General features: G+C 48.7%; 9 protein-coding genes, 1 long non-coding RNA gene and 1 pseudogene across 16 annotated transcripts; 4 read left to right on the forward strand and 7 right to left on the reverse strand.

Moving 5' to 3' along the window:
• Positions 1–35,954: 35,954 nt before the first annotated feature.
• Positions 35,955–36,748, forward strand: LOC125506093 (zinc finger A20 and AN1 domain-containing stress-associated protein 7 pseudogene; annotated as a pseudogene).
• Positions 36,749–41,318: 4,570 nt separating this feature from the next.
• LOC125506094 (zinc finger A20 and AN1 domain-containing stress-associated protein 7-like) lies at positions 41,319–42,203 on the forward strand. Its single transcript, XM_048670969.2, has one exon. The coding sequence runs from the start codon at positions 41,405–41,407 to the stop codon at positions 41,939–41,941; it is 537 nt and encodes a 178-aa protein (XP_048526926.2). The 5' UTR covers positions 41,319–41,404; the 3' UTR covers positions 41,942–42,203.
• A 3,165-nt stretch (positions 42,204–45,368) lies between these two features.
• On the reverse strand, positions 45,369–46,352 carry LOC125507433 (mavicyanin-like). 6 transcript variants are annotated; one of them, XM_087524560.1, is made up of 3 exons: positions 46,184–46,352; positions 45,854–46,078; positions 45,369–45,547 (listed from the first exon to the last, which is right to left on the reverse strand). In XM_087524560.1, the coding sequence occupies exons 1-3, from the start codon at positions 46,350–46,352 to the stop codon at positions 45,462–45,464; spliced, it is 480 nt and encodes a 159-aa protein (XP_087380686.1). In that variant the 3' UTR covers positions 45,369–45,461. The 6 variants fall into 6 exon arrangements, with proteins under 6 accessions (XP_087380686.1, XP_087380685.1, XP_087380689.1 ...); XM_087524559.1 differs by having other exon boundaries at positions 45,369–45,594; positions 45,787–46,078; XM_087524563.1 differs by having other exon boundaries at positions 45,462–45,499; positions 45,830–46,078.
• A 2,659-nt stretch (positions 46,353–49,011) lies between these two features.
• LOC125506095 (blue copper protein 1a-like) lies at positions 49,012–49,860 on the reverse strand. The gene is made up of 2 exons (XM_048670970.2): positions 49,602–49,860; positions 49,012–49,481 (listed from the first exon to the last, which is right to left on the reverse strand). Exons 1-2 carry the CDS (start codon positions 49,777–49,779, stop codon positions 49,156–49,158), a joined length of 504 nt encoding a protein of 167 aa, XP_048526927.1. The 5' UTR covers positions 49,780–49,860; the 3' UTR covers positions 49,012–49,155.
• A 5,256-nt stretch (positions 49,861–55,116) lies between these two features.
• On the reverse strand, positions 55,117–55,928 carry LOC147973158 (blue copper protein 1a-like). The gene is made up of 2 exons (XM_087524565.1): positions 55,675–55,928; positions 55,117–55,574 (listed from the first exon to the last, which is right to left on the reverse strand). The coding sequence occupies exons 1-2, from the start codon at positions 55,850–55,852 to the stop codon at positions 55,255–55,257; spliced, it is 498 nt and encodes a 165-aa protein (XP_087380691.1). The 5' UTR covers positions 55,853–55,928; the 3' UTR covers positions 55,117–55,254.
• A 4,759-nt stretch (positions 55,929–60,687) lies between these two features.
• On the forward strand, positions 60,688–61,761 carry LOC147973159 (uncharacterized). Its single transcript, XM_087524566.1, has 2 exons — positions 60,688–61,317; positions 61,425–61,761. The coding sequence occupies exon 1, from the start codon at positions 60,985–60,987 to the stop codon at positions 61,315–61,317; it is 333 nt and encodes a 110-aa protein (XP_087380692.1). The 5' UTR covers positions 60,688–60,984; the 3' UTR covers positions 61,425–61,761.
• Positions 61,762–62,099: 338 nt separating this feature from the next.
• Positions 62,100–66,243, reverse strand: LOC147973160 (25.3 kDa vesicle transport protein SEC22-1). Its single transcript, XM_087521943.1, has 6 exons — positions 66,054–66,243; positions 64,585–64,830; positions 64,029–64,189; positions 63,760–63,906; positions 63,364–63,440; positions 62,100–62,513 (listed from the first exon to the last, which is right to left on the reverse strand). The coding sequence occupies exons 2-6, from the start codon at positions 64,770–64,772 to the stop codon at positions 62,430–62,432; spliced, it is 657 nt and encodes a 218-aa protein (XP_087378069.1). The 5' UTR covers positions 64,773–64,830; positions 66,054–66,243; the 3' UTR covers positions 62,100–62,429.
• Positions 66,244–115,105: 48,862 nt separating this feature from the next.
• On the reverse strand, positions 115,106–116,982 carry LOC147973161 (uncharacterized). The gene is made up of 3 exons (XR_015603572.1): positions 116,014–116,982; positions 115,714–115,931; positions 115,106–115,610 (listed from the first exon to the last, which is right to left on the reverse strand). It is a non-coding gene; the product is annotated as an uncharacterized LOC147973161 (long non-coding RNA).
• A 6,962-nt stretch (positions 116,983–123,944) lies between these two features.
• Positions 123,945–125,834, reverse strand: LOC147973162 (uncharacterized). The gene has a single exon (XM_087524568.1). It carries the CDS (start codon positions 125,314–125,316, stop codon positions 124,048–124,050), a length of 1,269 nt encoding a protein of 422 aa, XP_087380694.1. The 5' UTR covers positions 125,317–125,834; the 3' UTR covers positions 123,945–124,047.
• A 603-nt stretch (positions 125,835–126,437) lies between these two features.
• Positions 126,438–130,780, forward strand: LOC125528782 (putative inactive leucine-rich repeat receptor-like protein kinase At3g03770). Of its 2 annotated transcripts, none has more exons than XM_087521944.1 (8): positions 126,438–126,906; positions 127,063–128,843; positions 128,985–129,118; positions 129,244–129,484; positions 129,579–129,787; positions 129,899–129,930; positions 130,034–130,145; positions 130,224–130,780. In XM_087521944.1, the coding sequence occupies exons 2-8, from the start codon at positions 127,478–127,480 to the stop codon at positions 130,503–130,505; spliced, it is 2,376 nt and encodes a 791-aa protein (XP_087378070.1). In that variant the 5' UTR covers positions 126,438–126,906; positions 127,063–127,477; the 3' UTR covers positions 130,506–130,780. The 2 variants fall into 2 exon arrangements, with proteins under 2 accessions (XP_087378070.1, XP_087378071.1); XM_087521945.1 differs by having other exon boundaries at positions 127,066–128,843.
• A 45-nt stretch (positions 130,781–130,825) lies between these two features.
• LOC125528783 (ubiquitin-conjugating enzyme E2 2) lies at positions 130,826–134,920 on the reverse strand. Its single transcript, XM_048693221.2, has 5 exons — positions 134,623–134,920; positions 134,431–134,456; positions 131,916–132,005; positions 131,701–131,789; positions 130,826–131,186 (listed from the first exon to the last, which is right to left on the reverse strand). The coding sequence occupies exons 1-5, from the start codon at positions 134,745–134,747 to the stop codon at positions 131,058–131,060; spliced, it is 459 nt and encodes a 152-aa protein (XP_048549178.1). The 5' UTR covers positions 134,748–134,920; the 3' UTR covers positions 130,826–131,057.
• Positions 134,921–141,282: the final 6,362 nt, after the last annotated feature.

Raw genomic sequence — 141,282 nt, forward strand, 5'->3', positions numbered from 1 at the left:
CCAAGCATCTTTTAGATTTTCTCCCTCCCTTTGTTTAAAATTAAGAACTTCATTCTCGGGAGACAAAGGAGTAGATAAAGGACTAGCCATAGTGACAAGGCAAGCAATCCAACACAAAAGCAAACAATGAACGGGCAAACGAGGCAAATAGAAAAGAGAAGGGGGACGGTGAGAGAGGGAGAGAGGAAGAGAGGGCGAATAAAACGGTAAGGGTGAAGTGGGGTGAAGAAAATATGCCCTAGAGGCAATGATAAAGTAATTATTTATTTCCTTATATCATGATAAATGTTTATTATTCATGCTAGAATTGTATTAACCGGAAACATAATACATGTGTGAATACATAGACAAACAGAGTGTCACTAGTATGCCTCTACTTGACTAGCTCGTTGATCAAAGATGGTTATGTTTCCTAACCATAGACATGAGTTGTCATTTGATTAACGGGATCACATCATTAGGAGAATGATGTGATTGACTTGACCCATTCTGTTAGCATAGCACTTGATCGTTTAGTTTGTTGCTATTGCTTTCTTCATGACTTATACATGTTCCTATGACTATGAGATTATGCAACTCCCGTTTACCGGAGGAACACTTTGTGTGCTACCAAACGTCACAACGTAACTGGGTGATTATAAAGGTGCTCTACAGGTGTCTCCGAATGTACTTGTTGGGTTGGCGTATTTCGAGATTAGGATTTGTCACTCCGATTGTCGGAGAGGTATCTCTGGGCCCTCTCGGTAATGCACATCACCTAAGCCTTGCAAGCATTGCAACTAATGAGTTAGTTGCGGGATGATGTATTACGAAACGAGTAAAGAGACTTGCCGGTAACGAGATTGAACTAGGTATTGAGATGCCGGCGATCGAATCTCAGGCAAGTAACATACCGATGACAAAGGGAACAACGTATGTTGTTATGCGGTCTGACCGATAAAGATCTTCGTAGAATATGTAGGAGCCAATATGAGCATCCAGGTTCTGCTATTGGTTATTGACCGGAGACGTGTCTCGCTCATGTCTACATAGTTCTCGAACCCGTAGGGTCCGCACGCTTAACGCTATGATGATAGTTATATTATGAGTTTATATGTTTTGATGTACCGAAGGAGTTCGGAGTCCCGGATGAGATCGGGGACATGACGAGGAGTCTCGAAATGGTCGAGACATAAAGATCGATATATTGGACGACTATATTCGGACTTCGGAAAGGTTCCGAGTGATTCGGGTATTTTTTGGAGTACCGGAGAGTTACGGGAATTTGCCGGGGAGTATATGGGCCTTATTGGGCCATGCGGGAATAGAGGAGAGAGGCCAAAAGGAAGGAGGCGCGTGCCCCCCTCTGGTCCGAATTGGACAAGGGGTGCACCCCACTTTTCCTTGTTCCTCTCCCCCTCTTTCCTTCTCTCCTACTCCAACAAGGGAAGGAGGAGTCCTACTCCCGGTGGGAGTAGTGAAGGAAATATGCCCTAGAGGCAATAATAAAGTTATTATTTATTTCCTTATATCATGATAAATGTTTATTATTCATGCTAGAATTGTATTAACCGGAAACATAATACATGTGTGAATACATAGACAAACAGAGTGTCACTAGTATGCCTCTACTAGACTAGCTCGTTAATCAAAGATGGTTATGTTTCCTAACCATGAACAAAGAGCTGTTATTTGATTAACGAGGTCACATCATTAGTTGAATGATCTGATTGACATGACCCATTATATTAGCTTAGCACCCGATCGTTTAGTATGTTGCTATTGCTTTATCCATGACTTATACATGTTCCTATGACTATGAGATTATGCAACTCCCGTTTACCGGAGGAACACTTTGGGTACTACCAAACGTCACAACGTAACTGGGTGATTATAAAGGAGTACTACAGGTGGCTCCAAAGGTAGATGTTGGGTTGGCGTATTTCGAGATTAGGATTTGTCACTCCGATTGTCGGAGAGGTATCTCTGGGCCCTCTCGGTAATGCACATCACTTAAAGCCTTGCAAGCATTGCAACTAATGAGTTAGTTGCAGGATGATGTATTACGGAACGAGTAAAGAGACTTGCTGGTAACGAGATTGAACTAGGTATTGGATACCGACGATCGAATCTTGGGCAAGTAACATACCGATGACAAAGGGAACAACGTATGTTGTTATGCGGTCTGACCGATAAAGATCTTCGTAGAATATGTGGGAGCCAATATGGGCATCCAGGTCCCGCTATTGGTTATTGACCGGAGATGTGTCTCGTTCATGTCTACATTGTTCTCGAACCGTAGGGTCCGCACGCTTAACGTTACGATGACAGTTATTATGAGTTTATGCATTTTGATGTACCGAAGGTTGTTCGGAGTCCCGGATGTGATCACGGTCATGACGAGGAGTCTCGAAATGGTCGAGACGTAAAGATTGATATATTGGAAGCCTATGTTTGGACATCGGAAGTGTTCCGGGTGAAATCGGGATTTTACCGGAATACCGGGAGGGTTACCGGAACCCCCCGGGAGCCAAATGGGCTAACATGGGCCTTAGTGGAAAGGTGAGAAGGCAGCCCACATAGGGCTGCGCCTCCCCCCCTCTCCCTAGTCCTATTAGGACTAGGAGAGGGGCCGGCCACCTCTCTCTCCCTCTCCCCTTTAAGGAATCCTATTAGGAATAGGATTGAGGGGGGGAGTCCTACTCCCGGTAGGAGTAGGACTCCTCCTGCGCCTCCCTCCTTGGCCGGCCAGCCTCCCCCCCTTCATCCTTTATATACGGGGGCAGGGGGCACCTCTAGACACACAAGTTGATCCTTGAGATCGTTCCTTAGCCGTGTGCGGTGCCCCCTGCCACCAAATTCCACCTCGATCATACCGTTACAGTGCTTAGGCGAAGCCCTGCGTCGGTAGTACATCAAGATCGTCACCACGCCGTCGTGCTGACGGAACTCTTCCTCGAAGCTTTGCTGGATCGGAGCCCGAGGATCGTCATCGAGCTGAACGTGTGCTAAGAACTCGGAGGTGCCGGAGTAACGGTGCTTGGATCGGTCGGATCGGGAAGAAGACGTACGACTACTTCCTCTACGTTGTGTCAACGCTTCCGTTGCGATCTACAAGGGTACGTAGATCATACTCTCCCCTCGTTGCTATGCATCACCATGATCTTGCGTGTGCGTAGGAAAATTTTTGAAATTACTACGTTCCCTAACAAGTAGGACTCCCCCCTTGGCGCGCCCTCCTCCTAGGCCGGCCACCTCTCCCCTTGCTCCTTTATATATAGGGGCAGGGGGCACCTCTAGATACACAAGTTGATCAATCAAGTTGACCGTCTCTTAGCCATGTGCGGTGCCCCCCTCCACCATAGTCCAACTCAATAATACTGTAGCGGTGCTTAGGCGAAGCCCTGCGTCGGTAGAACATCAACATCGTCACCACGCCTTCGTGCTGACGAAACTCTCCCTCAACACTCGGCTGGATCGGGGTTCGAGGGACGTCATCGGGCTGAACGTGTGCTGAACTCGGAGGTGCCGTACGTTCGGTACTTGATCGGTCGGATCGTGAAGACATACGACTACATCAACCGCGTTGTGCTAACGCTTCCGCTTACGGTCTACGAGGGTATGTGGACAACACTCTCCCCTCTCGTTGCTATGCATCACCATGATCTTGCGTGTGTGTAGGAATTTTTTTGAAATTACTATGTTCCCCAACAGTGGCATCCGAGCCTAGGTTTTATGCGTTGATGTAATATGCACGAGTAGAACACAAGTGACTTGTGGGCGATATAAGTCATACTGCTTACCAGCATGTCACACTTTGGTTCGGCAGTATTGTTGGATGAAGCGGCCCAGACCGACATTACGCGTACGCTTACGCGAGACTGGTTCTACCGACGTGCTTTGCACACAGGTGGCTGGCGGGTGTCAGTTTCTCCAACTTTAGTTGAACCGAGTGTGGCTACGCCCAGTCCTTGCGAAGGTTAAAACAGCACCAACTTGACAAACTATCGTTGTGGTTTTGATGCGTAGGTAAGAACGGTTCTTGCTTAAGCCCGTAGCAGCCACGTGAAACTTGCAACAACAAAGTAGAGGATGTCTAACTTATTTTTGCAGGGCATGTTGTGATGTGATATGGTCAAGACATGATGCTAAATTTTATTGTATGAGATGATCATGTTTTGTAACGGAGTTATCGGCAACTGGCAGGAGCCATATGGTTGTTGCTTTATTGTATGCAATGCAATTGCGCTGTAATGCTTTACTTTATCACTAAGCGGTAGCGATAGTCGTGGAAGCATAAGATTGGCGAGACGACAACGATGCTACGATGGTGATCAAGGTGTCGCGCCGGTGACGATGGTGATCATGACGATGCTTCGGAGATGGAGATCACAAGCACAAGATGATGATGGCCATATAATATCACTTATATTGATTGCATGTGATGTTTATCTTTTATGCATCTTATCTTGCTTTGATTGACGGTAGCATTATAAGATGATCTCTCACTAAATTTCAAGATAAAAGTGTTCTCCCTGAGTATGCACCGTTGCCAAAGTTCATCGTGCCCAAACACCACGTGATGATCGGGTGTGATAAGCTCTACGTCCATCTACAATGGGTGCAAGCCAGTTTTGCACACGCAGAATACTCAGGTTAAACTTGACGAGCCTAGCATATGCAGATATGGCCTCGGAACACTGAGACCGAAAGGTCGAGCGTGAATCATATAGTAGATATGATCAACATATTGATGTTCACCATTGAAAGCTACTCCATTTCACGTGATGATCGGTTATGGTTTAGTTGATTTGGATCACGTGATCACTTAGAAGATTAGAGGGATGTCTTTCTAAGTGGGAGTTCTTAAGTAATATGATTAATTGAACTTTAATTTATCATGAACTTAGTCCTGGTAGTATTAGCATATCTATGTTGTAGATCAATAGCTCGCGATATTGCTCCCCGTTTAATTTTTTATATATTTCTAGAGAAAACTATGTTGAAAAATGTTAGTAGCAATGATGCGGATTGGATCCGTGATCTAAGGATTATCCTCATTGCTGCACAGAAGAATTATGTCCTTGATGCACCGCTAGGTGACAGACCTATTGCAGGAGCAGATGCAGACGTTATGAACGTTTGGCTAGCTCAATATGATGACTACTTGATAGTTTAGTGCACCATGCTTAACGGCTTAGAATCGGGACTTCAAAGACGTTTTGAACACCATGGACCATATGAGATGTTCCAGGAGTTGAAGTTAATATTTCAAGCAAATACCCGAGTTGAGAGATATGAAATCTCCAACAAGTTCTATAGCTAAAAGATGGAGGAGAATAGCTCAAGCAGTGAGCATGTGCTCAGATTGTTTGGGTACTACAATCGCTTGAATCAAGTGGGAGTTAATCTTCCAGATAAAATAGTGATTGACAGAATTCTCTAGTCACCATCACCAAGTTAGTAGAACTTTGTGATGAACTATAATATGCAAGGGATAATGGAAACGATTCCCAAGCTCTTCGTGATGCTGAAATCGACGGAGGTAGAAATCAAGAAAGAGCATTGTCGGTGTCAAAACCGGTGGATCTCGGGTAGGTGGTCCCGAGCTGTGCGTCTGGGCTGGATGGTAACAGGAGGCAAGGAACACGAAGTTTTACCCAGGTTCGGGCCCTCTCGATGGAGGTAAAACCCTACGTCCTGCTTGATTAATATTGATGATATGGTTAGTACAAGAGTAGATCTACCACGAGATCAGAGAGGCTAAACCCTAGAAGCTAGCCTATGGTATGATTGTTGTTGTCTATGTTGTCCTACGGACTAAAACCCTCCGGTTTATATAGACACCAGAGAGGGTTAGGGTTACACAAAGTCGGTTACAATGGTAGGAGATCTACATATCCGTATCGCCAAGCTTGCCTTCCACGCCAAGGAAAGTCCCTTCCGGACACGAGACGAAGTCTTCAATCTCGTATCTTCATAGTCCAGGAGTCCGACTGAAGGTATAGTCCGGCTATCCGAACACCCCCTAATCCAGGACTCCCTCAGTAGCCCCTGAACCAGGCTTCAATGATGACGAGTCCGGCACGCAGATTGTCTTCGGCATTGCAAGGCGGGTTCCTCCTCCAAGTACTTCATAGAAGATTTTGAGCACAAAGATAGTGTCCGGCTCTGCAAAATAAGTTTCAACATATTGCCATAGAGAGAATAACATTTACACAAATCTAATCTGCTGACGTATTCTGTAGTGTGACACACCACGGCCATGCCTTTATCCGAGTCGTTTTATTATCCCACCTCAGCGCGTAATGCGAGGCGGTTTCCTTGGCACGTCTTGTTAAAGCAGAGATCGTGTCCCCTTATTCTGGGATTCTCATCAATACGGACGTGGGTAACCCAACCGCGCCATTGATTACGGCGCTTGGAGATAAGCGAGTTTTACCAGGCTGGTGGGGACACGTAGTTGCGTCCACCCATATAAGGGTATAAGGATCCACCTTTTCACCTACGCCTTCTTCCTCCCTTGCTTATCCATTCTCGCACACTCGAGCTCCAGCGCCCAAGTCCGCACTCCCCACCTCAACCTTCTCTAGCCATGTCTGGTGCGGGAGGCAAGTGGATGATCTCCTCCGTCACGGAGGGACACATCAAAAAACTAAGGAAGGCCGGATACTTGTCTAACGACATCGCGTACCGGCTTCCCGAAAAGGGGCAGCTCATCCCCACCCCTAGGCCCCACGAGAGGGTGGTGTTCCTCCCCCATTTCCTCCACGGACTGGGCTTCCCTCTCCACCCATTTGTCCGGGGGCTCATGCTCTACTATGCCCTGGATTTCCACGATCTGGCCCCAAACTTTGTCCTCAACATCTCGGCGTTTATCGTCGTGTGCGAGGATTTCCTCCGCATCCGCCCCCATTTCGGCCTATGGCTCAAGACTTTCAATGTCAAGCCAAAGGTGGTGTGCGGCAACCAGGCGGAGTGCGGAGGCACCATGGTGGGAAAGATGCCCAACGTCTTATGGCTCGAGGGCCCCTTTGTGGAGACCCTGAAGGGGTGGCAATCGGGCTGGTTTTACATCACCGAGCCGCGCGATCCCGACTGGGTCGCATCCCCCGAGTTTCGATCCAGACCCCCCTACGCGGCTCACCTCCTGGAAGGAGACGGGCCTGTCGTGGGGTAAAAAAGGAGAGTTGACCGGACTCCAAACATGCGTCCAAACCCTGGTGGACAAGAAGCTCAAACTTGTCAATGTAGTCCAGGTTATGCTCATCCGCCTGATCCTCCCGTGTCAACAACGGGCTTTCAACCTATGGGAGTTTGACCCGGCGCGGCACCGAACTCTGAGCGGGCTCTTCGACACGACGTACGAAGATGCCTGGAAGGTGCTTTTCAAGGGCGCCGAGGCCCCCGCATCCGCTACCGAGGTTCGCGGATTCAGTACGCAGCGTCACACTCATGCGGTAAGCTGTTTTTTCCTTTTACAGGGTATTAGTTTTTCATAGTTTGACTCCATGCGGGATCTAAGCCCCCTTACCTTTAACAGGACTGGCAGGAGACGTCCGGACAGATCAACTGTCCGGCTCCTTTGCCCGAAGGCCCAGCGGACGCTCGTTAGGCGAAGCTGCTGGTTCCGGCACCCTATGTGGTGCCGGAGAAGAAGGCCACGAAGAAGGCCACGGGGACTCAAAAGAGTGCCCGGCGCCAGGAGGTGTCGGATCCATCATCCGACGGTTCCGAGGCGCATTCCTCCCGTGAAGACGAGGAGGAAGAAGAAGAGACCTCTCCCCCTCCAGCGGGAGGAGAGAAGAAAAGGAAGGCCGCCCCAACTGGGGAGGTCGAAGGGTCCAAGAAGGGGAAAACCCTTCCTCCGGACTATTCCACCGACGCCGACGACGGCGGAGAGGAGTGGCCGCCCAGGGCCAAGCCCCTGGCAAAATCGTAAGTATCCGGATACCAGAGTAATTCATAGTATTTGTTTATTGCACAGCTTTCCCTTATGTCGAATATGTTTATGCAGCCCACCCAAAGACCGGCTCAACGCGTCGTCGAGCAGCTCACTGGACTCGTCGGATGTGAACTCGCTTCCGATGGCTTCCTCCCCCCGCCCTACGGACGACACCGAAGTGTTGTCCCAACAGGTTCCAAGCCGGGAGGAGGTGGTCCTGGAGGCGCCGCAAGGCGACCTCCCGGACTCCAGGAGTAAAGGGGATGAAACCCCCAGGGCTCCAAGTCCGGCTCTAGGCCGGACACCGCTCCGGAACCTTCAAAGGTTCCAGAGTCCGGCGGGGACCTCCTTCCAAGAGGAGCAAGCCCACCGTGCCGGTGACCCCCGTCCAACCGGAGGCGCCGGAGAATATGTTGGAGGCGCCCCAAGGCGCCTCCATCGACGAGGAGCACCGTACCATTATGAGTGCGGTGGTCCAGAAGGTTCAGTCCGCCAAGAGCGGACTGACTAAAGCTTGTACTAGCCTTTTAACAGGCTTTGAGGTAAGTAAAGAATGTGTAAATAATATTACCGCATAGACAGTAGCCCCTGATGCTCTGTTTGGCGTTCGGGAAGAAAAGCCGAATAGAGGATCAAATAAAATTCATAGGAGTCTAACAAAAAGGAGTCAATATGCGTATGCAGGCTTCTCTGCTTGCGTCCGCCGCACTGACTGCGGAAGTGGACACGCTAAAGCAGAACCTCGAGCGGTCCGAGCAAGAGCTCGGGCGTGCCAAGAAGCAGCTCGAGGACAATGAAGGTAAGAAATACCTTGTTTAAACATATATAAAAAGGTGCAATTGCAAAAAATGACAGGATTATCGTGGCTATTGTAGGGGCCACGTCTGAGGTGGTGACCCTTAAGCAAGCGATGGTCGAGGCCGAGAAGAGGGCGGCCACGGAGCGCACCGAGCGGGAGAGGTACGAGGCCCAGGTTGGCCAGGTGCAGCAAGAGCTCCGGGTTCTCATGAAAAAACATGAGAGTTTGGAGCTTGACTCAAAGATGCGAGCGTCCGAGCTCGCGGCGGCTATTGAAAATGCCAAGTCTGCCAAGGCCGAATCCCAGAAGACCCTCCAGGAGTTGGATGAGGTGAAGAAGATAGCGGCGGGTAAGGCATTCTTTATGCAAAGCAAACACATAAACGTGAGTTACTTGTTACTTACCCGAATCCGGAGCTCTCCAGGAGCGTTCGCAGATCTTCCCCGGAGTGTGTCCGATGCCGCCGCAATCTATCGAGCCGAGGAGGGCAGCTCGACAGAGAAGGTGTTTTGGTCTCAGTATGCTGAGGCCGGACACCCCGTGCCCCTGAGCGACCAGCTGAAGCAACTGGTCGAGCTCCACAAGGCGGCCGAACAGGCCATGAAGGGCCTCATAGTTTGGATGTGGCCTAGAGAGGCTCTGCCTGGGAGCTATTTCGGGCCCGTGCGGCGGCTGGTGGAGGCTTGTCCAAGGCTCGAAGTCATCAAGCGCTCCGTCTACATTGAAGGTGCCCGTAGGGCCCTTGCCCGTGCTAAAGTGCACTGGGGCAAGCTGGATGCTGAGAAGCTTGTGAAGGACGGGCCACCGCCAGGGAAAGAGCATCGCAAGCCCGAGAATTATTATAAGGATGTTCTGAAGGGTGTCTGCCTTGTGGCGGATTAATGTTCTAGGGATGTAATTTTTGAGTGAAACTTGCTCGTTTTGTCCTGTGCGCTGAAAACTTGTTCATATGCGCTAAGCAATGTTGTTGGAATTTAAAATATTACCTTCTGTGCGGCTGTTTATCAATTCTGAGAGATGGCGAGTCGTCGACTTCTGCCCTCGTGCCGCTAGTGCTGGGGTGTTCGGGGATAAACCCGAGCGCTCTTTTTCCCATGTTTGGGTCCTTCGAGGGAGGCGCTCAGCCCAACGAACAAGGCAATCGGACTATAATGCGTGAACACTCTCACTTAGCCATAGAATTCTATAATTTTAAATTTCGGTGAAGCCCCTGGTATTCGAAAGACCGAGTTCGGGGCGCTATCCACGCCTTGGCCGGACAGAGCCGACTCCTCGCTCTAAGCGGCATAAGCCTTTAGGGACTCGAAAAACCTCTCGAACAGCGACCAGCTCTCGCTTCATCATGACAGTCAGTTTTAGCTTTCTCCACTGAGGTGCTCGGCCCAGCTCAACTGGGGCACAATCGCAGTGGTTCTCCTAGTGCTACCTTAGCCGATATAGCGGAACGTAAGGCACCAAAACACAAGAGCCGGGTAAACCCAACTATTGACCCAAGACATGATTCGGAGCCGATGCATATAATGCTATAAGTTCGGGGTGCCGCACTTGTTAAAGTGTTCGGACTTCTCACACCATATTGAGGGGTACTAAAGCCCCTGGCTTATTTTGGCCATACCAAAGTGTATGGGTGCAACATGTCATTAAGGAACATATATTTGTAAAAAAAGTAATGCAAAAATAGACAAAAGCTATGCATTGTTTATTAAAAAAAGGGCTGCGATCAAAGCAGAACGATACAAATAATGCGATAAGCAAAAGGTTGGACTATTTTAACATGTCCGTTCCAGGGGCAGGCTGCAGAATGGTATGCGAAACAGGTATACTGCTCATGATAGAGACCACCTGGGAGTTCCGTAATGCGGCATGGCTTGTCTGCTTCCCTGGTTCTTGCATCGTTTGTGCGGCAATTGAACTGCCGAACAGGCCTTCCGAAGAGTGGAGTCCTGAAATTAAGAGAAAATTAAAAAATCGGCAGCCCCTGGTGCGGTTTAAGCCGTGTTTCGGGCATGCCATGATGGTGCCCCTCCCCCTGTACCCATGGTATCTCTAGAGCGTAGTTATGTACCCGAAATACTGGCGTCGCCTTTTTGCGAGGGTTGGGGTTGGGGCCGCAATTCTACGCCTGCTCGGATCGTGCCAGGCGGTCTTGTTGTAGGTTACTCCGGGCACGCTTGACGGTGTCCGGTCGTTTAGTGGCCGGACTGGAGAACTGCCTGGAGAGGCTGCTTTGTACTTCCGCTGCAAGGGACGCCGTGTGCTCCTCCATTCGGAGGGAGCGTTCGGTGTTTCCATTGACCGTAATTACTCCTCGAGGGCCTAGCGTCTTGAGCTTAAGGTATGCGTAGTGCGGTACCGCATTGAACTTGGCGAATGCGGTTCGCCCGAGCAGTGCGTGATAACCACTGCGGAACGGGACTATGTGGAAGATTAACTCCTCGCTTCAGAAATTATCCAGAGATCCGAAGACCACTTCAAGTGTGACTGAGCCTGTACAGTTGGCCTCTACACCTGGTATTACGCCTTTAAAGGTCGTTTTGGTGGACTTAATCCTCGAGGGATCTATGCCCATTTTCTGCACTGTATCCTGGTAAAGCAGGTTCAGGTTGCTGCCGCCGTCCATAAGGACTCTAGTGAGATGAAATCCGTCAATAATTGGGTCTAGAACCAATGCGGCGAATCCGCCATGACGGATGCTAGTGGGATGGTCCCTTTGATCAAAGGTGATCGGGCAGGAGGACCATGGGTTGAACTTTGGGGCGACTGGCTCTACCGCGTATACGCCCCTTAACGCGCGCTTCCGCTCCCTTTTGGGGACGTGGGTTGCGTATATCATGTTCAACGTCCGCACTTGTGGGGGAAAACCCTTCTGTCCACTATTATTCGGCGGCCGGGGCTCCTCGTCGTCATCGCTATGCAGCCCCTTGTCTTCATTTTCGGCATTTAACTTACCTGCCTGCTTGAACACCCAACAATCCCAGTTGGTGTGATTGGCCGGCTTTTCGGGGGTGCCATGTATCTGGCACAAGCGGTCGAGTATTCGGTCCAAACTGGACGGGCCCCTAGGATTCCTTTTAAATGGCTTTTTCCGCTGACCGGATTGAGAGCCTCTGAATCCGGCATTAACTGTCGTATCCTCAGCATTGTCGCCGTTAATGCGGCGCTTCTGCTTGTTGCCATGCGACCTGCCACTACTATCCCTGGTATCCGAATTACCAGGGTTCTTGGTCATATTGTTGCTACGAGCAAGCCAGCTGTCTTCTCCCACGCAAAAGCGGGTCATGAGTGTCATGAGTGCTGCATAGACTTCGGCTTTTCCTGTCCAAGGTGCCGGGCAAGCCACTCGTCACGGATATTGTGTTTGAAGGCTGCTAGGGCCTCAGCGTCCGGACAGTCGACTATTTGATTTTTCTTTGTTAGGAACCGTGTCCAGCATTGCATGGCCGATTCCTCTGGCTGCTGAATTACGTGACTTAGGTCATCGGCGTCTGGGGGTCGCACATAAGTGCCCTGGAAATTGTCGAGGAATGCAGCTTCCAGGTCCTCCCAACAACTGACTGATCCTGTTGGCAAGTTGTTAAGCCAATGCCGAGCTGGTCCTTTAAGCTTGAGTGGGAGGTATTTGATGGCGTGGAAATCATCGCCGCGGGCCATGTGGATATGAAGGAGATAATCCTCGATCCATACCGCAGGACCTGTTGTGCCATCATATGATTCGATGTTTACGGGTTTGAAACCCTCGGGGATTTGATGATCCATTATTTCGTCTGTGAAGCATAGTGGGTGTGCGGCGCCTCTGTACTGGGCTATATCACGACGTAGCTCCAATGAGATTTGTGGGCGGCGTGACGGTTACCGTCTCGAGTCGTGAGGCGCCCACGCGATTCGTAGATCGATCTTGTTTGCCTTGCCTTGTCCTCCAACATATCTCGCAGGTCCGGCGCATTTTCCCGTGCCTTGGTACGGGGTGCGGCTTGAGTGGAGGGCCGAGAGGCCTCTCTGTCGCGGCCACGGGGTGGCCGATCGGCTGTATCGAGTGTAGTTGATGTAGGTTTAAGTGCTTCCTCCTCTAATCGGGGTAGCAACCTGCGCTTTGGGTAGCTCTTGGAGGGGCGTTCGAGTTTATGCTCTTCGGCCGCAAGGACTTCAGTCCATCTGTCGACTAGCAAATCTTGATCAGCTCTAAGCTGTTGCTATTTTTTCTTAAGGCTTCTTGCCGTGGCCATAAGCCTGCGTTGAAAACGCTCTTGCTCGACGGGATCCTCTCGCACGACGAATTCGCCGTCGTCGAGGCTTGCCTCGTCTTCGGAGGGAGGCATATAGTTATCGTCCTCGACCTCTCTGTCTGCCGCTCTCTCATGAGGGCTGGTTTATCCATCCTCCTGTGCTAAATCTTGTTGGAGGGGGTTTTCTTTAGCACTTTCTGGAGTATTATTATCTCCCGTGCTGGAATCACCGTATTTGTTCTGGCGGGATTTTGAGCGGCGCCGCTGACGCCGGCGCTTAGGCTGTTTCTTGGAGGGGTCAACCTCCGTTGTTCCATCGCCATCTCCTTCTTTTAGGGTGTCCACCATGTATATGTCATATGACGAGGTGGCTTTCCAGGGCCTAATAGGCGCTGGTTCTTCATCGTCTCCTTCATCGGCGTCATACCGTCGATGTCATCGGAGTCGAAATCGAGCATGTCGGTTAAATCATCGACAGTGGCTACAAAGTGGGTGGTGGGTGGGCTTTGAATTTCTTCATCATCCGTACCCCAACCTTGCTGACCGTAGTCCAGCCAGGGCTCTCCTGATAAAGAGGGAGACTTCAGTGTCTTCAGAATATCGCCGAAAGGCGAGTGCTGAAAGATGTCCGCGGCAGTAAACTCCATGATCGGTGCCCAATCGGATTCGATTGGCAGGGGCGCGGAGGGTTCGGAGTCCGGAGAGGAGTCCGGCTCCTTGGAGTCACGAGTCTCGCAGAGTGCGGGGCTGGTGTTCGGCTCGATCGCCATTGGGATCGCAGCCCCCGAGGCGGCGTCCAACCACCTATCCTCGATCGGCGCAGTTAGCTCCGAATTAAGGGTCGAAGCCGATGCGGGTGCGGCCTCTAGGGCACTGTTCGGCGGCAGAGCTAGATCATGCTTGTCGGGACAGTGCGGCGCGCTCGGCAGTGGCTCGAATCTGTCGAAGATCAAGTCCCCGTGGATGTCAGCCATGTAGTTTAAACTTCCAAATCTGACCTGACGGCCAGGGGCGTAGCTTTCGATCTGCTCCAGATGGCCAAGTGAATTGGCCCGCAGTGCAAAGCCACCGAAGACGAGGATCTGTCCGGGAAGGAAGGTCTCACCCTGGACTGCATCATTATTGGTGATCGTAGGAGCCATCGAGCCTGACGGCGACGACACAGAGGAACTCTCAATGAAAGCACCAATGTCGGTGTCAAAACCGGTGGATCTCGGGTAGGGGGTCCCGAACTGTGCGTCTGGGCCGGATGGTAATAGGAGGCAAGGAACACGAAGTTTTACCCAGGTCCGGACCCTCTCGATGGAGGTAAAACCCTACGTCCTGCTTGATTAATATTGATGATATGGGTAGTACAAGAGTAGATCTACCACGAGATCAGAGAGGCTAAACCCTAGAAGCTAGCCTATGGTATGATTGTTGTTGTCTATGTTGTCCTACGGACTAAAACCCTCCAGTTTATATAGACACCGGAGAGGGTTAGGGTTACACAAAGTCGGTTACAATGGTAGGAGATCTACATATCCGTATCGCCAAGCTTGCCTTCCACGCCAAGGAAAGTCCCTTCCGAACACGGGACGAAGTCTTCAATCTCGTATCTTCATAGTCCAGGAGTCCGGCTGAAGGTATAGTCCGGCTATCCGAACACCCCCTAATCCAGGACTCCCTCAAGCATCAAGTGTTGATGGTTAACAAGATCACTAGTTTCAAGAAAAGGGCAAAGGGATAGAAGGGGAACTTCAAGAAGAACAGCAAGCAAGTTGCTGCTCAAGTGAAGAAGCCCAAGTCTGGACCTAAGCCTGAGACTAAGTGCTTCTACTGCAAAGGGACTGATCACTAGAAGCGGAAACACCCCAAGTATTTGGCGGATAAGAAGGATGGCAAAGTGAACAAGCTATATTTGATATACATGTTATTGATGTGTACCTTACTAGTGTTTATAGTAGCCCCTGGGTATTTGATACTTGTTCGGTTGCTAAAAATAGTAACTCAAAACAGGAGTTACAGAATGAACAGAGACTAGTTACGGGTGAAGTGACGATGTGTGTTGGAATTGGTTCCAAGATTGATATGATCATCATCGCACACTCCCTATACTTTCGGGATTAGTGTTGAACCTAAATAAGTGTTATTTAGTGTTTGCGTTGAGCATGAATATGATTGGATCATGTTTATTGCAATACGGTTATTCATGTAAGTTAGAGAATAATTGTTGTTCTGTTTACATGAATAAAACCTTCTATGGTCATACACCCAATGAAAATGGTTTGTTGGATCTCGATCGTGGCGATACACATTTTTATAATATTGAAGCCAAAAGATTCAAAGTTAATAATGATAGTGCAACTTATTTGTGACACTGCCGTTTAGGTCATATTGGTGTAAAGCGCATGAAGAAAATCCATGTTGATGGGCTTTTGGTAACACTTGATTATGAATCAGTTGATGCTTGCGAACCATGCCTCATGGGCAAGATGACTAAGACTCCGTTCTCCGGAACAATGGAGCGAGCAACAGATTTGTTGGAAATCATACATACTGATGTATGTGGTCCGATGAATATTTAGGCTTGCGGCAGGTATCATTATTTTCTGATCTTCACAGATGATTTGAGCAGATATGAGTATATCTACTTGATGAAACAAAAGTCTGAAATATTTGAAAAGTTCATATAATTTCAGAGTGAAGTGGAAAATCATCGTAACAAGAAAATAAAGTTTCTACGATCTGATCGTGGAGGAGAATATTTGAGTTACGAGTTTGGCCTTCAGTTAAAACAATGTGAAATAGTTTCACTACTCACGCCACCTGGAACACCACGGTGTAATGGTGTATTGGAACGTCGTAACCGTACTTTATTAGATATGGTGCGATCTATGATGTCTCTTACCGATTTACCACTATCGTTTTGGGGTTATGCATTAGAGACAGCTGCATTCACGTTAAATAGGGCACCATCTAAATCTGTTGAGATGACACATTGTGAACTATGGTTTGGCAAGAAACCAAAGTTGTCATTTCTTAAAGTTTGGAGTTGCGATGCTTATGTGAAAAAGTTTCATCTTGATAAGCTCAAACCCAAGTCGGAGAAGTGCGTCTTCGTAGGATACCCAAAAGTAACTGTTGGGTACACCTCCTAACACAGATTCGAAGGCAAGACATTTGTTGCTGAGAATGGATCCTTTCTGGAGAAGGAGTTTCTCTCGAAAGAAGTGAGTGGGAGGAAAGTAGAACTTGATGAGGTAACTGTACCTGCTCCCTTATTGGAAAGTAGTTCATCACAGAAATCTATTCATGTGACTACTACACCAATTAGTGAGGAAGCTAATGATGATGATCATGTAACTTCAGATCAAGTTACTACCGAACCTCGTAGGTAAACCAGAGTGAGATCCGCACTAGAGTGGTACGATAATCCTGTTCTGGAGGTCATGTTACTTGACCATGACGAGCCTAAGAACTATGAGGAAGCAATGATGAGCCCAGATTTCGCGAAATGGCTTGAGGCCATGAAATCTGAGATGAGATCCATGTATGAGAACAAAGTATGGACTTTGATTGACTTGCCCATTGATCGGCGAGCCATTGAGATTAAATGGATCTTCGAGAGGAAGACGGACGCTGATAGTAGTGTTACTATCTACAAAGCTAGAATTGTCGCAAAAGGTTTTTGACAAGTTCAAGGTGTTGACTACGATGAGAGTTTCTCACTCATATCTATGCTTAAGTCTGTCCGAATCATGTTAGCAATTGCCACATTTTATGAAATCTGGCAAATGGATAAACAAAACTACATTCCTTAATGGATTTATTAAAGAAGAGTTGTATATGATGCAACAAGAAAGTTTTGTCAATCCTAAAGGTGCTAACAAAATATGCAAGCTCCAGCGATCCATCTATGGACTGGTGCAAGCATCTCGGAGTTGGAATATACGCTTTGATAAGTTGATCAAAGCATATAGTTTTATACAGACTTGCGGTGAAGCCTGTATTTACAAGAAAGTGAGTGGGAGCACTACGGCATTTCTGATAAGTATATGTGTATAACATATTGTTGATCGGAAATAATGTAGAATTATTCTGCAAAGCATAAAGGAGTGTTTGAAAGGAGTTTTTCAAAGAAAGACCTCGGTGAAGCTGCTTACATATTGAGCATCAAGATCTATAGAGATAGATCAAGACGCTTGATAAGTTTTCAATGAGTACATACCTTGACAAGTTTTTGAAGTAGTTCAAAATGGAACAGTCAAAGAAAGAGTTCTTGCCTATGTTACAAGGTGTGAAATTGAGTAAGACTCAAAGCCCGACAACGGCAGAAGATAGAGAGAGAATGAAATTCATTCCCTATGCCTCAGCCATAGGTTCTATAAAGTATGCCATGCTGTGTACCAGACCTATTGTATACCCTGCCCTGAGTTTGGCAAGGGAGTACAATAGTGATCTAGGAGTAGATCACTGGACATTGGTCAAAATTATCCTTAGTGGAATAAGGATATGTTTCTCGATTATGGAGGTGACAAAAGGTTCGTTGTAAAGGGTTACGTCGATGCAAGTTTTGACACTAATCCGGATGACTCTAAGTCTCAATCTGGATACATATTGAAAGTGGGAGCAATTAGCTAGAGTAGCTCCGTGCAGAGCATTGTTGACACAGAAATTTGCAAAATACGTACGGATCTGATTATGGCAGACCCGTTGACTAAACTTCTCTCACAAGCAAAACATGATCACACCTTAGTACTCTTTGGGTGTTAATCACATAGCGATGTGAACTAGATTGTTGACTCTAGTAAACCCTTTGGGTGTTGGTCACATGTCGATGTGAACTATGGGTGTTAATCACATGGTGATGTGAACTATTGGTATTAAATCACATGGTGATGTGAACTAGATTATTGACTCTAGTGCAAGTGGGAGACTCAAGGAAATATGCCCTAGAGGCAATGCTAAAGTTATTATTTATTTCCTTATATCATGATAAATGTTTATTATTCATGCTAGAATTGTATTAACCGGAAACACAATACATGTGTGAATACATAGACAAACAGAGTGTCACTAGTATGCCTCTAATTGACTAGCTCGTTGATCAAAGATGGTTATGTTTCCTAACCATAGATATGAGTTGTCATTTGATTAACGGGATCACATCATTAGGAGAATTATGTGATTGACTTGACCCATTCTTTTAGCATAGCACTTGATCGTTTAGTTTGTTGCTATTGCTTTCTTCATGACTTATACATGTTCCTATGACTATGAGATTATGCAACTCCCGTTTACCGGAGGAACACTTTGTGTGCTACCAAACGTCACAACGTAACTGGGTGATTATAAAGGTGCTCTACAGGGGTCTCCGAAGGTACTTGTTGGGTTGGCGTATTTCGAGATTAGGATTTGTCACTCCGATTGTAGGAGAAGTATCTCTAGGCCCTCTCGGTAATGCACATCAGCTAAGCCTTGCAAGCATTGCAACTAATGAGTTAGTTGCGGGATGATGTATTACGGAACGAGTAAAGAGACTTGCCGGTAACGAGATTGAACTAGGTATTGAGATGCCGACGATCGAATCTCGGGCAAGTAACATACCGATGACAAAGGGAACGACGTATGTTGTTATGCGGTCTGACCGATAAAGATCTTCGTAGAATATGTAGGAGCCAATATGAGCATCCAGGCTCCGCTATTGGTTATTGACCGGAGACGTGTCTCGGTCATGTCTACATAGTTCTCGAACCCGTAGGGTCCGCACGCTTAACGCTACGATGACAGTTATATTATGAGTTTATATGTTTTGATGTACCGAAGGAGTTCGGAGTCCCGGATGAGATCGGGGACATGACGAGGAGTCTCTAAATGGTGGAGACATAAAGATCGATATATTGGACGACTATATTCGGACTTCGGAAAGGTTCCGAGTGATTCGGGTATTTTTCGGAGTACCGGAGAGTTACGGGAATTCGCCGGGGAGTATATAGGCCTTATTGGGCCATACGGGAATAGAGGAGAGGGGCCAAAAGGAAGGAGGCGCGCGCGCCCCCTCTGGTCCGAATTGGACAAGGGGTGCAGCCCACTTTTCCTTGTTCCTCTCCCCCTCTTTCCTTCTCTCCTACTCCAACAAGGGAAGGAGGAGTCCTACTCCCGGTGGGAGTAGGACTCCCCCCTTGGCACGCCCTCCTCCTAGACTGGCCACCTCTCCCCTTTCTCCTTTATATACAGGGGCAGGGGGGCACCTCTAGATACAGAAGTTGATCAAGTTGATCGTCTCTTAGCCGTGTGCGGTGCCCCCCTCCACCATAGTCCAACTCGATAATACTGTAGCGGTGCTTAGGCGAAGCCCTGCGTCGGTAGAACATCAACATCGTCACCACGCCGTCGTGCTGATGAAACTCTCCCTCAACACTCGGCTGGATCGGAGTTCGAGGGACGTCATCGAGCTGAACGTGTGCTGAACTCGGAGGTGCCGTACGTTCGGTACTTGATCGGTCAGATCGTGAAGACGTACGACTACATCAACTGCGTTGTGCTAATGCTTCCGCTTACGGTCTACGAGGGTATGTGGACAACACTCTCCCCTCTCGTTGCTATGCATCACCATGATCTTGCGTGTACGTAGGAAATTTTTTGAAATTACTACGTTCCCCAACATGGGGGAGAGGAAAACGAGAGGCAAATGGCAAATAATGTAATGCAAGGGATAAGAGTTTGTGATGGGTACTTGGTATATTTTGACTTGGTAATGGCGCCAGAAATGACTCGTTGTGGGAGTCAAATCTTGACTTGACTTGGCGCGAATCTCCCCGACAATGGCGCCAGAAATCCTTCTTGCTACCTCTTGAGCACTGCGTTGGTTTTCCCTTGAAGAGGAAAGGGTGATGCAGTAAAGTAGCGTAAGTATTTCCCTTAGTTTTTGAGAACCAAGGTATCAATCCAGTAGGAGATCACGCTCAAGTCCCACGCACCTACAAAAAAATAAGAACCTCGCAACCAACGCGATAAAGGGGTTGTCAAGCCCTTCTCGGTCACTTACGAGAGTGAGATCTGATAGATATGATAAGGTAATATTTTTGGTATTTTTATGATAAAGATAAATAAAGATGCAAAGTAAAATAAACGTCAAAGGAAATAACTAAGTATTGGAAGATTAATATGATGGAAGATAGACCCGGGGGCCATAGGTTTCACTAGTGGCTTCTCTCAAGAGCATAAGTATTACGGTGGGTAGACGAATTTACTGTCGAACAATTGATAGAATTGAGCATAGTTATGAGAATATCTAGGTATGATCATGTATATAGGCATCATGTCCGAGACAAGTAGACCGACTCCTGCCTGCGTCTACTACTATTACTCCACACATCGACCGCTATCCAGCATGCATCTAGAGTATTAAGTTCATAAGAATAGAGTAATGCTTTAAGGAAGATGACATGATGTAGAGGGAGAAACTCATGCAATATGATATAAACCCCATCTTTTTATCCTCGATGGCAACAATACAATACGTATAGGTTCCCTTTCTGTCACTGGGATCGAACACCTCAAGATTGAACCCAAAGCTAAGCACTTCTCCCATTGCTAGAAAGATCAATCTAGTAGGCCAAACCAAACTGATAATTCGAAGAGACTTGCAAAGATAAATCAATCATACATAAAATAATTCAGAGGAGAATCAAATATTGTTCATAGATAATCTGGATCATAAACCCACAATTCATCGGATCTCGACAAATACACCACAAAAGAAGATTACATCGAATAGATCTCCAAGAAAATCAAGGAGAACTTTGTATTGAGATCCAAAGAGAGAGAAGAAGCCATCTAGATAATAACTATTGACACGTAGGTCTGAAGTAAACTACTCGCACATCACCGGAGAGGCCATGGATTTGATGTAGAGGCCCTCCGTGATCAATGCCCCCTCCGGTGGAGCTCCAAAAAAGGCCCCGAGATGGGATCCCTCGAGTACAGAAGGCTGCGGCAGTGGAATTAGGTTTTCGTGGGGCTCCTGGATGTTTGGGGGGTATGTGGATATATATAGGAGGAAGAAGTACGTCGGTGGAGCAAGGGAGGGCCCACGAGGGTGGAGGGCGCGCCCCCTGCCTCATGCCTTCATCCCTTGTTTCTTGACGGCCACTCCAAGTCTCCTCGATCACGTTTGTTGATAAAATCACGTTCCTGAAGGTTTCATTCCGTTTGGACTCCGTTTGATATTCCTTTTCTCCGAAACCCTAAAATAGGCAAAAAACAACAATTTTGGTTGGGCCTCTGATTAGTAGGTTAGTCCAAAATGATATAAAAGTGTAAAATGAAGCTCATTAACATCCAAAATAGATAATGCTCCAAATTATAGATACGTTGGAGACGTATCAATAAGAAAGAAGGATACCATAGAGAGGGTAATATTCTGGGTGAAATATGAAAGGCTACCAGATTGGTGCGCCATGTGTGGAAATCTTGGGCACACTTTCAAGGAATGTGGAGATGGAGTGCACTCCCCAAAAGCCCTAGCAGTTTTTAAAGAACTCCGAGCCACTTGGTTTAGAGGACTGGGTAGAGGCTCGGGCGAAGGATCAGGTGACAGGGGAGGCCGCGGAAGAGGCAGATCAGGAAGGGACCGTGGGCGTGGAAATTCGCAACATGGCCCTTTTGAACAAGCTGAGTACGAGGAACCAGATAACAGGGCATTTGATGTGACAATGGAGGAAGCTGATAGAAACAGAAAAAGGGGGTGGCCATGGCCGAGCTGAAGGGCTCCCATACCGCCTCATCATCCTTGACATCTGCATCAGCACCACCACTACTGCCGCCACCTGAGATCCCACAGAGCCCTCCACCGAAGCAGGAAACTAAGAGGAACAAACCGAGTCCAGCAACACCTGACAATGCACTGGTAAAGAGTACAGTTTCAAAAACCAATGATGCGCTTTTGGCGGGGCCCCGGAGTGGGCCGCGCCTAGCGCAATGAGTATCTTATGTTGGAACTGCCGCGGGGCTGGCAACCCCGCAACAGTTAGAGAGCTTCGTGACCTCACGAGGCGTTTGGCCCCCTCTATACTTTGTATCTTAGAGACTCAAATAGAGGGTACGAGAGTGGAAAATCTAGCAGATACACTCGGTTTTAATAAAATTTATGCAGTTAGTAGCTCTGGTAGGAGTGGTGGGCTCGGTATTTTCTGGAATGATGAAATAAAGGTTGAAGTTGTTGGCTATTCGAAGTATCATATTGACACTTTAATTGATGAACTTGTTGAATCCCAAGTGAGAGTTACTTTTGTATATGGGGAGGCCCAAGTCCCTGAAAGATATAAAACATGGGACATGCTTCGTGGTATTGCAGGTTCTCATAGCAAACCATGGGATGTTATGGGAGATTTTAATGAAGTACTGCATGTTCATGAACACGATGGAATAGGCAATCGGAGTCAAGCTCAGATGGATGCTTTCAGAGATGCCCTGGACACGTGCGGCTTCTCTGATATCGGTTATACATGATTGAACTGGACCTTTGAGAAAAGAGTAGTAGCAGGAACATACACAAGAGTCAGGCTGGATAGGTGTGTGGCAAACCCTGAGTGGCTCCTTACTTTCCCGGCCACCACACACCCTTGAGCACAAAACGACAGCTGGTTCTGATCACATCCCGATCCTTCTCCGGCTACGTGATGTGCATGCATGCAGCAGTGGGGCCAGATCGTTTAAATATGAAACCATGTGGGAGAGATGAGAACCTCTTTAATGTGGTGGGCACCAGGTGGTCCCAACAAGCAGGGGACATAGTGGAGTCGCTGCGCGGAAAGCTAGGCTAGCTGGCGGGAGATCTCACAAGCTGGGACCGAGATCACTTTGGATTTGTGTGGACAGAGATTCACCGATTAAACAATGCACTCCAGATTCTGCGCGTTGTCCCTGGGCGCACTGGCCCAATCCGCGAGGAAGTTAAGGTATGTGACAGATTGATTGAACTGTTCCATTGAGAGGAGATCCTCAGGCGACAGAGGGCGCGTTTGGACCGGCTAGTGCATGGGGACAAGAACACATATTTTTTTCACTTAAGAGCAAGCCATAGACGCAGGAAAAATCAGATAAAAATGTTGCAAAAACCTGATGGCCAAATGACTACCGAGCAGAGCTGGAGGAGATGACTACCGAGTTATACAAAAATCTATACACGTCCGAGGGGGTACAAAATATGGAGCAGGTCATTGACACGGTGCCAGTTAAAGTAACACCTGAGATGAATGACATACTCAATGCTCCGTATAGCCAAGATGAAGTCAAAAAGGCTCTTTTGCAGATGTTCCCTATCAAGGCCCCAGGGCCTGATGGCTTCTCGGCTCACTTCTTCCAACGTCATTGGGACGTGTGTGGCGCGGATGTGACCAAGGTAGTACTCAGAATCGTGGATGGAACAGAGTCGGCTGACTGTATCAACGATACTATACTTGTCCTAATCCCTAAGGTAAAAAAACCCAACACTTCTATCACAGTTTCGCCCAATCAGCCATTGCAATGTGCTCTATAAAATTGCCTCCAAGGTTATATCGAACAGGTTAAAGATGATCCTGACTGACATCATATCCCAGGAACAGTCAGCTTTTGTGCCAGTTAGACTTATTACTGATAATATCATAACTGCTTATGAGTGCCTACACTTCATGAAGTGCAACAAAGTGAAGAAACATCAAGCTTGTGCTTTGAAACTCGATATGATGAAATCCTATGACAGGGTAGAATGGGTATACCTAAGGGCCATAATGCTCAAGTTGGGATTCACAGAACCATGGGTGAATATAGTCATGGGGCTAGTCAGCTCGGTGAAATTTTCAGTTCTGTTTAATGGGAAGAAGCTTCAGGAGTTCAAACCTTCACGAGGAATCCAACAAGGGGATCCGATATCTCCATACTTGTTCTTGTTAGCAGCAGAGGGCCTTTCGTTCCTGTTAAAATCGAGAAGTGAGTCATCAAAATTGGGGGGGCATACAAGTGGCACCTTCGGCGCCGCAAGTAAACCACCTTTTATTTGCAGATGACAGCCTGCTATTTATCAAGGCGTTTAGTGGGGGAGCTATCGAGGTCAACGAGGTGTTGGAAACTTATTGTTTAGCCACAGGGCAGTGTGTCAACACAGCCAAGTCATCTATTTTTTTCAGCAAAGGAGTGCCTGAAAGCACTCATATTGAGGTAAAGGGCCTGCTAAATATCCCAAATGAAACACTAAATGAGAAATATTTGGGTATGCCATCAGATATTAGAAACTCCAAAAATGGTGCTTTTAAATACCTTAAGGACCGTTTGTGGAGCAAGATACAAGGATGGATTGAGAGGACAATGTGTCAGTGGGAACGACACCTATGGGATCACAAGAATCCCTACTACGGTTGCGGGGCGCGGGGTCGTGAGAAGAGCGGATCAAATAGATAGCACACGGTTCGTTTATCCAGGTTCGGGCCGCGAGGATGCGTAAAACCCTACTCCTACTTTGGTGGATTGTATATTTGTGTTCTTGGGCTAGCTATGGGGCGTGAGGAGCTCCAAAAAGCCAACCCCTCCTCCTGGTCGCCTCGGGCCTCCTTTTATAGGAAAGGGGTTGCCACAGTGGCACACAGGAGGTGGAAAGGGTACAGTGATGTGAGGTTATCCCTCGCATTACATGACAAGGCGCATTTAATGCGTCTTTCCCAGGTGTCCTTGCTTTATCGAGGACGGGGGAGAGCCATGTCTCGTCCGTCGCTGCTCCCTCTCGTGTCGACACGCGCCCTGGCCAGTGGCGCCCGCGGTGCCATGTAGGCAGGCAGGTAGCTGAGGTGGCGCAGTGGTGGGTCTCCATGAAGATCCGCATGCCGCCACGCAGGTGCCTGCTCAGCTAGTTGGGTCGGCAGCTGCATGCGAACGGCGGTGGAGGTTTGACTGGCGTGGGCCTGATGGTGGCCCTACGGGTGTTCTTGGCAAGGGCTTTGTCGGGGCCCCGGCAAGGGTCTTGCCGTGGCACCGGCTGTCATCCCCGGCAAGGCTCTTGCCGGGGGCCTTGTGGTCCTCCTTGGCTGGGATCCCGCCAAGGATCATCATCTTCTAAAGGGTGTATCTGATCTTGAACGTCTTCACCAAGATCTGCATGCCACCACAATTATGTCTCCCGAATACTTGCCCCATGGGGGCAGTGGACTCAAGGGTGACTCACTCCGTAGGTGTGGGGCGAGCTGCCACGGCAAGGGTCTTGCCGGGTTTGCTAAAACCGCCTCCCGGAAAGGATCTTGCTGGGGGGAGTCCTCTTCGTCTCCTTTGCTCTTTGTGGTCTTGGTCTTGGCGTCGTTCTGCTTCTCCTGAGCTTCGGCCTTACCTTGGCTCACCTCCCTTGCCTTGCTCAGTGTGGTGGTGCCCGTGGCTCAGACTGCCCGTGCACAGTTATAGGGGTACAAAAAGCGTACCCCTCTTTTTGTACACCGACAGGAGCCCCCGGGCATGGGCCACACGTAAGCACAATCGCGTCGTTGGGCTAGGCCCAAAAATGGTGCGTGGGCAGGCGGGGCGGTTTTTACCGCGGTAAGTCTCTTCGCGCTCTGCGCTTCCCATGCTTCCCACGCGTGGCGCGGCATGGGGAGGCGTGTGTGACGTGGGCGGCATGCGTGGGGCTGAGCTCTGCATGCATGCGTCACGTCATAGTAAAGGGGCGGTTCGCGCCTTCCCCATAAACGGAGGGAGGCGTGGAGGCACGGCCCATTTACTGAACGGGGCTGAGGCGTGGTCTCCAAGGCGTCCACTCCCCACGATCACGGAGTGGGGAGAGGTCGCCTCACCCGTCGCCTCGGCCCTGCACGCCTGCCACGTGGCTCTCATGCGCTTGGGTGGCAAACGGCGGAGGCGGGAAACCGGGCCGCCGCGGGCTGGGGCGGCCGGTCGGTCCCAGTTCCCTGCGCCTTCCGCGTCTTGATTGGCTGAGCGGGGCGGCCGAGCCCCCACCCCGTTCCTTTATAAAGAGTGGGAGGGGGATGGCGTCCCGCATTCTTTCATCTCCTCCTTCCTTCAGCTTCTGCTCCCCCCTTCCATCCGCCATGGAGAGAGGGAATCCTGGTCCTTCAACGGTGGCGGCGAGGGTCGCCGCTCGACAACGCGTCCCTCCTTCCCCTGCACTCGCGGTGGCAGAGCCAGCCGCGAGGGGAAGGGGGAGGGGGCGAGGCCGAGGCGCTCGGGGAAGAGGAGGACGGGGCGGCGCGCCGGCCTCGCCTCCGCCAGCAGTTCCTCCCTCCATGGAGGGCCACGTTGGGGATGACCCTTGCGAGTTCTTCGTCAGGCTGCACCGGCCGCCTCGCCGTCGCCTTCGTCTCCCAACTCCATTCGCGCGGGAGATGGAGCTGGATCCGCCGGAGTCGCTGCGGCTGCACATGAGGGGCTGTGGGATCAGCGGCACGCGGGTTCGCGTTGACTTCCCAGCCCCTCACGTGATGTATCTCCATCGGGGATGGAAGACGTTTTCCCATATCCACCGCTTGACGGAGGGGCTCACTCTCCTTTTTAAGCTGATGGAGGGTGGCCTTCTCTCCGTCAAGGTCTTCGGGTGCTTCGGGACCCATGCAAGGTGCTGCGTGGAGAGCTCTTCTGATAGCGAAGACTCCTCCTCAGGCGAGAGTGACGAGGAGGACAGCGGTAGCGACGACGAGGGTAGTAGGCGGCAGGATGACGGGTCCGATTAGGTGTCGGGCGCCGCTCCGTGCGGCACCGGCGACCCCATCATCGGTGTCGCCGGCTCCCTGAACTTCTCGGGGTCGTCTCCTTGGGCGGCTGGCGTTGGGAGGCTACGGAAGAGGAAGAGGGCGGGCGGCAAGGCCGTCAAATCGGAGTACGCGGGCACCGACGCCTTCGACGCATGCTGACGTCCTGCCGCCTCGTCTTCGAGCTCTGCTTCCGGCGCTGCCATCACCATCCAGCCTTCGGACGGCCACCGAGATGTTCTCTTGGTGTCTTCTGCCACCCATAGCTCGCCTAGGCGCCCCTTTTGCCCTTTTCGCCTCCTTGACCTGCCTCCTAAGGAGAGGGACAAGAAAGGGATTACGGGCACCTTATCTCTTTTTAATTTGTAAGCCTTCGGGCCTTAGCTGAATTTAAAACTTGTAATCACATCATTCATGTTTTTCATTCCCTATGGACTGTACCTGAGTGGAATATTTTTAATGAAAAAGGGATGCTTGCCGGGTCATTTGTTTGTGGGTAGAACCCACGACAAGGAGTAAATCCTTGATATCTTTAAGATAAACATTTCCTTTCCCGGCAACAGGCCTTGCCGTCTCCCCACTTCGCTTGACCTTCCTCACGCCTTTGGCAGAGGCAGGGATGAGGCGGGTTCTGGCTCCTTGTTTCATCCTTTCGCTGCCGCGACCACGACCAAACTTGGCCCCAGGAACGAGCCCTAGGGCCTAGAGTTATGGGAGCACGGTAGCTTAGGGGAAAACAAGGTTTCACATACCTCAGTCCATAATGGAATGCATGATAAGGGATGAAGAACTTATCTGAAGATGCAGCCCCTGGCAACCCTGGTTCGCCGTGGGTGAATCTTTGCTCTTGCAGCCCCCGGCAATGCTGGTTTGCCGGGGGCTAGATGGTGGTCTGTTCATCTTCTTTTCCTCCCCAAGTGGTTCGGCACGGATATCCGTGTGTCCTGTGAACCAAAGAAGACAAAAGAAAGACAAAGAGACGCACACTCGACCTCTAAGCTAGGGGTTAGTCGCCGCTAAGCACTATCAACCCTAACCAAGGACGAGACTCGACCTAGCATGCATGCTATAACTTAGGGCGCCAGCGCTTCATTTATTTATGCTCAGGGTCTGTGCCTGGCTTTGTACAAAGGGTTACATGCATCATCGGCAATGCTTGTACAAAAGGTGGCTTGCCGGGGGGCCCGGCAAGCCGCGCCTCATGGGTAAAACTTGCGAAGATGCTCAATGTTCCAGGAGTTACTCACCGGAACGGCATCTTCGGTCTCCAGGCGGACTGCGCCGGGCCTGGTGACTCGTATTACCCGATAAGGGCCTTCCCACTTTGGCGTCAACTTGTTGGAATTCTTGGCCGATTGAACGCGCCGAATGGCAAGGTCGCCTTCCTCAAGGCTTTGGGCATGAACCTTGCAGCTATGGTAGCGGCGCAAGGCTTGCTGGTAGCGTGCTGCTCTCACAGCGGCCCGAAGACGATCTTCCTCAAGGAGCATTGCGTCATCTTGCCGCAGTTGCTCTTGCTCAAGCTCATCATAAGCGAGCACTCGAGGTGACCCGTATATGAGTTCAGTGGGGAGAACTGCTTCTGCCCCGTATACTAGGGCAAAGGGTGTCTGGCTGGTGGCTCAATTTGGCGTCATCCTGATCGACCAAAGAACCGTCGACAACTCATCAATCCAGCGCCTTCCACTCTTGTGCAGCCTGTCAAAGGTCTTGGTCCTTAAGCCTCGCAGTACTTTAGCATTTTCCCTCTCAGCTTGACCATTACTTCGCGGGTGAGCAACAGAAGCGAAACAGACTTTGCTGCCGAGGTCTTGGATATATTGCATGAAGGTGCGGCTTGTGAACTATGTGCCGTTGTCGGTGATGACCCTGTTGGGTACACCAAAACGGCACACTAGTCCCTTGAAGAACTTGATGGATGACTGAGCTGTGACCTTCCTCACTGCCTCCACCTCTGGCCACTTTGTGAACTTGTCGATTGCAACGTACAAGTACTCAAAGCCCCCGACAGCGCAGGGGAAAGGGCCCAGTATGTCAAGCCCCCAAACCGAGAAGGGCCAGGTAAGAGGAATGGTTTGAAGGGCTTGAGCTAGCTGATGAAGCTTCTTTGAATGGAACTGACACGCTTCACACCTGGTGACTAGTGTCGTCGCATCCTGGAGGGCGGTGGGCCAGAAGAAACCTTGCCGAAATGCCTTGCCGGCAAGGGCCCTTGACCCAATGTGGGATCCACATATGCCTCCGTGTATCTCCGCCAACAGCTCCAGTCCTTCCTCCCGAGGGATACACTTCAATTTCACACCGTTCGGCCTCTTTCTGTACAGGACGTCATCGACGAACTGGTACATGGTAGAGCGACGGGCTACTTTTTCCGCTTCTTCCCGCTCTTCAGGAAGTTCCCCTGTTTGGAGGAATCAGACGGTAAGCTGTGCCCATGCTGGAGCCTGGGGCTCGACGGCGAGGACTAAAGGCATTTCCTCCGCTATAGGAGTGGCTGTCTCGACGGCAAGAGCTTGACGCTCCGCCGGAGCTAGCCGTCCCGTGGCGGGCTCAGTGTCCCTGGCAACATCCTTGCCTACGGCTCCGGGGAGCTCGGCGGGAAAGTACTTGCCGGGTCCTGATTTCCTCCTCTTGTTCTTCTCTTTTGATGGATCAACGGATGGCCGGGTTAGCTGGAGCACAAAGGTACCTGGTTCCACAGGTAGCTTGAGGGCGCGTTTTGACAGGTAATCGGCGATATCGTTCTCCGCTCGGGGAACGTATTCAGCCTGTATACCGTCGAAACGCTCTTCCAGCTTTCTCACTTCATCGACGTAGGCCTTCATCAACGGGCTCTGGTAGTCCTTGTTGACTTGCTTGACGACGAGCTGCGAGTCGCCCTGACGATGAGCTTCTTGATTCCGAGGTCTGCCGCGATCCTAAGACCGGCAAGCAGCCCTTCGTACTCTGCCGTATTGTTTGTTGACACCTCCCTGGGGAAGTGCATCTGGATCACGTACTTGAGGTGCTCTCCGGTGGGCGCGACAAGCAGTACGCCAGCCCCGGCGCCGTGTAAGGAGAAAGCTCCATCAAAGTACATGATCCAACTGCAACTTGCCTCCTTGCCGGGGAGAGCCGTCTCTTGGGCTTCTTCGTCAGGCGTTGCGGTCCATTCTGCAATGAACTCCGCCAGGACTCGGCTCTGAATCGTCAAAGTACTTTCAAACTTGAGGCCAAAGCTGGACAGCTCCAGTGCCCATTCCACAATTCTTCCCGTTGCATCTGGATTGTGCAATATCCGTTGCAGAGGGAGGCGAGTGACGATAGTGATCTCGTGTGCCTGGAAGTAGTGAAGCAGCTTCCTCGAGGCCATAAGAAGGCCGAAGAGCAGTTTCTGCACGCCGGAGTACCTTGATCTAGCTCCCTGCAGGAGGGAACTAACAAAGTAGACCGGGTGCGGCATCATTTTCTTCTTCGGCGGCACTTCAACTGGCTGTGTCGTCTCTGCATTGGTGGTGTCGGGCTCTGTTGCTGCCATTACCTCGTCGTCATCCTCTCTCTGCGCCACTAGTGCGGCGCTGACCACCTGGTTCGTCGCCGCCAGGTATAGCAGCAACGGCTCCTGTGGCCTAGGCGCAACTAGTATTAGCGTGGAGGAGAGGTACTTCTTCAAATCTTGCAATGCTGCTTTGGCTTTTGGCGTCCACTCCATCGGGCCCGCCTTTTTCAGGATCTTGAAAAAGGGAAGGGCGCGCTCGGCAGACTTGGAAATGAATCTGCCCATGGCGGCGACGCAACCAGCAAGCCAACGCACATCCTTGATTCGCTTGGGTGCTTCAATCTGCTCTATAGCTTTGATCTTGTCCGGATTGGCCTCTATCCCACGCTGTGACACAAAGAACCCTAGAAGCTTGCCGGACGGGACGCCAAAGACGCACTTCTCAGGGTTCAGCTTGAGATTGATCTTGCGCAGGTTTGCAAATGTTTATTGCAAATCCGGTATGAGGGTTGCCCTGTGCTTGGTTTTGACCACTATGTCATCCATATAAGCTTCCATATTTCTATGGAGCTGGGGTTCAAAACCAATCTGGACCATCCTTGCAAACGTCGAACCAGCACTCTTCAGCCCGAAAGGCATCCGTATGAAACAATACGTACCACATGGGGTGATGAATGGTGTTTTCTCTTCGTCTTCTCTTGTCATGAAGATTTGGTGGTAGCCGGAGTAGGCATCGAGGAATGACAACAGATCACACCCAGCTGTGGAGTCAACAATCTGGTCGATGCGCGGCAACGGGAAGGGGTCCTTAGGACAAGCCTTATTGATATCTGTGTAATTAATACACAGCCTCCACTTCCCATTATCCTTGCGCACTATGACCGGATTGGCCAACCACGTTGGATGGAGCCCTCCTCTTACCAAACCCGCTGCTTCCAGTTTCCGGATCTCCTCTGTGATGAACTCTTGTCGTTCCAAAGCTTGCTTTCTGACCTTCTGCTTGACGGGCCACGCATGAGGACAGACAGCAAGGTGGTGCTCAATCACCTCCCTGGGAACGCCGGGGATGTCGGAAGCTTGCCATGCAAACACATCGACATTCGCCCGTAGGAAGGTGATGAGCGCGTCTTCCTATTTGTTGTCAAGGGTGGAGCTTATGGTGAAAGCCCCTCCCGTGCCGTCCTCATTGACAGAAACCTTCTTGGTTCCCGGCGGTATGGCCCTGGGCTTCTTGTTTACGCCGGTGGAGCTCTCTGGCACGTCCTCGACGGAAGCGCTACACTCCGGAGAGGTGCGCTTGCCGGAGTGGGTGTCCGAGGTCTCATCGGTCTTCTTCTTCTTCTTCCCCCGGGGTCCCAGCGGCAGGAGCAAGTGCCCTAGTGGCGGCAGCTGCTGCAACTGCTTGCTGGTATAGTTGGTCAGCGCAAATCAACGCATCTTTCTTATCGGAGGGGATGGTGCTGATCGTCACGGGTCCTGACATCTTCAGGGTGTTGTAGGCGTAGTGTGACGCCGCCATGAACTTGGCCAGCGCTGGGCGGCCAAGGATCCCGTTGTAGGGCAAGGGGATCTTGGCAACATCAAACACGATCCTCTCCGTCCTGTAGTTCAGATCGCTTCCAAAAGTCACGGGCAGCGTGCCCTTTCCCTTAGGTTGGCTTCTTCCCAGGTTGACCCCCTGAAACGTGCCCGTCTCTTCGAGGTCTCCATCAGGAATCTGCAGTTTCTCGATCACGGAAGGCGAGATCAAGTTCAGACCGGCCCCGCCATCCACTAGCATCTTTGTCACCTTGAGGTTGCGTATTGTTGGTGAAACCAACAATGGCAAGCACCCGACCGCAGTAGTGCGATCAGGGTGATCCTCAATGTCAAAAATGATAGGTGTGCTGGACCACTTCAGCGGCCTTTGGGCATCAAACGACGGCTCTGCCGCTGTAATCTCTCGCGCCCACTGTTTAAGCTGGCGGTGAGAAGTATGCAGCGAGGCGCCGCCATCGGTGCACATGGCCTCTGTAGCTTTCTGAAACTCTTGGTCGCCGGATTCGTCGTCCTCTTCGTGATCGTCGTCTTCTGGCTTTTTGTCACGGCCCCGGGCGGGCCTCTCCTGTTGTTTATCCTTGCCGCGACGGCCTGCCTGGTCGTCACGCTTCTTGCCGGACCCCTTAGCACCGTCTTGGCCCTTATCCTTGTCCCGCCTCTCATATTCAGCCCTCTGCTTCTCAGCGAGGAGCTCAACCTGTCGGCAGTCTTGGAGAGCATGGCCTTTGGTGCGATGGATCTTGCACTATCGCTTGTCGGAGTTTCCTGGCTTCTCGGCAACCGCCAAGGCCCGGCAGGCGACACATCCGGCAATTTCCTTGCCGGGGTCATCTGCCTTGGTTTTCTTGGTGGAGCCGGTGTCATCAGATCCCTCGACGGCAAGCACGGCTTTACCTTTGCGCTTCCTATTGCGGCGTCGGCCCTTCTTCGCCGGGGCGGCAGTATCTTCATCTGAGGAGTCGGTTTCCACGCCGGCGTCCTCGTCGGGGTACTTCCTTCCCTCTTCATCCCGGGCACATCTGTCAGCAAGAACATAGAGTTCTGCTACATCTTTCACCTTGTTCATTGCCAGCTCTTCGCGCATCTTGCGGTTACGCACGTTCTGATGGAACGCGCTGATGATGGCGGTAGGGTGAACATCAGGGATATTGTACTGTATCCGGCTGAACCTCTGTATATACTTGCGGAGACTCTCGCCTCCCTTCTGGGGAATGACGTGCAGGTCGCTCGCTTGGCCATGGGCTTGGTGGCCTCCAGTAAAGGCGCCCACAAACTCATGGCATAAATCTGACCAGGAGGAAATAGAGTCTACCGGCAAGTGCATCAACCATGACATGGCATTAGGTTTAAGAGCCAACGGAAAGTACTTCGCAAGCACCTTATCGTCGCGGGCTCCGGCAGCTTGCATCGCAATGGTGTAGATGCTGAGGAACTCGGACGGGTGGGTCTTGCCGCTGTACTTTTCTCCCACGTCAGGTTTGAAGGTGCGGTGAGTGGGCCACTGGAACTGCCGCAGCTCATGGGTAAAAGTCGGACAGCCTACCTCGTAAGGTAGGCCTCCAGGGCTCTCCGGTGCCGGGTGGTTCACAGCAGGCCCTGCTTGCCTGTCTGACTGGTGGCGCGCTCCGCGCCGGCGCTCGATAGTGGTTCGAGCGTCTTCATGTTCTCGTTCCCGAAGGACTTGGCGCTGGTCACAGTGGGTCCGCGGGTCGGACGACGCTATGGAGATTTCATCGCCCGCAACGTCGCGACGGGCTGGCGTCCGCGGTACTGGGCGAGGAGGAGGCGAGTGCACCGTGGTCGTGGCACCGCCGGCTTTCCTGACACTGGTGCGTGGGACTCCGTCGGAGCGTCGACCCGGGGGCTCCACCGGACTCGGTTCGTCTTTGTTGGCCACCGCAACAAGGTCGGATAGTGGCTCTCCATTCGTCGAGTTTCCCCGTAGTGGGAGGAAAATCGAGGAGTAACTGCGCGTGCGCCAGGGCTTCTGCTGGCGTTGGTGGCAGCGAAACCTGCACGGATCGCGACGCGCTTCGACTTCTGACCATGTCAGAAGGAGCTCTATCACGACCCCGCAGTCGCATGCCATCTTCACCAGCGCCTCGGCGAGCAGGCAGGTCTTCTACCTCCCGGGAGTGGCGCTCGGGGCTCTTCCCGCGGTGACGCCCGGGGTCTTCGGCGTGATTGCGACGTTCGTCGCGCGCCGCTTGAGAGGAGCGCGCCGTCGGCATGGGAGTCTTGGAGGCCCTCGCATCACCTTCGGGCGGGGGGATAGAGATCTTGGAAGGCCCCGCGCCACCCGCGGAGGGCCTGGCTCCATCTTTGGATTTGGCGGCGTGCGGCCCGTTACCAGGCGCACGGACATCGCCGCCTCCCAAACTCCGACTGCTAGGACGGCGTTGGTGTTCGCGAACGGCGCCTCGGGTCCTTTCTGCGGTCGGTCAGCTGCTCGCCCGCGTTGGGACGGGATGTCCGGCTTCCGACGGGCCAACCGCCACCGTCGTCTTCTTCTTGGGCGCCATGACGATGAAGAAGCGTCGAACTAACTGCTAAAGCCGATTCTCACAACTGCGCCCCCTACCTGGCGCGCCAAAGATGTCGGTGGGAACGACACCTATGGGATCACAAGAATCCCTACTACAGTTGCGGGGCGCGGGGTCGTGAGAAGAGCGGATCAAACAAATAGCACACGGTTCGTTTATCCAGGTTCGGGCCGCGAGGATGCGTAAAACCCTACTCCTGCTTTGGTGGATTGTATATTTGTGTTCTTGGGCTAGCTATGGGGCGTGAGGAGCTCCAAAAAGCCGACCCCTCCTCCTGGTCGCCTCGGGCCTCCTTTTATAGGAAAGGGGTTGCCATAGTGGCACACAGGAGGTGGAAAGGGTACAGTGATGTGAGGTTATCCCTCGCATTACATGACAAGACGCATTTAATGCGTCTTGCCCAGGTGTCCTTGCTTTATCGGGGATGGGGGAGAGCCCTGTCTCGTCCGTCGCCGCTCCCTCTCGTGTCGACACATGCCCTGGCCAGCGGCGCCCGCGGTGCCATGTAGGCAGGCAGGTAGCTGAGGTGGCGCAGTGGTGGGTCTTCACGAAGATTCGCATGCCGCCACGCAGGTGCCTGCTCAGCTAGTTGGGTCGGCAGCTGCATGCGAACGGCGGTGGAGGTTTGACTGGCATGGGCCTGATGGTGGCCCTACGGGTGTTCTTGGCAAGGGCTTTGCCGGGGCCCCAACAAGGGTCTTGCCGTGGCGCCGACTGTCATCCCCGGCAAGGCTCTTGCCGGGGGCCTTGTGGTCCTCCTTGGCTGGGATCCCGCCAAGGATCATCATCTTCTAAAGGGTGTATCTGATCTTGAACGTCTTCACCAAGATCTGCATGCCACCACGGGGATGTCTCCCGAATCCTTGCCCCATGGGGGCAGTGGACTCAAGGGTGACTCGGTCCGTAGGTGTGGGGCGAGCTGCCACGGCAAGGCTCTTGCCGGGTTTGCTAAAACCGCCTCCCGGCAAGGATCTTGCCGGGGGGAGTCATCTTCGTCTCCTTTGCTCTTTGTGGTCTTGGTCTTGGCGTCGTTCTGCTTCTCCTGAGCTTCGGCCTTACCTTGGCTCACCTCCCTTGCCTTGCTCAGTGTGGTGGTGCCCGTGGCTCAGACTGCCCGTGCACAGTTATAGGGGTACAAAAAGCGTACCCCTCTTTTTGTACACTGACACCATGTCTACTGCGGGTAAGGAAGTTTTGGTGAAAGCGGTTGCCCAAGCAGTGCCAGTGTACTCAATGTCATGTTTCAAACTGCCTAGAGGTTTGTGTGGGTACCTAAACATGTTGATATGAAAATTCTGGTGGGGGAGTAAAGAAGGACATCACAAGCCACATTGGGTTTCTTGGAAAGCCATGACACAACCAAAAGGAATGGGTGGTCTCGGTTTTAAAGATTTTGAGCTGTTTAATCTGCCTATGCTTGCACGTCAGGCGTGGCATTAGCTTTAGAATCCTGATTCTCTGGCGGCGCGTGTGCCCAAAGGTATATACTACCCAAATTCGTTCATACTACAAGCCACGCGAGACTGACACCGTGACGGTGTCACAGTTGCCACGGATAATCTCGAGCGTGATACTACAAGCCCAGCCGGAGTCTGAATCATGCAGGTCCCCGCAGGCTCGCATGATTCAGACTCCGGCTGGGCCGCGGGGACCTGCACAAACTCGGCTCTCTCCCAGGCTGCTGCTAAAAGGCGCCCGCAACCCCGCGAGCCAGGTCACCAAACGCGAGCCTCCCGTCGCGTCCCAAACTCGATCGCACCGCACGCACGAGGGATCACGATCCAAGAAGAGGGCGCGATCGCAGCCGCGCCGGAGTCCAAAGCGCGTCCTGTTGGAGGAGCAGCAGCCATGGCGCACCACGCATCGGCGACTACGGCGCAGAAGCGGAAGTGTCCCGACGGGGAGACGGCCGGCATGTGCGCCGGCGGCTGCGGCTTCTTCGGCGCGGCCGCCACCGGCAACATGTGCTCCAAGTGCTACAAGGATCACCTTCTCGCCGCCTCGACCGCGCCTCCGGAGAAGAAGGCCAAGATGGCCGTCTCCGTCGCGTCAGCCGATGCTGCAGTCGAGGTCGAACCCTCCGTGGCGTCCGCGAAGCTGCCGGCGGTGAGGGCGAGCCAGTGCGCGGCGTGCCGCAAGAAGGTGGGGTTGCTGGGGTTCTTGTGCCGCTGCGAGGGCACCTTCTGCAGCGTCCACCGCTACTCCGACAAGCACGACTGCGGATTCGACTACAAGACCGCCGGTCAGGAGCGAATCGCCAAGCACAACCCGGTCGTGGTCGCGGACAAGATGACCGGAAGGATCTGAAGCCCACAAGACCGCCTGAATCGACCAGACGACGAAACCATTGAACATGTGACGTTCGTTGTCGCCAAACCTGTAATCAGTCTTGGAAATGAATTTGTAAGATTAGTTGATAGATTGAGTTCTTGTAAATTACAAGTCTGGGAAGTGAATTTGTTCGATCCGTTGATTGATTGAGTTCTTGTAAACTACATTATGCATCCTTTGTAGTAATATAATGATTAATGAAACTGGTGATCAAATGTTGTTGAGGTGCTCTTCTGAAAGGATGATACGTAGTATATCTTGCAGTGTGCGTTAATTTTGGAAAATGTGGTAGATAATATGCATCGATTTGTTTAGCTCATGGTTGCCTACGTTTGTAGACAAAGAAAGTATTAAACATTTTAGGAATTGTGGCACTGCCCTGAACGATTTGGAGCTGTAGGAATGAGCTTGCTTTAAAAAAAACCTTTCACTTTGAATTGGTTGAACTCCTCATCGGTTCAGATAGTTGATACGTCTCCAATTAATGTATATTCACATCAATTGTATATAATCTTGGCATTTTTATATAACATTTGTTGGACTAACATATTAGTTCAGCGCCAATGCAAGTTTTTGTTTCCTAGTGTTTTTGCACATTCCAGAAAAGGAATTTTTGGGAGCGCAAAAATAATAATAAATAAAATACGTCGGCAAGATTCACCCCTAGGAGAGCCTTAGGGGTCTTGGCCCCACCTGGGGGGGGGGGAGCCAGAGGGGGCCCACATGCCTCTCTCTCATGCGCCCCCGGGCTGCAAGCTGAGGTTGCGTGTCTACGTAACAGATCCCTTGGTAGCATCCTTTTTCCTCAGCCTTACTTTGGAAGTTTTGCCACCGTCCTATTTTTTCTCTAGATTTTTCAGAGTTAGGAACTCCGTGGAGGAGATAAAATGGTGACAGGACTCATATTTCAACATCTAGAAAAATACTGCTCAAGCAGGGAGCCAATCTCAAAGGGGGCTCTCACCTTTCGGGGGGCATAAAAATCAATGAATAAAGAAGAAACCTTCCCCCACCTAGGGGGAAGCCAAGAAAGAAGGAGGGGACCTCTCTCCCCCCTCTCTTCCGGTGGTGTCTGAGTGCGTCGGGGGAACTATCATCACCATCGCTATCGTCTCCATTGACTCCATCAACTTCACCACCATCACCATCGCCTTTTCCTCAATATATATAGTGGTACACTCTCCAACAAACCTCTGTAATTCCGTACTTAAACATGGTATTTGATTTAATAAATTATTTATTAATGATTTGTTGAATTTCTATTATGTTTGAGTATACCTTTTTTGTCTAATGGTGATTGGTGATCTATTATGATTGGTTTGAATTGTATGTTATGATATGTCGATGTCCTTTGGTGCCCATCATAATAGTGTGCTCATGTGTGAATCACACTTTAGGTTTAGTAGTATGTTGAGATAGATATGCATAGGGAGGCCGGAGTGACATAAATTAAAAACGAAAGTGTAGTAGTTTATGCCATGGCTGGGCTATACCTTAATGAATTCTTAGTAGGTGTGTATGTTTGCTAAGGGTTTCAATCTTAAGAACATGTTGTTAATGGATTTTTGCTGCATGTTAATTAGCATAGGCCTCTCCCACATATACAACTACAACACATTATTATCAGACTAGTATCACAACCAATTGCCTAGGCATAATTTTGCAACACCTACCACCGCTACTCCACACTCGCTTTCTCTAAAACTTGCAAGCTATCTTTTACTAGAAGGTCTAGGAAAAGCAAAGTTCATTGTACGTGGGGTTGTATCACCTCATTTTAGTTTCAACACTCCATATTTACCAGCTCCACTTGAGAAAGTGCTACAATACTTCATGGGGATTATCAATAGTAAAGAGGAGCTAAACTATGAGTGTGTGTGTGTGTGTGTGTAAAACTCCGCAAGAAAGTTACAAATGAGGTCTTTCGAGTAGCACAAGGATCCCACTTGGGGTTTCTTTATCTTCCTGTCTGTTAAACGAAAGCTGGAAAATCCTGGAGAAGCGAAGAAGTTGTCAGAGGTTTTTCTATTCCTCCAGTTTGTAGTCTTCATCGCTCCATTCTGGCGAGAGGACTAAAAAGGGGCAATCTCTAGGAGAGAGAAGGCACTATTCCATCCCGACAGACGATGCCTTTGCCCGCCATCGTTGTTCCAGAGAGAGAGAGAGAGAGAGAGAGAGGACCGCGGGGAGGTAAGGTATGCTCAAGGAAATTATTATTTTCTAGTTGAGATAGGGATGCATCCACCCTCCAGTGACCCAATAGCGACAGAGACCCTAAGAATGCTCATAATTGACCTGCCTTACATGTTTGAAGGATCTATGTTTTTTTTGCAGGGAACTATGGTTATATATATATATCCTACAAAAAACAAAGGAGTTATAATCATAATCCACGGGAATTTCTTTATATATTATTTTCAACGGCAATACACATCTCATTCATATAATAAAGAGAACAGTACAAGCGACATAGACACCAACACAAAGTGGTAAGACAATAGAACGCTTGTTTTAGCCCAAAGGACCCCCAAACAAGAAGGAAAATTACAATCAATACCGAATAACCCGCTGTGCATGTTACCAACATCTATCACCCGCCTCTGGCACCACCACAGGGACCCCCTAAGAAAAGGGGGATAGATCACCTCTTCAACCGAGCTCGAGGCAGCTCCATTGTTGATCTGTAGCCCTGCGGACCTCCAAAGTAGCTCGCCAAAGGTGAAGCCCTGCCTTGAAAGAATTTGGCTGGGACAACACCCGAGACACGCCATAGAACTCTAAATTTGGGACCCCCATGATAGAACCTCAAAGGAGGAAACCTGGCCCACTAGCCTTCAATTATGAATTGATTGTCTTTGAGCTGTTGTAGACATAGACCACCACTGGCACCTTTTCCTAAACAACCTCTCATACTTTGTGCCAATGCCAGAGTGAACGACGCTGCAACGGCAGAGCCTGAGGACACAAGTCCACAACAAGGATGTTGTCCCCACCATGCCATCCCCGCTTGAACAATCTTGCACTCAGATCCATCATCGACCACATAGCAGAACACCACATCGGAAAAGGATTTGGAACTCCTTTATTCAGTGTTGTCGTCACCCTCGTCAGAGCGAAGATGTGGTGCGGCAACAAACCTAACCTACGAAGACCCTAAACCTAGAGCTACATAGGTCTGCAAGTGTGAGATCCGTGACCCTGTCATGACCGATGATCAAGAAGTCCTTGTAGGGCCGGGCCCATAGGTGTGCAAACTGTGTGGCTAGCACAGGGCCCATAAATTTTGGGTGCCCCAAAATTTTATATAGGCCTATTATATTTCTTCCGGGCATTGGGCCGCGCATGGCGCTGGGCCATGGTACGTTCTGTCTCCATGTAGTCAAGCATCCCGGCCTCCTAGGCCGCCTACTCGATGCTTCATGGATCGGAAACCGAACAGGATCATCGGATAGATCGCATCCAAAGGAAGGCTTCCTTCAAATTAAAATCCATAGGAAGGCAGGCGAGGCGGCGCATCGAGGAAAAGGCAGGGCGCAGGCGAGATGGCGCATCCAGAACTTATCAAAATCGATCACATCCAACTCCAGAGCCGCGACAGGCGACACGGCGACAAGTAGGGCAACGAGCCTACCACTTCTGATTTACTTCATCTACTCAACATGTTTCTCTCGCCAAAACAGTTAGCCGGCCGCAGTCCCACTGATTAACTTTGGCTCCTAGAGGCCTACACCTAATTTCTAAATTCTAATTAACTTTTGGCAGGGATCATTACTTCATTAAGATCAGTTCTTGCCTCCTTAGTTACAGATCACACTAGTGAGATAGGGCCTCATTTTTTAGTTTCGAACAGGGCCTCGGATTTTGCCGGCCCGCCCTTGTGTCCTTGGTGGAGGGGAGCCGCCAGAGGATGGGCCGAAAGGCTGTAGGTCGCACTAGGTAAAACAAGATCTTCACCCCCATCGTCTGGTCATTGCTTCTGACGCTAAACAGGTGATTGCGGACATTCAGAAAGGTGGGCGAGGAAACAATGGAGCAATTATTAGCGAGAACAAGCTACATGTGTTGTCTTTTGACTGTATTTTTAATTTTAAAGGTTGTGATGTCAATGTTGAAGCATATAGTTTAGCCAAGTTTCCACTTTTGTTAGATCGGGAACGCCATGTCTGGCTTGGCCAATCCCATGACCAAAACTATCCCAATTTATTTCCTGCAAAAAAAAAACTATCCCAATTTCTATGGTGTTTGATGAATAAAACTTGGTTTACCCCTAAAAAAAAGTAAAACAAGATCGTCTTTCTTCTTCCACGAAAGGAAAGAAAACGATAGCCCTAATTGCGCGCTTGCGTACGTGTCTGCCTCTAATTCACGAAGAAAGGAAACGATAGCCCAAACTCGTACGTGTGTCTGCCCTAGTTTCCTTATATAGGCGACAACTGATGAAACTTCCTTGTAGTATCTTTGTAATCCTTACGGCACCTGATCTCAAACGGCATAAGAGCGCACGCTACCGAGTGAGTGTAAAAAAAGAGAAACTATGCCGACCGACGTAGACCGTACGTCCGCCGCTAACCCGTCTTGCCTTGTTGCGTTGCACTGACGCTCGGTTCAGTGTTATTATCGTGCCGACACCGGGAGCCGTACGTGTTGCTTGGCCGCTTCGGGCACTGATGCGAATCCTGCCAGGACTATGATCAGCACCGCGCGCGTCGGTCACACGGTCGCCCGTATTATAAAGGTTCCACACCCACGCGCAACCCAGCCCATCAATCGAACGCAACCAACCCCGATCGCACGCAGATCTCGGCGCCCCGATACACACACGCGGACGTGTCGTGTTACTGGAGTAAGTAAGCTAGCAATGGCGCACGACGCATCGGCGGCGACGACGGCGCAGAAGCGCAAGTACACCGAGGAGGAGGAGACGGCCGGCCTGTGCGCCAACGGCTGCGGCTTCTTCGGCGCCGCCGCCACCGGCAACATGTGCTCCAAGTGCTACCGCGACCACGTCCACGCCGCCACCGCCGACACCGCGGCCGCGGGGAGCGTCTACTTCATCGACCCTGCTGGCTCGACCGCGCCGCCGCCGGCGAAGAAGGCCAGGATGACCGTCGCCGTCCCGTCCTCTGATGGTGCGGCCGCCCCCTCCGCCGCCGTGGCGGTTGACCCCGCCGTGACGCCCGCGAAGCAGCCGGCGGTGCCGGCGAACCGGTGCGCGGCGTGCCGCAAGAAGGTGGGGCTGCTGGGGTTCCGCTGCCGCTGCGAGGGCACCTTCTGCAGCGTGCACCGCTACTCGGAGAAGCACGACTGTGGATTCGACTACAAGGCCGCCGGCCAGGAGCAGATCGCCAAGCACAACCCGCTCGTGGTTGCGGACAAGATGACCGGAAGGATCTGAAGCCCACAGGAAACCACCAGATCAACAATGAACCGACCAAGCAGTTAGTCATGGCGTCTTCGAGGATAGAATCGATCAAACTTCTTTGTATTTGCTATAGGCCTTGGAACGTGTAAATATTAGTTTAGGCTTCGGAGATATCGAAATTTTGTAAATATTAGTTTAGAGTTTAGATTTCGGAGATATAGGAATTTGTACCGCGAGTCTTGAAACATTTGTTCACCTCGATTTTACATATATAGCAAACCACCACACAACAAGTTCCAGCATAACATAAAAATATAATAAGTTTGCTTTAAAGTCGTATTAAAGTTAATACATTTATTTTAAGATGGAGGAAGTATCACAAATATGCCTAAAAAGAAAAGAAAAGGTTAATACAATAGCTACGTGGAGCCGCCGAAGCACCAGCTAAAGCCTTGTACAATGTAAAGTGTTTAGGGGAGATACTTGGTAAACTAAACCATGTTTTGTCTCAAATATCCATGCTTATCTTTACAGCAGGGGTGCTTAATTAAGCGTCTGCCGTCTACAAATAAGCACCGGTGTTTAAGAAAATATGGTTTATATTTTTCTAAGCACCTTGCATTGTATAATGCCTAAAAGATATGCAATATGGAGCCCGCACTGATAATCCCGCCAAGTCACTCGATGTTCCGCTGTCTAGTAAGCGAGTGCAGTGCACGTCGCAAAAAGACACCCTCAATCATCATTTTATTACGCGTTGTTCATAGGGTCTAAATCATCGCTACGAACACTCGCTTGAAGAGACGTCTCCTCCTACCGGTACGGTTGGACTGGGTTTACAGGAACTATCCATGATTTGAGGCCTGCCATTTAGGCCTAGAGCCTTATGGACAAAACTCCTAGAAAAGCGGGCTGCAGACATGAGAAGACAATGTGGGTCCAAAACTCAGACACTACACACAGAAAATTACCATCGCCCGGCCCATGCCGCTTGGCGACCTCCATCCCCGAGGGGAAGTTACCGCGCAACAACTGCCAAACAAAGATCTTAATCTCTAGCAAAAGCGGCACTTTCCACAAAGGAGTGGCCCATGCCAGCATCGGCACACGACATAGGCCGCCAAGTCCCCAACGAGGCTAGGTGCCCAAAGATAGTATCCGGAGAGTTTGTCAGAACCGGAGGGGGAACCTCACTCAATTCAGCCCAAGCAAGGAGCTCGTTAGACCCAAATGTTTGTCAGAACGAGATGTTTCAATTTCCATTATGGGCAGTTGAGGGAACCAAAAGCATTGAGTTCGAGGAAATCGCAAAAAAAGCAAGGGAATAAGCGTGCGGGACCATACCAAGCTATGGGTTCAGCCAGAAGAGGGAAGGCGAATCTCATGCTTGATTGACTGTAGGGACTTCCAAAACTAGGAGCCCTCCCTATGAACTCAGCATAAGGGTCACATTCATACGTCCGAATGCAAGAATACCTGTTATCTTTGACTGCAAAATTAGGACAAACCGGACCATATTCTTATCCGATGCATTAATGCTCGATACATTTGGTGGGCCTGTATTGCATAGCTTTTTCCTATGGCGGGAGTGTCTAGCACTCTCGATAGGATGCTAGACTGGGGATCCATGTATGTGGCGTCTGTTCGAAAGCAACGAGAAGGGAGTTTGACTCTCTCTTTATGTTGGCCTCCTCGAGCCTATGGAAATAATAGAATGCTCATGTGTTCGCCAACACAGCACAACAGGCCAATGAAGCTTCTCTGGTCATATGATGTGTATGGAGGCGCATGGGAGATCATTATATAGCAGTAGAGAGAACTCCCCTCTTATTGTATGGGTGTTGTGTTGGCACAAACAATCATCTTGTGATTATTTTGTTGCTATCTTGTAAAACTCATTTGCTTCCTTATATAGCAGTATAGTGTGCTTAAGCGCACTCTAAGAGAAATATATGCCGAGATGCAAGAATACCTGGATCACGTTGGTCCCTAGGAAAGAAGATATCAACCCACTTACTCATATGGTACATCTAGCAACCATCGTCCACCTGCCATAAGAAGCGATAGATTCCGCACGAAAACCCCAGCAAGCAGCATGGGGAGTGCGGCACGTGTCACGTGTTAGGCGCTCCCGTGGGAGCACAGTTTTTTTTGAAGTTGCACGCGTTTTTTATTTTGGGGGATTTTTAGTTTTACTTGGTTGTCTTATGTTTCCTCAAAAAGAAAATTTATTTTTCTAATTTTCTCGTGTGAAGCACACCGTGTGAAAAACACAGGTGTGCTTCATAGTGAAGCACAAGTGTTCTTCCGTCCATAGATGTACTTTTACATGAATTGCATTGTGCTCGTCGAAAGTGAAAAAGCACAATTACGCTTCACGGTGAAGCACAACCGTGTTTCCCGAAAAATGGAAAGAAGCACAACTGTGATTCCGTGAGAAGCACAAGTGCACTTTCTGAAAGCTTCACGGTGAAACATAATCGTGTTTTCGTGTGAAATACACATGTGCTTTCTTAAAAGTGAAAAGCGTGTGTATACTTTAAGGTGAAGCATAGTTGTGCTTCCGTAAAAAAGGTGAAAAGCAAACTGTGCTTCCTTGCTTTTGGTTTTGCGTTGTTTTTTGTTCCTCTTTTTTGTTTTTGCTTTTTTCCGGTGTCTGGTCTTTTCTTGATTCAGTTTTTTTATTTCAGGTTTTTTTGGAAAAAAAGGTCTATACCTGTTAACATAGGGATAGGGTCTAGTTTCGAAGATCTCAACGTAAAAAACCCAATAGTAACAATGGTTCGTGATTTGGATATAGACACACGGTTATACCTGGCTATGGGCAGCCCGGCCCGGTCAGCCCGACCCAACCCGGCCCGAAAAAGCCCGACCCGGCCCGGCCCGACCTTGTCCATGGGCCGGGCTCGGGCCTAGGTTTTGAGCCCGAAGCCCGGGCTGGGCCGGGCCCGGGCCCGTCGATTTCGCCATTTAAGGAAGAGGCCCGGCCCGAGGCCCGAGGCCCGACGGGCTTTTAGTGTGATGGGCCAGGCTTGGGCCTGATTTTTAGGCCCGACGGCCGGGCCGAGCCGGGCTTGGGCCTGGGTTTTTTGCGTCGGGCTTTGGTTGGCCCGGACCGGCCCGAGGAATGGCCAGGTATACACACGGTTATATTTCTGTTATAAGACTCTTATATTTCTCTATAGTGGGAGTACAACTTTTTGCACTAGACTATTTTTTATCAACTTGCCCCCCCCCCCCCCCCCCCTCCCCCCGGAGAGTTTAGTTCATAGGCTGGTTAAACTGTGATGCGTACGTATAAACTTAATTTAGTTGAGTACAAAATGTGGTACACATGAATGTAAAACAACGAACATCTAAAAGGCCAATCGACTGCGTCTGGTTATTCTAAAAAGTAATCAATTGCTTGTGTTGGACAGCAGTCCAATTATTATGTGGGAATGGAGAAAAATTGCACGAACCGAACAGTGGGACGGATCACACCGTGCACGACGTGACTAGCAAAAGCACGAACAACATAGTCGGCACTTGGTACAGGGGCGCCGGCAGGTCATCACCACTTGGTAACAAAGGGCCGCCTGGACTTGTGAGCAGCCCAGGACTTCGCCGGTGCAGGGGCAAGCCAAGGAGCGTCGGCGGCGAGGATTGTATTGTGAGAAGACGAGGACGGTGCCGGCGCAGGGGCAAGCCAAGGAGCGTCGGCGGCGAGGATTGTATCGTGAGCAGACGAGGACGGTGCCGGTGCAGGGGCAAGCCAAGGAGCGTCGGCGGCGAGGATTGTATTGTGAGAAGACGAGGACGGTGCCGGTGCAGGGGCAAGCCAAGGCGCGTCGGCGGCGAGGACTGTATTGTAAGCAGACGAGGACGGTGCCGGTGCAGGGGCAAGCCAAGGAGCGTCGGCGGCGAGGATTGTATTGTGAGAAGACGAGGACGGTGCCGGCGCAGGGGCAAGCGAAGGCGCGTCGGCGGCGAGGATGGTAACGTTGAGCTTCATGCCCATAGCGCAGTGGCTGCCTACAGCGCAGACGAACCACCTCCGCCCGGCGCTGGCGAGTTGGACCTGATCGCTGCCGGAGTTCCAGGCGCCGAGGCCCTTGGCGCTGTTGCACGCCCTGAAGTCCGGCCCGCTCACCTCCACCACGTTATGGTTGGCCTTGTTGTACTTGAACACTGCAAGAGCGTGGCAACCCTTGGTCATGACATGATCAAGAAACTGAAAGATTTCGTGGGCAAACAGAGCATGAATCCGAAGGAGATGTGGAGTTGATTGAGCACCTAGTACGTCGCCGACCCTGAACTGGTTGCTCACGGACCAGGCGGTGTAGTCGAACCCGAGGGTCCACCCACTACCGTCACCTACGACGTGGACGGTGGCGGAGGCGAGCAAGGGGAGGAAGGCGATCGCCGTCGCCGCCGCCATGACAAGCATCGCCTTGGAAGCCATGGAGGATCGAGCACTGTAACTCAAACTGAAGCTACGTCTTTGGTTCCTTGTAGGTACAGTACTGAACTGTGCGATGGGTGTGAGGAGAACGAGTGCTAGGACATGGGTATATAGAGAGACGGATCTTGCCCGATTTCACGTACTACGTACGTACGTGCGGGAGAAATAGTCAAAACGGCATCGTGGGATCTCTGCATTGGAGCGACCAATGGAAGGAATGGATGCATCGATCGATAACAAAGCAGAGAAAGTTTAGTTTAGTCTGACGCGGTCTCTGGCTGGCTTCGTTTCCAGCTCTTTGTCCACCTGTGCTCTTGCTTGTGTACATGACGTGCCTGCCTGGTGCCGGCGTACACCGCCGCTCCCTACTCGATCGGCCGGAGCCGCACTACATGTTGAGTATAATCTCCGTTGTTATCATCTCTGTTTTTTCTTTACACAATAGCTAGACGTAAGTTGCGTGAATTTATAATTTGGGTCAGTCGAATTTCGAGTGAAGGAATTAACATCCAAAGAGATTGAAGGGGCTCGCCGGAGGAAAGGAAGGAGCTCGCCGGAGAAGCCTCTGGGTCTATCTTAGGGTGGCAGGAGACTCCATCATCTATCTTAGGGGTGTGGGGGTGGTGCAAGTTCGTCGAAAAAAACCTAACCATTGCCGAGGCTAGAGGGATGGTTGGGGGCAGCGGAAGCACGGTGGTGGGTGGCGGTTGAGGGGAGGGTGGGGGACGGCGAGGCTGGCACAGGAGCACCGCCGACCGCAGGCAGCAGTGGCTGGTGGTCCGGCCGGTGATCCGTCGGGGCAGTTGAGGAATAAGCCGTTGGGTGGTTGAAAGAAGGCCGAGAGGCTGAAAAGAGGATCCGGCTGTTCATTTTGCATCCGGCGGCTGGAAATAAACGACTAACCCAATTTAAGTTTCCAGCCGACTTACACCTAGCCGACTTACACCTAGCCATTCCCTTTTCTTTAAAAAACTGAGACCAAATGTCTCAATCCATTAATTGTGATAATAATATTTGTTTAATTGATGAAAAGAAAACAGACCAGAACTATTGCATAATGTGAACAACAGTGCATCACCGTCTGCCTTGGCTACACATCCAAGAGGACTCAACACCAACGAAGGGAGAAGAGCCATCAAGGTTGTTTGTAACTGTTCGTCATTACTTTTCTCTGCGCAAATGACTCCTACTCCATTACAGCAACAACAAAGTCATCACCGCAACAATTGCACCTCATCGTCGTTGTTACTTCTCTCCACGCAAATGGACTGTAACTCCATATTACCGCAACAACAAAATCATCACCGCAACAATTGTATATATGGGAGCGTGCGTGACTTTCCTAACGATGTCATACCCCGTGATGGTAGGATCAGGCCCAACTGGGCGTTTTAGACTAAACCATTCCTTGAAACCATGTAAGTATCACTTGATTGCACTGTTGAAGTTGATGTATGATTTTTTTCCTACAAATCAAATATATGTACTTCCAATGCGATAACATCTTATTATTTCTCGTTATTGGCCTATATAATGTATGGTTTCAATATTATACATTGGAAACTTATTAGTTTTCATTTCACACAAGATTTCCAAATGCAGACGGTCAAGAGTGTCAACATACATTATAGCAAACTGAAAAGCATGCTAAGTCACTCATAAAAAGATCAACCATTTTTGTAACCTATTACACACTCTCCACCCCAAATCAGGGCATAATTTCTTTGTGAGGCAGCCTAAATATCATAGCCCTTGCATACATTGGAGGCATGTCATGCACAACTCTCAGGCCACCCCTTAGTAAAACATTTATGAAATGATGATAAATTGTCATGCCAACGTCGTTTATCTTGATTATCGTAAGTCAGAAAAATGCAACGACACAAGTTCACATAATAAAAACTTGTTTCTGAGTGGCATCTTAAGCTACCATACATATTTAGAGCGAAATCTATCATGTATCTCCAATGGCTGAGCGCTTACACTCGACACTGAATGTACCCATCTTATTTGAGTGAGATCTATCATGTATCTCCAATGTTCCCGTGATAGGGTGATTTTGTTGACTCTAAGCACAGTCTCATGCCAATTCGTCAAATGTTGTCTCATTGTGGTTTGTGGAAAATAGACACTGAAACTACTCTTGATGAGAAGTTGTGCTTATTTTAATTGAGAAGTGGAAATATGCCTGAGTATATAGATATATGGTTAGCTATGCAGAGGCCTGGTGTATACATATGGTACCTGTATCCACTTGATGCTTTATTTTGAGTCAATAAAATTCACCCTTTATCGAAAATATAGATATATGGTTGTTTCTTAATATTTTATTCTGATTGTCTTCAAGATATTTTGTATGCACATATTTGATTGAATGACTATGAATATTAATTATAGTGTTCTTTACACGATAGACACAATAGTTGAATAAGGGAACCAGAGCAAGTAGTATTCTCTATCTTGATTGTCCATAAGGAAACAGCTAATGCCATATGGCATTGTCTGAATAGCACATCCTTCTTGTTCGAACGTTTCTCGTCCGGCATTTCATATCCTAAGGCAATTGCATACAAAGGCGGACAATATCTTAAGATCACTGACTAACTTCATTAATAACCAAATGAAACAAATCTTTGATTGAAGAAAATTTCGAGGGGCACAAACACAAATTCACAACAATGTACTACCATCAAGAATAACAGCACACACACAACACACGAAACAACTCTCTCGATCGCTCATATAAAAAAAATTGATCGGCTATATGTAAAGAGGATAAAATGGGACTGTGCCACCGTGGGCCCTAGAGCACGAGCACGGCCATGGCGAGCGCGGTGACCACGGCGGCTGCCTCACCGAAGCGCGCCTGCAGCTTGCCAGCAGGGTTGGTCGGGGGCGGGGCTGGCTGGGGAGTCGGCGGGGCGGTCTCGAGGATGGTGATCTTGAGCTTCATGCCGTTCTCGCAGTGCTGGTCGACGCCGCAGAAGAACCACTTGCGTCCGGCCTTGTCGAGCGTGACCCGGTCCTCGCCGGTGGCCAAGACGACGGCGTTGGCCGGCTGGTTGCACTTGAGGAAGTCCGGCCCGCCCACCTCCACCACATTGTGGGCGGCGCTGCTGTACTTGAACACTGCAATATAGGTAACACGAGAGCGCGCGGCGAGCAGTTTAATTTCCGACGAAAACCAAGACAGAGAGCGTGGCGAGATGCATGCGCGGCGCGTGGTTGGATTAATGGTTGTGTGGTTACCTAGCGTGTCGCCGAGGACGAACTGCTTGGTCTCGGCCCAGGCGGTGTAGTTGAAGTTGAGGGTCCAGCCCTTGTCGTCGCCGACCATGTGCTCCGTGGCGACGGCGAGCCCCGGGAGGAAGGCCACTGCGAGGGCGGCCGCGGCGACCACGGCGACGAGCATCTGCTTGGACGCCATCGGTCACTGACTGAGTAAGCAGCAAAGCTAGCGAGATGGCTGGCTTGTGGCTAAAGGGGGAGGGTCCTGTGATGGGATGGATGCAGGTCGATCGTGTGTTGTGCTTCTAGCTCTGGCCTTGCATGTATATATAGGGAGTGGCAGAGCAGTACAGTACGTATGTACACGTACAGTACGTAGTTATCACCGTTGCCACTCGAACGCGTCTTCTTGTCTTTGACCGGGGCAGAGGCAGCAGCTGGCCAATGGCGGCAATGGTGTGGCTACGGGAGTTGAATGCGTCCGTGTGGCGCCAAATGTAGAATTGCCTTGGTATCACCGGAAGAACACAGGGATACGCAGCATCAGTGTCACAGATGCTAATTTTTTGGTACTCCAGTGTAAAAGAAAAGACGTGCTCTTGATTTGACACATGTTATTCGTGTAGTTGGGCATTTGAGCCGGCCAGGTTCGTCGTCCATGTTAAGAAGATCCTCCAATTTCCTCCCCGTGCCAGAAGAACAACATCGCAAAGACTAACCGGCACTACAGGAAAAAAAAATGTTGCCTAGTCCTTGACAAATGACCCTCACAGCGTGTTTGGTTCGATGAAATTAGAGATGGAGAATAGGAGTTGAGGGGTGAGGAGATTAAAACTCCACTGTTTGATTAGAGGGAATGGGAGTTTAAATGGGAAGGGGAATGAGAGTTGAGGAAGCCAATTCCCACCGATTTCTTCTCGGGGGGGGGGGGGGGGGGGGGGGGAGGGGGGGTATCCTGTTAATTCGTCAGCAGAGTTTTATCCCACGTCAATTCCCACCATATACCCAACAAGGGAATGAAGTAAAATTCTACTTCCCATGACTAATCCCTCCATAAACACCCATGTGCAAACTTCCATTCCCCTACCCGAGTGTTTACCAAACAGGCTCTGAGTTTATGTTCGTATTCCGATCGGGTATACGCCAAGTGCGCATGGTCGAGTGCACATTCAGCGTAGCTTTTGCCGAGGTGAATTTAGCCTTCGCCGAGTGGTTTGCACACTCGGCTTTAAAGCTTTTTCCTCCAGTGCAGATTCGCCTAACAAAAACATTTTTCCAATCGAGAAAGAAGTACAAGAGTAGTTCGAGTAGCAAGGAAGCTTTGTTCAAGATGTTCCCTATGAAGGCGCCAGGCCCCCGACAGCGTCCCTGCGCATTTTTCCTCAAAAGAACTAGGGCGTGTGTGGTGATGAGGTCGCTAAGGTAGTCTTAACTATTCATCATTTTAATTCTTTAGATGTCGAATCCAACCCCATTTTTTCAATTCCGGACAAGCAGCTTGTGCAACACAATGTTTAAGATCATACCAAAACTACACACTTATCAATTGTGTAGGATTTTGCCGAAGATAGAAGATAATCTTGCTTGATCAGCATGCGTCTGTCCCATGAAGACTTATCACTGACAATGTAAGAGTAGCATCTGAGTGTTTGCATTTTATGATGAGATGTAGAAGTAAGAAAAATTTGCACTGCCCTTTCAAGGTTGATACAATGAAAACTTATACCCATGTGAAGTGGAATTATTTGGAGTCTGTTATCTAGAAGATGGGTTTTGTGCAGAGTTGGATGACAAAAATTATGAAGCGTGTTTCGGGAGTGTCTTTCTAGTGTACTTTAATGAAAGGAAGTTAGAATAATCCAGGCCATCACAAGCATAAGACAAGAAGACCCTATTTCACCTTAACTATTTTTATTAGCAGCCGAGGGGTTGTCATGTTTACTGCAAGCAAGGTCCACTTACGAGAATGTAAGACTGGTAGTTGTTGCACCCTCTCATTCATGTTGTAAACCACCTCCTCTTTGCTAGTGACAGCCTTCTCGTGTTCAGAGCAAATGAGGGAGGTGCAACCGTTATAAAGGATATGATCCAGGCATATTGTGATGCTTCGGGCAGCGGGTCAACTTATCAAAATTGAGCGTTTTCTTTGGGAAAAGGTGCCTAGATTTTTTTCAACTATATATTCCTTGTTGTGGGTAAGGAACTACTCATAGATTTTGTTATCCAAGCAATACCAACATATTCCATGATATGTGTCTTGTTATCCTGAGGGTTATGCCAACAAATTGATGTGGTGCGCTATAAATTTTGTTGGGGAAGTAAGGATGGAGAGAGAGAAAACTGCGGGGGTTTATTGAGGGTTATGACCATGCCTAAATATATGGGAGGATTGGGTTTCTGAGATACACAACTTTTAATCTCGCAATGCTAGAAAAATAATCATCGAGGACACATCAGGATCCAAACTCTTTGAGTGCTAGACTATTGAATGCATCATACCTTCCATATTGTGATCTTCTACACACAAAGATTGGTAACCATCCATCTCAAGTGTGGATGGCGATATGCGAAGGCACTTCTGTTTTGGAGCAAGGTCTTATCCGTCGTGTTGGGAACGGGAGAATGATGAGTAGTTTTTACACTCGTTTAAATCAGATATTTTCATAGTTTATGTGTTTATGACTTCAACTTGCGCGTACTAATGAATGCAAAGATGTGCAAATCTCCTTTAATCTAGTCCTCGTAGATACGGAAGATTTTAGGTGAAAATCAAGTCATGTATGGATGCACAGAAGGAAGGATAATTTCCATAGAATTTGGCACGCTACATAGGAAATAGAAGAGAAGGCGACCCATGGCGCTCGTACCGACAGTCATACTACGTGACGCTGCCTCCGTGAAGCAGTGGCGGAGCCAGGAATTTGCTCCTGGGTATTCATTGCAAATTTGTTTTTGTAATTCAATAGAAACTGGCAGTGATGTCCGATTTTTTTTTTGTAAATGCAATAGAAAGTGGCGGAGCCAGATTTTTTTTCCAATGCAATAGAAAACAAACACAAATGTCCGAAATGATGCAAATTCTTACATTACAAGAACATAAGAAAAAAAATCAGATACATTCCAGAATTTCATCAAAGTTGCAATCAGTAGCTGATGCACACACGTACAAAGCCTGACAATGAACTATCCAGCAAAGCTCCAAGTGGTCACATTCAATAGCACTTTTGGAGTTTTGGTCTTGCCAATAAATAATTTCTTGGTTTTTTTTTCTTTTGAAAATAGAACAATACACAGCTGCATTGCATGCAGTAAGCTTGCTGGACAATATATTCTTATAACAGTAAAATCTCCTGCTCTTAAAGTTGTTTGCATAGTTGATATGTCTGAAAATTTCTAAATGATTACTTGATCATAATTTTTATTTTAATAGTTGGCAGATGGAAAGGATTCATGAACCATCAACATAATGCCAGAATTATACTATTACTATGGCTGATTCTTGACCTTTCTATTCCGTTCTAAATCAGAGGATAAATTTAAGGCTGCGTTCTGTTCGGAGGATTTATGGAGGAAAAGTACAGGAATAAAGAAACAGAGGAAAGATTCCCTGATGCAGCGTTCGGTCTGCAGGGATGAAGTACTAGAATTCCATAGGAAAGTTTATGTAGCCTGCAGTTTCACGGGAAACCAAACATCCAGTGCGAGCTTTTTTTCTGCACGGAGTCCTGAGGTGAGGCTGACGAAAAGCAAGTTGAGACCCACACCATGAGAGGCTTCAGTCTTGCATGGCAATAATTTAGGATGTGAAGGGATCCACGTCCTTGTTTTCATTTCCTTTGTACCGAACGCTCCAGATATTTTTACTTTCGTTGTCTCTAGTTTCATAGGTTTCAACTGTTACTTCAACCCGATTCCTACAAAGCTTTTTATTCCTTTGTTTTCTATACATCCATTCCGAACGAAGCCTAACTGGGCGGATGGATCTCGTGGAGCTTTTGCAATGGCGGGTGCCGAGAGCAGAGCTGCGGAGGGCAGTGACCTGGGACCGGCGGAGGCCAGAGGGCCGGACCCGGAGTGGCAGTTCGCGGACTTGCTTGCTTGCCGCGCCGCCGCCACCACTTTCCTGCAGGTGCCATCCACCGCCGCCTCGGCCGGCTGCAGCCTGCAGGCAGCTAGGTCGTGGGGAGCAGAGGAGAATAGATGATGCGTACTGGACTGGAGTCGGCCAGTTTGAGGCCTTGAGTTCTTGCGTGAGCTGGACCTGGACATATGTCGAGTGGGCTTTGGCTATTTCAGTCTATATATGTATATGTAATTTTTTTGGCCCCAAAATCATTGGTATTCCATGGAATACCCCTGGCTCCGCCATTGCCGTGAAGCCATTTAAACAACTTTCATCAAAGGGCTCAAACCTAATTCTCAACAGAGAGCCTCGGGACCCTATTCAATTGTATGCAGTGTATAAAGGAGAAGGAAGTCCCCTGAAAGGCACCAACCTTCATTCGCCTTCACCAGATGCCACACAAGCTTCATCAACCTCTCTTCCCATATCCATATCCATAGCCATGTCCATCACCATAGCCACCATCTCCTTTAGATAATTTACTTGTGATCAATATTCTATCGCGATCAGCGACACTATAAGACTAGCAAGCATCCATCTCCACGTACACAATTATACAATGTAATTTGCTTGTGATTCGATCGTGATCTGTGGGTAATCCCTCGAGCTAAGGGCTGCGGAGTAGACTCGTAGCTTGTGTATGTGGAGCACGGGATCCTAGGACTCACCAGTACCCGAGGCACAGAATATTGGTACAAGGAGAGGCAATGAGCAGTGAGAGTGGAAGAAGACAACAAAGACCGGTGCCTCCTCGGAATGGGATTTTACAATCACTTTTATTTGTATAAACCCAGAAATCTCTCACTTTGGTTAGAGTAAAACCTAATGATTGCCATTTCTGGAAGGATTCAATGAGGGTGAAAGATGCATTCCTCCAATTTGTGTAAGTTTAGGCCAGTTCTTTTTGGGTAGGACAATTGGCGGACACATGCCATTCTATTTGCAATAAGCCTTTTTTAAAGTTATATGTTTGTAACTTTGATCAAGGAAACATATATGTACATATAAAATACTAAATGCATATCACGTGCCTCCCCTCAAAAGAAGTTTAGGATTCTCTGCCTCCCGCCGGCCAAACGAAACTAAGGCCCTGTTTGGTTCTTAAGTCCTAGGACTTTTTTTAGTCCCAACTTATAAGTCTCAAGTCCCTAAAAAGTCCCTACATGTTTGGTTCCTGAGACTTATAAGTCTCTATAAGATCATATTACAACTATAAGTCCCTATAAGTCCCTCCTTGAAAGTCTTATTTTATAAGTCTCAAATGACCACTTTAAGTCCCTTTTAGTCCCTCTGTTTGGTTTAGATGGGACTTATAGGGACTTATTTAAGTCCCTAGACCAATAAATCCCTGGAAACAAACATCCTCTAATATTTTACTAGAAAAGTGGAACATATCTTTGATCGAATAAAATTTGAGGGGCACAAATGCACAAGGTTGTAACATAAAAAATAACAGCACGATCGACCGCGCACAAAAACCAACACACAACGCAACACTCTCGATCGCTGAGCTAGCTATGTGTAAAGAGGATGGAGTTGGACTGTGGTGGCCTAGAGCACGAGCATGGCCATGGCGAGCGCAGTGACCGCGGCCGCTGCCTCACCGAAGCGCGCCTGCAGCTTGCCAGCAGGGTTGGTCGGGGCTGGCTGGGGAGTCGGCGCGGCGGTCTCGAGGATGGTGATCTTGAGCTTCATGCCGTCCTCGCAGTGCTGCCCGACGCCGCAGAAGAACCACTTGCGTCCGGCCTTGTCGAGCGTGACCCGGTCCTCGCCGGTGGTCAAGATGACGGCGTTGGCCGGCTGGCTACACTTGAGGAAGTCCGGCCCGCCCACCTCCACCACATTGTGGGCGGGGCTGTTGTACTTGAACACTGCGATCGATATAGTTCGCATGAAATTAGTTTCGCGTCCCAAAGAAAATGGAGCGATCAAGCGTACGCGTGGCCCGAAAGGATTAATGGAGGTATGTACCTAGCGTGTCGCCGACGACGAACTGCTTGGTCTCGGCCCAGGCCGAGTAGTTGAAATTGAGGGTCCAGCCCTTGTCGTCGCCGACCATGTGCTCCGTGGCGACGGCGAGCCCCGGGAGGAAGGCCACGGCCAGGGTGGCCGCGGCGACCACGGCGACGAGCATCTGCTTGGACGCCATCGATCACTGACTGAGTAAGCAGCAAAGCTAGCGAGATGACTGGCTTGTTGCTAAAGGGGAAGGGTCCTGTGGTGGTATGGATGCAGCTCGTGTGTTGTGCTGCTAGCTCTGGCTTTGCATGTATATATAGGGACAGAGCTGAGTAATCAGGTTAGTACGTAGGAGTATTATGTATACGTCATAATCACCGTCGGCACCCGAGCCCGTCTTGTCCCTGACCGGAGGCAGCGGCAGCAGCTGGCCAATGGCGGCAATGGTATGGCTATTCGTCCGTGTGGCGCCAAATGTGATTTGTGTCGCATTGCCTTGGTTTCATCGGAACAGAGGATACGCTGCAGCATGCATGACATAGATGCTAATTGTTTTGTCGTGTAAAACGAAATTTTGTCCTCCACGGGCTGTTTCGCTTTCATGTGTGAGAGAGAGAGAGGGGTCTTGATCTGACACATGTTATCAGCTTAGTTTCCCGGGACAAAAAACTATTCTAGTTGGGCCGGCCAGGTCCGTCGGTGATGTGATAGTATGATCATCCTCCCCGTGGCCGAAGAACAACTAATGGCATTGCTAATGCAAATTATTAAGTTTATGATAAATAAATTAACGCATTAAGCAAGATGACATAATGTAGACAAAGTAATACCAATTAGTATGATCGAACCCCCTCGTTTTATCCTTAATGGCAACAGTGCAAATACGTGCATTTGCCCCTCCTGTCATAGGGAAAGATCATCGCAAGATTGAAACCTACTACAAAGCACATCTCTTGCTGAAGATAAATCAATCTAACTTTGCCAAGATGGATAGATAGGAGAGAAATACAAAGCTATAAAATTACGCGGCAAATAGATCTCAAGAGACTCAAATAGTTTCAATGAATAATCTGATTGTAATCATAAATCATCGAATCCCAACAAACACACCCCAAACGATTGCATCGGATTGATCTCAGAGGAGATAATTGTATTCAAGATCAAGAGAGAGAGAGAGAGAGAGAGAGAGAGATCTAGCTACTACTATGAACCTGTTGGTCCTGAAGGAACTACTTACGCTCATCATGGAGTACCGGGACATGGCTCCATATGGGATCTCTTCCGAACAGAGGCTTGCGGCGGAGGAAGAGTTGTTTCGGGTCTCGCTCCGAGGGTTTTAGAATATATGGGAATTTATAGGCTGGAAATTAGGGCAAACGGAGCTACGACGGGCCCACAAGACAGGGGGCGCACCACCCCCGGGCATGCCACCCTGGCTTGTGGGGTCATAGATCATCTTGTCCTCCCCTGAAGCTTCTAGGGTATCTTGTTGTCCAAAAAAATCGTCGTAAAGTCTTATCGTGTTTGGACTTCTGTAGGTATAGTTTTTCGCGAAACAAAAAACAAGCAATCTTTCCTTGGCATTACAGAATGATTTCGTGATTCGGCGGTCTTCACTTCCAAGGAATCATCACTGGCCCAATTCCATTCAGCATTCAAGACTTTCTACAATTTTAGATGGGCAACTCAACAGACTCTCTGAATTCTCTATGGGTATGTATGAGTGGTGGTGTCACCACTCCGGTATAATTGCAATGTCTTTGTTGAAGTGTTGGTAGAATTTCTTCTTCAAAAAGTTGTTACCATGGAGAAAAAGTATTTGAGATGTAAATTTTAGTTTTAGCAGTTACTTAGTCTACTTTTGGGGGTCTTTGATCATAAGAATTTTACATCTAATGGTTTTCACATTTGAATAAAGTTTAAAGGTTTCCTTAAAAGAAAAAAGGACTTGTTCCATTAGTGGTTATAGTTGTCTGGTCTTGAGTCTCGTAATTGTTTGGAAGGTGTGGTGGAAAAGATTATACCCAATAATTGCAGGCAACAAGAAGAGGACAGGATGATCCATGCTTCACCATTCATTGGTCACAAATAATCATTCATATGAATTTCATCTGGACTTTGCAAGAAATGCAAAGTGTCCCATCAATAATTGGGAAGGATTACAATTCTTGTCCTCGCAGAACCGATCTTCGGATATGTTCACTTATAGTGCGTCTCGGTGCTTTTGCTTGTATGATTTTTAGAGATCGAATCTATCCTTGGCACCACGGTGAAGATCTTGTAGGACAACCGTCTGCACTTCCAGGGGATCATCACCGGCCCAAGTCCATTCATCGCTCAAGACTTTCCATATTTTAGATGGTCAACTCATGGGCTCATTAAAATCTCTATCAATAATCAAGTTCATGCAATTGTATAGGTGGTGGCGTTGCCACTCCGGTCTAATTGTAGTGTCATTGTTGAAGCATTGATAGAATTTATTCTTTAAAAAATTATTACCACGAAGAAGACGTATCTTAGAGATTTCGATGTAACTTTTAGTTTCAGTAATTACTTGGTCTACTTTTGGGGGTCTTTGATCATAAGCACTATACAAGTAATGTTTGTCGCATTTGAATAAAGTTACATGGTTTTCTCAAAAGAAAAAAATACTAGTTTCATTAGTGGTTACTTGCCTCATCTAGAATCTTGACATTGCTTGGAAGGTGTGGTGGAAGAGATTATACGCAATAATTGCAGGCAACAAGAAAAGGATGGTAAGATCGATGCTGCACCATTCAACGATCACGAATAATCATTCGCGTGAATAATCTGCACTTTGCAAGAAATGGAAAGAATCCCACCAATAACTGGGAAGGATTTAAAGTTCTTGTTCTTGCAGAACCAGTTTTTTGGGATCGGTTGATTTTTTGTTAGTGCGTCTCGGTGCTTTTGCTAGTATTGTGTTCTTGTAGAGTTGGAATCTTTCCTTGGGTAAAAATATTGTGATTCGATAGTCTGCACTTCAAGGGGGTCATCACCGGCCCAAGTCCATTCATCTTTCAGGACTTCCCATCATTTTAGATGGGCAACTCAAGGGACTCTTTGAAATCTCTATCGATAATCAAGTTCATGTGCAGATGTATGTGTGCTGGCGTTGTCGCTCCGACCAAATTTCAATGTCTTTTCTGAGGTGTTGGTAGAATTTCTTCTTTAATAAATTATTACCATGGAGAAGATGTATGTGATAAATTCATTGTATTTTTTAGTTTTAGTAGTTACTTTGTCCACTTTTTGGATCTTTGATCATAAGCTTTGTACCTTTAATGATTGTCGCAATTAAACAAAGTTACAGGGTTTTCTCAAAAGAAAAGAAAAAAAACTAGTTCCATTAGTGGTTAGTTTCCTGATCTTGAGTCTCGTCGTGTCTGGAAGGTGTAGTGGAAGAAATTATACCCAATAATTGCAGGCGACAAGAAGAGGACGAGATGATTGATGCTTCACCTTTCACGGATCTCCAATAATCATTTGTACGAATTTCATCTGGACATTGCAAGAAATTCAAAAAGGATTTAGAGTTCTTGTCCTCGCAGAACCGATCTTTCGGATATGTTCCTTTTTTGTTAGTGCGTCTCACTGTTTTTGTTGTTACATTTTTTTTAGAGTTGGAATCTTTCCTTAGCGCTAAGGCGAAGATCTTATGCTTCAACATCTACACTCCCAAGTCCATTCATCGATTAAATATTTCCATCTTTTTAGATGGGCTACTCAAGGGGCTCTCTGAAATCTCTATCGGTAATCAATTTCGTGCAAATGTAGGATTGGTGGCTTCGCCACTCCTGTCTAATCTAAGTGTATTTGTTGAAGCGTTGGTCGAATTTCGTCTTTTAAAAATTATTACCACGAAGAAGACGTATCTAAGAGATTTCATTGTAATTATTAGTTTTACCAGTTACTTTGTCTATGTTTTTGGGTCTTTGATCATAAGCATTGAACCTTTAATGGTTGTTGCATTTGAACAACGTTACGGGGTTTTCTCAAAAGAAAAGAAAACTAGTTCCATTAGTGGTTAGTTGCCTGATCTTGAGTCTCGTCGTGTTTGGAATGTGTGGTGGAAGATATTATACCCAATAATTGCAGGCAACAAGAGGATGAGATGGTCGATGCTTCACCATTCACCGATCACCAACAATCATTCGTACGAATTTCATCTGGACTTTGCAATAAATGGAAGGAATCTCATCAATAATTGGAAAAGATTTAGAGTTCTTGCCCTTGTAGAACTGATCTTTCGGATCTGTTAGACTTCTTGTTAGTGCACCTTGGTGTTTTTGCTGGTATGGTCTTTCCTTGACACTACGGCGAAGATTGTGGTTTGACAGTCTGCACTTTCAGGCAGTGGCGAATCTTGGATGAAAATGAAGGGCTGGCTCAACTTCTCAGTACAAGGGTTGGAACGGGTAAACAGCAGGCTAGACACTAGACAGTGGGCTGAGATGGGCTAGGAACTAGTAGTAAATTTTCGTTTTCCAATTTCAGAGGGCAGGCTTGAGCCTGTTGAAGCATGCCCAGTAGAATCGCCACTGCTTTCAGGGGATCATCACCAGCCCAGGTGCATTCATTGCTCAAAACTTTCCATCTCTTTAGATGGGCAAGCCAAGGAGCTCACCTGGAATCTGTATCGGTAGTCAAGTTCATGCAAATGTAAGAGCGGTAACGCCGCCGCTCCGGTCTGATTGCAATATCTTAGTTGAAGCCTTGGTAGAATTTCATCTTTCAACAAGTTATTAGCACGGAGAAGAGGTGTCCGAAAGATTTCATTGCAATTTTTAGTTTTAACAACTACCTTGTCTACTTTTTTGAATCTTTGATCATAACCATTGGACCGGCAATGGTTGTCGCATTTTAATAAGTTATTAGAGTACATGGTTTTCTTAAAAAAAAGACTTGTTCCATCAGTACTAGTTAGCTGCCCAATCTTGAGTCTCGCCATTGTTTGTTTGGAAGGTACGGTGGAAGAAATAATGCCCAATAATTGCAGGCAACGGGAAGAGGACGGGATGATGGATGCTGCACCGTCCGCCGATCGCCAATAATCAGTCGTACTGCCAATTCCATGGGGAGTTTGCAGGAAACGGAAAGAATCGCGTCGATAATGGGGACGGATTTCGTGTCCGTGCGTCGTCGCTGTCAGGCAAGGCACGCCAAGCCCGCAAGTGAAAAGGGGGAGCGTCCGCCCTTCCCTTCCCTTCCCCGCACCCACCCCAACCAAAGCCCACTTCTTTGCCCCCACTTGGCCTTCTTCTCCTTCCCCGCGAGGCGACCGACGCGGAGGGTAGGAGGATGTGCGAGGGGCGGCGCCCCGGGCACGCGAGCCGGCCGCCGTGGGCGCTGGCGGCGGAGCTGCGGCGGAGGGAGGCCGCGGCGGACGCGCGGCTGGCGGCGGCGCGGGCGCGGCTGGCCGAGGCGCTGGCGGAGCTGGAGCGGGCGCGGGCGCGCGCCGCCGAGCTGCAGCGCCGCCTGGAGGAGAACTACGGCAAGCGGCGCCGGCTCAAGCGGGTGGTGGCCGCCACCCGCTCCCGGATCCACGACACCCACGCGCTCCTCCAGGACCACCAGGACCCGCCGCCGCCGCCGCAGCAGCAGCTCCCCGCCGAATCCGATCCCACCTCCTAGGTAGGCCTGGCCCTCTTCCTCGATTAAGCCCTCGTCGTGATCAACCGATTGATCGAAGCGTAAACAGTATCTGACATCGTCCTCTCCTCTTGATTCGTCGTCCGCAGAGAGGGAGTCGCGGCAGGGTGATGTGAAGTCCTGCTCTGAAGACCGATCGGATCGGCAGGCTGCGAGCCTACACAGCTACTGATTTCATTCCCCTTTCTTCATCTTTTTTTCGCGTCGGAAGCTAGCTAGTAGCCTAGTAGCTAGCCTCTGCAACATACGGGCGGGGCGAATGTTCCATGGGACATCAATCAGAAAAAGGCTTGTCATGTCATTCGCGTCGCATACAGTGACTGAAATGAATCGGAAGTTAGCACCTGGCAGGGACTCACTCTGTAATACACTAGTAGTAATAATCATGTCTTCAGTGACTGCACGCATACATGTGCCGAAATCTTCAGCTCCTGTCGTGTCAAACATATATGCTACCGTCACGAAACCCTGTTATGTCATTCACTTGGGCGCGCTGAAAGGAGCCCGCATTCCTTTTAGATGAGTTGCCCGCGATTGCAAGGAAAGAATCATCAGACGCAACGCTCACCAATGACTGTAGCATTCCTTGCAGCTGCCGTCGCAGGCCAGGCTCAATAATCTCCACATACCCAATGGTATAGAGAAGATCATGCTGAGATAAGACAAGACCAATGCTAGAGTGTACCATGCATATTATGCTGTCCAACTTTCATCGTCGCACACAAGAATGCTGTCGAACATGGCACATTATGCAGTCAAGGGCGGGAGCAATGGAGTACTGTATAGTTTCATCAGCCTGAATTCTTACATGAGTTGACACAACAAAATATAAATCGATCCCGATATCGAAAACTCGACTCTACAGAGCTCTTGTATGTACGGTTCCCAGGGTTCACAAAATCAAGTCCGCCATATGGTCTATACTACAACCAACGAATTCATTCACTTGAATAGCTGCTTGTAACGAGGTGTAAAGGTGGCTTCAAACTACTCGCTTGAACGGGCAGATACGGGATACAAGTCATCGAAGCATCGCTTGATCCAGAATTTCTTTCTCCAGTGTTATAACAGGCCAGCTTCCTTGTTTAGTGGAATCACCATATCTTGTTCTTGGCCCAGAACAGTATTATTACAACCCCAATCACAATGGCAACGGGAGCATACTTCCGAATGAAGGCCTGAAACCAAGAAGCAGCACGATTCACATAAAAGTCAAAACACTAAACATAATACTCCCTCCGTTCCTAAATATTTGTCTTTCTAGAGATTTCAACAAGTGACTACATACGGAGCAAAATGAGTGAATCTACACTCTAAAATATGTCTATATACATCCGTATGTGGTAGTCCATTTGAAATCACCAAAAAGACAAATATTTAGGAACGGAGGGAGTACATGATTGCAATTTTTTTAGAAATACAGAGATCATGATGCAAATTGGGGGCTAAAAATAAATGTGGATAACGAAGCTAATAAAGTGTCACCTCAGTTCCCAATTATAAGACATTTTGGATATTTCAATATAGACTACATACAGACTGAAATGAGTGAACACACTAGAACACGTCTATATACATCTGATTCAGGAAAAGTTAGAACATCTTGTAATTCGAAACGGAGGGAGTAATCATTAAGACTTCCATCAAGGACACAAAGTCATGACAGACACTGCAACTGCAAATACTTGCCTTATAAAAATTTATCAGATTTACCTTATAAAAATTTATCAGATTTACCTAGGTAGTAAGAATCGAGAAATGCCATTTTGCTAACACAGGGTATGCCTGTGAACTGTCAACCTAATAACAACAGATGTGTTGGAAGCATATAAACTTACTCTAGTCAACCAAAAATTAGAGAGTATTTTTCGTCCATGGAACATACATTTTTTTGATGCTTCAAGGGCAAAACTCAGGCTGATGAAATTGATAATTATGTGATATTCCTGACTACTATGGAGAAAATGCTCAAATTCATTTGAACTAACAAATGATCAAAACAGCATATGCATTCAGCACATAGATTACCTGGCGATTGAGATCCTTTGCCTTATCAGCATAGATTCTCGTGTCAGATGTCAACCTACTTGACATTTCAGTAACCTCTGCAAAAATAGAAACACGGAATAGTAAACAGTTACTTGCCAATTTCAAACCTTCCAATGCACTGGAATGAGGTGAAAAGGGAGATATGGGAAGCATCTTGTAGAACGCAAAAAAATACAGAGTGCACCAGAAGTAAAGCTAAGGAAATAATAATATAGTATGAAGCTTTTTAAGACAAGTAGTAATTAAGGCCTATTAGAAGGATAACTCCTGGATAATAAATTTGATGTAATTAATCCATGATACAAACATCTACCCGTTTCTCATGCCAGGGAGAGTCTATGAAGCAGTACAAGCAAGAGAGATTTCCGGACTTACGATCTAGCTTTTCACCAACACCAAGAACTTCTTGAACATTGCGAGTCATGATTTGATGCACCTCATAGAGCTCATCGTTCAATTTCGCAATGTTCCTCTGGGTTCTGGTATCCAAATACAGTTTCTTAGTCTTCTGTATGTATGTATCTAAATAGAAAGAAACATAGGTTATCAAACAGTAGAACTTGAGACTGAGAGGGTGAGTGAGAACTTTGAGAGGGTTTATGAAAATGATGCTTGCAAGTGAAGTAGAAATTTAAAAATCATACCGAACTTAATGAAAGCGTAAGGCCTTGCAGCAGTTTCAATTTGACTCCCATTGACTCTCTCGAATTCATTTTTCAGATCTTCCAAGTACTGGAATGCAAGTTTCTTTGGATAAGAACGGTCACACATTGTTAGATAGCATACTCGGCCTTCAATGATGTAACTGCATATCTGATTAAGGTGGAACAAGAACATACCACAACAAATGTAAAAAAAATCAATACATGCTAAAAATATATGTATAATATCATAGAAGCCTCTAATAAAAAAACTTAGCAAAGGTAGATGACCTTGCACACAAATAGCAAGAACAGTATGACTAGTATACCAGAAATATCAAGACCGGGTATCGTATCAGTGTCGCTGCTTGTTTAAATGTAGTCCATGATTAGTCAACAAATATTGTCAACAAAACAATACAGATTCTGGCTAGCGAAAGCATGCAGAGTATGTACGAATCTGAATATATATAATATATGTCATTGCATGTCTAAATATAATACCTAGGATCAAGCATCTTCCTCGAACAGAAAATAGACTACAATTAACAAAGGATACTGGAAAAAGTATGATCCAGTCTCAATTGACATCCGTGAGGCTTCATGTTGCCCCTTTGACAAGTTCTTGAAAAGAAGTTTAGCTTGCTGCTTGTAGAAATCAGAATCCTTCTGATCCCGCCCGTCATCCAGCCCTTCTGCCAGCGGAAGGCCATCGGTGACACGTGCTATCATTGTCAGCTTCACCATTTTGCGAAGAACACCAGAAACCACTACAAACTATATAGTTGATAGCCAATAAAGGCACCTGCAAGGCAAAGCAGTGAATGAGTGCTTCAGTCGTAGTCCAGCTTCAGCTTTTGATTCGATATACATTAAGCACAGCACATATCAAAATTTCTAGTCAATTAATAAACAAAGTGTGGCCAACAATCAAGTAATCCATGTCATTTGACAGTAGCAATCCTAATGGAACAACTTGTTCATCATTCAAATTCACAAAAGGAATCACTAGCAAGGTGCTTCTAACTTGATTAACAAGTATTTAATGGCAACTAAAAATGGCATATACAAGAAATTCAAATACCGTATGATTTAAATTCTACAAAGTTTGCATCAGAATGCTAGACATATTCATATAACTAACAAAACTGACAAACACAACCCATTTGTGTATCCCCTAAGAAAATCAAACGCCTGCTAAATTACTTAGTTCACAACACATATTTCATTAGTTACATAAAGTTCGAAGGTGCAGCCGGAACATTACCAAGCTAAAGTACTCAGTTCACGTACAACACATCTTCATTAGTAGCATGGGTTTAAAAAGTGAAGGTGCAACACCATTACTTAAGAGCCATACAGAGAAAAGGAACCATGCATAAACCCACTCCTGCTTTGAGTACCCAAAGCATTAGATACGGCCGATCACACGGACCTATCATATGATGAACTATGCAAATGATCCACAATCCCCATGCATAAATGCACAACTGACAGACTGCCAATCTGTTCAACACACAACTCCACGTGCCGGTATGTTTTCAAAATGAAAACTCATTACAATTGTCCTGCATAAATCTACATCACAACAACAATACAAATACACCCATCCACCTCCGATCACTCAATCAAACAGCCCACGTAGTAGCCCGAGGACTAGCTAGCTTGCCCGCCCAACCAAGCTCAACAGCAGGCACAATTTCCCCTCGAGCACGATTCGAGTCACTGCCAGCAAACTGCTAAACCAGAACACGCGATTAAACCACTACGATTGGGATAAGAAACGTCGTGATCCCCCGCAATTGGGCGCGAAGCTGTCTGTCACGCGGCCCGATCCACCCACTCGGCTTCGTCGCCAGCCAAGCAGCAAATCGTCCTAGGAGCAACCGGTAGATCGAACCCCGGACTCCGGAGGGGACGAGATCCCGCCAGATCTACCGGGCGGATCTGGACGAGCTAGATCAGAGGCCGGCACGAGACGCCTGGGCCAGGAGTAGAGGGGACGGGGGAGGGGGGGGGGGGGCGTACGGTGGGAAGAGAGCGCGGCAGCTGGAGACGCGGCGGCCGTCTCCGTGGGAGTAGATCGCCGGGGTCGCCGGAGGGAGGGTTTGGCGGGGCTGCTGGCTCGGCTTCGCGTGTCGGTTGGGAGATTGGCCGGGGCGGAGGCGGAGGGGGATACCACGGGTCTCCGACCCAGAATGTTCTTATTTTTCTTTTGGAAAAAACTCTGGACCAGTTGGCGGAAAATGACGGTGTCCGGTCTGTGCACGTACAGCCTAACTTCTTTTTTCCGCGGCAGGTACAGCCTATCAACGGCCAGGTAAGCCCAGTACATTTCGAGGCCCGTGTTCTCTAGCCAACTTTTTTTCCAGTGGCGGACCCAGGAATTAAAGTTAGCCGGGGCGAATATTTACGGTCTAAAAAAATTTCGATACAAATACAACTCTATTCAATCAAAACTCATAACATTCAACAAAAAAAATATAAAACATGTCTTAAACACTAGTAAACTAACATATCGTGTGCAATCGAAAGATTTTTTCAAGATCAAATGGTAAAAAAATCAGTGTCCTGCTGCCAGTCTACTGTTCCTATCCAACTAACATGTCCAGTACTGAACATATCAAAGGAGACTAGAAGAACTGAAGAGGATACATGCTGATGATGCTTGTTCTTGGAATCATGTGGTCGCTTCCGGTTGGTTGACCTGACTGTACCATCCGTTGCCACCGCCAGAACCAAAGCTAGAGCCCCAGCCTCAGCTTCAGCTTCTTCAGCAGCTAGCCAAGCTGCCTCTTCATCGGAAATTTCAGAATCCATCAATGCAGGCGGCAGACAGTGAGACAAGAGACAACAGCAGCACGGAGCAGCGGGGCGTGGCGCCGCGGCGGTACCGCACGGAGTGGCGAAGGAGCGGCGGGAACGTCCAACACTGGCGGAGGTCGCGAGGCATCGGCGTGTCGGGTGTCGACGGAGGCGCGGAGCAGCGTGAGGCGGCGTCAGGCGGCGGTGCAGTACCGCTGCAGTGGCTAGGTCGTAAGGGGAATTGGGGAACGACTAGGATCGATTGGGGATTTTTTTGTTTGACGAGCAGACCTGTCGATTGGGCATTTGGGCCTGTAGTAACGTCTAACGCAGCCCAGTTCTGCATTCGAGCCCAAATCTCGTCCTCCCTCAAACTGCTCACGTACCCCTTGGATTGGCTAGAGTCATGCGTAAACAGAGAACAACGCCAATGTCGCCGCCACCACCATGAATCGCTCGCCGGAGGAAACGAGGAGGAAGAATATGTAACGGGGGTTCAATTTTTCGCCACCGGCGACCCGGGGCGGCCGCCCCAGCTCGCGCCAATGGTGGGTCCGCCAATTTTTCCCATCGAAGTTCCATTCCCATCTGGCGAGAGCCGGCCGCCGACTCCCCGCCATGGCAAAGCCCTAAACCGCAGACCTCGCCGGTGGCGGGCTTCTTGATTGGCCGCCTAAGAACTCACGCAGCCGTGAGGATCGCAGAAACTCAGGCCTCTTTTGATTCATAGGATTAGAAAATCATAGAAAAGTCATAGAAAATGAGATGGCATGCATCTCAAATTCTATGCATAGGAATAGAAAAAGAGATGCCCTTTGATTTACATCATAGAATTTTTTCCATTGAGTCTAGGCTAATGTTTATTTTTCTATAAAATGTGGAGGATAAGAAGAGTTACTTGTTCGTCTCACCTGAAACTTTCCTACATCACGCACGCGTACGCGGCGGCCCAATAGCGCGTTACTTGTTCGTTCGTCCATTGGTATGTTCATTTGTTTTTTTGTGTTTTTCTTTAGTCTTTTGTTTGGTTTTCTTATTTCTTTTCAGTTTTCTTTTGGTTTCCTTGTTTTGTTGTTATACTTGTTTTTTTTCCTTGCGTTTTCTTTGTTTCTTTATGGTTTTCTTTAGTTTTTCTTTTCGTTCCCATTTTTCTTTTTTTTTCTTACTTTTCAACGGTTTTCTTCTATTTTCTTTCTTTCTGTATCAGTATTCGCTGTTTTCCATTACTTTTACACTTGGCTTCGGTTTTCCTTTTTTCTTGGTTTTCTTTATTTCTTTTCCATTGTTTTTTTCTTTTGGTTTTCATTCTACATTTTTTATATATGTCAAGAATATATTTTTAAATACACGTTTAACATTTTCTAAATACAGGTTTATTTTTTATATACATGGTTAATATTTTTTCATACATCAAATGCTTGATTACGTTTTAAAATACAAGATTAAAAAATGAAATACATGGTCAAAAAAATATTATTATTTTCAGAAAAAATTATTAGAATTTTTCAAATACAAGATTAAAAAATAATACAAGGTCAACATTTTTTCTATACACATTTTCCCTTTTCAGATGCTTGATTAACATTTTTTTGAACACATGGTCAACATTTTCTCTATACACATTTTAACATTTTTCAAATGCTTGATTGAGATTTTTCAAATATTTGTTTAACTTTTTTCAAATGATTGTTTAAGATTTTTAAAATACATGATCAAAAAAATTCATAGACATTCCATTTTTTGTATACATGAGAAACATTTTCTCTATACATATTTAACATTTTTTTCAAATGTTTTTATTTACTGTGTTTTTTGTACTACATTTATTTAGAATATATGGAAGTAAACAAAGAAAGCTAAAAAACAAAAACAAAAAACTCGAAAAAAGGAAAAAAATGAGGTTGGCTCTAGTGAGCTAGGCCGGCCCATCTGGCGCTCGCCTTGATGTGAGGGATCCCTACATCTCGCTATAAGTGATACATAGGGGCGCCTCCCACCAGCCCGATTTTCCCAACTCAACTGGGGTCTTTACCAAGTCCGTGGATGCGACCGCCCCTAATTTTCCTATCGGGCGAGCGGGAACGCCAACGCCACGGCAACCTTGGCAGAACCGCTGCTTAACGGTGAGTTCTTAGAAGCTCTGAAGTTGCTTCCTTAGGTGATCGATTGTGTGTGCTTATTACAAAGTTATGTACTCCTTCCGCTCGAATATATGCTTCCTTAGGTAAGCCCAATATGCTTACTAACTTTGTACTAAACCAGCAACAAGTAATATGGATCGGAGGGAGTACGAAGTTACGGTCTTGTTTTCATGTTCCGTAACAATTGATGGCGTCTACATTGCAGGTTCAAACTTGACCATTTGTTACCTCATCATTTTCTATATATGTTACGGAAATCTCTTGTTTTACTGTTTCCATGCTGTTACTAGGTTCAGTTTACTGTATCTATTTGGTTGCCACTTCAAAACTGCATGGAGAATATTGCAGATTTTCCGGAAGCAACTGATTTTTTTGAGGACTTGTTAGTTTGAGCTTTGACTATAAGTTCTTGCAAACACCTATATAATATGGTTTATAATAATTTACCTTTTTTCGTTAATGTATGGTGCAATGTTTCGCTTCTGCACCCCCTTAAATGCACGAATAATGGACCATTAGTTTACATTGCTTCAGCTTGTTGATTAGCAAAGCTTGAAGCTGAACAATCAAAGTTCATACTCCCTCCATCTCAGTTTACAATGCTTGCGCGTATATGTAGGTCGTCAATTTAACTTATATAAAATAAATTGTTTAACACAAAAATTATATCATTAGAAAATAGAATATCTAAACTTTCTAATGATATATTTTTTGTAATGTATGCCTCTTATTAAGTTGGTCAAATTAATGACCTAGGTACACGTGCAAGACTTGTAAACTGAGATAGAGGGAGTAGACGCTTGCAGTTAGGTGTACAAGTCATTTTCTGTGTTCTCCACAACGTTACCCTCCTAAACATGCTGCACTTACTTTAAATTTAGTATGGCTCGTAAAAAGGAGTAATAGATTGTTCCTGACATGACCCTGAATGTCAAGGAGCGATATTTTGTAAATTTGGAGACATTGAGTGAGTATTTAGGTAAATATTCTTCTATGGGCATCGATTTCTCTTAGTAGCCAAAAGACATTCTCCACGGCAGTTAATACTCCTTCCGTCCGCGAATAAGTGTACATCTAGCTTTTGTTCTAAGTCAAAGTTTTAAAATTTTGATCAACTTTCTTGACAATAGTAGTAACATATATGACATCAAATTGGTATATTATCAAAGTACATTTCAAAACGGATCTAGTGATACTAATTTAGTGTCATAAATACTTTTACTTTTCCCTAAAAAAATGGTCAAAGTTTTAAAAACTTTGATTTAAGACAAAAGCTAGATGTACAATTATTCGCGAATGGAGGGAGTATGCCTTAAACTGAAGATCATTTCAGGTTTATGGACTAGTTTTGGTGTTTCGAAACAGTTGGTGACGTCTACATTGCAGGAAAACTGTTTTATCTGCAATTGAACTCGGCCATTGTTTTACCTCATCATCTTCTATGCTTTTGTAATTTCTTGTTTTACTGCCCCCATATTGTTATTGAGTTAAGAATACTGCACCTCATTGGTTGCGACTTCAAAACTGCATGGAGAGATTTGCAGATTTTCCATAAGCAACCAAAAATAATAATAATTGCGAGGACATTTTAATTTGAGCTTATTTTTAGTGTTTGACTATAAGTTGTTGCAAACACCTACATAATCGGGTGTATAATGCTTTGCAAACACCTATATTGATCATGTCAGAAACACCTATAACCTTACTACTTAGCCTTTGTTAATGCATATTGCTTCTGCACCATCAATGTACACTACTTCAACTTGTTGATTATTAAAGCTTGAATCTGAACAATGAAGTTCATAAATATTTGCAGTTAGGTGTACAAGTCACTTTCTGTATTCTCCACAACATATACCCCCTGAACATGTTGTGCTTATTTTGGACTGAAAAGATGTTGTTGTCCCATCTAAACCATAGATGCATCGGTATGTATTTGGCATCTATGTATTTGAAATTCTTAGCATACCAGATTTAATTGTTTGAAATTTAACTAATGGAATACAAAGGATGATTTTTTAAACCCGTAAGGTACCATAGAGTGTTTCTGACATGACCCTGGATGTCAGCAACAATGTTCTGTAAATTTGGAGATAGTGGCTGATCAAGGGTCAACATTCTTCTATGGGTGTCAATTTCTCTTAGTAATCAAAAGACATTGTTCAAAGCAGTTAATATCCCTTAAACAGAAGAACATGGCCTCTGGACTGGAAGTCAAAACGTTTTATATGCTCACCTAGTGAGGCCTTTCTACTGTGAAGTTCGCCTGTCCTGATATTCTCATGGTTCATGGACGTTTCCAGTTCTTGCCAGTGATATTCTTACCAACATATTGTTCGAACAAAGTCATGCGTCATTTCGTCATAATCATGTCAATCATCATGTTGTAGTATTGTTCTATCCACAAAGGGATTGCAAATTTGCAGTTACTATTCTCATACCAAGCTGAATAGCTAGCTGCTTTGCCTTGGCTGGGCATAACTATCATATGATAGGACTTAATAGTATAGCTTGGTGTTTAACTAATTCACGGAAATTGAATACAACATCAGTTCTAAGTCACTTAGGGAGTATAAACTTGATGTTAGGTTTTTCCTTCCGCAATGTCCGCCCACCCTGCAGAACATCACCAAGCTCCAGAAGGCCTTCCTATGGGCGGGAACGGACAAGACAACCGGTGCCAAGTGCAAGGTTAACTGGAACACGGTGTGCAGACCACTAAAATATGGGGCCTCGGTGTGCTCAACACGAAGAAATTTGGGAGGGCACTAAGATTGAGATGACTATGGTTCAAGTGGAAGGAGCCAACAAAAATGTGGGCGGGTTTGGGCAACTCGTGTGATGACAAGGACTACAACTTGTTCTACTCCTTCACAACCATTACCGTCGGCAATGGTGCGTGCACGTCCTTTTGGGAAGCCCCCTTGGGTGCATAATATGAAGCCCAAGGATACTGTGCCCCTCATCTATGAGGCATCGTCGAGGAAAACTTGGAAGACGAGAGAAGCTCTACGCATGGGTTTCCAAATAAAGAGATTTGCAACCTTCTCGTTCACACATTTCCACCAAGTCATTCAGCTATGGGCAAGCATCCGCGACTTCCACTTCTCGACGACGTGGTGGATGACATCGTCTGGAAACATATAGATAATGGCCTCTACTCAACGGAGTCCGCCTACAAGGCACAATTCCTTGGCCTGATCTGCTCGCTGATGGAACACATGATTTGGAAGGCTTGGGCCCCGCCAAAAGTAAAATTCTTTGCTTGGCTTGCCATGCAAAACCAGATTTGGACAGCAGATAGGCTTGCCAAGAGAGGATGGACAAATTGTGGTCTTTGCCTCCTCTGCAAGCGAGAGAACGAAACCGTCGACCACCTACTCTTTAAGTGCCGGTTCACAACGAGACTCTAGGACATGCTCAAGGCCTGGCTGCAGCTTGACTGCATAGATACATCTTCATGGACCTTGCGACATTCTACAAACGAGTGGTGGATTGGACTTACGGACTGCGGCTCCCCCAACAGGAGCACAATGGCATCTCTTGTAGTGTTAACCTCTTGGATTGTTTGGGGTGAAAGAAGTGCACCGCCATCGATTCTCCTAAACATCTTCAAAGAGGAGGTGGCTCACTAGGCAACCGCCGGCGCAAAAAATTCAATTACACCTGAAGAGTAATCCGCTTTGTATTCTTGGAGTGTGTTGTAACACAAGTGAACTCTCTATTCTCCTTATTTAATAGATGGGGCAAATCTTTTGCCTTCATTTAAAAAAAATGCTTTCTTAGCATGTCATTTTATCTTGTATACGTTTGTCTTTTGTGGTGGATGACAATGGCATATATTTCGGATTTGAACTTGTTGGCCACTGTTTTACCTCTCCAACTTTTTGGATGTAATTTCTTGCTTTTACTGGCACCATACCGTGACTGGATTAAGTTTACTGCACCTCACTGGCTGCCACTTCATAACTGTATGGAGCAAATTGTAGATTTTCCAGAAGCAACCGAACAAAATTGTGAGGGACTTGCTAGTTTGAGCTCAGTTTTAGACTAAAAGTTTTTGCAAACACCATGGATTTTGATTTGATAACTTTCTTTTATAGGAAATTGCGTTTTGTCATATTTTTGTAGTAGCAATCATGTTGACAAACTCATTGTAAGTTAGTGAACAGAAATGCAAGCGTATGCAGTCAAGTCATTTTTTTGTTAGTCAAGACATGTGATGGCTAATTGGCGAAAAATAATTCTTGGTGATGTAATGTCGGAGGCACATTACATACTGTGGATACTCATTTTACTGAATCTGTTTTATATTGGTATACTTGTAGTCCTATCTGGGTGGTTTCTTTAAGCAATGCACCGATGTAGAATTAGGGCACACCGGTAAGATGCATGATAAGGGAAGAGATTATGAAAAGTAGTGTAGATTTTGAGGGTGTGAGTAGTGTGATCGATAGTGGGCTGGGGTTTAGTCGCAGTAGCTGAAGTGGCCATTCTGTGAGACCCCGTAGGCTGTAGCTATTGCCCAACAGGCGAGCCATTGCTGAAAGCCTAAGCAAATGCCAAATGCACCCTCCTGTGGTCCGGAACAGCATCTCATAAGCTCATGTGAGCCTCGACAATTTCCTAGGGTTGGTAACAGTTATAGCCACAGCTGCTAGCTGATAAGATTCTTGGTTGGGAGTGGAAAGGACGCAGCCCCTGAGTTGTGATTCAGAGGTCGTGATTTCATCATCATGAAGATGAAGAGGAGGTTGGTGCTCCTTTCCACTGCGCAATCATCGGTCGCCGTCGTCGTCGTCGTATGTAGCTTCACATGGTCCAGCCAAAGCGAGGTACTTACACTATACAGCGACATGACAGGTGCTAGCATGGTCCTACTAGCCCCTCGGATCAGCCTTGCTACAGGTACCTCGGTACGTCCGAAAAATACCCCAGATACTTACGAGTGACTGGCACTGACTTCACACTGCCGGAGACGACGTCCATTTTACTCCCGGTGGCCTCCACCGTGGTCGACTCGATCGCCGGCATTGAATGGCTGCAGCCGATGCCGATCCGATCTGGAGCGACACGGCCGGCCAGCCTGCGTGTGCGCATAGTCGCGCGCTGTGCGCCCGCGTGCTGCGTGCGCACGGCACTAAATTCTCACGGTACGGCGGCGGTTGCGCCCGTACGCGCGTCGCCCCGGCGGCGAGGTCTGTCCGGGGGCATCCATTTACTCCGGGCTCCCGGAACACATGACGCCGGCCGCTGCCGCGCGGTTCCTTGGATGCCAGGGAGGGTCGCGGCGTCTCGGCGCGAGTAATGGCGGAGGGAAGCCGCCAGCTACCACGCTCGGATCGGATGAGCCCGAGCGAGACGCCCGGCCGGGGGTCAGTGGAGTGAAAGCATGCATGGCTTGGGTCGGTCGCGTTGGCGCTACGTCTCCGACGGCCGACAAGACAGCCATCGTCTCTGACACGCGTGCCCGTACCATGCGCACGTCGTAGTGGTACGCTGGCCCGATCTTTGATTGCTTTTGTTTGGTTGTGGTTACTCGGATTATTGATCGCTTCACAAACTTTGGTGTTGAAGGCGAGATCTAGACTTGTTTCTTCCTCACGATCTTCTTCGTGAGCCTTCGTTGTGCTGGCAACGGTTGATCGACACGTAGAGCATCCGTATCCATAGGCACGTGTAAGCGTCAGAGGACGTTGAAGGTGAGAGGAATCGATTAGCAACGGTGATGAAGACGTGAAAATAGGTGCTAGGGTCAAAAACCTTGGCACTGTCGCAAATTATCTTAGGGGGCTTCTACATTGTCATCAGACTGATTTCCAGGGAAAATCAGTCGGGTCGGTAGTCCTCCTATGGATCCCGTGTACCTGTGTGTACTTCGACAGCATCGCCAGCCTGTTCACTCACATCAGCTTGCCGTCCCCCGGCTGCTCCTTCACATGTACCTTGCAGCAGCAGCCCGTGGCCGGCAAGTGAGCTGCATCGCAGCACCGGCGGCCGCCGCCAACTGTTGCATCACAACACCCGTTGTATTGCGTCGCGCCCCATGTGGCAGCAACACTGGGGCATACTGTATTCACTAGTAGAAAACAGGGCTTTGGTCCAGGCCGAGTCAGCCCATTAGTCCTGGTTCAGTCCAGAATCGGGACCAATGTGGGCATTGGTTCGTGAGCCCAGGGGGTCGGCCGGGCCACGTGGGCCATTGGTCCCGATTCATCTGGACCTTTTGGTCCCGGTTGGTGGGATGAACCGGGACCAATGGGCTGAACTCCTGGCCCACCACTATTGATCCCGGTTGGTGGCTTGAACCGGGACCAAATGCTTCCCTTTAGTCCCGACTTATGTCACCAACCGGGATCAATGAGGTGCCTATATATACCCCTCGCTCGCGAGCAGAGCACCCCAGTGCTCTGTTTTTCTCTGACCGAGGGGGAGAGGGCTTGGTGGTGCTCTAGCTCACCTCCTATGCACACAAGGTGTTCGATGGAATGCCCAAGCCACACTACTTAAGCTTTCTCCTCTCCAAGCTCGACCTCCAAGCTCCATTTTCCATAATATTTGTCTAGGTTTAGCGGTCCGTCACGCCCCGTCCCCGTCTTCACCGCCGTCGATCACCCACGCCGAGCTCATCGCCGGCACCACCGTGGTGAGCCTCTTGTTCTTATCTTCTTTCTGAAAAGAAAAATATTCTTACTTGTATGTTTACATAGATACTTGTATTATTTTCTTACTTTTATTATTGCATCTTATATAGTGCGATGGTTTTGGTATCCGCCCCCGTCAGCCCTCGTCCTGTCTATGATTCGGATGTGGTATATATATTATCTTTATAACTATTGATTCATTTATTGTTTATGAAAATTATGCCGACCAACGTGACATAGATTTTATTTATGTAGGATGTATGTGAATCGGAAATGCCAACCGACCCTATTGTCGAGAGGTTAAATTTAGTTGAAGAAGAAAACAATTTGTTGAAGGAAAAAATAAAAAAATTTGAGGAGGAGAAGATGATATTGGAGTTGCATGTTGCGGATGTCGTCGATGATCACAAGATCAAGATGGATACAATGCGCTTGAAGATTAGAAAGATTAGAAAATATGCCATTCATACCGAGGCTTGGTATCATTATGCCGTTGGATCAATTGTTACCTTGGTTGCGATTATGATCGCATTTGTTTTCGCATTGAAATGTTTTACATAGTTTCAATGTATGGTTTAATTAATTAGATGCTCTGGAGAGCTATATGTTGTTAGATGAGAACTATGTATGCACTTTGGTTTTAATGTGATGATGAACTTCTATTAATTTGGACACTTAATTATATATAATGCACGCAGATGAACCAACAATGGATGTACGGTGACAGACACACCCGCGAGTACATTAAGGGCATGCATGAGTTTCTCGATGCGGCTGAGGCAAACAAGCAGAATGGTTTTATGTGTTGTCCATGCACTGAATGTGGGAATACGAGGTCTTACTCTAACCGAAAAATCCTTCACTCCCACCTGCTTTACAAGGGTTTCCTGCTACACTATAATGTTTGGACGAGGCACGGAGAAATAGGGGGTTATGATGGAAAACGGTGAAGAAGAAGAGTACGATGACAACTATGTGCCCCCTGAATACGGTGATGCTGCAACGGGGGGAGCTGGTGAAGATCAAGAGGAACCAGACGATGTGCCCAATGATACTGCAACGGGTGAAGCTGCTGAAGATCAAGAGGAACCAGACGATGTACCCGATGATGATGATCTCCGCCGGGTCATTGTCGATGCAAGGACGCAATGCGAAAGTCAAAAGGAGAAGCTGAAGTTCGATCGCATGTTAGAGGATCACAAAAAAGGGTTATACCCCAATTATGAAGATGGCAACACAAAGCTCGGTACCGTACTGGAATTGCTGCAGTGGAAGGCAGAGAATGATGTGGCTGACAAAGGATTTGAGAAGCTACTGAAAATATTGAAGAAGAAGCTTCCAAAGGATAACGAATTGCCCGACAGTACATACGCAGCAAAGAAGGTCGTATGCCCTCTAGGATTGGAGGTGGAGAAGATACATGCTATGCCCTAATGACTGCATCCTCTACCGCGGTGCATACAAGGATCTGAACGCATGCCCGGTATGCGGTACATTGCGGTATAAGATCAGACGAGTTGACACTGGTGATGTTGACGGCGAGCCCCCCAGGAAGAGGGTTCCTGCGAAGGTGATGTGGTATGCTCCTATAATACCACGGTTGAAACGTCTGTTCAGAAACGAAGAGCATGCCAAGTTGATGCGATGGCACAGTGAGAACCGAAAGAAAGATGGGAAGTTGAGAGCACCCGCTGACGGGTCGCAGTGGAGAAAAATCGAGAGAAAGTACTGGGATGAGTTTGCAAAGGATCCAAGGAATGTATGGTTTGCTTTAAGCGCGGATGGCATTAATCCTTTCGAGGAGCAGAGCAGCAATCACAACACCTGGCCCGTGACTCTATGTATGTATAACCTTCCTCCTTGGATGTGCATGAAGCGGAAGTTCATTATGATGCCAGTTCTCATCCAAGGCCCTAAGCAACCCGGCAACGAAATTGATGTGTACCTAAGGCCATTAGTTGAAGAACTTTTACAGCTGTGGAATGGAAACGGTGTACGTACGTGGGATGAGCACAGACAGGAGGAATTTAACCTTAAGGCGTTGCTGTTCGTGACCATCAACGATTGGCCCGCTCTCGGTAACCTTTCAGGACAGACAAACAAAGGATACCACGCATGCACACACTGTTTAGATGACACTGAAAGTATATACGTGGACAAATGCAGGAAGAATGTGTACCTGGGCCATCGTTGATTTCTTCCGACCAACCATCAATGTCGAAAGAAAGGCAAGCATTTCCAAAGGCGAGGTAGATCATCGGAAGAAGCCCGCCATGCGCACCAGTGATCACGTGCTTGCTATGGTCAATGATTTACACTACGTAATCTTTGGAAAGGGTTCCGGTGGACTAGCTGTTCCGAATGACGCTGAGGGACACGCACCCATGTGGAAGAAGAAATCTATATTTTGGGACCTACCCTACTGGAAAGACCTAGAGGTCCGCTCCTCAATCAACGTGATGCACGTGACGAAGAACCTTTGCGTGAACCTGCTAGGCTTCTTGGGCGTGTATGGGAAGACAAAAGATACACCTGAGGCACGGGAGGACCTGCGACGTTTGCACAAAAAAGACGGCATGCCTCCAAAGCAGTATAAAGGTCCTGCCAGCTACGCTCTTACGAAAGAAGAGAAAGAAACCTTTTTTGAATGCCTGCTCAGTATGAAGGTCACGACTGGCTTCTTGTCGAATATAAAGGAAATAATAAATATGCCAGAGAAAAAGTTTCAGAACATAAAGTCTCATGACTGCCACGTGATTATGATGCAACTGCTTCCGGTTGCATTGAGGGGGCTTCTATCGGAAAACGCCCGATTAGCCATTGTGAAGCTATGTGCATTCCTCAATGCAATCTCTGAGAAGGTGATCGATCCAGAAATCGTACTAAGGCTAAGGAGTGATGTGGCGCAATGTCTTGTCAGTTTCGAGCTGGTGTTCCCACCATCCTTCTTCAATATCATGACACACGTCCTAGTTCATCTAGTCGACGAGATTGTCATCCTGGGGCCCGTATTTCTACACAATATGTTCCCCTTTGAGAGGTTCATGGGAGTCCTAAAGAAATATGTCCGTAACCGCGCTAGGCCAGAAGGAAGCATCTCCATGGGCCATCAAACAGAGGATGTTATCGGGTTTTGTGTTGACTTCATTCCTGGCCTTAAGAAGATAGGTCTCCCTAAATCGCGGTATGAGGGGAGACTAACTAGAAAAGGCACTCTTGGAAGAGACTCAGTAATATGCAGGGACGGATATTCTTGGTCTCAAGCAAACTACACAGTTCTACAGAACTCTACCTTGGTGACTGTCGGGTGGTGGGTGCGACATATGCCAACGGGTGGCTTATCATTGTGGGAGCCAGTAAGACATCGCCGGTGCCTGGAAACGGGATAAGGCGAAGACATGCACGCCGGCGGATCTTACCCAGCTTCGGGGCTCTCCGTGGAGATAACACCCCTACTGCTGCTCTGCGGGGTCTCCGCATGTTCACTAGATGAATCAAGTAGCTACACAACACTCCTTGAGCTGTTTGGTGGGAGGAGGAAGAAGGGCACGGCTAGCCTGCTTCTTCTCCTTGTGTGGTGTCTAGAACTAGTAGGGGGTCGAACCATTTGCATGGGTGCCCCGGGGGGTTTATATAGGCCTACCCCCCAGGGGTACAATGGTAATCGTCTGGGCGCGGGGCCCAGCCGTCTGTGACTGCACTCGCCGGCTTCTGCGCCGGCTGCTGGGGCCCGCCGACTGGTGGGTCCCGCCGGCTGCCGGCCCCTTGGTCGACAGGCAGGCCCCATTGTCCAGGGCCCGGTCGGCGGCTGGTTACTGTGGCTTCATCTTGGTGACGTGGGCTTCGTCGTGGTAGGTGCGGCTACAATGCCGCCGCCCGTCGGGCGATCGCTGTAGCCTCACCGCGTCTTGTCTCCTTAATAGGGCGTCTCCTTCGAGGGAGGCGGCCAGCCGGCTGCGGGGAGCCGGCTCTGTCTTGGGCCGACTGGTTGGAGGCGTGGCCGCCTTCGGGCATCTCTCTGCTCAAAGGGGCCTACGATGGCGGCCCGTCGTGGGTGACACCAAAGTCAACATGGCAACAGTGCTGCGCCGGACGGGTCATGCCTACTCCGTACGGCGCACTGTACCAGGCGTGCTCCGGGATTCGGGGGCGGCAGGCTTCACTGTAGCCACGCCCCATCGCACCGCCGTTAGGTGGGTGCAAACTTTGAGGGTACGGTCTCGACCGCTTCATGGGAGCCAGCTTCTTGGAGTCGGCCTTCTCATGGCCGGCTTCTTGGAGTCGGCCTTCTCATGAGGGCTAAAGTCGGACCGCCTTCCGAAAACCGGCCTGGGTGGCAGCCAGCAAGGGGAAGGCGGCCCCATGTCTTGGATTCTTGAGAGCCGGGCGGGCTCGTAATTTTTTCAGAAGGGCCAGGGGAAGCCGGCTAGGTTACCCATGGCTATTTACTCCGACAGTAGTCCCCAAAGCTGATCGAGCTCCGAGGCGAGCAAGGGGACGAGGAGCTTGGTCAGCTTCCCATCCTGAAAAGCCGGCTTTGCGGGCGTATGCCGACTTCAGAGAGCCCCGCGTCTTGTAGGCGGGAGGAGGGGGGGACCTGCGTGCTGACCACGGGCCCTCCCGCGGCCACGTGGCAGCGGGATCCTGCGAGCGCACGCACGCGACGGGACGCCGCCGCATGCCCGGGCCCGCCACTCGCGAGCCTTGGTCCGGGCGCGGATCTTCCGTGGCCCACAGGGGCCGCTCGCCTTCCCGAGGCAGTTTTGTTTCGCCGTTAAGGCTCAATAATCGCGGGACGTGGGGAGTGGGCACGATCGATCCCCACGCTTCCCCACGCCGCGCCTCCTCGGCTCCGCCACGCGAGCCTATAAGTGGGGGGAGGAGGGAGAGCGACAGAGGTTCGCACGCTCTCTCTCGCTCTGCCCCTCCTAATCCTCGTTTCTTCCTCTTGTTGCCGCCGCAGCCTCCCGTCTCAGTACCGCCGCGTCTCCACATCGCCTCGCTCCTATGGCGTTGTCAAGCTCGTGGGACGGCTCCAACGTCCACGAAGACCATGTGGAGTTCCTCCGCCAGACTCGGCGCCTGCCCGGCGCCAACCTCGTGCAGGTCCGCCTGGCGCCGGAGACGGAGATCTCGCCGGCGCCGGAGGAGGGCGAGCGGGTTGTCTTCCGCTCACACTGCTTGCGCGGCTTCGGCCTTCCGGCGAGCGGATTTATGCGCTCCTTCCTCGAGTTCTACAACCTCCAGCCGCATCACCTCACGCCCAATGCGGTGATGCTGCTGTCGGCCTTCGTCTCCCTCTGCGAAGGCTTCTTGGGGCTGCTCCCCACGCTGGAGCTCTGGGGAGAGTTCTTCCAGAGCAAACTCGGCACCGTCGTCGCCGGCGTGCCCGCACCCTGCGGGGCCTTCATAGCCATGAGGAGGGCGAGCGAGAACAATCCGTTCCCGTCCATCCCCCTAATCCAGTCGGTGAAGGTCTAGCAAAAATCGTACTTCTACGTGAGGAACGTCGCCGAGCAAGGAGACTACATCAACCTGCCGGCTTACGTAGCCGGCGCGCCGGCTGGGAGGCAGCCCTCGTGGGGTTTCCGGTCCCGGTCACTGTCTCCGGCCGGGAACGCCGCCGTCTCCCGGCTTCGGGTGATGATCCAGTCGGAAGGCCTGCGCGGGGTCGACTTGGTGTCCGCCTTCGTGGAGCGCCGGATTTTTCCTCTCCAAAGCCGGCCCCATATGATGTGTCAGATGAGCGGCCGCTTCGACCCAAGCCGGCTGAGCACATGGGAAATGCCCCATGCGGAGGTGGCGCTCATGGTTAATTACATCGCCAACTGCAAGCTCGCCGGGGACTGGCAATACGGCAAGGCGCCGTATTCTCGCGCCAATCCTCCGCCCGTGGTAAGCTTCTCTCTCTATCTTCTTTTTGTCGTCAGCCGGCTTCATGACGGCCGACTTCTGACCAGTCAGTTCTTTTGAGCAGAACCCTCTTCTTCCGCCGCCGGCCGGGGCGGCAGGGATTGAACGCCAGTATGCCCCCGACCGTACGGTGGATGACGTTGATGACCCGGACTTGGGGACGGCCGCCATGGAAGACGCCGTCGTGGGGGACAATGCCGAGCCCGGAGGCTCAAGGTTCACCGCGAGCTTCGAGGATTGGCCGGACGATGCTGAAGCCGAAGTCGCCCCGCGTCGCCAGCCGGCGACCGACTATCAGGGCGCGGGCTCGTCCATCGTACCGGCCGCCGGCGGCGCGCAGAAGCGTCGGGCCGCTTCAGGCCTCTTTGGCAGTCGGCCGAAGAAGTCTAAGCCCTCCACCGCGGCGACAAAACGAGACAAGGCGGCCGCGAAGGCGGCCCGCTTCCGCAAGGCGGTGAAGCAGCCTCAGGCGGTTTCAGCGTAAGTCGCCGATTGCCTGGTCGCATGCCCTTCATCATTCTCTTTCTCTTCGAATATTCTTCTTAACCTTTCCTCGCTTGCTGGACAGGGCGCCGCTTTCCTTGAGCGGGGTCCGGGCGGCTCCGTCGTGGGGCCGGCTGGAGGGTCTTCGAGCTCCCGCCGCGTGGACCCCCGCGACGATCTCAGGGAGGCCACAGAACAGAACGCCCGCGAAGCGCGGGAGGAGCGCGAGGCGGCAAAGAAGGCGGCCGCCCAGGCGGCGAGGGAGCAGGCCGACGCGGCAGCCAAGGCCCAGACGAAGGCGACTACCGCGAAGACGGAGGCGGAAAGCTCGCTCAACCAGGCTCCGCTGCTCGCCATTCCTCTCCGAGCCGTAGCCCCCGACACCCCATTGCCCTTGGCGGAGGAGATCGTCCAAGACCCCCCGCTGATGGAGAGGGGGGAGGACCCCGTGGCCTTCGCGAGGAGAGCACCGCCAGCAGTGCCAACCGGAGCGGGCCAAGGCGGCCAATCGTCAGCGGCGCCAGAGGGGCCGACTGGAGGTGAGCCGGAGAACAGAGCCGGCCTCGAGGTGCAGACGGCGACGAGCCGGTACGCAGGGGGAGGCGCCCGCTCCGCCGGAGTTGCGCCGAGTCGCGGGCGCAGGCCAGTCGGCGGAAGATCTGGAGGCGCCCAGCACTGCCACGTCCGAGTGGACTCCCAGCGGGGGGACTGGCGAGCTGAATGTGGCGGCTCAAGGGGTCCGGAGCCGGCTGCAAGCTCAGGCCGCCCTGCTACAACAGTTCACCCAGGAGTTCTTGTCGACGTGAGCCACCATCCGGGTGAGTCCTTCGTTCTTGGCTGCTTTGCTTTCTTAATTTCTTCCGTGGGGGCGCGTCAGCGCACCCACTAGGTGTAGTCCCCGAGATTCGGGCCGACTACTGCCCAGTCGGGTCGGATCTTTCTCGACGGCTACCTTACTTTGCTTTTTTCTGAACTTTCAGGAATATCACAACCTTCGTGCTGCCGCCTTCAACTCCCAGGCTCGGGAGTTGAGCCGGAGGACCGACGACCTGGCCGACAGCCGAAGTAAGTGCTCGATCTTGTCTGTCTCCTGTGGGGGCGCGTCAGCGCACCCACTGGGTGTAGTCCCCGAGATTCGGGCCGACTGCTGAGCAGTCGGGTCGGATCTTCCTTGACGACTCTTTCCTTATTGGTTTTTCTTTTTCTCTGTCTTCAGGGGCCAACGCCGACTTGAGGAAGGAGCTCGGCGAAGCGAAGGCCGCCCTTCACACCAAGGAGGCCGAGTACGCCACCTTGGTCCAGGAACGGGATCGCCTAGCCAAGAAGCTGGCCGACCAAGTGGAGGGCCACAAGGCGGCCCTGCAGGCGGCGCAGGATAGCGAAGCTGCCTTGAAGGCGGAGTATGAGACCGAGGCGGCGAGCTGGTCTGAGACCCGGCGAGCCCTGGATGAAGGCTTCGGCCGGATCGAGGATTTGATTGACGGTAAGCCGCCTTCCTCGCCCCTCTCCTGCCCCTTGCCGCTTGGGTTTTTGGCTTATCTTGAGCTACTGCTTGTTTTTTGGTGCAGACTACTTCCCCGGCTACTCCGCCTTCGCCGCCCAAAGCATTGAGGCCAACATCGCGCCGGATGCGAACCGGACACTTGAGGAGCAGCTCCTGGCTGTCCAGGCGCGGTTGCAGCCGGCTCATCGGATGCTTCGCCGGCTCCAACGTGCCGGGGCGCAAGTGTTGGCCGCCCTCTGGCCCGGCGAGACGATCCCCCGCACCCCAAGCCGAACTGCCGACTGGCTGGAGGTCGCAGTTGGTCGCTTTGAGGCTTGGAAGGCGTCGGCGGCCCGCCTCGGAGCCGGGCGGGCGTTGGAGTTCGTTCGGGCTTGGTACCCAGGGCTGAGCCTGGACCAGCTGCGCACTTGGCGGATGGAGGCCGACGCGGAGCTGGAGGAGGTGAGGCCGGCTATCGCCCAGCAAGCTTCGACGATCACCGAGTGCACCGACATCAGCGTTTTCGCACCCAAAATCGATGATGACGGCGTTGCTCAGCCGGAGGAGTGGTTCGGGCTGAACCCGGCGGTGGGCGAGGACTCGGCGGAGGAGATTGCCTCCAGCGACGAGGGCGAGGATGACGAAGAGGAGGACGGCAAAGACGTCGAGCCGGCTGGTGGAACAACCGGCCGACCTCAGGCTGACCGTGCCTCCAGCAACGAGGCGCGTGGAAGCGCGCCCTCTGCGGGAGGCGGCGACCAAGCCGAAGTTCGCCAGCCGGCCGCTCCTTCAGCCGGCACGACCGTCTCCGCCAACCAGTCCGGCTCGTCGGCCGCTCCGCCAGCTTGACCTGCCGTCTTTATCTTTCCTGCTTGTTGTCTTTTGAACAATCTTTGTTAAGTTTTCGCAGTTCCACCCACTGGGGGTGTATCCAAACTATGTTGAATGCTGGCGTCTCGGAGGTCTTTTTATGTAAATATTATTATGTGCATGTTTGGTTTCCATTCGCGTATGCTTTTTATCCTTAGGCTTTTTCCTTTGCCGCCTTCCCTCTTTGGGGAGGCAAGTACTTGAGCTTTCTTGGATTGAAGTGAAGTGAATGGAAACCGGCCGGCCGGCTACTCTGGTAGCCATTCGGCGGTGGGAGAAAAACCGGCTTTTGTTATATTAGTCCGTTAGTCCCTAGCCGTTTTTTGTGTGGGCGCCCGCTCCTGCCTTTAACTCTTGCCAGCCGGACAGCCGGTTCTTCGAACTGCGACTTTTGGCAAGAGAAGGCTTGGGAGCCGGCACACTACTTGTCTGACTGCGGGTAGGACTTCTAACATAACTCCAGTCGGCCAGTCCCCGAGCCGACTAGTCGAACTCGGTGCCGGACGGAACAAGTAAATGAAATGATAAGGTCATAAGCATGATATTTTTCATTCATAAATGAGGGATGGCAGTCCCCGAGCCCTCCTCGGGGGGTCTATTGTCTCGTACTTAATACAAAAGTTAGCGTGATACATACTGCATTTCATCAACTGTAAAATCTTCGAAGGAGGTTGGCGTTCCATGGTCGTTCCGACTCCTTGCCGGAGTCGTCTCTCTTGCGTGCCTTCGGCTTCTGTGCATCGATCAGGTAGTAGGAGTCATTGCCTAGAGCTCGGCTGATGACGAAGGGGCCTTCCCAAGGGGCTGAGAGCTTGTGCTGGCCAGCTGTTCGCTGGATCAGCCGGAGCACAAAATCGCCCTCTTGGAAAGATCTTGGCCTGACCTTCCGGCTGTGGTAGCGGCGCAAACCCTGCTGGTAGATGGCAGACCGGCTGAGGGCTAACAGCCGGCTTTCTTCCAGCAGGTCGACGCCGTCTTCTCGTGCTTCCTTGGCCTCCGCTTCCGTGTACATGGTTATTCGAGGCGAGTCGAACTCGATGTCAGTTGGGATGACCGCCTCGGCACCATATACAAGGAAGAAAGGGGTGAAGCCGCTTGACTTGTTTGGTGTAGTGCGCAGACTCCAGAGGACAGCCGGCAGCTCATCGAGCCAACAGCCGGCTGAGCGCTCCAGAGGTACGACCAGTCGAGGCTTGATGCCGGAGTGGATGAGGCCGTTGGCTCGCTCGACCTGGCCGTTTGACTGCGGGTGGGCGACGGATGCTAAGTCCAGTCGGATACCTTGGGCTGCGCAGAAGCGTGCCAAGGCTCCTTTGGCAAAATTCGTGCCATTGTCGGTGATGATGCTGTGTGGCACGCCGTACCGGGTTGTTATGTCTGCGATGAACGTCACAGCAGTCAGCCCATTCAGCTTCTTGATCGGCTTTGCCTCAATCCACTTGGTGAATTTGTCCACGGCGACGAGCAAATGCGTCATGCCGCCGCGCGCCGTCTTGAATGGGCCCACCATGTCCAGTCCCCAAACGGTGAAGGGCCAAGTGAGGGGAATGGTCTTGAGTGCCGAAGCCGGCATGTGTTGCTTGGAGCTGAAGAGTTGGCATCCCTTGCAATGCTTGACTAATTCTTTGGTGTCATCCAAAGCAGTCAGCCAGAAGAAACCGTGGCGGAAGGCTTTGGCGACAAGTGATTTTGAGGCCGCATGGTGGCCTCATTCTCCTTGGTGAATGTCTCTGAGGATTGCAATGCCCTTATCTTGCTCGACGCATCGTTGGAGGATTCCAGTGACACTGCGCTTGACCAGTTCTCTGTTGACGATTATGTATGCTCCGGCTCGACGTTGGACTTGTCTTGCTTCTGTTTCATCGGCCGGCAGGTCTTGGTTTACTAGGAAGTTGAGGATGGACTGAGCCCATGATGGAGCCGCGACTTCTTCTACTGCCAATGTGGCTATTGCCACCAGGGTGGGCGGGCTGGGTGGTGAAATGCTGGAGTCGGCCGCCGGCTGTTGTGCTGGTACAGTCCCCGGGCCGGCTACCGCAGTCCCCGAGCCGGGTGTGGCAGTCCCCGAGCCGGTTGCCGAAGTCCCCGAGCCGGGTGCCGAAGTCCCCGGGCCGGCTGCGGGAGTCTTGGGGTCGCCTGCTTGGTTCTTTGAGCCAGACCCGGCCGCATTGGGGTCAGGCGGCACGAAGATGGAGTCGGACTCTGGAGACGGCTTGATGGACGGCTTGAGGAGGCGTTGTAGAGCGACGCCGGTTGGAATTGCTTGCCGAGTGGATCCTATTCGGGCCAGGGCATCGGCTAGCTCATTGTCGGCTCGCGGTACGTGGAGGAACTCGCATCCTTCAAAGTATCCGCTGAGTTATTGGACCAGGAAGCAGTAGCTCGCCATATTTGCGTCCTTGGCGTCCCAGTCGCCGGATGATTGCTGGACCACCAGGTCCGAGTCGCCATAACATAGGATCCGGCGAATGCCAAGTTCTTTGGCAAGCCGGAGCCCGTGTATGAGCGCCTCATACTCGGCCACGTTGTTGGAGGCGGCAAAGTGGATCTGTAGCATGTATCTGAGCTTGTCGCCTTTGGGAGAGGTAAGGACGACGCCGGATCCCAAGCCGGTGCGCATTTTGGACCCGTCGAAGTGCATGCACCAATGGGTGGAGTCGGGAGCCGGCGGCAGGTACTGGGTCTCGGCCCAGTCGACGAGGAAGTCGGCCAGTGCTTGGGACTTGATGGCAGTGCGGGGCTGGTAGAAGATCGTGTAGGGGCCAGCTCGATGGCCCATTTCGCCACCCGGCCGGATGCGTCCCGGCTGCCTATGATCTCGGCCAGCGGGCGGTGCATACGACCGTGACGGGATGCTCTTGAAAGTAGGGCTTCAGCTTCTTGGCGGTGAAGTACACGCCGTAACACATCTTCTGGTAGTGCGGGTAGTTCTGCTTTGAGGCGGACAGCACCTCGCTCAAATAATACACCGGCCTCTGGACCGGCTGGGCTCGGCCTTCTTCTGGGCATTGGACTATGATGACGGTGCTGACCACCCGGCTGGTTGCGGCGATGTAGAGGAGCATGGGCTCTTTCTCAGTCGGTGCCGCCAGAACGGGCGGCGTGGCCAGCATCTTCTTTAGCTCGTGAAAAGCTTGGTCGGCCTGGTCGTTCCACTCGAAGTGAGTGCTCTTCTTCATGAGGCGGTAGAGGGGGAGAGCTTTCTCTCCGAGCCGGCTGATGAAGCGGTTCGAGGAGGCCAAGCACCCGGTGAACTTCTGAATGTCTCGAAGCTTGGTGGGGATCGCCATTCTCTCGATGGCCTTGATCTTCACCGGGTTGCATTCGATGACGCGTTCGGAGACCAGGAAGCCTAGGAGCTGGCCGGCTGGCACTCCGAACACGCATTTCTCGGGGTTGAGCTTGATTTGGAACCGGCGTAAGTTCTCAAACGTTTCCTTGAGGTCTCCCAGCAAGGTGCCGTGCTTCTCCGTCTTCACCACGATGTCGTCCATGTAAACGTGAGCGTTTCTGCCGAGTTGCTTGAGGAGGCACTTCTGCATGCAACGTTGAAAAGTGGCACCGGCATTTCTCAAGCCGAATGTCATAGTCAGGTAGCAGAAGGCTCCAAATGGCGTGATGAAGGCAGTCTTCAGGCGGTCGTCCGGATCTACCTTTATCTGGTGATATCCGGAGTAAGCATCCAAAAAACTCAACAGCTCGCATCCGGCTGTGGAGTCTATCACTTGGTCTATCCTTGGCAGGGCAAAGGGATCTTTGGGGCAGGCCTTGTTGAGGCTTGTGTAATCTATGCACATGCGCCACTTGTTGTTCTTCTTTAGCACGAGGACCGGGTTGGCGAGCCACTCTGGAAAGAAAACTTCCATAATGAAGCCGGCTGCCAAAAGCCGGGCTATCTCCTTCCCTACAATCCTGCGTTTCTCCTCCGACAGTCGGCGAAGGGGTTGTCTGACTGGCTTTGCGTCTTCTCGAACGTGTAGTTTGTGCTCGGCGAATTTCCTCGGAACACCCGGCATGTCCTTGGGGGACCATGCAAAGATGTCCCGATTCTCACGGAGGAAATCGGCGAGCTCGCCTTCCTATTTGCTGTTCAGGTTTGCCCCGATGACGGCAAACCTCTCTGGGTGCTCGGGGTCAAGAGGTATCTTCTTCGTCTCCTTGGCCGGCTGGAAAGATCCTTGAGTATCTTGCTCCTTGGGGTCGGGGGACACGGCCGACTGCTTGCCGGCTATGGCCACGACTCGGTCCAACATCTTCTTTTCCTCGGCAATCACAAGGGACTCGGCCGCCCGGCTGCTGGCAGCCGCGCACTCAGAGGACTTCTTGTAATCGCCGGCTACGGTGATGACGCCTTTGGTGCTTGGTATCTTCATCTTGAGGTATGCATAGTGGGGAACTGCCATGAATTTGGCCAAGGCAGGTCGGCCGAGCAATGCATGGTAAGGGCTCTCCAGGTCCACCACTTCAAACCAGATCGCTTCCCGGCGGAAATGCTCCTTCTCCCCAAAAAGTACATCGATCTTGATCTTGCCAATGGGGGCGCAGGATAAGCCGGGTACGATGCCATGAAACACTGTCCGAGTAGGCGTGAGCTGCTTCGTCTTGACGTTTAGCTTCTCCAGGGTGTCACGGTACAGAATGTTGATGCTGCTCCCGCCGTCTATCAACACATGGGAGAAGCGGGCAGCGCGTCTGTCCGTTGCAAGGGTGGCTTCCAGGACCAAAGCATAAGAGCCAGGGGACGGCATCACCTCTGCATGGTCGGCCCGGCTCCAGCTGATGGGTTTTTCTGACCAATGCATGTGTCCGGCGGGGTTGGCAGCGACCACGCCGACTTCCTGGTGCTCTCGGCGTTTGCTGCGCCGGTCTTCGGGCTGGCTTGTGAAGACGATGTAGGTTGCTTGCTCGTCAGGGAATTCGTCGTGCACGGCTCCGACTGTGGGCCGAGCGGCCAGAGGCGGCGGGCCGGCAGGCGGAGGCGGCACGAGCCCCTCGCCTTTAGAGATTCGGGTGAGCCAATGGCACTTCCGGGTTGTGTGGTTGGACGGCTTCGCGCCGCTGTGGAACTTGCACGGGGCGTCGAGAGTTTTCTCGTAGGAGAAAGCCGGCTGCCAAGCCGGCCTGCCGCCCTTGGGCTTCTTGGGCGCCGGTCGCTCTTCAGGCGGCGCGTCTTCGACTGTGGCCACCTGCCGACTGGCGGGAGGCGGCGCGGGGCCCTTGCGCTTGTGGTCGTTCGAGTGGGGGTGTCGGCCGGAATCCCAAGCCGGCGTCTTGGGCGCCGGGTTGAGTACCTTTCCAGACGCGTCTACCCGAAGCTCGGTCTTTATCGAGGAGTCGGCGGTGGCGTACTTGTCCGCTATGTCCAGAAGCTCGTCGAGGGTAGTCGGCTCGTCGCAGAGGAGCTTGTGCTTGAGGAGGGTGCCTTCTCGGCATCCGGCTATGAAGTATTCTATGGCTTGCACCTCGTGCACCCCTTCGCAAGAGTTGCGGAGCTCGGCCCAACGCGTGAGGTAGTCACGAGTGGACTCGGCGGGGCCTTGTACGCACAAGGAGAGCTGTCTGGGCTTGGGAGCCCGCTTGTAGGTGCTGGTGAAGTTGCGGATGAAAGCTTCGGTGAAATCTAGCCAGCTGTTGATGCTGAGAGGCTTGAGGCTGTTGAGCCAGGTCCGCGCCGTGCCTTGCAGCATGAGGGGCACGTACTTTACGGCAACGCGCCGGTTGCCGTTGGCTATGCTGGCCGCCGTGGAGTAGTCGATTAGCCAATCTTCCGGCTTCACAGAGCCGTTGTACTTGGGCGTGTCTCTTGGGAGCGAGAACCCTTTGGGGAAGGGCTCGTCGCGGATGTGGGGGCCGAAACAAGGCGGGCCGACATCGTCTTCTTCTTCCAATGCCAGGGATCGCGCCAGGCGGTCGATCCGATGGCGGGCGTCGTTCTCGCCGACTCCTTCGCGGCGACCCAGTCGGCCGCTGAGAGTCGGGTGCGCCACTGGCGGCGGGATGGGATATCTCTCTCCACGGGGTCGAGGCGGAGGCGGGTTGCCCCGCCATTCCATGGCTCGGGGATGGCCATCCGCGTCTCGCTCGATGGAGATTCGGGTCTGGCTGCGGCTGGCAGTCGGCTCTTTCTCGCGCCGCGCGCGGGTGTTGCTCGTAGCCGGCGTCCGGGACGTCTCACCGTGATCTCGGCGCGGGGGAGGGCTGCCCGCGCGGGCGTCTGCTTCGTGCCGCTGCGCGGCTGCGTCGATCAGTTGCTGGATGCGCCGGGTCATGTGGGGGAGGTCTTCGGCCTCCAAGCCGTCCAACTCGTCTACGGCCGCTTGGGCGGCACGCAAGTTCTCGAGCGGAGTGGCATAGACCGGGCGGTCGACTCCCAGCATGTCGGCGATGATGGCGCCGCGTTGCATGACACGGCCGGCCCGGCTCGGCCCGCCTGGGGCCGGCGTGCCGAAGGCGGCGCGGTCAGCTTCGCGCTGGTAGGCCTCAGTGAGGCGTCTTACGGAAGCCAGCCTCCGGCCCTCTGCAAGGAGGGCGAGGCGGCGTGCCTCCAGTGCTTCGTTGCCGGCATCAGCCGGGAAGGGGGGTGGACAAGTCATGGGCCGCCGCGTGCGGGGCGTCGTGGGCGCTCTCGCCGGCCGGGCCGCCGTGGCCGACAACCATCACTTCGGTAGTGACAGTATCGCAGCCGTCAGCTCGAGGGAGAGGGTCGTTGTAGATCGTGACGTCGGAGGGGAAGGTGTCATGGGAGGCCGTGTCGGAGTCGACAGGCATCGGGTCGGTGGAGCCAACCGACTCCAGATCCGCAGCGGGCTCGCTGGAGACATGGAGCTGACCGAGAAGGTTGGCGAGGTGGTCGGTGCCCGCATCGGAGGCGAGCTCGTCGGAGATGAAGGTCTCGTCGGGGAGATCGGCGAGGCTGCTCGCCGCGCAGATGCTGGTGACGCCTTGCAGCGCGTCGTGGCAAGCGCCATCGGGCGTGTCGGGCTGGCTACGCTCGCGGGGGAGGAAGAGGGTTCCCGTCCAGAACAGGTCTCCGGACGACGGTGCACCTGGCCCCACGGTGGGCACCAAATGTCGGGTGGTGGGTGCGACATATGCCAACGGGTGGCTTATCATTGTGGGAGCCAGTAAGACATCGCCGGTGCCTGGAAACGGGATAAGGTGAAGACATGCACGCCGGCGGATCTTACCCAGCTTCGGGGCTCTCCGTGGAGATAACACCCCTATTGCTGCTCTGCGGGGTCTCCGCATGTTCACTAGATGAATCAAGTAGCTACACAACGCTCCTTGAGCTGTTTGGTGGGAGGAGGAAGAAGGGCACGGCTAGCCTGCTTCTTCTCCTTGTGTGGTGTCTAGAACTAGCAAGGGGTCAAATCATTTGCATGGGTGCCCCGGGGGGTTTATATAGGCCTACCCCCGGGGGTACAATGGTAATCCGTCTGGGCGCGGGGCCCAGCCGTCTGTGACTGCACTCGCCGGCTTCTGCGCCGGCTGCTGGGGCCCGCCGACTGGTGGGTCCCGCCGGCTGCGGGCCCCTTGGTCGACAGGCAGGCCCCATTGTCCAGGGCCCGGTCGGCGGTTGGTTACTGTGGCTTCATCTTGGTGACGTGGGCTTCGTCGTGGTAGGTGCGGCTACAATGCCGCCGCCCGTCGGGCGATCGCTGTAGCCTCACCACGTCTTGTCTCCTTAATGGGGCATCTCCTTCGAGGGAGGCGGCCAGCCAGCTGCGGGGAGCCGGCTCTGTCTTGGGCCGACTGGTTGGAGGCGTGGCCGCCCTCGGACATCTCTCTGCTCAAAGGGGCCCACCATCTGTGGGCCACGCTGGCGGCCCGTCGTGGGTGACACCAAAGTCAACATGGCAACAGTGCTGTGCCGGACGGGTCATGCCTACTCCGAACGGCGCACTGTGCCAGGCGTGCTCCGGGATTCGGGGGTGGCAGGCTTCACTGTAACCACGCCCCATCGCACTGCCGTTAGGTGGGTGCAAACTTTGAGGGTACGGTCTCGACCGCTTTAAGGGAGCCGGCTTCTTGGAGTCGGCCTTCTCATGGACGGCTTCTTGGAGTCGGCCTTCTCATGAGGGCTAAAGTCGGACCGCCTTCCGAAAGCCGGCCTGGGTGGCAGCCAGCAAGGGGAAGGCGGCCCCATTTCTTGGATTCTTGAGAGCCGGGCGGGCTCGTAATTTTTTCAGAAGGGCCAGGGGAAGCCGGCTAGGCTACCCATGGCTATTTACTCCGACAGTGACCCCGTATGTCGATAAACACAAGAACAGTCTGCGCTCCAAACACCCGGAGCAGTGCGACGACTGGATTACATGTGAACACATCAGGACTTTCAGCAGTTGGTTGGAAACACGTCTCAGAGGTGACAACACTATTTGTGATGAGTTGTTCTTGTTGTCCAGGGGACCATCTTTGACTGTATTGACTTACAAAGGATACGAGATAAATGGGAATACATTTTACACGATCGCCCAAGATCAAAAGAGCACCAACCAAAACAGCGGTGTCCGCTTTGATGCAGCAACCGGGAGCGGAAAGGACACATATTATGGTTACATAGTGGACATATGAGAACTTGACTATGGACCTGATTTTAAGGTCCCTTTGTTTAAATGCAAATGGGTCAATCTGTTAGGCGGCAGGGTACAGGTAGACCCACAGTACGGAATGACAACAGTGGATCTGAAAAATCTTGGGTACACTGACGAACCGTTCGTCCTAGCCAATGATGTGGCACAGGTTATCTATGTGAAGGACATGTCTACCAAACCGAGAAAAAGAAAAGATAAGGAAGCGAATACATCATACGATGAGCCAAAGCGCCACATAGTTCTTTCAGGAAAAAGGGACATCCTGGGAGTGGACGGCAAGACAGGCATGTCTGAAGATTATGAAAAGTTTCATGAAATTCCTCCCTTCAATGTCAAGGCTGACCCAAACATCCTGATAAACAATGAAGATTATCCATGGTTACGGCGCAATAAGCAAATGACACAAGCGAAAAAAAAGTGAAGATTTTCTCCCGCAACTATTATGATGATACCATGCCAACTTTGTAACACACGAACATGCTACCATTGTCCGTTTTGTACATGCACATGCTATGTGGGTAAAATTATGATACCATCCCAACTTTCAACTTTTTCAGAGTTCATTTGAAATGCTTTCATGTCATATGGTTCGGCCCTCGTAATACCATGACCATTAGTCCCTGGCCCATGCCAACTTTCAACTTTTAACTTTCTAAAACTAATGGCACTAACAGAAAGTTTATAATTTTGCTCCTCGCCCCTGACCCATGACCATTAGTCCCAGTTTGTGCCACAAACCGGGACTAAAGGGTTGGTCCTCGTTGCGGGCAAAGTTTAGTCCCACCTCGCCAACCGAAGGGGGCTCACACCGGTTTATAAGCCCTTCCCTCTCTGCCTTGTTGAGCTCCTCTCAAAGTGAAAATAGATGCCCTAATAGAGAAAAGTTTAACCTAAATTCATAGTGAATTTCTCTGAAATTCATAGAAATTTACTAGGAATTTAGGTTGAATTTTCTCTATAAGCGCATATATTCTCATTTTTTAGTAAGTTAATCACAAACTTGTGATTCAAACAATTTTTAAAGAATTCAAATTTTAACTATTCAAATTTGAAAACTAATGGCACTAACAGAAAGTTTATAATTTTTCTAAAACTAATGGCACTAACAGAAAGTTTATAATTTTGCTAACCTAAAAGCAAACATAATTAAAAATTAAAGCAAAAGACAAAAGAAAATAAATAATGCAAAAAACAAATCAAAAAACAGGAAAAAAAAACTATTTTTATAGTAAAGTTAATCACAAAATAAAATAAATAAAGCAACAAAGAAAACAAAAAAACTAAAAAAGTATTTTCAAATTTGAAAACTAATGGCACTAACAGAAAGTTTATAATTTTTATAAAACTAAAAGCAAAAAGAATTAAAAAAATAAAGCAAAAAACAAAATAAAATAAATAATGCAGAAAACAAAGACCTGACGTTCCGAGGAGAAGAAGGAATGGTTGTATGCGTGCGCCGGCAAAAAAACTGGAAAAAAATAGCAACAATAAGTATTTTGTTGTAAGTAGAAACAAAATAAAATAAATAAAGCAACAGAAAGTTTATAATTTTGCTGACCTAAAAGCAAAAAGAATTAAAAAATAAAGCAAAAAACAAAAGAAAATAAATAATACAAAAAACAGAACAAAAAAACTGGAAAAAAATAAAAATAGCAACAATAAGTATTTTGTTGTATGTAGAAACAAAATAAAATAAATAAAGTAATAAAGAAAACAAAAAAACAAAAAAAGTGCCACCTACTGGGCACCCACGGCCTGAATACGACTAGAAACCCTATCATGGGCCAGGATTCAGGCCCGCGGGAGGCCCAGTAGGCCCACAGGCACACATTGCACGGTTAGGCCCGAAAGTCTGCTTTAGAGAGGAGCTCGAGTGGGAAGGCACACCGCACCTTATAAACAGGTGCGGCTCCCTCTCAACTAGCAAGGTGAGACTAAACATTTGGGTGCGGGGCAGCACAAGGCCTTTGGTCCCGGTTGGTGCCACCAACCAGGACCAAAGGCCGCCGCTTCCCGCCCTTTGGGCTGCTGAAAAGAGGCCTTTGGTCCCGGTTGGTATCACCAACCGGGACTAAAGGGGGGCATTGGTCACGGTTTGTGCCACGAACCGTGACCAATGCCTTAGCTATATAAGCAACACTTAGGAAATTTTCACCATTTCCCTCGCCAGTTGCCCCGACGACGCCGAGCTCATCGACGTCGCCAGGCTGCCTCGACGCCGTCCGCCGCCCCTGCCGTCGCCCGTGCCTCGCCGTCGCGTCGCCGTCGCCGTCGCCGAGCCCGCGTGCCCCTACCCTCGCCCCCGAGCGGGCCTCCGCCGTCCCCGAGCCTAGCTTCTTCCTCGTCGCCGACGCCACCTCGCGGTGAGCGCTGCCCCGTTCCCATGCTCCTCCCCCTGTAATGGCTGCTGTCGCCGCCGCGCGCTGCCATCGCGCCGCCGCCCCTGCCCTTCGCTGCCGCCGCACGCCGCCCCTGCCTTGCGCGGCCGCCGCGCGCCGCCCCTGCCCTTCGCTGCCGCCGCACTGTATAGAAAATTTTGTATAATGTATATGTGTATGTATAATGTTCATATACAATGTATAATGTATATGTGTATGTTAGTTTAATTTTTTTGTTCATAGAATTTTTTTTTCATATATATATAGAAAGTTTTTTGTTCATAGAAAGTTTTTGGTTCATATATAGAAAGTTAGAAGAAAATTTAGAATATGCTAAAATTTATAAGAAAAAGAAGGATAGGAAAGAAGAAAATAAGAAGAGGAAAGAAAGAAGAAGAGGAGAGGAAAAGAAAAGGAGAAATAAATAAGAAGAAGAAAAAAGAAGAAAAAGAAGAGGAGAAGAAGAAAGGAATAGTGGAGAGGAAGAGAAAATAGAATATATATTCTATTTTCTCTTCCTCTCCACTATTCCTTTCTTCTTCTCCTCTTCTTTTTTCTTCTTTTTTTTCTTCGATCTTCTCCTCTAGCTATTCCTTTCTTCTTCTCCTCTTTTTTTTCTTCTTCTTCTTCTTCTTAATTTTTATCGGGAACGAGGGTGTCGAGGATCGTCGAGGGGTCGAGGGTCGGGAACTAGGGTAGAGGGTCGAGGGTTGTTAAGGGGTCAAGGGTCGAGGGTTTCAGGGTCGAGGGTTCGAGGGTTCTATAGGGTCGAGGGATCGAGGGTCGAGGGTTCCAGGGTCGTCTAGGGGTCGACGGTTCCAAGATCGTCGAGGGTTCGAGGGGTCGAGGATCGCCGAGGGGTCGAGAGAGGTTTCCTAGTGTCAAAGTATTGAAGAAATCCATGGCTTCATCATTAGCCGGAAGTAACCAGGGCATGACGAAGTCCTCCAAAGTTATTTTGGAATGGTGTCCCGGATAGGATAATTTGCCTTTTTGTATGAATTTCAGCAAAGGCCTTCCAAATAACGATATTTGGAAGGTTCTTGCTGAACTTTGTACCAAAAAGCGAATTATCCTATCTAGGACTCCGTTCCAAAATAACTTTGGAGAGCTTCGTACCATCATGCACCTGTTACTTTCGCCTAATGATGAAGACATGGTTTTGTTGAATCCTTTGACACTAGGCAACCTCCCGACCCCTCAGTGATCCTCTCGAACATGAGAGGAACAAGAGGATAAAAAAAGAAGAGGAAGAAGAAAAAAAAGAGGAGAAGAAAGAATAGAGGAGAAAGATCTCCTCTATTCTTTCTTCTCCTCTTTTTTTTTCTTCTTCTTCCTCTTTTTTTATCGGGAACGAGGGTCGTCGAGGGACATAGATGTAGTATCGTCGTTGTCGATATACCCCCTCCCGATAGCTTCAACACGTGGGGGGGTCGATATTACCCCCTCCTTGAAGCGTTCTCGAGGCCACCCCAAACCCTTGAAGCGTTGTTGAGGCCACCCCAAACCCTAGAGAAGCAGCGTCGAGGCCACTAATTAATATATATGATTCCTTTCTATGATTAGGTAGCTAGTTCTACGTTTGCCACTAATATATCCATCTGTCATGTTTGAATAATAATTGCCATGTTGTAAATATTTGTAGAAACTATGGGCACCGCCCGAGATGAAGCAAAAGAAGCGTTGTTGAGGGACATAATCGCAGAAGGAAGTGATGCCGTCTCGTTGTTTCTCAACGACACCGATGGTCTGGAAGGAGAGGGTGAAGAAGCTGGCTACGGTGACCTAATGCCGGTGCAAGAAGAAGAACATGAGGACGGCTCCGGTGACCCAATGCCGGTGCAAGAAGGAGACCGTGATGACGGCTCCGGTGACCGAACCGAGTCCGGCCAGGTATATATATTAATTAAGCCTGTGCTGACTAGCTAATTGATGCATTCATTGTTTTGGTATGTACACATATTAATTAAGTCTTGTTCTTTTTTCTAGCCCTCCGGATCGAGCACAACTTCGGTAAAGAGAAAAGGCCCGAAGAAAAAGTTGAGCTCGGATGAAAGGTTTGAGATCATAGCAATCGCGCCCGACGGCCAACCGATTGAACCCATCCGAACAAAGAACGCATTTGTTGCTCAGTGCGGGGTTCTGGTTAGGGACGAGATCCCGATCAGCATCCAACAATGGTTTAAGCCAGCTACAGAAGACCCTGAGGTGTCTTATGTCAATGATATGCAGAAAAATGATCTTTGGACTGAGTTGAAGTCAAATTTCACCCTACCGCCAGAGGATAATCCAGAGAACCCAGTTAAAAAGCAATTAATCAAGTCTTTTGCTCTTAAGAGGATGGCAGAACTATTCAGGAGGTGGAAGAAAGAGCTGAATAAGTTTGTCGAAAATAATGAGACACCAGAATTCAAGGGCAGATATGAGAAGATCAGAGATCACTGGCCCGCATTTGTGGCCCACAAGACATCGGAAAAGAGTAAGAAGATGTCGGCGACAAACAAGCAAAATGCTGCGAAGAAGAAGCATCACCATCGCACGGGGTCAGGTGGCCACCTCGTAGCCCGGCCTAAGTGGGCCAAGACTGAGAATGATCTGATTGATAAAGGGATTGAACCAGAGACAATTAACTGGCCAGACCGTTGCCGGACTTGGTTCTTCGGGGCTGGCGGAATCTTGGACCCTGTAACAGGGAAGTGCATTTGGACGAACGATCAACTGGACAAAGCAGTCAGGAAGCTTCAGCAGTATATCGAAGCAGCGCAGCAAGGGACGTTCTTTCCAGACAGAGAGAACGACGAGCTCACAATGGCCCTCGGGAATCCTGAGCACCCTGTGTCGGGGATATACCCCGCGGTGTAAATCGGCCAGAAGTTAACCACGGCCGGACTTGGCGGATTATCTGAAGACCCTGCTGACACTTGGCGAGTTACTGGCGACCCGCCTTGACCTGGCGGTTTACAAGCAACCCACCTGGTCATTATGACTCACTGGTGATCCGGCGTGCGGGACAGACAGATGACAAGGCCCAAAACCCAGAAGGCCGGTTCACGTTTAATGGTGGGCCGGTTTAAGAGGAAGGCAGGAGGAATATTATCTTACAAGGAGTTAAGACCTGGACTTGTATCCGATTTGTATTAGAGATAGACTAGTCCTAATCCTAATAGGACTCTACATGTAACCCGCCCCTCCAACATATATAAGGAGGGGCAGGGCTCCCCAAAAGGGACAAGAGGGACAAGTTCCACAAATTAGACAAGTTAGGTTTAGACAATAGCTCTCGAGATAGAGCACTCTTGTAACCGTGGTCATCATCGTCAATATGAATGAAGCAGGATGTAGGCTTTTACCTCCACCGTGAGGGGCCAAATCTGGGTAAAACATCGCGTCTCTCGTCCCGCTCAACCCCTCTCAAGCTACCACATACATGCGTTGGCCTCGCGACTAAGTCCTGACACTAAGGACATCTACCGTGACAATTCCACGACAGTTGGCGCCCACCGTGGGGCCTGCACACGATGGTGTTGGGTTCTTGAAGAGATTTTTCTAAAAGGATCGAGAAGTTCGCAATTTTCCGGATGAAAAAGAAGTCGACGCAGAAGACAACATTATCAACAAACAATCAAAGCGACGTATACAAGATTTAAAGATCAAAGGAGAAAATTAGGGTCGTGTTTATGCGCCAACGCATACCACCAGATGATCCATCGGGGCTGGATTAATTTCCGTTGTCGCTGAGGGTCGAAATCTTGCATCTGAAATCAATCGACACGACTTGCAACTCGCCGAGACCGAAAGACTTTGGCGGTTCTGTCGTTCGTGTCCAAACCCAACTCGGAGCATCATTATTGCATGGCGTGGCACCCTAGGTTTGCTGCCAGCTTTTTTCAAAAGGACCAAGTGCTACTAGTACAAGTTGGATGTAAGAAACAATGATCCGGGCGCTCGCATCAAGTCCCAAGGCGTATCAGTGTACGCTGTTGCTGCTACGTCCACGAGCATGGAGCAAAGATAGAAGGAAAGGTACTACTTCAAGTAGTAGTGCACGTGAAGCAGATACGTCACCACAGTGGTCAACGGTCGCCGCCGCTTTAACATGCAGCCAGCTTACGCTGTCTCCGCCGGCGGGCTGACTCGCCTCGTCTCGGCTTTGAGCCCTTTGCTGCGCGATGAGCCGCTTCGGCTACAGCCAGCGTTAAGTCACCGCTCGCCGAGGGCCGGCCCTTGTTCAGCAGTACTGCACACCCAGCCACATCAAAATCGTCTTCGCTGCTCCACCTTCCGCCGCGCTTCACTCTCAAATTTATTGATGGATATTACATATGGATCATTTGCCATACAAACAAATCAGGTGCTATTTTTCTAAACTTTTACTGGTACAACTAAGTATCATCCAAAGCTTTTTCCACGATATGCTATGCTATGCTATACACAGGTCAACGGACTCATGGCCAAGGTATGATCCGATCCTCATGCACCGGCGTCGGAGGCAACGTATACATCTGCACCGCCCGTGCCGGGCGTTTAAAGACCTGGAGAATAACCCGGAGGGTTTCTGCTTGAACCGCCGGGACCATATTGAGTCGCCAGACACGTAAACCGCCTCTGTCGCGACAAACAGATCATCCGTTGTCCGAATAAAAAACATTAGGTGATATCCATCTAAATCTAATTTCTTGGTATATATCGTTTTTATCAAGGGAACAATTACTTTGGACCGGATATTATGATATGCAGGACAATTATTCATTATAAAACATGGTTTATACCATGGGTACGGAGTACGCGCTGGCAACGTCCTGCCCGGGGATCGTCCGTACCACATTACACGGTGAATGGACGCGTACAAGCTGCCGCCCGTACAACCCGGTTTACATCAATTAGCCAGGACTGCGCCTGTGATTGGCTCACCCGTCCGCTCTCGCGGCCGGTTCACGCGTGCGCGTCGGTTTACAACGCTACGGCCGATTCTCCCGTCCGCACCGGCATACAATGCCGCAGCCGACTTGTCTGTCTGAGCCGCCTCTGATGCTGCGGTCGTCCTTGTCATCCGTCGTCCAAACAAATCAGGTGATATCCATCCAAATTTGATTTATTAGTACAGGTTGTTTTTGTCAAAAAACAAGTTTATCTTTGCCTTGGTTTGCAATATTGTTTATGCAGGGCGACAAAAAGTGATATTATACCGCGGAGATGGAGGCACGCCAACATCTTTCGGCCCAGGTGGTCGTCGTTATTCAACGAACAACCGCACCGGCTTACAGCGTTGTGGCCATCTCTCGCGACCGCACCGGTTTACAACGCCACGGCTGACTCTCTCGTCCACACCGGTTTAAAACGCCGCGGCCGAAATATCTGTCAGCACCCGCGGCCGACTCGGCGGTGATTGTTTTCAGTTTCACCACGGTGATCATCAACTCCACGGTGGATAACCCCTGGCATGATATATCAGGTGAAACCCGTCCAATATATTTTATATTGCCTTCTTTAAAAGAGCAATTACTCCGGTTTGCAAAATTGTTTAATGCAGGACCCTAAACCGCCATATTGGTGCAAATTTAAAGGCCGTCGGAAAATTTCCGGCTTAAAAAGAAGGATTCCGGTTTAAAATCCGGTTCAAGGGAAAGATGTCTCCCACAAAGCTTTGAAGGTCTCCATATCCGGTTCAAGATCCTGGTTCAAGAAGAATTCATCTCTTGCAAAAAGTTAAAAATTGCCGAAGAGGACCTGTTGCCATGATGCGCGGTTCAAACATGGGTATCCCACCTTACTGGCCTGACATATTATTGATCACATGGGGGCTTCTGCTTCATAAAGCGGGGTCTCTGGTCTTTTACATCATGTGTGGTTACACGGAGTTGTTCTAAAGCGGCCTCCGGTTTACCCCTTGAGTTTGCTTTTTAAAAGCATTGTGTTATATCACTTGGAGGATTGGTCGTGTCCGAACCAATACCATACCTCTTGATAGGCGAGAGCCACCAGATCACTTGGGGACTTGGTCACGTCTGAACCACTCATGCCTCTTGATCGGCCTAAGGCCACAGAATCACTTGGGGGCTTGGTCGAACCCGAACCATGACCATGCCACTTGATCGGCATAAATGCCACGGTTTCATTTGGGGACCTGGCTGACTAGAACCATAGTTACACCTAACGGGAGCTTGGTCGTGTTCGGCCATGGTAACACCATCTGATCAGCTCAAATAAACCTTTTTTGCAACGTTTTGTCATTGCACTTGATTTACACTTTTCTTTGAAGGGTTTTTTTGCTTTTTATTGCGTTTTTTAAACCGGCAAAGTTTTTTAACCAATCAATTGACGGAACACAGTTCACGTCAATCCGGAGACTATTTGCCCGGTTTGATCCTTGTTGTTAACATCCTCTTATGGAGTAACACGGTGTCTATCACAACCCGGCACGGTTTTATCATAAACCGGCACAATATGGAAGGAGTTATCAGTACTCAAAATTTGGGTTATCACCCTTACTACAAAAAGTTGGTAAAACCAACGATGTGATTCAATGTCACAGGTATGATATATTTCATATTTGATTATTCTAAATGCAGCCTTGGATATAAACCCAGGTTATATGTTGGGCATTATGACCTGTCCGGCGGTAAACCTTCAGGACACTTTAAAATTGTTGTATGCAGAAACAGGTTGAATAAAGCATGATCACCGGTGTTTATTAAACCGGTAGTATGATCCGGTGTTTATTAAACCGGCCTGGCTTTGGACAATAAGTCGCCAGTATATATTTGGATTGCGCCATTGGAATCATGCGCTTATAAATCATTGGGTTATATTATTCAAATAGCCAAACTTGGCTGAAATTTCATTACGATATTGAATGAATAAGGTTTTCATACCGGGTTATATTATCTTGAATAGCCAACATGGCTGGATTTTTATTATTAAGATTTTCAAAGTCGCTATAGCGCAATGTCTACTCTTTTATCAAAGGATATGATTTATTCTACAATGGAAGGGGTAGTCCCGAGTCGCTGCAGGCTTACAACCAGGCACTTGGGGGTTATATTATTCAAATCGAGATTACATGAAAGTCTCATGTCGCTGCAAGCATGCATCATGACACTTGGGTGCTAATGCAAAGTCATTTTTACTAGTCTTATTGAAGACCCGACTCATCATATTATAATGAGCCGGCCCTTGGGGGCTACCAATTGCTCATGTCAACAATTCAAGGTACACAAATTTTCGTCCATAATATTGAAGGATTCATTGCTCAGTTGGTAAAGCACAAAGCTCTTAACCTTGTGGACGTGGGTTCAAGCCCTACGATGGAAGCTACATTATAAGATGTTATTTTTATTAAAGTATATATCAAGTCCCGGTTCAGTATTATCTTACTAAGTCGGCCCTTGGGGGCTACACTGATTGAAGTTTTTATAAGCAATTACAAGTCTCAGGTTGCTGCAAGCATGACAACCCGGCACTTGGGGGCTACATATATGGAGTATTCAGTTTATATGATTGAGATGAACAAACCGGATTTCTTCAAGATTGAAGCACTTATTGGAGCAAGTCTTAAGTTATCACTATGTTCTCCTCTTAAGACTTGGGGGCTACAGGTATTATGCATATAAAGGAGGAACATCTTCATTTTATTAGTTTTGAGCAAATCAGGAAGATCAATTACATGACCCGGTGTCGACAACAATTATGACCCGGCGCCATCAATATTTATAAACCGGCCATTTTGGTAATATTAAACCGGCAAGTTTTACATCTTCAAACCGGCTGAATATCAGATAAGTATTTTTAGACCCATATTTCGTAAACAGGCGGAGCTGAGTCAAAGGATTTATTCTTCACAATATTTCTCGGTGACAAGCCAATGTTGGCAAATTGATTATGAAGCTGGTCTGTTGACCCGGATTTCCCAGAAGGAGGAAATAACAAGGACTTAAGGATGATCAGGTGCCGGTTTACAAAAATTCTTAACCCGGAGCATAACCTGTCAAATTTGTTCTTGTGTTTATTTTGCAGCATAAGTTTACCATGAATAAATCCAAGCTAAACTTGGGGGCTAATGTCGGGGATATACCCCGCGGTGCAAACCGGCCAGAAGAAATCCCGGCCGGACTTGGCGGATTATCTGAAGACCCCGCTGACACTTGGCGAGTTACTGGCGACCCGCTTTGACCTGGCGGTTTACAAGCAACCCACCTGGTCATTATGACTCACTGGTGATCCGGCGTGCGGGACAGACAGATGACAAGGCCCAAGACCCAGAAGGCCGGTTCACGTTTAATGGTGGGCCGGTTTAAGAGGAAGGCAGGAGGAATATTATCTTACAAGGAGTTAAGACCTGGACTTGTATCTGGTTTGTATTAGAGATAGACTAGTCCTAATCCTAATAGGACTCTACATGTAACCCACCCCTCCAACATATATAAGGAGGGGCAGGGCTCCCCAAAAGGGACAAGAGGGACAAGTTCCACAAATTGGACAAGTTAGGTTTAGACAATAGCTCTCGAGATAGAGCACTCTTGTAACCGTGGTCATCATCATCAATATCAATGAAGCAGGATGTAGGCTTTTACCTCCACCGTGAGGGGCCAAACCTGCGTAAAACATCGCGTCTCTCGTCCCGCTCAACCCCTCTCAAGCTACCACATAGATGCGTTGGCCTCGCGACTAAGTCCTGACACTAAGGACATCTGCCGTGACAATTCCACGACACCCTGGACGGACACGAGGCACGCCAGGCTCCATTCCATGGAAGGTTGGGTTTTCGGACGCTGGCGGTTACAAATCCCATGAGAGGAGGAAAAAAGTGCAGCAGACCCGAATGCAGGCGCTGCAAGCAAGGGTACAAGCGATAGAGGAATGAGAAGCAAATCACAGCAAACGTACTGCTGAAGCTTCCCCCGAAGCTACCCCGCCATCTCAGCGGAGAAGCAGCGTGGCTTCCACCGAGCTGCTTCAGCCGGAGCATGCCTTGATGGCTCCTGCCAGCTATCCCGTGGATGCTATCACGGAGTCTCAAAATTGCCACCTTATGACGCAATGGATGAATTTAAAGGTCAAGGCGGTTGTTGGCTCTGTTTATCCTACTGAACCCGGCGTAACTTTTCACTGCCGGCCGATTCCAGAAGGATATGCTAGGGTGATGGTGGATGAAATAACGGAGGGATTTGAGGACCTCCAGCTTGACCACCCTACCGGTGAAGGGGACACTAGGCTGGGGTCTGCTATGAAGACTCCATGCCTATGGCGGAAGGAGCTCATCAACCTTCCGAACTGGACGCCTCCTCCTCCTCTGGCAAGTCAGGGCACTCCGCCTCCTCCACCGCCTCCTCCTCTGGCGAGTCAGGGCACTCCGCCTCCTCCACCGCCTCCTCCTCCGGCGAGTGACAATCAAGGCACTCGACCGGCTCCTTCTCCAGCGCGTGGCGGCACTCCGCCTCCTTCTCCGCCTGCGCCGACGCGCCCGAGCAGCCAGCCTCCTCCTTCTCCGCCTCGTCAACAAGGGCGGAAGAGACCTGCCGCCGCTCCGTCTGCTCCGGCGCGTCATAGTCCTTCTCCTCCGCCTCGTAAGCAAGTAAAGAAGACAACCGCTCCGTCTGCTCGGCCGGCGTCTAGCAGTACAGCCAGAGGCGGGAGGACATACAGATTCGGTCCTTCTCTGAAGACTCTAGAGAAGTTACCATACGAGAGGACCCTGGAGGAGAACGCCGAGATCGCACGAACCGAAGTGGATGACTGGTTTCAAGGGTTGAAAGCAAAGAGACATCCACGTCCGGAGGAGAAGGTAGATCCGGTGAAAGCGAAGTGCACTCTGGCTGCCCTGACAAAACCACCCAAGTCTCCGCCGAAAGGAAACTATGAGCGCATTATTGGAAAGGAATTTGCCGAAGCAGAGCGGTCGGGAAGTACTGTCAGTGATCAAAGGCTGAAAGAATGACGAGTTGGGAAACAAATTGCCCAGCTCGGCGAACAAGCGAAGCAATCGTGCCCCCCGCTCAAGGTGCCTAGCCACAACGTCGCTAATGATCCGAGGATGGTGCCCGGTTATAGCAATCTTGCAGATTACCTGCCCGACGATGTACATTATGAACCCATGGAGGTGCAGATACAAAGATACGAGTACAGGAAGCCTCTCGTCAAAGATGAAAGATCTCTATCAACAATGATGCGAAGATTGCATGATTGGTACTTGAAAATCTACAGAGACTCTGGGGGGAGGAGTACTTTGTATGTGAAAGTTAAAAAGGAGCATGACCTCGTTGGAATTGAACTGTTGCCTATTCCATTTGAGGAGTTCTATCAGTTTTTCAATCAATTGGCCCTCGATAAAACAACGGTCGCCTGCTACTGTCTGTAAGTAGTACTACTTCTGTCATTAAGTCTCTCTATATAGCTCAACTCTTTCATTGCATGTATTTATAATCATCCTCACTATATTATGCAGATTGAAGATCGCCGAATTGAAGAAAAGACAAGTCGGTGATATTTGGTTCATTAACACATATCTCATAGATACAACTCAGGTTAAATTTCATGCCGCAGCTACCGAGGCCAACTTGCTACGATCGTTGGTAATAAATGAAAACAAAGATATAATACTCTTTCCTTACAACTTCAAGTGAGTGTTACTGTCTTGTGCGTATTCGGTTTCCCTTATATATTAGTCAAGGTTATAGTAATGTAATTGATGAGTTATGCATGCGTGTGCGGTTTCCACTATATTCTCCTAGAGATTAAGCTTGAGCAGGGACTAGTAACCGTCTTAGACTCAAGACGAAAAGATCCCCAGGACTATGCAGACATGACTCAAATACTCGAGAAGTAAGTTTAATCGATCATTATCCACCATATCAGCAACTTTGTTAATTTCCTGATATATCAAGTAATTGTTTTCTTTGTCCGGCAGGGTTTGGAGAAAATTCACCAGAAAAGCTCCGGGACTGCTGAAGGAGCTGCAATTTAGACACACCCGAAAGTAAGTACTATAGTAGCATGTTCCGCGCATCTACTAGTCATTCAAGCGCTAGTTTCATCAATACCATTTGGCATTCTTGCTTATGAGTTTGATTGACCTCTATTTCTTGTAAAGTGGTTGTGGCAGGAACAAGGGAATGATTTCTGTGGATACTACGTTTGCGAGTCCATCCGCCACACGACCTGTGAGCGGGGCTACACTGACGAACAATATGAAGTACGTAAATAACAACATTCACAATTTTATTTTATTACCATCATTTGTGTTGAGTTTCATTCATATATATATATATATATATATATATATATATATATATATATATGTATTGACCCCCTTTTTTAAATTAGATGTTTCGAAAGCGGGATGAACTCCTAGCACCAGCTCGCATGCGAGCAATTCAAGAGGAATTGGCGGCATTCTTTCTTGACCACGTGATCCCTGAAGACGGAGAATACTATGTGGACCCTGAGTCCGTATGATTATATTTGTAAGAGATAATTATTGTATATATGTAGCCGGTAGTGTCGGATAGATATACGAGAACTTGTTGTTCGACCAATCTCTCGGAGAAGGAGAGGTGGTCGATGTCACTTCTCTCTGTATGCATATATGTTCATGACGATCTTCTGTTTCCTTCGTTTGCTTACTAGCTAGCTAGCGTGTCTAGTCCTCTCTATACGTATGTATAGTACGTAGCGTCGACCAAGCACGGACGTAAGAGAGGACACTTCTCTCTATTAATTATAGCTAGCTAACACAATATATGAAACACCTAAATTAACCCCCCAACCCCCCCCCCCTTTCAAAAAAAAACAAAAACCCTAGTCACAGAAATGCTGACGCGTGGATGCCTATTGATCCCGGTTGGTGCCACCAACCGGGACCAAAGGGTCTCCTGCCTGGGCTCCGCGCACAGGCCATGTGGAGGCCCATCTGTCCCAGTTCTGGATTGAACCGGGACTAAAGGGACAGGGCATTAGTACCGACCCTTTAGTCCCGGTTCAAGAACCGGGACAAAAGGCCCTTATGAACCGGGACAACAGGCCCTTTTTCTACCAGTGATTGTAGTGCCCGGCCGTGGATGAGTGCTACCGGTGACCTCACCCCATCCAGCTTGCAGTGCCAGCGATGCTGCATCGCAACGCCGACAGCCATCTACGAGTGATGTGTGGCAGCGCTGGCGCCGCTCTCCGCGTTGCGGCACATCTGACAGTGCTGCGTCGCAGCACCGCCATCTCCAACGAGCAGTAAAGAGGAGCTTGGGGCAGCAAATCTCATGGTAGGCCTGGCCTGAAGCACCCCAACGTCATTCCCTTTTGCTGCAGCAGTGTCTCTTGATGTGAAGCACGGCCTCCCGTCGCGGTCGTTGCTCGCAGGGCCGGCAACCCTCCATCCGCTGCAGCACCGCCGTGCAAACCCATTGCAGCGCCAGTGGTCTCTTGCGGTGGCCGTCCTTGCAACGGGCATCATCTCCCAACGGGCCATTGCAGCAGTCGGGCGCACCACCAAACTTGTCTTCGTTGTAACGCCGATTGCTGCCTTGTTCGGGAGGGATGGAAATGGAGTGGACACTTTTCATTTTTCAGGAGAAAAAAATGAAAATGGAGAGGAAATATGAAAATGAAGACAGAAATTTGCAAAACAGAAAGGAAAATGGAATTACTTGTGCGAAAACAAAAACAAAAATGGAACGGTGTTTTCCGGTGGAAACAAAACTTTCTGTTTCCATGAATATGGAATTTCCGTTTTTAGTATAGGCCTATGGCTACTTTGTAGCCTGATCACCAAACAACACAATGACACAGTGAGCAGAATGGATCATCTGAGCTCCAACTTCTAGTACCACATACCTACTCAACTAGACCCTATACACAATTGTCACTACTACTATAATACTATGCTAAGTTGTTAACATAACCATATTATTTTGTAGCCATGGTAACATTTCATAATATTTGTTTTTTGTGTGTGTTTATTTCTCTATGACTCAAGGGGTTTAAAAGTTTCAATCGACGCCCACTTCTATTTCCGTGTCCGCCCTGTATTTGCTCCATGTCTGTTTCTAGGAGTATCTATTTCTGTATTCATCATGGGTTTCTGTATTCATTTCTGCTTCTACAAAATAGTGGAAACAAATGTGGTAGCACTCAGTTTCATCCGTTTCCTCTTTGTTTTCATGCCTATTCGTCAGTGAAGTAGATTGTCAAGGGAGGAATGAGCGGAATCTAGAAGATGCACGCGAGGCTAGGTCAACACAAGAGTTGGAGAATTGTGTGGTTGGGCGATGCCTTCATGCGCGGGGATAAGGCCGAGGTGGGAGAAGCGGTGCATGGGGCCACCGGGACGCGTGGCAATCGTTGGAGGTGGCTGATGCCCATGAGTAACCAACCGATAAATATCAAGAGTTTTCTATAATCTTAGCACCCATGTAATATATTTACATTATTTGTTTAAATGTTTTATACAGTTCCAAGTCATTAACACCTACAAGTGGTGTATGGCAAAAGATCTGAAGAAGGGCAGTTGAGAGAAAATTCAGATACGTTCACCTTAATGTCTAGTTTATAGACATGCTGGAGATTATATGCATCAAATAGTTCAGCTGGTGTGTCTCAGATCCGGTCAGTCAGCATTAACTTCTAATGATGTTGATGTTGATAGATAAAACAAAGTGTTGTGTTGCCATTATAACAGGGCCTCATATCATGTTGATGTTGAAGAATATCAGCATCTTTGAGATGAAAGGGAAATACGAACCTATTGGGTGTCTGTGACTGTTGTGTTGCCATTGTAATAGGGCCTCGTATCATGTTGATGTTGAAGAATATCAGCTTCTTTGAGAAGAAAGGGAAACAGAAGCTATTGGGAGTCTGTGACTATGTTGTGTTGCCATTGTAATAGGGCATCATATCATGTTTGACATTTATTCTCTGACATGCATGGCAACAAAGGCGCTCAGCAAGGCTCTTTTCTTTGTAGAGTCCCATTCGTACTTAGGGGGGGGGGGGGGTAAACTTGTTGTGTGATATGGTTGAACAATACCGTGTGCATATGGTTTTAATATGTGTAAAGGGAGTTCTTATTGAATCAATACGTCACACATGAAGTCAATACAACTAAAAATATCATTTGTTTGAAAGAGTTGTGCATATGTAACTTCTAACATAATGGTTTTCAAGTCAAAAGTCAAGGTAGCAGGTACACCATTAAATCCGAAAACATGAAAGACATATTTGGCACTAAAGGACAGTTATACAAGCAATGCCAATGAACACGGCCAAATCCTTTGAGACAACTTATCTATTATAGAATGCAATCAGTTTACATTTACCTAAGATAGATATAATGTATAACCTCTATCAAGATATTTGTTAGACTATGGAGTTCTCTATCAAGATGTTTGAGAACACTAATAGAGGCCAGCATATACATACAGCGATAGTTCATCTAAGTGGCACAAATTAATTTGTAGACACATGACACCTTTTTCAATTAACTTTTATTTAGGGGTAATCGGCTTAACAAATGATGTTGTTAGAGACACGAAATAACTAGCACTACATTTCTACAATGTAGTTTAAATTTCATGCAAGTGTATTAGCAAGTATAGACATCATAATTGTACACACAATTAACTGGATATCTAACAAGATTCCTCTAGTTAGTTTCTCTAAATATAACAATAAAATATACCAATGTAGGTCATATGGTTAGAGAACGAGTTATATAAAAAGTAAAAGCGTTCAATATAAATAAATAAATAAAATTATAATTTCATCCGGCTCAGATCGACAATGTGGGATTCATTCATTATATACTTTTTCAAGTTATATTTCCTAAATTTGTTTACCTCTCTCACGAGTGAATCGGGTCCGCCATTATGAACAAAAATTAATATGTCAGTATTTCGATGAAGGTGACACTACTAGAAAAAGGCATGCTAGTGGCGCACCAGTTTTGCCTACTAATGGCGCACTACTGGTGCGCCACTAGCACCACGTCATTAGAATTAAATACTAATGGCGCACCATTGGTGCGCCATTAGTACCTGGTGTACTAATGGCGCACTGTAACGCCCTCGATGCGGCTATATCTCCTACGTGTCGAGGCACGACTTAGAGGCATAACCGTATTGAAAGCAATGTCGCAAGTTAGGCAATCTTCACAAGATCTCATGTAATATATAGATAATAAAAGGGGAGATACATAGTTGGCTTACACTCGCCACGTCAATCAAAGTATATAAATAGCATTACATCGATCAAACACTCATGGCCCGACTACGGCGCCAAAATAAAAGACCAACCCAACATGTGACACGGTCCCGATCGCCCCAACTGGGCACCACTACTGATCATCAGGGAAAGACACATAGTAACGACGTGAGTCCTCGTCGAACTCCCACTTGAGCTCAAGCGCGTCATCTGAAATGGAGTCGTCAGGCCCTGCATCTGGTTTGGAAGAAATCTGTGAGCCACAGGGACTCAGCAATCTCGCACCCTCGCGATCAAGACTATTTAAGCTTATAGGTAGGGCAAGGTAAAATATGTGGAGCTGCAGCAAGCGAAGGTAGCTAACCTATTCGCAAAAGAGAGCAAGAAGAGAAAGGCAAAGCGCAAACGAGTAATTAGAGAGCAACCTGTGGCAAGCATTACTCCAACACCGTGTTCACTTTCCGGACTCCGCTGAGAAGAGACCATTACGGTAACTCACACGGTTGATTCATTTTAATTAAGTTAAGGTTCAAGTTATCTACAACCGGACATTAACAAATTCCCATCTGCCCATAACCGCGGGCACGACTTTCAAAAGTTCAAATCCCTGCAGGGGAGTCCCAACTTAGCCCATGACAAGCTCTCACGGTCAACAAAGGAATAGACCTTCTCCCGAGACATTCCGATCAGACTCGGTATCCCGGTTCTACAAGACACTTCGACAAGTTAAAACAAATCCAGCAACACCGCCCGAATGTGCCGACAAATCCCGATAGGAGCTGCACATATCTCGTTCTCAGGGCACACTCAGATGAGACATCCTACGAGTAAAACCAACCCTCAAGTTGCCCCGAGGTGGCCCCGTAGTCTACTCGGTCGGACCAACACTCAGAGGAGCACTGGCCCGGGGGGGTTTAAATAAGATGACCCTCGGGCTCCGGAAACCCAAGGGAAAAAGAGGCTAGGTGGCAAATGGTAAAACCAAGGTTGGGCATTGCTGGAAAAGCTTTATTCAAGGCGAAATATCAAGGGGTTCCCATTATAACCCAACCGCGTAAGGAACGCAAAAATCCAGGAACATAACACCGATATGACGGAAACTAGGGCGGCAAGAGTGGAACAAAACACTAGGCAAAAGGCCGAGCCTTCCACCCTTTACCAAGTATATAGATGCATAAAGATAACAAGATAATATAATGATATCCCAGCAAGTAAATAATGTTCCAACAAGGAACGGTCTCCAATCTTCACCTGCAACTAGCAACGCTATAAGAGGGGCTGAGCAAAGCGGTAACATAGCCAATCAACGGTTTGCTAGGACATGGTGGGTTAGAGGTTTGACATGGCAATTTGGGAGGAATGATAAGCAAGTGGTAGGAATCGTAGCATAGACATAGCAAAAGAGCGAGCATCTAGCAAAGCAAAGATAGTAGTGATTTCGAGGGTATGATCATCTTGCCTGCAAAGTTGTCAGAGTTGACTGGATCCTCGAAAGCAAACTCAACGGGCTCCTCGTTAGCGAACTCGTCTCCCGGCTCTACCCAAACAATACAAACAAGCAAACGGAACACAATCAACCATGTGCAAAGCTCAAACAACATGATGCAAACATGATATGCTATGCGGGATGCGATATGTGATGCATATGCAAGACTTGACAAAGAATGAATGAACCTGGCCTCAACTTGGAAAACCAAGTGTGCCACTGGAAAGGTGAGATGAAATCGCTTGAAAACGATATAAAGAACGCCGGAATCGGAGTCACGGTTTGAAAATGGCAAACAATTCAAATATGGCACCGGTCTGCAATATACAGCAAGTAGCCAACTAAATTCAACAAGATGAACATGCTACAGCACCCAAACATGACAACAAAATACATGGCAGGGATCCATTCATGATGCTTAACAAAATATGAACACTGAGCTACGGCCAATTCATCCATTAACAGGTTGAAACAAGCATGGCAAAAATGCATTTGGTACACAGATTTCAGACTTAGTGAAATTAACACTTGTTTGGAATTTCAGATCAGGTAGCCCACTTTGGAGCATGAAAACTATATGCTACGGGACCTGAACATGGAAAAATAAAGCATGGCATGGAGCTACTCAAAGAGCTTAACAAAAGTCCCTTAGTGACCTTGAGCCAAAAGGGATCAGAAAATACATTTGCAAGCATGTGAACATGGCAAAAACATAATCAGATCACAGACTTAGTGAAAAACTGGAGCATGCAAATCAGATATCAAGTAGGCATGTTTACGAGCTCGATGCACTCACTACAGAGCAATTCATGACAATCTAAGCATACACCCATCAAGAATACACATTATACAAGCTAGAAATGGCAAGAACAATAATATAGCATGCACGGATCAACTACAATATCCTCGGCAAAATCGCTAACAAGTAGACAATCTGCCCAGATTCATGAAATGACAAAAGTAGAGCTCGATTGACTCAATCTAGGTTGCTCCATAATTGCAAACAAAGACATGGATGGATAGAGCCCTACAATATTAACAAATCATCCTTACTGATCATCCTCAAAAGAGGCACGGATCACTAGGAAACAACATGAACATATGGCATATTGAGATAAACAGATCAAGGACTTAGTGAAAATGCTAAGTCCCTGAAATCAGCATTAACGAATGCACCACTTTACAAGCTTGTGCTAGTCACCACACACATCACAAAAATACATGGGTTGCACCTCTGGATAGATGGCAAAACATATAACAAAACACATGTAGAGCTCAGGGGCATATCATACACACAATAATCATGGCAAAAATGACAAATATCTAATTGGAGCAGCAGATCTGACAATTATCTCAAATAGCATTCTTCCAACAGCATTTTGGGCATCAAGATAAACTCAAATAAAAATGATTCAATGAGATGAAATGATGTGCTCTCTGAGGCGAACATTTTGATATGCTATATGCCCAAAACGGAGCTACGGATGCGGAGATGTAGCAGGTCAAAGTATGCAAAATAATCTGGGAACTTGGGGGAAAAAGGTCAACCCCTAGGGTTTTCCAGATCTGGATCTGGGTCTCGCCGGAGCACGGACTTCGAGCATGGCCGAAATCACTGTTCACCGGAGGGAGGAAGCTCGCCGGAGGGGTCGGAGTCGCCGGATCCGGCGCGGACGTCGAGGAGGGCGGACGCGGCGGCGCTCGCCGGCGCGCTTAGCGGCGCGGGACGCCGGACTTGAGGGCGCGGTCATCGGACTTGGGGCTCCGGCGGCGGCCGGCAATGGCCTGTGGCGGCCGGATCCGGTGGAGACGGCACCGGACGCGGGGAAGAGGCGACGAGGCGAGCCGGGTGGGCGGCGGCGAGGCGCGGGCCTCGGGGGCCCTCCTCGGGCCAGGCGGGCCGGTGAAGTGGGGCGGCACGGCGGGCGAATGGCGGAGCGCCACGTGGCGGCGGCGGCAGATTCGGACGTGTCTGGCCGGACAGAAAAATGTCCGCTGGCGCGTGGAGACGAAGGGGACTAGGGTTTCGGAGGGAGGAGAAGGGGAATTTCGGAGGGGGTCTTTATATAGGCATAGGAGGAGCTAGGAGAGTCCAAATGAGGTGCGGTTTTCGGCCACGCGATCGTGATCGAACGATCTAGATGATGGAGAGGGTTTTGGTGGGTTTTGGGCCAAATTGGAAGGGTGTTGGGCTGCAACACACACGAGGCCTTTTCGGTCCCTCGGTTAACCGTTGGAGCATCAAACAAAGTCCAAATGGTACGAAACTTGACAGGCGATCTACCGGTAGTAAAACAAGGCCGCTTGGCAAGTCTCGGTCCAATCCGGAAATGTTTAATCCCCACACACGAAAGAAAGGTAGAAATGACCACCGGAGGAGAACGGAGCGCCGGAATGCAAAACGGACAACGGGAAAAATGCTCGGATGCATGAGATGAACATGTATGCAAATGCAATGTACATGATGAAATGATATGAGATGCATGACAACGATAACAACACACGGAGACAAAAACCCGAACCCGAGAAAATAAAATAACTTAACGCCGGAAACGGCAAGAGTTGGATTACATATTAGGTAAATCATATCCAGGGTGTTACACGCACCACGCAGTGCGCCATTAGTATAGCCCACAGTGCGCCATTAGAATGCCTCCCAGGGGGCCATATGTACTCATGTGCTTTGGCATATTAAGGCCTTGTACAATGGGAGGTGCTTAGGGAAGATGCTTAGAGAAATAAACCAGACTTTTCTTAAGCACCGGTGCTTATTTGTACAGGGTAGACGCTTAACTAAGCGTCTCTCTTATAAAAATAGGCACCGGTGCTTCAGAAATTCTCGGTTTATTTTTCTAAGCACCCCTCTAAGCATCTCCCATTGTACAAGGCCTAATGGCGCACTAGTGGATGATGCGCCATTAGTGTCATTTTTACAATGCGCCATTAATGTCTTGAGTGGTGCGCCACTAGTATGAATATTAGGGATTTTTTTCTTTTATGATATTTTCACAGGTTACAAAATATATTATTGGACAGAATTTAGACAACACCACACAGCAACAGCAGATTCATCGAATACAATAGAAGATTAGTCTCCGAATACAAATCATCATATTAGTCTCCGAATTCAAAAGACCGAACAAAGATAGAACATTAGAAGTCTCGAGACCGCGAGTAGCGAGTTTGTCGGAAGTAATACTAATCCTAACAAGTCCTACTAATCATCATCATACAACTTCTACTCGTTATTAATAACAAGTCATACGATCATTATCTTGATAGTCATCGAACCAACCCTACTTAATTGTTCTTAGCACATGATCATCAGTATTAGGCAGGACATAAAACAATATAAACCCTGACTCTCCATTATGGAGAATGGAGATCATCCTGTCTCCAATTCTTGCGCTTCGCTTCCTTTTGCTTCCAAGAACCTCCTTACGACTGTCCATACATTTTTTCCATCCTTTGATTTTCATGTCTCCACTTCTTTTAGAAATCTCGTATGGACAGTTGAGATTCGTAGGATGACTTGGCTGTACGTTCAAAACATTAAGACTACATTTCTGATACATCAAATGAGGCACACAATTCTCTGGGATTATCTGTTGAAAAACATAGTAATAACTTCATAGTTAGCAATGATATACTAGTTTTAGAAGTATGCAAAAGATGCACGGATGTCGTAATAGTAAAAAAAAATCTTACCAGGGTATCTCCATGGTAGTTACCGTAGTTGAACACATGCACTAGTGGCATGTATTGACCATAATGTTGAGGAGTTTGATTGTAGATATTGTAATTCTCAATGTCAGTACAAAATTCGACCAGATGATTTTTCTCCTTGTAAGTTGTTAATTCAGAGCCATCGGTGTAGTGGGTTTTGTCTACCATCTTCCGCACATTCTTTGAACAATAAAAATAAGCTGTCCATGGAAATAAGTTGTCAACTATTTTGAAATAAACAATATAAATTAGTTAATAATTAACTATGTTTGAGAAACTCACATAGCGGTAGAACTGGAGGCGTATCAACAAGGACCCAAATGTCCATATTGTCTTGGTCGATGTCAGGATCACCAAGATCCATGGTGACAAGCATACCCTCATCAAAACCATACATCTTGCAAAATGCTTCCCAATTTTTGCAACCAAAATGGGTTACGCTCCCAGAATTATACAGATTTACTTCAAAATCCACATCGTGATGAGTCCTTAAGTGAATTTTCTTTGTTTCAGAAATTTCATGGTCTTCAAAATCCATCCTCTCCAAGACATAGCGTCTTCCATGGCCTGGGATAAGCTATACTCGAATTGTAAAAGATGAAAATTACACGTTGAAATATTTGAAGTCATTCTTAATTATGAAAATAACACTTGTCATCGTTGTGTACCGTTTCAACTTTGAAGGTCTCTTCGAGCTTAATGCTGAAGCGCCGATCATCGTCCAGGTGAGGCATGTCGCACAGACCTCGATCGTCGTGGCACCAGCCGCACTCCCCCAGGAGACTTTCATCGTCCGATGACGACATATCCTATGTTCATAATTCAAAACTACATCATCTCTTGCGTTGGGTCCAATAAGATAACCCACAGTGTGGTGAAAACACGCCCTTCGAACTGGTTTGAGCTATTGGTGAATGGAGATGGTCTAAGATTTTCAGTAGTAAGAAGTGAAGTGGTAATTTTGAGAGCAAATGGTTAGGATGAGTGGTTCCTCTTTCCTGTTTAGCTTTACAATAGAATATTGTTAGTCATGCACACTTGTGCATTTTCAGCCAGGCCCAGTGGAGTTGGCCTTAAAGCATTTCTTTCTTTAAGCTTGCTACATTCATCTCAAGTATTTATGGTCAAGGGTTAGCAGTGCCATCCAAATAGAATATGTATAACACAAGAGGCAGTTGATCCTACTTAATTAAGTACTAAGATACCCCGGCCCATGCATTAGTAGCAAGTACCCCATATGTCCGATTTTTAGCAAAGTCATGCTGAAATTCACGGAAAATTTCAGCATGACCTTTGCTGAAAATAGGACATATGGAGTGCCCGAATTTGCCGGAACGGAAGTTAATCGACATTTTGGCAAACTCAAGGGCCTCTCGGGGTACCTGCAAAATCATCACGACACGATGGTCGGAGACAAAACCCAGCAAACTCAAGGGCCTCTACTTTCATATGGATGAAAAGGCCACAGACCATATGGTCCTCTGCTTTCATATGGACAAAAATCAGCTCAACTTATGTGAGCTTCCATTCCAGATCTAATAGGTCACCCAACAAAAAATCATCAATAGTTTTAGCTAAAAAAAATCATGGATTGCTGTTAACTGAAAATTAGTGAAAGAAACTGTTGCTAATCATGGATTACTGTTAATTAAAAATAGAGCATCTGGCTTGTCTTATCATGTTCACTAAGTCCACAAAAATGAATAGAGCATCTGGCTGTCATCTACCCTGAATGATTTGATAATTAATACTGACAACTTCAGCATCTATAGACTTTGTGTTGTGGCAGCAGCTAAAAACCCTACATCTTGTCTCTCTGTTTATTAAAGCTGTTGTTTATGTGTCAAGTTTGACATCTACTTGACTGAATATCAACTTGATAGATCAAAAGCTGATAGAAATTGACAGGTTTTGAGCATCAAGAGATCTGAATGCAGTTAACTTGTTTTGAAAATCACAGAAGGCTAACGTTGGCAGATTGTGGCCAGGGCCATACTAGTCTGATTTTACACTAGAACAAGCTCACTACACTACACTACACTACATTACACTACACATGCTTAAACTCTGAACATAAACAAACACCAGCAATGCAATATGTAAACAACCTCTGTTTCTAGGCAACAAGAGTTATCATCAATGCTTTTGAGTTTATTAAGTACCTTCAGTTCTGAGCTTTAAATGTCAAAAGAGATTCATAGAATCTTGAATCCTCCAAATCACTCTTAACAGTTCTGCATTGCACAAAGGCAGCAATGAGCCAATGATATCAGTAGCAATAATAGGTGCTTACATTCTCAAAGTGAACCTACAGAGTTCTAGTACAGTGAGTAACTCCCAATTCTTTTAATAGAAGCATAATTAATATCAGAACAAAAATAACAAAATAATAGATGTGATTTTAATACAAATAACTGTTGGTGATATTGCCAGTCACTTAATTAGTTGGGTAACAACTTCAAAACAAACTAGTTATTGTTATTCCTAGACATGAATGGCAGGCTCGAAGTCGTGGACTTGAACGTGGAAAAGATGGAGTGGAAGGTCCTTGACAAGACAGATCAACCGATACGTGGAAGTGACTATGTGTATACAATCCAGGAGTTGAACTATAGCTATCTAGCGGAGTGGAAAGGTGACCTAGTCGCCATTATCCGAGAAAACGGCAATTTTGGGTTCATCAGAGTACTTAAACTTGATCGGTCTAGGATGCTGCCGTGTTTTGGGACAGAAGCAATGCTCTAATTGCGAGGCCAGCTTGCGGAAGAGATTTATGCAACAAGGTGTACTTTCCGAGTTGTACTAAGACTGATGATGGTGGCCAGGCCTACTACTGCTTAAAAGAGCAAGAATACCACCCTTCCTTTTGTGACAAGGAGCCAACGAATGCCATATGGTTCCAGCCAAACTTTTAGGATTTGCTTTGGTGGCTGGGAGCCTAACAAGGAGTACTTTCAAATTCCTTTTTGCAACCTAAATAGCCAAGAAACAAGCATAGTACATGACCTAATTAAACATGTTATCTTATTTCCACATGCAGGCTAATCAAGCTCGTTAATAGTTTGTCTTCCCTCGTCTTAGCGAGTGTCTCAAGCTCGTTAGTAACTACCACATCGTCATGTCTTGCTTTTTTTTAAAAGGGCTGTCCTGTCTTGCTTTGACCTGCCCTGTGATTTACTCGATCGTGCAAATACATACATTTAGGTGTCAGCAAGTACAAGCTCATACGGCCAACTGCTAGCAACAGCTACGTTGCCAAACGATCGGGGTGCAGGATTTTTGTGTGGTGCTAAAATCATTCAGGGACCAAGCTTGATGTATCATCTACACCCCGCCAACCCACAAGGCAAAGCATCTAAACATCTAGAGTAAATGGATTCTTTTAACCATTCATCGTAAAAACATTATTAAAAAATATTATCAAAATTATTATTTGAAAATATCATCAAATGGGGGTGCTCGGCGACAGTGGAGCGGGGGAGGGTGCGGGGGGTGCTCGGCGGCGGTGGGTCATCGGCGGCGGTGGAGCGGGGGAGGGTGCGGGGGGTGCTCGGCGGCGGTGGAGCGGGCCGGGGAGGTTGCGGTGGGTCGGCGGCGGCGGTGGAGCGAGGAAGGGTGCGGTGGGTCGTCGGCGGCGGTGGAGCGGGGGAGGATGCGGTGGGTCGTCGACGGCGGTGGAGCTAGCGGGGGAGGGTGCAGGGGGGGTCGAGATCGAGATGCAACAAAGTAGCTGGTCCCAGGTTACTAATGGCGCACCACAGACAAATGCGCCATTAGTAGTTTTGCAAAAAAAAAGTAGTGGCGCACTATATAGGAGGTGCGCCATTAGAATTTTTGAAAAAAAAATTGTTACTAATGGCGCACCGACTCATGGTGCGTCATTACTATATAGTAGTGGCGCACCACATATCTGGTGCACCATTAGTGGCCATATCATCTATAGTCCTTTTTCTAGTAGTGTGACGGTGTATCTCTGTATTTCAATGTTCTAATATATATATATTGCAGTTTAAGAACTCATTTATGTAAGACCTCGAGTGAACATTGATACAAACTCAACGAGAGATAACAATTGAAATAAGATGATTGCAAATTCAGTTATCAAACTGTCTATCTGAATTTATACAAATAATAAAAATGTTAGCCTTATACAATTATATGGCATGGAACTACATATCGACGGTAATACTACCTTATAACTAGAGACAATTGCACAAGATTATGTTATAACAAAAAAAATATCAACACATGATGGACATTGTTATCGTTAGATTCAAATAAAAATAATTCTTAACCATCCTACTATTAAAATAAGTGGATGTAATTTATCAGCAAGTTTCTCAGTATTTAAGGGAATTCAAGAATTATTTTTTCTTTGAAAAGTCTAATGCAGCATGTCTCATGTATCTCTCTTTCTCTCTCTGTATCAAACAAAACTTGCCAAAAAAAATATTTGTGAGGTCCAAATAGCTACGTTGTAGAGTACCATTTATTTATTTATTTCAACATGGAGGCAAAAGATTGGCCTCATCCACTAATTAAGAAGAGAATAGAGTTGTGTTACAAGCATCACCCCTTTACATTGAATGATCACTCTCCCAATATTATGACCCCTAGCTAGTTGGCACCTGCAGCGACACAAAGGCTCGCGTCGGTCTTGATGATGTTTAGCAAGATTGCCAGTGGTGCACTCTTGTGCAGGTAGAGCATTGCATTCCTTTTTGTTCCAAATTGTCCAAATAACGAGCACCATGAGGGATGCAGTGGCTTTTCTATTTGGTGTGCTAGAGCCAGCCCGGTTGGTCCACCATTCTTTCACGGAGCGGTCCAAGTGCCAAGAGGAGATATCGACGTCTCGAGATGCAACCAATGTTTTACGAAACTCCAAAGTCTCAAGGTGAAGCGGTACTTGAAGCGGATGTGTGCGTCGGTCTCTCGCTCTCTCTTGCAAAGTGGACAAAGACCACAATTTAGCTAACCTCGCTTGACCAATCTACTTGTGGTTGACATTCTATCTTGAATGGCCAACCAAGCAAAAAAAAATTGACATTAGGTGGTGCCCAGATCTTCCAAATCATATAGTCCATGGGGGAGATAATTTTGCCCAAGAATTGCGCCTTATGCGCGCGCGCGCGCGGGGGGGGGGGGGGGGGGGGGGGGGGGGGGGGGGGGGGGCTGCTGAGTAGATACCACTGCCGTGTGCTTCCAAATTATGTCATCCTCCGCGAGGTCATCAACGTGGAAGTTAGTAAGCATCCAAAGAGTGAAGAATTCCTGGATGTGGTGAACGATGTTGTATCATATACTGTGTTTCAGATTTTTGTACAAATCCAGAAGATATTATATCACCGCTTGATATGAGCGGTTAGCTATCTCAAAAACAATCAACACAAGATATTATATCGTCCTACAGTTTTTCCTGTTTCTATGTTTTTCATCTCCTACTACTTTCCAAACAGTCCATCAATATTATTACAAGGTTCTGGATTTACATCGCACACGCCATTTACGTGTTTCCGGTGTAGAGCATAGTGCATCCTTTATTATGTGTTTGCCTTCCCTTCGAGGCGCACACATTCTTTACTTTCACAATAATCCAATTGCGTATGCACATGTGAGGAATTGGGAAAATGGTAGATTTATGCCAAGTGAACGGAGAGGAGATGGAAAGTAAACCGAGAAGAATGTTTTCTGTCCGTGGTCTGAGTAGGACAATTCACTGGCACATCAAAAAAAGCACAGGTTGGCCGGAGGATGGGCATTTATAATTTCACAAGGATCGACGCATGAATCTCACGGACATCAGAGCACTCTACAGTTGGAAGAACTCATCATGGTTTCAGCGCAAAAAAATAACCCCATGCGGTGACTCGCTTGCATTCCGTGCTCACCTCTTCTTTAACAGAGAGTGAATTGCATAAACCACATATTTAAGGCTTCATTTGCGGAAAACTACCTAGTCGTTAATTTTTTTGCAAAAGTCACCGCACATTCAGTAATCATTTTGCAAAAAGCACTGATCGAGTGATTTAGCTCGTTTAATCACTTTCTGACAAGTGGGACTGGATTGTCGGAAGCTGACTTGGCAAAACATTTATAAACACCCCCTTAGATCTAGAAAAACAAAAGCAATCAGCCCCCCACCCTTCGGGCAGAGGCGCGCTGGGCGTCGGGTTCATGGCCTCCGCCGCGCTGCTTGGCCAGCGACGCCGGAGCGACGCGCAGGGCAGAGGGTGGGGCGGAGGTTCCTGGACTCCTGGGCGCTGTTGGGTCGGGGACGCCGGAGCGAGGCGAGCGCTGGGTCATAGGAGGGGTGTGCTCGCGCTGGGTCGGGGATGCTGGAGCGACGCGCAGAACGCACCAGCCGCGTGGTGACAGTAAACCCGCACTTGTCAGGGAGAAGCGCTGCGCCGTGGAGATAGATGCGTCTCGGAGCTCTAAGGAGGACAAACTCCAATGATTGTCACGACTCGTCCTGCTGGGCCAAGCAGGGGCGAGGTGCACGTGGTCTCCCTCGGCGAAGACGGGCATGGAGGAGGAGATGAGGAGAGGCGGGGCTGGCTGTGGGTTTCCGGCGGCGGCAACGGGAGCCTAGAGGTCCAGGGCGTCGAGAGGAACGGGTGCGAGGGCGTCGTTGATGCCAGGTCCGTGCGCGCGACGACGAGATCCACAGCCATGGCGACCCGCGTCGTCAATCCCGGCCAACGCGGCCTCACCTCTCGCCTTTCCGGCCGTCGCCGATGGTAGACGAGGCAGCGGTGGAGAAGAAAAGAAAAGGGAGGAGGAAGGAGATGGTAGACAGGGCAGCGGTGGTCGCCGGCGACGAGGTCGTCGAAGTGGTGCGGGGCTGGGTAGCTCGGGGGGCTCTGGCTCTCCCGATCCAGACGGGGTCGAAGCAGGGGATAGCTGCGGCGAGCAGCAGCAGCTGCGGCGGCGAGCAGCACCAGCTGCGGGCAGCCGCACACTCAACCGTCCCCAGGTGCTCGTCCGTCAGGCGTCAGGTCAGGTCGGCGGCATCGCCTCCTCGCCGGAGGACGGCGTGGCGGTTGCTGTGGCCGGCAGCCGAGCGGGGGGAGGGGGAGGGGCTTGATTGCTTGTGTTTTTCCAGGCCTAAGAGGGCGTTTGTAAATGTTTTGCCAAGTCAGCTTCCGACAATCCGGCCCCACTTGTCAGAAAGTGATTAAATGAACTAAATCATTCGATCAGTGCTTTTTGCAAAATGATTACTGAATGCGCGGTTACTTTTACAAAAAATTAACGATCAGGTAGTTTTTCATAAACAAAGCCCCAAATGTAATGGTTTTATGCAATTCACTCCTTTAACACAAGAACCCCCTTCTTCCACGCCAGGAATGGAGGGCGTTCTTCGATTTCCTGCCCCCTCACCATCTTTAACCAAAGCAGAGAGGAAATCGGGGGAAATCAAGTGGCCGCTTGCACTACAAGTGAAAAAGTAGTCTACCGAAAGGAAAGGAGAGAACCAAGGAATCCAAGGAAAAGCGGAAAAAGAGGCGAGCCATGTTGATGATGCTTGATCGCAGTAGCCAGCAGTAGGTGCGGAAAGGGGCGGCCGTATGGAATGGAGGTACGTACTACAGGTACTCATCGCTTTGAAAAAGGTCCATTTGAAGGGCAATGCTAGCCTAGCATCATACGGTATGCCGTGCAATAATAGCATCATGTTTGTCCTAACGGCTACTTCTGCCCCCGGAAGGCAAGAACCGGCTAGGCTAATTAGCCAGAGTGTTGGTAGTTTGGTGTGGAGCATCATTAACATTTACCAAACCCCAAGCATGGCGATCGGCACCGCTGTTCTCAAGGCCGAAAGCCTGTCACGTCCCTCTTAATCAGCAAAGTTGTGTAAAAGAAGGTCGAGACATAAAGCAGCACCATATCTAGGTTGGAAACAGATAGAGACCAAAATCTAATCCCAATAAAGCAAAGAAGCACCATACTCTGTTCGGATGGGAACATAACTCTGAAATGGGGACTTAGAGCAATTCCAACGGGCCGACCCAAACGGACTGTGATTTTGTTCGCTTTTTGTCCGTTTAGGTCGGCCGCCCGGCCGGCGTCCGCCCTGTTTTTTAGATGGGTCAGCAGCGTGTCCAACGCGCCGACCCATATGTGCAGGCGTGTCCGGCTGGCCGCCCAATTTTGCATTGCATTCTCACATATGATGAAATGAAAATTTAACAAACAAAATAGTCCGCCCAAATAAATAGTATAGTTTACAGGCCAAATAAAAATAAAAATGTTTCACATAGTTTTGCAAAACGAATAAAAAAGATATATCTATTGGTTGCCAACATGAGTTCACATATGCTCAACCAAATCATTTTGCAGTTGCACGTGAGTTTCCCAATCACGCATGTCTTCATGAAACTGAGTGAACTGCTCAAATGTTGCCGCTACTCCATGCTCAGGCACAACATTCTCACCTTGAAACTGAAAGCCTTGATCGTACAGACGTTCCGGGCGCTCGCCTTCTACGATCATGTTGTGCATGATCACACAAGCAGTCATCACCTCCCATAGTTTCTGCGTGCTCCAAGTATTAGCAGGATACCGAACGATGCCCCATCGAGATTGCAAAACACCAAAGGCACGCTCGACATCCTTTCTAGCACTCTCTTGCTCTTGGGCAAATCTTTTCCTTTTCTCTCCGACAGGGTTGGGCATTGTCTTGACAATAGTGGTCCACTGAGGATAGATACCGTCACCCAGATAATACCCTTTGTCGTAGGTGTGGCCGTTGACAGTAAAGTTCACCGGTGGGCTGTTGCCTTCGGCAAGCCTAGCAAACACCGGCGAGCGCTGAAGCACGTTGATATCATTGTGTGATCCAGCCATGCCAAAGAAAGAGTGCCAGATCCAGAAATCTTGAGACGCCACGGCCTCTAGTATGACAGTGCAAGCCCTGACATGTCCCTTATACTGCCCTTGCCAAGCAGAAGGGCAGTTCTTCCACTCCCAGTGCATGCAGTCTATGCTGCCAAGCATCCCCGGGAAGCCCCTGCTAGCATTCATCGCCAATAAACGGGCTGTATCTTCAGTTGTCGGCTTTCTCAAGTACTCAGGGCCAAACACAGCAATCACAACCTTGCAAAACGTATACAGGGACTCTAGGCATGTAGACTCGCTCATACGGACGTACTCGTCAATGAGATCACCGGGCACTCTGTATGCAAGCATTCGGATGGCGGCAGTGCATTTCTGATAAGAGGAGAAACTAATCTTGCCGGCGGCATCCTCTTTGCACTCGAAGTAGTCATCATAGCCGACCACTCCCTCTCTAACACGGTTGAAAACATGCCTACTCATACGGAATCGGCGGCGGAATTTGTGATGTTTGAACAACGGGTTTGTTGTATCAAAGTAGTCCTTCCAGAGAAGGAAATGCCCGCTCTCCCGATTACGATTCAACGCCGGAAGATGGCCCGGAATGGAGCCACGGAACAACGGCCGCTGGTTGTTGAGGTGGTGATGGACCAACACAGCAGCCAATATCTCCTCCTCCTCGTCGGACGAATCGTCATAGTCGCAAAGGAAATTGTGAAAAAAGAACTCGTCGGCGGAGTCCATTTTCGTACCTTGGCAAACTGTTGAACAGCTTGCGGGCGTCAAAGAAGGAGACGGCCGGCGAGGGGAGACGCGACGCCCACAGACCAGCTAGCTGCCCGGTCGGCATCCGACGAGCGTGTCGGTCGTCTGTGGCTGGGGCGGCGAGGCGTCTTTTTGGTCGCGGGGTGGCTGGGCGTGGGCGAAACAGCGGCGGGGAACCAGCTTGCTCCACGGCGGCAAAACGGCGACGGCGGGCAACTGGGGGCAGGGGCGGCGTTGCTGGGCGGGTGTGGAGGCGGCGTCAGCTGGAAGAGTTGCTTGCAAAATGGGCGGCGGCGTCGGTGACGGAGGAGGCGGGGGCGAGGGTTGCTTGTTGGCTGGGGGAAGGGAAGGCCAATGTGCCACAGACGAGCGGGCCCGGGGACAGGAGTAGACGAGCAAGTGCGCGTTCGTCGCGTGTCCGCGTCGACGCAAATCAGGCTCAAAAATGAGCCGGGAATGGATCGTCCGCGGACGAAAAACGGACGCGCGTCCGTTTGGGTCGGTGCGTTGAGCCACCTTTTCTGTCCACGCCGATCTAAACGGACGGCCGCGGACGAAATGGATCGCTCCATTGGAGTTGCTCTTAGGTCGTCTATAATACTCTCTCCGTGCTAAAATTCTTGTCTTACATTAATTTAGATACGGATGTATCTAATATTAAAATGTGACTTGATACATTCGTATTTCAATAAATTTAAAATGAGAATTTTGGGACGGAGGAAGTATGTCACAAAGAAATGTGCGTAGAAACTTCACTCGACTGCCGAATGTAAAAACTTGTTTTTTATGACATACTACAACACATTTTTTTCACTAACCGAATCAAAGGCCTGAAAACCCGTGCCCGACTTATATTCCCAACCGAAGGGAGTGCTAAAGTGGCATTATTACCTTTTTTTTTGTTTGGTACTCCCTTATAGTAGTACTCCCTTCAGTCTTTTTTACTCTGCGTATTAGATTTGGGTCAAGTCAAACTTTACAAAGTTTGACCAAATATATATTTAAAAATATCAACATCTACCATACTGAATATGTATTCCATAAAACTGCATTTCGTAATGAATCTAACAATATTTATTTGGCATTATAAATGTTGATATTTTTTCTATAAGTTTGATCAAAGTAGAGATGTTTTGACTTGAGACAAAACTTATATGCAGACTATAAATGACCGAAGGGAGTATTAGCTTCCAGAGGAAGTAATTAGTTTACAGAGGTAGTAAAAGAGGGTGGGAGGGGGAAAAGTGGAGCATCGGACTGATGCCTGCTGTCGTCCGTTGCCTGCTCCAGCCTTCCAGCTGAGGCACCACCTGTCCGTTGCTCCGGGTTCCCGGTTCCCTGGCGCCTCCGCCGCACCCCCGTGAACGGTACTAATCCCCACCGCAGCAGCTACAAGTTGCACTGCACCAGTACCATAGCTCACAGGACACTCACTCCACTCCACTAGCCACCACAGTGTACTGTGAGTGTCTGTATGTTTAGGCACTCCACTAGCTCGTCGTCCCGCCCATCACAAGTTCCCTTGGCCTCTTCCATCTCTGCCGCCGCCGCAGCTCCAGTGACCGCGAGGTAAAATTCATTTCATTTTTGTTTAGTTTCCTGTCAAGTAACGTAGCTAGCTTTGGCCCCAAAGTGGTAGCTCGGCACGCCGACTCTTGTTTATCTTTCTTTTCGCCAGTTGTTGAGCAAGCATATAATCTAATGCTGTTGCAAATCTTTCTGCAGCAGGCTTCTCTGCTAATGGTCTAGTCTGGTGCCAGCATCTTCGTGACTTGTGAGGGACTAATTTGGACGCCATTCCTCGTCTGCGCACAAGCACATTGTTGTTGTTGCTGTTGTTGTTGTCTGGTCACCACTCACCAGCACCTGTCGCTCAGGCGGCTTTGCCGCTTTACATCCAGGCGGCGAGGCCTCTGAAATTTCCTGTACCCACAACCCACAATCAAAAGCTCCATTCCGCAGCGGCTGCCGGCCGGCACGTACAGTCCTCGATCACCAAAGCCGGAAAGCAATCGCCAAAGCAGATTGGCGTGTGCAGTACACATTCTTAATCTGATCGTCTTTTCGCTCCGCCGGTTCTTGCCGATCGATCGGTCGAGCGGTGTCGCTGAAGGAATCGTCGTCGTCTTCTTGGCCGGCAATGGCGGCGGCTGGCCCGGGCTGCTTGCTGGGGTTGGTTTTCTTGGCCGTGCTGCTCCCGGGGGGCGCGCCGCTGCTGCAGGCCTCCCAGACGTGGACCCTGCTCAAGGTGCAGCACCTGCTGGGCCGGCCGCCGGCGCTCCGGCACTGGCGCCGCACCACCGACTTCTGCGGCGGCGGCGGCACCGTCGCCCCCTCCGCCTCCGTCGTCTGCTACGGGGACACCGTCACGCAGCTCCACGTCGAGGGCGCCGCACAGGGCGCGCCGCCGCTCCCGCTCAACTTCTCCCTTGGCGCGCTGGTCACCACGCTGTCCAGGCTCCCCGACCTCAGGGTGCTCACGCTCTCCGGCCTCGGCCTCTGGGGCCCCTTGCCGGGGAAGCTGGAGCGGCTCGCCGGGCTGGAGATCGTCAACATGAGCCGCAACTACCTCTACGGGCCCATCCCGAGGGGCCTCTCGCGGCTCCAGGGCCTGCAGACGCTCATCCTCGACGACAACATGATCGGCGGCGAGGTGCCGGGCTGGGTCGGCACCGCGCTGCCGGCGCTTGCCGTGCTCAGCCTGCGGAACAACTCGCTGGCCGGCGCCGTGCCGGAGTCGCTCGGGAGGGCGCCGTCGCTGCGCTCGCTCGTGCTCGCCTCCAACAACCTCTCCGGGAACCTCCCCGACATGCGCGGCCTCGCGAGCCTCCAGGTGCTCGACGTCGGCGGCAACTCGCTCGGCCCGGCGTTCCCGCGGCTCGGGAGGAAGGTGGCGTCGGTGGTGCTGAGCCGGAACAAGTTCACCGGTGGCCTGCCCGCCGCCGAGCTCAGCTCCTTCTACCTGCTGGAGCATCTGGACGTGTCGCTGAACCGCTTCGTCGGGCCGTTCCCGCCGGCGCTGCTCTCGCTGCCGTCGCTCCAGTACCTGAGCATCGCCGGGAACAGGTTCACCGGGGCGCTGTCCGACAAGGTGCCCTGCGGAGACAACCTCCGGCTGGTCGACCTGTCGTCGAACCTCCTAATGGGGAGCGTGCCGGCCTGCTTGAGGCCGGGCGGGAAGCCGGCGACGGTGGTGCTCTCGTCGGAGAACTGTCTGGACAGGGGCGACGGCTCGCAGCACCCGTCGCCGTTCTGTCAGAACCAGGCACTGGCCGTTGGGATAGTTCCTCGTCACAATGAAAAGAAGAAAGTTAGCCGGCACGCCGGCTTCATCGCCGGCATCGTAATGGCGGTCCTCGTCGCTGTCTCGCTCGTCGGCGCCATGGCCTTCTTCGCCGTCAAGAAGATGACCATGGAAGGGGCGAAGACGAGGCCCTCGGCGACATTGATGGAGGACCATACTTCTACTTCCAGTGCCTACCCTTCCAAGCTGTTCGCCGATGCACGTATGATCGATCTCTGAATTTCATCCTATGACTTGTGAAATTAGTCTAAGAGACCCTGAATTTCATTTCTTGAAATCAAACTTGATGAAAAACTCACTAACATTTGCTTCCATTTTGGCATTTGGGATGACAAATAAAAAGGTTACATATCACAGACAGTGAAGCTAGGAGCTTTGGGGATCCCACCATATAGATCATTTTCTCTGGTCGAGCTCGAGGCCGCGACGAACAACTTCGCAAACTCTTGCCTGCTTGGGCAAGATTCTTATGGCGAGGTACAGCGTCGTCGATCTCTTCACTGAATTTTCTTCAGTCTGTTCACAAATTGGGGCAAGTGATGCCTGAAATTTTACCACGACTTGTTCTGGTTATGTTCATGACCATGAGTTCATCATGTCAGATGTATCTGGGGAAGCTAAGCAATGGTGCCTCGGTGACAATCAGGAGCCTCAAGGTTAAGAGGAACCAGAGCTCCCAAAGCTTCAACCGCCACATCGAAACGATATCTAGGCTCAGGCATCGGCACTTGGTCAGTGCTCTAGGGCACTGCTTTGAATACGATCTCGACGAATCCACCGTGACCCAACTCTACCTCGTGTTCGAGTACGTGCAAAACGGGAACTTGAGGAGCAGGATTTCGCGTATGTTGTCAGCTCTTATCTCCATTTTTTTCAATTGCTCTGACGGTCCAATGCCTGAATGTTATGTTGCTTTGCTTGAACTGTTCATTACCAGAAGGAACTGAAGGACGGAAGCTTACCTGGGGGCAGAGGATATCAGCCGCCATCGGCGTTGCCAAGGGCATACAGTTCTTGCATGGAGGGATCATACCTGGTCTGTTTGGGAATAATCTGAGGATCAGCAACATTCTTCTAGACCAAAACCATGTCGCCAAAATCGGCAGCTACAACATTCCGATCCTAGGAGAGGCTGCAAAACCTGAGGTAGATCCGCGAAATACTAACTTATGGGATGAAAACATCCAGCTACTCTTTGTAAGGTTTTTATGGCCATTTGCTGACCAACAATGTATGCTTGTCTGTCAATCCGACCAGGGAGGGGCTGGAAGCAGGCACCAAACTGACAGGTATCTACAAGTTTCAAGCTTCAGATGCTTATCATCTAGCAATTCCAACCGGCACAACTAATATTTTCTTCATCTTTCCTTGTTCCGCAATGCTACTTTGCAGCACGATGCTCGGCGACAAGATTGACATATTTGATTTCGGGGTGATCCTGCTTGAGCTTGTGTCTGGAAAGCCCATCACATCCATATATGAGGTGGAAATAATGAAGGAACTGGTATGTATGATCGGTCACCTAGTTGTAGATGGTAGTGCGCAACGCAACACAGATACCTGAATCTTGTTTGTGCTGCAGCTGCTATGGGCAATGGCCGAGGAGGACAGGGCCAGGAGGAGGAGCTTCGTGGACCCGGCGGTGAGCAAGAGCTGTTCAGAGGAATCACTGAGGACAGTCATGGAGATCTGCCTGAGGTGCCTGGCCAAGGAGGCGGTGCACCGGCCGTCGGTCGAGGACGTGCTCTGGAACCTCCAGTTCGCCACCCAGGTGCAGGACGACTGGGAGGGGGAGATCCGGAGCGGCGACGGGTCCCCGGTGTCGTCGTCCCGGACCGCCAGGTCCTCCAGATTCAGCAGATAGATGATAATAAACCAGCTGTTTCTCCCGTCCAAGTCATCCAGCTCCCAGGAGGATGGATGAACATGCAGCTGCCGGTGATGAGTTGTCCTCCAGGATGTGCAGAAAAGCAGGCTCCCAACTACTACGGTTGTATTTCTTCTGTCAGTGTAGAGCTTTCTTTTTCCTTTCAATTCCTCTGTTGTTTCTCTACCTGAAGCCTTCATCTCGGGAGCAAATATTCCTATGTTTTTTCTCTATGCTAGCAATAATAATGTTGGGCAAGCATCGTTCCTGCTTCTACCAAAACTAGCACAAATACCATTTGTAGAACACACCAAGTGTTTAAAGACTCGCAAGCAGCACCAACTTCTTAGCTATAACATAAAATCTTTACAATGGCTATAACATGCCTTAGTTCACCAAACAGGTCACAAGCACCGAAAAAACAAGAGGAGATCAAGCACAGGGACACAACGGCCATGGGGTTTTTCAATGTTTTAATTCGGTGGTACAGACCAGCAAAGCCAGAAATGGAGACGTTCCGGGCATTGCTTATTGCAGGATCTGGCGACGCTAGTCCGCTGTCCAGCTCTGCTCCACGACCTCACGAACCTTGCGGTTGTACTCGCGCTTGTTCTCGCTGTACATTCTGGCTGCTTCAGAGTTCGCAGGAGAATTCGGGTTCGGGTCGCACAGCAGGGACTGCATAGCAAACCACGACAGAAATAAGTAAACTAAGTATAGTGTGTGGATTCAGGGACAGATAACCCATAGCACCCCAGGACACTACTTTCGAAGTAAATGAGGAAAATAATTTTTACATCCACAACAGAACAGAAGAAAAGGCTGTATTTGGGAACTTGCTATTTATGATCAAACTTTAGCAAGCTGTGTCACTGGTAACTCTTTATTGGTCGCATGTTACCTATAGGACAGGTGGTTGTTACACAATAAAAGTTCTCAATAAGATCTGGATCTGGCCTCAATGACAGTACTGTGCAACTCATGTCAATCTATAGGCGAGCACCGTTCTTGTTTCCTCTATACTATTGTAAAATTGAAACAGGTTTTACTTCTGATGACAACAATACGGATTGTGTAAACTTAAAGAGTAGTTGGTAGGTACCAATGGTTGCATTGTGTAATGAAGTGAACAGCAACCAATAAAGCTAGAAAATTAATCTAATTACAGTAAGAGAGATGGCCTAAAGAATACCTGGATAGAGGTCAATATTGCTGCAACATCATATATAGGGCTCCACTGGTTCTGTAGGATATCCAAGCAGATGCTTCCATCTGCATAAACTGGACAGATAATAGAAAACATTAAACCAATTTCGAACAGACCCTCAAGGCTTCAATCTCTGAGAACAGTATAGTCATTTCAAGAAGTAATCAAGTGATTGAATGGAAGTCATGAAGAGGACATACTGTTTGGGTGGAACATCCTTGAGACAAAACGAACAGTTGGTGGCTTGTTGGGGTAATCTTCTGTGAATTGCAGGGTCAGCTTGAACGTACCTATAATGTGTAACATAATAAATGTTATTAAACTTATGACTACTTAATAAAACCACTAGTTTGTTCTCCAGACTACAGCAATGGAAAGACACAGTGCGGACCATATTTCCCTGGTACCATGTATGTAGTTTCCTTGGATCATGAGCATAAGCTTGTCAAACTAAACTAAGCAGTTTGTGATCTTAACAAACCAAACCAAAGGGATAGGATCCAATGAACATCGAACTGGATCCAAAAAATATATTATCAGTTATCACAATTTCAGGGTGTTTTTAAGTCTTGCAGGCAACTGGACTTGGGTAGAAAGTAGTCATTCCTGAATCAGATGATCATGTATTCTAGGCTTCTAGAATACTTTGTCCCAAACAAACAAAACTCCACAAAATAAAGCTGATATTTAATTACTGCAGTCCCATCTCAGTACCTTGCAGAAGACAAAATTGTTTGTCCTCTGGGCTCTAGAGATGAAGTGATCTTGCCCAACAAAAATACAATGTGCCCCGATAAATTTTGCCAGTTGTGCTACGACAACAAATACCAATAATAAATAAATCATACTCCAACATGCACAGGTAGGAATAGAGACCCCATCTCAAACAAGGGCTCCCAAATCACCGCTCATATGATGGCTACACACGTGCATGACGAACTCATGACTTAAGGCTAAGACTAAGGTAGTACATATATATTACTCCCTTTTTTTTGCGGGAGATATATATTACTCCCTCTGTATCAAGATATAAGACCTTTTTTGACACTGTCATAGTGTCAAGTAACGTCTTATATTTTGATACAGCGGGAGTACATAATAATTGCTAGCTGGCATACACCACAAAAAAAAACCAGCAGATACAAGTAATGATAGTCGAGAAGACTAACCCGCGCACACACTCCGTCACTATTATTTCAAGAGCCAAGAGCATGTTTTTTTATGGGTCATATGCTTATTACTGATTTCAGGTGTGCCAGGTAGGATGCCAAACTGTAACGTACACTTTAGAGCAATGATAAAAATAAGGAGCTTCTAAGCGTGCACTTAGGTGTGCCCTATGAATTAGGCGACAACGAAATGCCTAGCCTTAAGCGCTGCTGGGCGTGCGCTTAGGCCAGATACGAACTACACAGAGGCAAGATAGGAATTAACCTTGCTTAAAGATAGCTGCACTGTGCACATTACTAGACCAAATTTAACATCTGTAAAAACATGTTTCTTGCTAACTTGTGAGAGGATGACACCCTTTAGCATTAAAGCAGCAATCAAACACAAGATGGAAGCCCTTTCTGTTTCCATTAAACAACGGGCATCACAGATGGTACAGCTTTTGGTTTGCTGCCGTAGCAGTGACGTAAACCGACCGGTAAACGACAGTTTAGTTAAGCAGGTAGCTATTTTGGTGCAAAAAGTTATTGCATATTAAACGAGGAAAACGACAATTTCTCACACGATTACAGATTATAAATAGGTCCAACTTCAGTACCAATTAACCAATTCGCTATATCACAACAGGCAGCCCTTTACATTTCCGTTAAACAACGGACAGCACGGATGCTACAGCTTTCTGTTTTCTGTCGTCACACCAGTGACATAAACCGACCGGTAAACGACAGGCTTAGTTAGGCAGGTTGCTATTCTGGGGGCAAAAGGCTAATGTACATCCCATTAGCTCTACATCTACACCGTGTATATGAGAAATCAAACGAGAAAGACGACAATTTGTCGCACAATGACAGGTTACAAATAGGTCCAACTGCGGTACCGATTAACCAATCACTATATTGCAACAGGAAGCCCGTTATGTTTCCGTTAAACAACGGATATCACAAATGCTACAGCTTTCGGTTTCCTGCCGTACCAGTGACATAATCCGACCGGTAAACGACAGGCTTAGTTAGGCAGGTAGGTAATTGGGTGCAGAAAGTTATTGCACTTCCCATTAGCTTTGCCTTGTATAAGAGAAATCAAACAAGGAAGACGACAATTTCTCACACGATTACGGATTACAAATAGGCCGTAGTACGGTACCAATTAGCCAATCACTATGTCACAACAGGCAGCCCGTTACGTTTCTGTTAAACAACGGACATCACGAATGCTACAGCTTTCGGTTCGACGGTTTCCTGTCATACCAGTGACATAAACTGACCGGTAAACGACAGGCTTAGTTAGGCAGGTTGCTACTTTGGGGGCAAAAAGTTATTCTACTTCCCCTTAGCTCTACATCCACACCGTGTACATGAGAAATCAAACTAGAAAGACAACAATCTTTCGCGCGATTACAGACAGATCATAAATAGGTCCAGCTGCAGCGCCAATCAACCACTCAGTGTATCACACAGCAGGCAAACACTAGTAATCGAGCAGCTACATGCACACGGATGAATGAAGGAAACAAACTGAAACCTAAATCGGGAACCGGCGGCTCACCTCCATCCCACGGCGTGTCATCGGGCCTGCAGAATCACACGAAACAACAACATCAGGGAACGATAACAGCGGCACCATATACATCAACGACGCACCGAACTAGTACAACGGAAATCGCGACTCCGCGAGATCCCCAAGCACCAAAACCTAGGGATGAACAGAAGAGAAACAGGGCAGGATTTGTGCTGTTACCCAAATATGACGGCGTTCCAAAGGGTGATGTTGTTGTCGTGCGGCGCGCCGCTGATTCCGGCGGGCGGGTCCTGCTGGAGCCGCTTGAAGTCGCGCATCAGGCGCTTCCTCGCCGGCGTCGACATCCCGACCGATCCCTCGCTCCCGGAGCGCACGCGCGCGCGCTGGCCTGCCCTGCCCGGCGGCCGCCGCCTCTCCCCTCCTTCTCGCTGGGGTTCCCCGGGTGGCGGTGCGGGGGTGGGGAGCCGGAGGGAAGCTTCGTCGGTGCGGACGAGCGTGTGCGGGGGGGGAGAAAAGGGGGGCGGTATAGGGGGGCGAGAGGAGCGTGACGTCCCTCGTGACTCGTGAGCCGTGGGCTCGCGTAGCCGCCACGCGCTGACGGTGTGGGACCGGAGACACGGCCCGAGCTGTCAGTGAGGGAATGAGGTGGCATGATGGGGATGAGGATGAGGATGGCTGAATCTTGGCCCAAGTGGAAAGCCTGGGCCCGGCTGTCGGTGGCTTGTGATGGTGGGCGGGCGGTGGCTGGCTGGCGGGCTCAGATTCCGCGGATCCGACACGGTCGGCGGCGTAGGCGGTGGGAAAGGTGGACTTGGTGGGGCCCGGAGAGAGTGGCGGCATGTGAACATCCCCTGTCCGAACGTCGACCGTCGGTTCTCGTTCCTGATCGGATCCTGGCCGTGCAGCGGTGCAGGAAGAAATAATTCCATATTTTAACCTTTTCTAGAATCTGCGTTTTTTGCGAATAAAATCTCCATAAAAGGGTTTCTTTTCTTTTCTGACACTCAATCTTCACTGTTCTTTGAGTGGTACGGGTGGTTGTGGAAAAACTACAATTCAAGCGTTTCTTCGTACCTGAAATTTTAAAAGTGCACGCACGCTCGTTGGAGAAAACGAGCGGCCGCTCTGTCACTCGCATGCATACATGCATGTATTGTCTGCTAGTGCATGTGACTACTAGTATTAAATGCGGTCAGACTTGTCACATGTGACGAAAAACAGATCCACGTCCATTTATTTCGGGTTTTCAAATTTTTAAAAAGTCATATCTTTCAAACCATGCATCGGAATTTAGATCCGTCTTTACAGTTGGATTTCTCGTGACGAGATCTTTGAAACTAGATCCCACATGGGTATATTTCGACGAATTTTTTTATGCCAACTTTCGTGCTATATGGTGCAACTAGTCTACTGCCCCGGACAACTACCTATTAGTCGTTGTGCAACCCTCCTCCCTACTTGTGGATGCGTAGTTTTTCACTGTTGGCACACCCTACCCCCACCTCCCCTGCAAGGGATATGTGCAACTTAGTCTATTGGTCAAGCCAACTGTCTATTAGTCAATGTGCAACTCCATACGCTCTTTATTTGTGGACCTGTATTTTCAGTTGGCGGGACCAACAAACAGAGTTGCACATAGTCTGCTAGGTAGTTGGCCAGGGGCAATATACGAAGTTGCACATCTCACAGGTAGGGACAGTTGAATGGTAAAAAGTTGCATATAAACAGAGTGCTAAAGTTGCAAAACTCATTAGGGGGGTGGTTTGGGCCGTGTGCTAGCAGGAAAACTACACATCCATGAGGTACGAAAGAAAGTTGCAAATCACAGTTAGACAGTTGGCCGTGGCAGTATACGAAGTTGCACATCCACTGTTAGTTTGTTGGCTATGCAGCAAATAGTGAAGCACATCCACGGGCAGGGAAAAATTGCAGATCAACTACTATGCAGTTGGCCTGGGTAACAAACGAAGTTGCACATCTCATTGGAAGGAGTTAGTTTTGCACCATCATTCAAATCTGCATGTTTATGGTATAGGAGAAAAGTTGCACATCCCTGTCAGGTAGTTGTACACCGACGGCTAGGCAGTTGCACAAAACAGGGAGAAAAATGCATAATTTTTTTTCGTTAAAACATAACCATACGGGATCTAGTTTCGAAGAGCACGCCACGAGGATTTCAAAAGTGAAAACAGATCTTAATTTCGACGCGCAGTTTGAAAGTTATGATTTTTTAAAAAACTGAAAACACAAATTAAATACGTTCACATCTGTTCACATGGATACTTTACAATTATTTATCATCTTCACATATGTCCACACATATTTACTTTTTCTAATATGAGGCAGGGAAACAAAAACTTACTTTTTTGGCTAGCCACCATGGAATGCTAGTGGACAGTCGGCCGCCGGCTAGACGCGTCCTTCTTCATAATGAGGCCTAAGAGATGCTTTATATGGTTCATAAGGGTTAAGCCTTTAGTGCAACTCAAGCAATCAAACGGCCCAAAACTGCATTCAGCAGGCATGACCCGTCATAATGCAGGTTATCAAACGCGTTACTTTCTCCACTCGCTCCACTACTAGCTCAAGCCAACGATTTTTTTTATCTGAAAAGGTTTGGTAAACCAAAAGATGTACTAGATAGATATTAAAATATTCATTTAAAATTTTGCAAATAAAAACAATGATTTTTTGTATATTCATATATTTCATAAAATGTTCACGAATTTGAAATAAGGTTGGTAAATTAAAAACTATTCATAAATTTAAAAATGTTGGTGAACTTTATATTATTCACAAATTTAACACCCTGATAGGCGGGGCCTATTGACGCCACATCACTCGACGCGCCAGGAAGCTCCAAATATAGGGAGCTTGGTTACTCAATGAGAGGATAATGCGTGCTTTATCACGTCGTTCTTCAGTCGTGGAATTAATTCCAATTTTTTTCTCCCGATAGTTACTATGGTAGTTCGTAATCCATGCACGTCGCTGAAGGGGTCAAGCACACGTGAACCCCATGGGCGCTATTCGGCCGGCCAAGTAGGATGGTTGTTTCTATTTCGGGAAGGTTCAGTTCTGGTTTTTATTTTGTGACTTTACTTGTATTTTTTACTTTTTCCTTTTTATATTTCTGCTTTGTTTTATACTTGTTTTCCTTTTTTATTTTAAATTTTTTAACCCGATTATTTTGAAAATTACGAAAATATTTTGAAATTTGGGAACATGCTTTAAATCAGTGAACATTTCTTCAAATTCATAAAATTATTCCAAATTTGTGAACAATTTTTTTTATTCAGAAACATATTTTTAGATTTGTGAGTAGTTTTTAAAAGCTGTGAACAATTTTTAAATTCCCAAACTTTTCCAATTGACAAATATTTTAAAATTTTGTGAATATTTTTAAAAATCATGAACTGTTTTAAAATTCATGAATACTTTTTCATATTCACGTACAAGTTTAAATTTATGATTATTGTATTTTTCCTCTAGCAGGTTATTATAGTCGGTTGTTCAATTTGTTTTACATGTGTTTGGGTAGGCTTAAATTATGTTGGGCATGGCCGTATTTTTTCGTTGGTAGTGTTGTTACACATTTTAGTCGTGATGGCCAGTGGTGGTTACATGAGCTTCCTTTATAGCCCATAAAAATAATCAACCACAAGCAAACGACACACCCGTAGGCGTAACACAAAGAACACCATACAACCATAACGACAACATGTATCCAAACAAACTAAACATGCAAATACCCACTTAAAGGTTGGCCATCAGCGACCCCAAATCCCCGGTGCACCAAGAACCAACATTAGTGAAAATAGCGGAGCTCTGCGGAAAATGGAGGGCGACAAGAAAGATTCTCCCAGGAGTTCCGCTTTTCAATAATGTCGATGAGGTCCTTGGTTCCCCGTCGGCAACGGCAAAATGCCACTACTCAACCATGTCGGTATGCCTGTGTGTACTTTTACATTGATTGTCGCATAATACTTGCATGAGATTCAAGAATAAAAAACAGAGGATCATCTACCCAATTACACAAAATATTATTGTTGCAAACAATGTCTAGCAATCTCATGTGTTGTGTAGCATTGGCTACCCGCAAAACAATGCTTGAATTGGACATCACATATTTTCATCACAACCACGCAAATCAGCATACACCGCTGCCCCTTCGGGGGAATGTATTTGGTGCACCCACACTTGTGGTACTACCGGTGCACCGGATGCAGTAGACCATTTTAAAAAATCTTTAGAAAGCCTAACAAATTGAAACAACATCATTGTATGTTGTCGCAAAAATTCTATCAAAAATTGAAACATTTTCTTGAGATGCAAGAATGACAAATTTGACATAAATGTGATAATTGGCCAAATCTAAACCCCAACTTATGTTATGTAGTATTCAATGTTGAATTTGTCATTTTTGTTTGTCATGCATTGTTTCGAATTTTGTGACAACCTACATTAATGTTGTGTGAATATGACAAAAAATCAGATTTTTGTTTAACATTTTTAAATGTGCAACATGAGTTCAGTGCATCTTTAGCACCACAAGCACCAGTGCACCAGATATTCTCCCGTTCCTTTGGTCCACCATGTGCTCATTCCACACATGCTTTTATGGTTCAGTTGAATGGTTTACGCAATAACTCAAAGGTATCCAAGAGATGCATGGATCCTCTTCTCCTACCATCCATGAACTTGCTAAGGACCCCCTCTTCTCCTACCTCCTGATTCCGCCATGGATGTGCCTCCTCAACGCACCCAAATCAACCACATCCATGTGCCCATTAGGCAAAGTGAGGAAGAGAGTGTCCCCATGGTTCGACTTTGCTATTGCAAATCCACATGGTCATGTTGCAGGAGGTCATGCTGTTGGGGAACGTAGCAGAATTTTAAAATTTTCTACGCATCAGCGAGATCAATCTATGGAGTCATCTAGCAACGAGGGTGAGGGGAGTGCATCTACATACCCTTGTAAATCGCGCACGGAAGCGTTCAAAAGAACCGGGTTGAAGGAGTCGTACTCGTCGTGATCCAAATCACCGATGACCAAGTGCCGAACGGACAGCACCTCCGCGTTCAACACACGTACGGTTGGGAAGACGTCTCCTCCTTCTTGATCCAGCAAGGGGGAAGGAGAGGTTGATGAAGATCCAGCAGCACGACGGCGTGGTGATGGATGCAGCAGGATCCCGGCAGGGCTTCGGCAAGCGCAAGCGGGGAGGAGAGGTGTTACGGAGGGAGAGGGAGGCGCCAAGAGCAAGGGGGTGCGGCTGCCCTCCCTCCCCCCTATTTATATAGGGGCCTTGGGGGGGCGCCGGCCCTAGGAGATGCAATCTCCAAGGGGGGCGGCGGCCAAGGGGTGGCTTCCCCCCAAGCCAAGTGGGGGGGCGCCCCCACCCCTAGGGTTTCCCAACCCTAGGCGCAGGGGAGGCCCAAGGGGGGGCGCACCAGCCCACCCGGTGGACCCCCAGAACCCTTCCGGTGGTCCCGATACAATACTGGCGACCCCCAAAACCTTCCCGATGGCCGAAACTGGACTTCCTATATATAAATCTTTACCTCCGGACCATTCCGGAACTCCTCGTGACGTTCGGGATCTCATCCGAGACTCCGGACAACTTTCGGGTTACTGCATACTAATATCTCTACAACCCTAGCGTCACCAAACCTTAAGTGTGTAGACCCTACGGGTTCGTGAAACATGCAGACATGACCGAGACGCCTCTCCGATCAATAACCAACAGCGGGATCTGGATACCCATGTTGGCTCCCACATGCTCCACAATGATCTCATCGGATGAACCACGATGTCGAGGATTCAATCAATCCGTATACAATTCCCTTTGTCAATCGGTACGTTACTTGCCCGAGACTCGATCGTCGGTATCCCAATACCTCGTTCAATCTCGTTACCGGCAAGTCACTTTACTCGTACTGTAATGCATGATCCCGTGATCAACCACTTGCTCACATTGAGCCCATTATGATGATGCATTACCGAGTGGGCCCAGAGATACCTCTCCGTCATACGGAGTGACAAATTCCAATCTCGATTCATGCCAACCCAACAGATACTTTCGGAGATACCTGTAGTGTACCTTTATAGTCACCCAGTTCCGTTGTGACGTTTGGCACACCCAAAGCACTCCTACGGTATCCGGGAGTTGCGCAATCTCATGGTCTAAGGAAATGATACTGGACATTCGAAAAAGCTACAGCAAATGAACTACACGATCTTTGAGCTATGCTTAGGATTGGGTCTTGTCCATCACATCATTCTCCTAATGATGTGATCCCGTTATCAATGACATCCAATGTCCATAGTCAGGAAACCATGACTATCTTTTGATCAACGAGCTAGTCAACTAGAGGCTCACTAGGGACGTGTTGTGATCTATGTATTCACACATGTATTACGATTTCCGGATAACACAATTATAGCATGAATAATAGACAATTATCATGAACAAAGAAATATAATAATAACCATTTTATTATTGCCTCTAGGGCATATTTCCAACAGTCTCCCACTTGCACTAGAGTCAATAGTCTAGTTACATTGTGATGAATCGAACACCCATGCAGTTCTGGTGTTGATCATGTTTTGCTCTAGGGAGAGGTTTAGTCAATGGATCTGCCACATTCAGGTCCGTATGTACTTTACAAATCTTTATGTCTCCATTTTGAACACTTTCATGAATGGAGTTGAAGCGGCGCTTGATATGCCTGGTCTTCCTGTGAAACCTGGGCTCCTTGGCAAGGGCAATAGCTCCAGTGTTGTCACAGAAGAGAGTCATCGGGCCCGACGCATTGTGTATGACTCCTAGGTCGGTAATGAACTCCTTCACCCAGACTGCTTCTTGTGCTGCCTCC

The sequence above is a fragment of the Triticum urartu genome, chromosome 5A (assembly GCF_056163025.1).
Source record: "Triticum urartu cultivar PI428250 chromosome 5A, HENAU_Tu73, whole genome shotgun sequence".
Taxonomy (NCBI): domain Eukaryota; kingdom Viridiplantae; phylum Streptophyta; class Magnoliopsida; order Poales; family Poaceae; genus Triticum; species Triticum urartu.

Excerpts from the sequence above, each read along its gene's own strand:
- LOC125506094 (XM_048670969.2), top strand. The coding sequence starts at position 41,405 with ATGGCGCACGACGCATCGGCGGCGACGACGGCGCAGAAGCGCAAGTAC.
- LOC125507433 (XM_087524559.1), bottom strand. The coding sequence starts at position 46,352 with ATGGCTTCCAAGGCGATGCTTGTCATGGCGGCGGCGACGGCGATCGCC. Across the intron at positions 46,079-46,183 it reads CAGGGTCGGCGACGTACTAG|TGTTCAAGTACAACAAGGCC; the intron begins GTGCTCAATCAA and ends ACGCTCTTGCAG. Across the intron at positions 45,595-45,786 it reads GACGCTCCTTGGCTTGCCCC|TGCCCCTGCGCCGGCACCGT; the intron begins TGCACCGGCACC and ends CGCTCCTTGGCT.
- LOC125506095 (XM_048670970.2), bottom strand. The coding sequence starts at position 49,779 with ATGGCGTCCAAGCAGATGCTCGTCGCCGTGGTCGCCGCGGCCGCCCTC. Across the intron at positions 49,482-49,601 it reads CGTCCTCGGCGACACGCTAG|TGTTCAAGTACAGCAGCGCC; the intron begins GTAACCACACAA and ends CCTATATTGCAG.
- LOC147973158 (XM_087524565.1), bottom strand. The coding sequence starts at position 55,852 with ATGGCGTCCAAGCAGATGCTCGTCGCCGTGGTCGCCGCGGCCACCCTG. Across the intron at positions 55,575-55,674 it reads CGTCGTCGGCGACACGCTAG|TGTTCAAGTACAACAGCCCC; the intron begins GTACATACCTCC and ends TATCGATCGCAG.
- LOC147973159 (XM_087524566.1), top strand. The coding sequence starts at position 60,985 with ATGTGCGAGGGGCGGCGCCCCGGGCACGCGAGCCGGCCGCCGTGGGCG.
- LOC147973160 (XM_087521943.1), bottom strand. The coding sequence starts at position 64,772 with ATGGTGAAGCTGACAATGATAGCACGTGTCACCGATGGCCTTCCGCTG. Across the intron at positions 64,190-64,584 it reads ACTGGATCATACTTTTTCCA|TTACATCATTGAAGGCCGAG; the intron begins GTATCCTTTGTT and ends TCAGATATGCAG. Across the intron at positions 63,907-64,028 it reads TTACGCTTTCATTAAGTTCG|ATACATACATACAGAAGACT; the intron begins GTATGATTTTTA and ends CTTTCTATTTAG.
- LOC147973162 (XM_087524568.1), bottom strand. The coding sequence starts at position 125,316 with ATGGACTCCGCCGACGAGTTCTTTTTTCACAATTTCCTTTGCGACTAT.
- LOC125528782 (XM_087521944.1), top strand. The coding sequence starts at position 127,478 with ATGGCGGCGGCTGGCCCGGGCTGCTTGCTGGGGTTGGTTTTCTTGGCC. Across the intron at positions 129,119-129,243 it reads GGCAAGATTCTTATGGCGAG|ATGTATCTGGGGAAGCTAAG; the intron begins GTACAGCGTCGT and ends TCATCATGTCAG. Across the intron at positions 129,485-129,578 it reads CTTGAGGAGCAGGATTTCGC|AAGGAACTGAAGGACGGAAG; the intron begins GTATGTTGTCAG and ends GTTCATTACCAG.
- LOC125528783 (XM_048693221.2), bottom strand. The coding sequence starts at position 134,747 with ATGTCGACGCCGGCGAGGAAGCGCCTGATGCGCGACTTCAAGCGGCTC. Across the intron at positions 132,006-134,430 it reads TGACACGCCGTGGGATGGAG|GTACGTTCAAGCTGACCCTG; the intron begins GTGAGCCGCCGG and ends TACACATTATAG. Across the intron at positions 131,187-131,700 it reads CAATATTGACCTCTATCCAG|TCCCTGCTGTGCGACCCGAA; the intron begins GTATTCTTTAGG and ends TTTGCTATGCAG.